This window comes from Lepus europaeus, chromosome 6, assembly GCF_033115175.1.
Source record: "Lepus europaeus isolate LE1 chromosome 6, mLepTim1.pri, whole genome shotgun sequence".
NCBI lineage: Eukaryota > Metazoa > Chordata > Mammalia > Lagomorpha > Leporidae > Lepus > Lepus europaeus.
This window is the reverse complement of record NC_084832.1, coordinates 34,487,898-34,632,076: the sequence shown is the minus strand read 5'-3', so window position 1 is coordinate 34,632,076 and position 144,179 is coordinate 34,487,898. Positions and strand designations below refer to the sequence as shown.

Genomic DNA, 144,179 nt, shown 5'->3' with positions numbered 1-144,179 from the left:
GATAACATAGGTCAGGATTTCCCTGTTTTTGTGTGGCATGTGTGCCTTATATGACTTCTTGCCTTGCCTTTAACGACTCACCACCATCAGTCTCTCATCACAGTGATTGTGATTCTTGAGTTAATCTACGTTAGCTGAATAAAGCAGATAAGATAAACACATTCAGGATTATTATATAATATTATCAGCAAGTCATATTTTTAAGAGTATCTATAGAGAGTACAAGATTTACCAGATGTGGGCAAATTACTTGACCTCTATCTCTGTGTCTGTAAAATGGGTATAATATAGGGGCAGGCATTTTGTGAAGAGGTTAAGATGTCACTTAGATTGCCTGTATCCTATGTTGGAGTGTGTGGTTTGAGTTCTGATTCTAGCTTCTTGCTCATGCACACCTTGGGAAACAGCAGAGGATGGCTCATGTACTTGGGTCCCCACCACTCACAGGGGAAACCTGGATAGAATTCCTGACTCCTGACTTTAGTCGGGCCCAGCCTTGGCTTTTGTGAGCATTTGGAGAGTGAACCAGCAAATGTAAGGTCTCTCTCTGTCCATGTCTATCTCTCTGTCTTCCTGCCATTATGATAATTCAATAAAAAAGTATTAAAAAGGTGTTATTTGTGGCACCCTGTTATTTTAAAATATACATAAATTTAAAAGGATATAACAGAAAAATGTACTTCATCATGTCCTTGTGTTGATTAAATTAACTGTTTATTATAATAAGCTCTTAGAATGGTCCTGGAACATGAAAATACTAGATATATGTTTACTGTTATTATGGTGAATTCGGTTAATTTGACCCTAAGATAAGAACTAACAAATAAAGTGAGACACTATCTTGTGGGCATCTGCAGAGCGGCTTGAGTTATCTAAGATTTTCCAGAGCTGGGGACGCACACAGGAGAGCCGGGATTGCGTTGTTGCAGCCTGACCTCTCAGGAGGTGGATCCTTGCTGCACTTCTTTTGCTCAAAACACCTTTGAGTCTTCCTGTCAGTCAAGGATCCTTCACAAGGGACAAAGCAATTTATGCTTGAAATACTAGGTGTGAAAGAAACGTTATCACATTCAGAATGGAAACTTGACGCTTTGAGGAGAGAGGTAAAGCTGAGCTTTCCCCTACCGGGAAAAATCAGCTGAGGGAAGACCACAGACATCCCTCTACCAGCAGCCATGAGTTCCAGGCCTCTGGGATGCACTGCTTCTTCAGTGTGGCCTTTGTTGCCATACTTCCTCAGCCTTCAGATTGTGGGCAAACTGGGCCAAAGCCACTAGGAGAGCACCAGGAGCCAGCTGGCACAATTCACCCTGCGGTCACGGCCAAGGCCCAGGCTATCTAGGTGGCTGCAGAGCAAAAACCCTCAGCCTCAGGTGTTCGTTGGAGGCAAATGTGGATGGGATTGGCATGAATCCATGTTAGGTGGGCAGCCAGTCTCTGGACTCGAACCCTAGCTCAACCCACTTTGAGAAGGACTCTCACAGGCTTTTTTGGGGAGTTCCCAGGGCAGATGCAAGTTGGAGGCAACCAGCAAACCCGGCCCAGGGTGCTGCTCTGTCTGCTTGTGAACAGGAAGAGAGTTCTTCCCAGTCGCTGTCCTACTTCGGAAGCCAGGATTGTGATCATTCTGGAAGTGTGCAGCTTTTTAACCCTGTGTGCAGCAGGCTGAATAATGTAAGAAAACATTTCTACATAGGTGTAAAGACAATTCTAAAATAATGTCATTGTATTGAACATTTAATAAACTGCCTACACATCTTTAAAAAATGCCTGGAAAATTGAAAGACAGTGTTTCTCAGAGTTGTCTGAAATTTCAGTGTAGTCTCCACACTCTGGAATCAGCCTATTAGTTTATTTCTGTAGACACTAACAGTGACACTTGCCACCTTCCTAATTACTAAGGGACCCTAAGGGAAGTATATGTATTCATATCCACGTCATACACATATTCAGAATTCGTATGTGCATATGTGGTTATAAAATATAAATACATATTTTCTACCCCTCCCCTCCTATTAAAAATCATTAATTTCTAGCAGTAACTCACAAAGCATGTACTTCACATTTTTTGAAAAATTATTTATTTATTTGAAAGACAGAGAGAAATAGATAGAGAGACAGATAAATGGTAGAGTTCTTCCATTCACTGTTTCACTCCCCAAATGTCAGTAACAGTCAGAGTAGGGCCAGGCCCAAGGCAGGAACCTGGAACCCCATCTCGATCTCTCGTGGGGATTGCAAAGATCCAAATACTTCAGCCACCACCTGCTGCTCCCAGGGTATACTTCAACAGGAAGCTGGATTAGAAGGAGAACCAGGACTTGTACCCTGGGACTCCACCATAGGACACTTTTTTTTTTTTTTTGACAGGCAGAGTGGACAGTGAGAGAGAGAGACAGAGAGAAAGGTCTTCCTTTGCCATTGGTTCACCCTCCAATGGCCGCTGCGGCCCGCACTGATCCGAAGCCAGGAGCCAGGTGCTTTTCCTGGTCTCCCATGGGATGCAGGGCCCAAGCACTTGGGCTATCCTCCACTGCACTCCCTGGCCACAGCAGAGAGCTGGCCTGGAAGAGGGGCAACCGGGACACAATCCGGCACCCTGACTGGGACTAGAACCCAGTGTGCCGGCACCGCAAGGTGGAGGATCAGCCTATTGAACCACTGTGCCGGCAATGGGACACGTTTTAACTGCTCTGTCCTAACTGCTGTGCAGCACATCTGCTCCAACAAGGCATGTATTTAATGATTAGGCTGATGTTTAAAACTTTTTACAAAACATCTTATCTGACTAGAAAATAACCATGAGTGACTTTGTAGTTAGCCTTTGGCTTTATTTCTGTACTGGATTAATGGTGTTCTACTGATTGCTCTGTTCGCGAAATTACCCCAAATAAACTGATTATTAAATTTATCTAACTTTTATTATTGTAGATATTAAATGGGAAAATTAATTTTCTCTTTTTCATTCAGTTAGACTGTTTGGACATGTCCCTAGATGGCACCATTCCTGAGGTGGCACTGTCTGTCTTTCCTCCCCCACAGGCTGTCGCAGAGAAGGGTGTGGTGTATGTTTTCTGAAGAAATGGCCCTTCGGAAATATGCTCCGTGTTCCTGAATCTTGTTTCTCAGTGTTAGTTTAGAGTCTGTGGATAATGGTAGCCTTGGAAAAGTAAATTAAAAAGTCAGAAATCATTAAAATGGATGTAAACATTTCAAACTAAGGCTCCTATGTGCTTTGAACACAGTGTTCATCTTTCCCATCATTGCTTTTTGTCCCCAGAAGCCCCACAGAAACTTCCACAATGGTGATGCTCAATCACACCCCTGCTAACTTGATGAAGAGTCTCCTCCTCTTAGAAATGTTATATAGATTGAAATTTCCCAATGGCAGAAAACTTCAATGTTATGTTCCAGATAGGTGTCCATGAGACTGGAACTAGCACCAATCCTTTGACCATCATTGCTTCATCATTCCCAGGATCTTGCAAGCTCTATAAAGGCAGGACAGGGGAAAGATGAGCACCGCTGGATGCCAGTCATCCACTGGCAAGCATGGGAATGCTCTACTCAGGAATGGATGGGATCTGTTGAAAGCCTCACTAGACACTGGTTTCTTCTGGCATTTGGCTCTGTGGTCCCAAATACTAGGTATGCTAAGGAGATTCAGAAAAACATTGAAGGGTGTCTCTATGTATTCTCCCTAAACAACTGGGCCAAATAGTATGATTATAAAATTAACACTGACAATTTGGAATGGGGAGGGGTGGAGAAGAAATGATGGGATGTAATGTTTTCAAATCTGTCTAATGGAGTGAATGTAGGAACATTAGTTTTTCAGTTGCTAAATAAAATGACTGTAGAATTGAGCTTCAGAGGTGGGAAAAAATTTTACTGGGTACATCTATTGTTGCCTAAAAGGCCATTATTTATTTATATTTTCTAAGGCTATTGACTACAAAATTTAATAGCAAAACACCAGAAAAGCTGTTGAGAATGGGAAATATGTACAATACTTGCTTACTGTCATAACATTACAGCACACATTCCTCTCTTCCTCTTTCTCTCTCTTGAATTTGAACAAAAGCAAATAGCAATAATGTGTATCCTTGTTATTGGATTATACCCTAACTTAAAAGACTGAATGTGCACAATTCAATGATGAGAAAGTACCCATAATTCTAGTAAAGACAAATCTATACATTTAAGTTGTTCAAGGAGCTATTTCATTTCTCTCCCACACCCATCTTCCAGTGCAATCCAACTAGATAATTGCCACTGTAATTGTTGACAGAGTTCTTCCATTTTTGGAGAAACAAGTTAGGGGTTTTAGCTGAAAGAGTTCCTTTTCTCCTCTCATCTGCAAGCAGATGCAAGCAATGGCTGTTTCACAAACAGTGCTTTTTCCTGTTTGTCCCCACCCAGAAGAGCTTAATCTATTCAAAAAAATTGGAAAAATGAAGGGGTCCATTTTGTGCATCTCTTGGAATCAGTCAAAAATCCTTTTACAATCAAATCAGTGTAGAAGTAAGAAGCAAGCTTGTGCTAACTGAAATGTCAAGGACTTGGCTTTTTCTTTTCCTTTAGTACACAAGTCTGAGCTTACAATCTTTGAAATCTTATAAAATAAAGGCTTCCATAGCCTCAACAACTCATGACTAGAGCCTAGGGAGATTACTGATGCCATAAACAAGAGTGTCAAATTGTTAAATCAACAACAGGAGTCACTGTGTACTTACTTCTCATGTGGGATCTGTCCTTAATGTGTTGTCGAATGTGCAGTAATGCTATAACTAGTACTGAAACAGTATTTTTACACCTTGTGTTTCTGTGTGGGTGCAAACTGATGAAATCTTTACTTAGTATATACTGAATTGATCTTCTGTATATAAAGATAATTGAAAATGAAAAAAAAAACTTGGTGTTAAAATGGAAATTGCATCGAAAATTAATCAATTTTTAAAAAAATATCATGTAGGACCTCTGTCCTTAATGTGCTGTACATTGTGATTTAATGCTATAACTAGTACTCCAACAGTATTTTTCACTTGGTGAGGGCAAACTGTTGAAATCTTTACTTAATATATACTAAACTGATCTTCTGTATATAAAGAGAATTGAAAATGAACCTTGATGTGAATGGAAGGGGAGAGGGAGCGGGAAAGGGGAGGGTTGCGGGTGGGAGGGAAGTTATGGTGGGGGAAGCCATTGTAATCCGTAAGCTGTACTTTGGAAATTTATATTCATTAAATAAAAGTTTAAAAAAAATTATGGCAATTACATGATCAAAATTGGAAATAATGCAAATATTAGTGATCTCCATACTTCATAAATTTTTCCCTTTTAGGAAAAAGATGATAATTTACAATATCAGATCCAACTGAAGAAAACTAAAACCATAAAAAAGAGGAATACAGAATATGTACTCAACTAAAACATTTTGAAATAGAAAATTAACAACCAGAGTTTTACAGCAAATACTTACATTTGATCTCATCAGAAAGGTACAAAAATGAGTAATTATCTTTATTTTTCTTTAAAGATTTTTTTATTTGAAAGTCAGAGTTATACAGAAAGAGAAGGAGAGGCAAAGAGAGAGAGAGAGAGAGAGAGGTTTTCCATCTGCTGGTTCACTCCCCAACTGGCCACAATGGCTGGAGCTACACCGATTCAAAGCCAGGAGCCACTAGCTTCTTCTGGGTCTCCCATGTGGGTGCAGGGCCCCAGGACTTGGGCCATCCTCCATTGCTGTCCCAGGCCATAGCAGAGAACTGGATCGGAAGTGGAGCAGCTGGGACTTGAACTGGTGCCCATATGGGATGCTGGCACTGTAGGTGGCGGCTTTACCCATTATGCCACAGTGCCGGCCCCAATAATTATCTTTAAAATAGTCGGAGTAACAGAGCTGCTAAAATATGTTTACATCAAACTGCCTGATTTTGAAGCCCAACCTTGCCACAGGACTCTCTGAAATCCTTTACAAGTTGCCTCAGTTTCCTTATCTTTGAAGCAATATTTGTGATATCTCCTTTATTGGGTTGTTGTGATGCTTTGATGTACTAATAATGAGAAGCATTCAGAAAGGAGCCTAGAATTTAATATTTGATAAAATAGTTATTGTTACTATTTTTCAGTTTCTAATATCTTAAAATAAATCCTGACCCCACATTGAAGAAGAATTGTGTTTCTGGTCTCTGAAATGTTCATTAGATAAAAAAATGAATAATAGAATCTTTTTTTCCATTGAGAAACAAAATTTAATAATTCTCCTAGAATATGACAGTAAACTGTTTCAGAATGGATAGACTTCCCACACAACTAAGAGCATATTTTTTTCTGTGTTCATGCCCTCATTTGAGAGGGAGATGCTGGTGCTCCAGTTGAAAACTTGGCCCTCAAAGCCATACCTGCCCACTGCAGGTGCCCTAGTGGAGTCAGATCCCACTATGATTCCATCACTGATAAATCTATGAATGATAACATACTTGTTTAGGGCGGGGTCTAAAGAACAGTCTCTCATATGCAAAATCTTTTTGCTAATTTTATACCCTATAGCTTGGGGATCATTTCTCATAATTCAGAATGGATGAGGCAGTCAGTTTCCTGCCCTAGAGATTTCTCTTTCTATAAGATGAAACTCAGGTGTCCTTTCAACTTACGTCATGATTATAATCTTCATTGTGCAAGAAAAAGGACTGTTATGAAATTATCTGTAGTGAGATGCATGACTTGTTTCCTCCACAAGATATTCAAGCTATTTCTTCTTTGCTCCAGGTGAATATAAATAAACTTTTCCTGTTTGACTATTTGGTTTTCTCCCAACTATGCTAGCCCATATTTACTGCAGCCATGTTTTTCTTTTTCAAGGAGAGATGATGCTTGTCTTAATTTAGCCGCACTTTTTGTTCAGATTTTTCAGATAAGGCACAATGCGGGTTTTAAATAAAGAGGGTAGGCTGTTTTCCACAAGGCACTCTGGTATTCATGGGATGAGAAACTGGCCCCCGTGGCGCATTTGATAAAAAAGGAATTCCCAGCATGGAGATATTTTTAGCACATCTGATGAAACCTCGTTCCATTCACATTTCCTTAGCATGTTGTGCTGTGGTCTCCCTGCCATATCCCTGGACTGGCTCTTTACCCACAGTGACAGGCAGAATCACTGGAGATCTTTCACTCATGTTGCTTTTCTCATATTGACATATGCTTCTCTTTATCAAATACACTACAGTGTTGGGCCTCTACTAAAATTTTCCACACACACATAAAGATGAACCTTGCTAACAAAAGGTGAACTCTTAAAAGTTTTATTTCTTTTGTGACTAAAACATCAGCATGCTTAAATCACATGTTTATGCTGTCTCTGTTTCAGATATGGTTCCTACTGACAGAATTAGAATTTCAGATTTGCTTTACCATCCGTATCTCTTTTCTTAGTAGCTTTTCAGTTTATACCTTGTTCATTGAGATCTTGTTAAAAATATATATATATATATACACATACATACACACTCATATATATATATGTACATATATATACACACACACAGAGAACACATAAAATAAGAAAGATATATTTTTAAAAAGTCTGTTAAGCAACATTTCAGCCAAATTGAAAGTGAGTTGCCTATATATATAAAATTTATTATATTTTAATTTTTCTTTTTTAAGTAATAGGTTTTATTTATTTATTTGTTTGAAAGGCAGAGAGAGAGAGAGAGGAAAGAAAGATTCTATCAGCCTATTGGTTCACTCTTCAAATTTCCTGCAACATCTGGAGCTGGATCAGGCAAGACCAGGAGCCTGATCTCTCACATAGGTTGCAAGGACCCAACCACATCAGCCGTAACCTGAAACCTCCCAAGATGTGCATTAGCTGGAAGCTGGATTTGAAGTGAAGTTGAAACTCAAACACAGGCACTCAGATTTGGGGTATAGGCAACCCAAGCAGTGTCTTAACAGCTATGCTAAATGCTCACCACGTAGTTGTTCATAAACATAGTTTATAACATCTTTCACCTTTGTAAACATGAAAGTTTGATTTAATGCTGGATTAGTAATCACTTGGCTGAAGCTAGATTTTTTTTTCATTTACAGGCATATTTCAAATTTATGGGTCAGTAATGTAAATAGGAAAACTTATTTTGAGTAATTTTCTTTTGCCTATAAATATTTCTATCACTGCTTAATAACTTTCTTATTTCTAAAGCAAAAAAGAGATTTGTCAGCAAGAAAATCTGGGTTATAGAGAGTAGTTGGAAACATTATATACTTATACACATATACTTATAACTGTATACATACCATATAGTGGAATTGGAGTGTTCATGCCTGTGTGTGTGTGTGTGTGTAACTGTATCTAGGACCACACTATAAAATAGTTTTTAAATATTAGGTATTTGAAGGTTGAAAATTATATAATGAATTATTCTTAGGATTGTAAGAAATCACTGAATTTTTTTTTTTTTAGATTTGATGCTTTAAGCTTAAAATTGACAATTGCAATTTTTTAAAAATTCTAAATCAGTTGCAAAAAGAAGAGCTTCATAATGTTGGAAAAGTGAACTGTCTTCTGAAGCAAAATCTATACAAAATGGAAATTTTAAAAATTTAAAATCATTTACATTGAACAAAAAGTTTTGCAAGAAGGTATAGTCTTACCAACCATCTTTGCCTTTCAAATATTCAGGGTTCATTTTCTTTTTCTTTTTTTTTTTACTTTTATTTAATGAATATAAATTTCCAAAGTACAGCTTATGGATTAGAATGGCTTCCCCACCCCCATAACTTCCCTCCCATCTGCAACCCTCCCCTTTCCCACTCCCTCTCCCCTTCCATTCACATCAAGATTCATTTTCAATTCTCTTTATATACAGAAGATCAGTTCAGTATATATTAAGCAAAGATTTCAACAGTTTGCCCCCACATAGCAACACAAAGTGAAAAATACTGTTGGAGTACTAGTTATAGGCAATATTTTCTTAAGAATTAAAAAAGAAGTCTTCCCAGCTCTATTGAGGTATTATTGACAAGCAAAAATTGTATTTATTTATAGCATGCCATGTGAGTTTTTGTATGTGTATACACTATGAAATGATTAATCATGATAAGTAAATATGCATAACATCACATAGTAATTTTTTTTTGTCGTTTTCAATAAATTTAAGTGTCAGTGGTTCATTATTTTCAGTAAATCATCTCTTTTAAATGTGTAACTAATGTTATAAGTATAGATCCTATTCCTTTCCTATGGCCTCAGGAGCAAACTTTTACAGTTTATAGAATCAGAAGGGTGATACTTACAACAACATTTATCATTGCTGGGAAGATTTGAATGTTCTTGTTAGAATTCTGTGAGGAACAGGAATTAATTTTTTTCTTTTCTGCTTGAGAAACGTTACCTGAGAGTGAGGTACTTTTTCTGCTCTTATGACTTCTTAAAACATCTTTACATTTTGTTTATATTGCTTCTCCAGCTCCCTTGGTTGTCTAAGCATTGCTGAGTACTTCACTTCTCTGTTTTGATTCATGGAGAAAAAATTCCGTTTTTATGTAAAATGAAGAAGACATTTAATTCTCACTAAGAATAATCCTGACCTGGAGATACACTGTCACCTTGTCAGCTGTACTAAACCAGAAAGAGGACCTAAAGGTCACCGTTCCTCCTTAGGAACAACATGTCACATGGGAGTCCCTGCTGTGAGTTAGGAAAACATCCTGGTATGTGCATTTGTAACCTATTGGTTTCCTGAGCTAAGATTAGGGATTAGGACGAGAGGTGTGGCTCACATCTCTTCCTGAAGATTATGACTCTGGGACTCGGAGGAATCAAGATCCAAGGTTCCCACAGCAGAGCCAGAAACATAAATAAGTAAATAAATAAATAAATAAATAATAATCAGACCCACACGTTTGACATTTAGCCTCTTGGGTATTGTATCTTGGGCCTGATGTATTTTGTTTTCCTACTGTTGACTGTAATTATTTACAGCATTGAGCAAATATTTTGTTATTGCTAAGTGCATACAGATTTCCTGAACTCTACACACTATTAGTAGGAATAATAGCACTCACCTTACAGAAACCAGGCATGTATTGCCCCTCTCCCTTGCTAGATGATTTACAGGCCAATATTTTCTTATAAATTGCTTCAGTAGTGATTACAGAGTGATACATTTGTAGATTTCACCAGAATTAGTTTGTGTTAAAGCTTTATTTAACCAAATCCTCTTTGGGACTCTGTTATTTTCACAGAAGATTCACGAAGGGCTTAAAGTCAGCTGAAGTTTGCCTACTCAATTCAACAAAGTAAAATAGACACCGATGATGTGCAAAACTGGATATAGCAAGAGCTATTGGAAGATGCATAAACATTCTGGTTCCTCATTGCTTGCTAAAACTTACTTCAAAAATAAAAATGTCCACACCCTTGAAGGAAATATAGCAGAGTGTTTGGAATATGACATCTCTGTCCTCACCTCATCAATACCCAACATGCGACCTGGGACCTCTGAGGAGGATGATGGTCAGCAGTCACAGGCAGCAGAGTTGTGGCCAGGGCTCTGGGGACCTGGACCATGTGCAGTGAAGGGCACATGAGAAAAACCCTGCCAATGGTAACTGCTCTCATTGTCAATCATCAAGCAAGGTCAGATCAATGTTCACCCTCCAAAATAGAAAACCTCTAATTTGCTACATATGTTGAATCATTCAATAAGATTTACTTATTTATTTGAAAGTCAGAGTTGCACAAAGAGAGAAGGAGAGGCAGAGAGAGAGAGGTCTTCCATCCACTGGTTCACTCCCCAATTGGCTGCAACAGCCAGAGCTGTGCCGATCCAAAGCCCAGAGCCAGGAGCCCCTTCCAGATCTCCCATGCAGGTACAGGGGCCGAAGGACTTGGGCCATCTTCTACTGCCTTCCTGGCCACAGCAGAAAGCTGGATCGGAAGTGGAGCAGCCTTGACTAGAACCAGTGCCCATATGGGATGCTGGCACTGAAGGCAGCAGCTTCATGCACTATGCCACAGCTCTGGCCCCCATGTAGAGTAGAGAAGATATGGATGTTGGCTAAAATAAACTAGCCTAGTGATTATAAAAATTCTGATAAGATTACTTGGTATTATTGTACCTTAAAAGCAAGGCCCATGCTTGGGCAGAATTGAGAAATTGCCTCAGACTGTTTTGGTCAGATTCCTACTTCCCAAATAGGTTCCTTTTACCCTTCACACCTGACTTTCCAGAAACTTCTTTCTCTGCCATGATACTGTTAGGTGCACTATTTCAGTGTGAAGTAAGAATCTCCCTTAGGTGCTGGCTGGTGCTCTCTGAACCCCTGGATTCACAGGTGCTCTACATTTTAATAGGGCTTTCTCCAATACAGGACTCTTCAAACACAGGAGACTCCTCTCATGAGGGGCAATTGTCTTCCCTATTGCAACTTTCTCCCTTTGAAAGCTTATCCATTCTTAGGACATTATCTTCTATTTATGTTCCTGTGGTTCTTAAAAATTGGGGTCAAGGCTACCTGCTTTTCTCTTCCAGGCTCTGGTTCTGCATTTTCTTCTTCTTCTTCTTTTTTAAAAGCTTTTATTTAATAAATATGAATTTCAAAAGTACAACTTTTGGATTATAGTGGCTTTTTCCCCCTAACTTCTCTCCCACCCACAACCATCCCATCTCCCACTCCCTCTCCCATCCCATTATTCATCAAGATTCATTTTCAATTATCTGCATCTTCTTAATTTCAACTGATTCAACAGATATTTCTAAGGCGTCTCTTCTGTGCCAAGCAGGATCAATATCTGAGAAGTATTTTAAATACAGTACAATTCCCGTGTGTTTGCTCAGAAATCTCTTGATTCTATTCTTAATTATTCTGCATTTGATTTATTACTAAGTCTTATCAGTTCTTCCTTTGAAGAGCTGCCATCACCTTATACTTTCTAGATACACCAATTCTCTCAGAAACATAGATCTCCTAGGTCCAATATGTTTCATGGAACATGTAAAGGCAAACTCATTGCTTTCACCTCCACTCTCTTATTTCACCAATACAGCTTTGGGCTTAGCCACTTTAGTGCCCAGTGACTTGAACAATTCGCTTATATTTTAATCTTGGTTTATTTATCTGCAAAATACATGACGCTCGCTTCGATTCACTCTCAGGATTATTGTAAGATCAGCTGAAGTGATGCTTAGGACATAATTGTAGATATCATGTAAAATTATATTACACTGTTATGAGTAGTCTTGTTTTCTACCTCATCCTGACTTGGGGATGACAAACTTAAATTCTAATCTGGAATCCTCCTCTTATTAGTCATGTGAAGGTCAGGTAACTCACCGTCTCTGAATCTCCATTTTCTCACTCATGAGGTAAAGATGTGCATCTTCCCACTGCTCAGTATAAGAATTAAATGGAGGCCGGCGCCTCGGCACAATAGGCTAATCCTTTGCCTGTGGCACCGGCACACCGGGTTTTAGTCCTGGTCAGGGCGCCGGATTCTGTCCCGGTTGCCCCTCTTCCAGTCCAGCTCTCTGCTGTGGCCTGGGAGTGCAGTGGAGGATGGCCCAAGTGCTTGGGCCCTGCACCCGCGTGGGAGACCAGGAGAAGCACCTGGCTCCTGGCTTCAGATCAGCGTGGTGCGCAGGCCGCAGCGTGCCGGCCGCAGCGGCCATTGGAGGGTGAACCAACAGTAAAGGAAGACCTTTCTCTCTGTCTCTCTCTCTCTCTCACTGTCCACTTTGCCTGTCCAAAAAAAAAAAAAAAAAAAGAAGAATTAAATGGAGAAGATACTTGGGAAAGTACCCAGGACTGTATTCCATGCAACCTACGTGCCTCAGTGCTGAGTTTTCTTTCTGTTTCCATTCTTTGTTTGGATAAATCTTTCTTAACCCTACCCGTACAATATTATTTCTTTAATTTTTGGACAATCATGTATTTTCTAGGCAGATTAGTGAATATACTCATTCTCTATAACTGTTATAACAAACAAGTATAAACAATGGTTAAAACTATGCAAATTAATTTTCCAGCAGTTAATTTTAGAGGTCAAAAGTCTGAAATTAGACTGACTAGCCTAAACTCAAGGTGTCTGTTCCTTATGGAGGCCCAGGAGATAATCCAGCACCTTCTCTTTTCTGTGGTTTTAGTTTATGTGTTTTCTTCAAGATTACAAGGATTTGATTTTTTTCTAAAAATTGGTTTTATATTATATGAGCATGATTTTATTCGTTTCACTTTCCCAATGAAACTTCTCACCAAAAAATGAAATCTGTTTGGAATGATAAAATTTTAAGGACTAAAAGATAAGTCATAATTTACAACTACTTAGTCTATAGGCTATATCCATTAAAGTTTAGAAAATATCCTTCTAAGTAGACTCTTAAAATGTTTTATTGAGGAATAATTTATATAGATAAAATTAACATATTTTAAGTGTAAATTTAAATTTTGACAAATGTTCAGTCATGTAACTACCACCATAGGTAAGGTATAGAACATTTCTGTCACTACAAAATTGTGTCCAGAGTCGCAGTGGTCAATTCCTTTCTGACATACTCCCGCCCTGGCAATCACTTCATTCTGTTGTTAGAACTTTGCTTCACCTTGAATATCAGATAAATGGAGTCAGTCATTTGTGTCTGAGTTTTTTTTACTTAACATGTTTTGTAAATTCATCCATGTTGTTGACTGGATGTACCATAGTTGGTTTATCTATTCATCATTCAAAGGTAAATTGACTTATACCCAAGTTTTTACTATTATGAATAAATGTATTCCTGTGCTTATCTTTGTGTGGTCATATGGTTACATTTTAACTTGTGAAAATTCCAAGGCATGTGGTTTCTGAGTCTTTTAGGTGTATCACTATGCCCATAAATTCCCACAATGACCGCAGCATTGTGTATTCCCACTAACAATCTATGAGACTGCTTGATGCTTCACAGCCTCACCTCACCAAAACTTGTGATTGATAATCTATCAAATTTTAGCCATTCTAGTGGGTGTACAGTGCTATCTACCTGTGGTTTAAACATCATTCTCCAAATGGTTAATGATATTGGATATCTTTTCATGTGGTTGTCAGTCATTTGTATATATTCTCTGCTGAATTATCTTTTGAATTTTTTGACCTTTTGATAGAGATACCCATTTTGACTTCTCATTGATGTGCTAAAGTTTTTCTCCATATAGTCTAAATAGAAATAGTTTATCACACATATCTTATAAATCTTCTCTGTTGCTTAGGAATACCAATAACAATTGTAAATTCTACTTCTCAGCTAAAGCACACAAATCAGTATCACCTATTTGAGAGGCAGTTCATTGTCAAATACATTTTCATGAGTTAGTAAAACTTCTTTTTTAAAACTTACATTTGAAGCCACTATTTGGTATCTTTTTCCCTGGCATCCTGACATCCATGGCACGTCTTTTCCAATCTGTAATCATACTGACCTCTTGAACCTCCCTCTTTTTAAGTGTTCTGGGACTTAAGTACTTAACTCAATAATGTGCTTAATATGACACCACATATTTAATTTTGAGTGGCATGTAGACTACATGCTTTTTCATATGATTAAATTATGTCAGACAAGTTTTGTGTAGAGCAGTAACAGGTAACTACAAAGACAAGAACACATTATATAATAAGTCTTTCTTTTTTCCCCCTATTTCCATACTCATTGATAATTATATTCCCCAAATTTGCCTTAATTTTCTGTTTCTTTTTGTTTTGTAACTTCTGGCAATGAAACCTGAACTCATTCACTTTTCATTTTTAGGTGAGAAAACATTTAAAATTAAATTATACATTTACTTTTCTTATTAGCTTTTAATTTGATTTTGCATTGTAGTGAAAGAATATGATCTTCACATTTTCATGTTTGCAGGTTGGAGAGGCAATTTCTTGGCCATTCTATTGTGATTTTATATAAAATTAATATTTGGGGGAGAGTGGAAGATGCTGATTGGGATCGCCACATCTCATACCAGGGCACCTGTATGGTTTCAGTCCCAGCTCCTGTGCTTCCAATTCCAGCTCCCTGCACATGAGTGCTCCAGAAAGCCGCAGCTGAGGGATGACTCAGGCTGGATGCCTGTCACCCAACTGGGAGATATGGATTCAGTTTTGTGCTCTTGACTTCAGTCTGGTCCAGTCCTAGCTATGCTGGGCATTTGTGATATGAACCACTGGATGGGCGCTCTGTCTGTCTGTCTTTGTCACTCTAACTTTCAAATCAAATGACAATAAATTTAAAAATATGTTGAAATTTAAAAACTAAATATTAATTTTCATTTCTGTTTTGTTATCCAAATACTATATATATTTTAATAAATTGTAATTGTAATAAAAGCTTAAAATCCACAGAGAAAAGTGCATAAATAATAAGTATACATTTCAAGAATGATTGCAAATAGAATATAACACCATCAACAAGTCCAGAATTGGTCCTTATGTCTTTTTAAAAGCTTATTTGGGAGGCAGAGAGACAGATGAACAGAGAGAAAAAAAGAAAGGAGTTGGAGAGGAGAGAGAAGGAGAGGAGAGGGAAAAGGAGGTGTTCCATCTACTGGTTCACTACTCAAATATCTGCAACAGTAAGGACTGGGATGGAAGTCAGGAACTCAGTCCAGGTATTCCACATGGCAGGAACCCAATTACATGGGCCATTAAATTCCTCTTCCCAGTGTCTGGTTAGCAGGAAGCTGGATCAGGAGCTGGAGGAGGGTGTGAAATTTAAGCACTCTAAAATGGGATGGATGCTAGACTAAAGGCTCATCCCTGCCCATGCCTTTTCTATGCATTTGACCTGTTGAACTTTGATCCTTATATGCAATCATTGTTCTCAAATTATTGTTCAAAATAGAGATTCTCAGGTCCTTCCCAGGAGCTACTAATTAGAATCTCTGTGGTGGGCATCAGCATCTGAGAAATTCTGGTACATCCTATCCGCTGACAGAACTTGGAAACAGATGTTTTTCTCCTTGAATTTCAGCTGCTTTGAGTTACCTCACTTATGCATATTTTAATGAAGCTACATTTCCTCAAATAATTGGTAGAACTGCTACTGTTGCCCTAGTTTAATGCTTATTATGTTTTTCTCATACTTCAGTGCAAACTCATCACACTGCCTCCAAAGCTGTCTTCCAAAAAGGAAGTTAAGTGTTCTTAATCTCCTTGTATACTTAATGCCATCAAGTGTCTATAGGTTAAATTCGTCATGAAGACTCCAAAAACATGTCATTATTTGGGCTTATTGTGTTTCCACTTATTCCTCCTCTCATCCTTGGCTTACTTGTCATTCCTCAACTATAGCTTTCCCAAATTCCTAAAAGTGGCCCATGAGGTTTATCATTATTCAGACCTATCCTGCTTCTGCTCATATTTATCCTCCCCTCTGCTCAACCACATAATAAAACATCATTTCTCAACAACAACTCACCTTTTCATTGCTGATGTTAGTCTTTCCAACTGATACATACTTCCTTCTCTTTGATTATTTCATTGCACTCACCTTAAAAATGTCTCACCCAATACTGTCCCTTTCTCCAGTGAGAATTATACTTTCATGTGAGTTTCTTCTGAAAGATCTTGTCAGCTTCTAATATAGTATCTGACCTTCCCATAGCTATGATTATCCAATTGTCACTTGCAACTTCAAGGTTAAGACTTAGCTTAGTCTTTTTGAGGAAGAAATTCAGATCTAGTCTTCAATTGTAGAACTCAGACACTTGTAGTCAAACATCCCAGGATTAGGAAAACTAGATTTGGCCTTATTCTAGGAAACTAAGTTTTTGTTTATGGCAATTAGATTCATGTCTTGCTACTAATAAGCAGGACTTATTACATGTCTCTACTTAGTCAATCATTCCATGCTGTTGCCAGGTTCAGCTCCACCGAAAAGGCTCTTGGAGGTTTATCCATAAATGCTGTTCCATGGAGTGGTATGCAGTTTGAAAACATATCTCTATTGCTGAGGATAGCCCTCCTGGATTTCCAGGAGTTGGTTTTCTGAGAATTGGATCCCTCAACTGTGGCCAGCTGTTGTTAGTCCTGCAGCTGCCTGCTGAATTTCTACTTAGGCTTAAAGTGGTATCCTTCCGGAGCTCATATTCAGCATTGTGGTATATTTTATAGCATGAAATGCATTTTTATATTTTAGCTAAATGCAATTGATGTAATGCTAAATGGAAATTATGGGAAAGCTTTGTTTTGTTCTGAAGGGGCAAAGCTGTGAGCTATCTGAAGGTATGCCTTTCATGCCAGAGTTAGTGCTGCCTCTGATTCTGAGTGCTTTACAAGTGCCATAATAACCATTGAGGAATGCATTATTACTGTCCTCATTTTACATATAGGGAAACAGAGGAGTTGAATTATCCTCCAAGAGTTAGGGGGGTTGAATATACTCAGTCAAAAATCCTGACCAGGAGCATTACTTGGACTTTGTTTTTTGGTGCCGCCTCTTTATGACTATGGAGAAAGGACTAGCTGAACATTTGTATTTCTAATGAGCTATGAAGAATAGAAATGTGTTCTTCTATTCAATTCTATAGGGAAAGGAGAAAGCTAAGAAAAATAGATTGGATTAAATCAGGAATAGGCCAAGAGGCAAAATCAAGGTTATCATGTAGTTATCTTCATAGCCATTTAAAATAATAATGATTGAATTCAGCAGTGAATCCATCTGGTCCTGGGTTTTTCTTTGTTGGGAGGGCCTTTATTACTGTTTCAATTTCTGTCTCAGTTATGGGTCTGTTTAGGTTTTCTATGTCTTCCTGGTTCAATTTAGGTAGGTTGCATGTGTCCAGGAATCTATCCATTTCTGATAGATTTTCCTGTTTGCTGGCATACAAGTCCTTGTAGTAATTTCTGATGATTCTTTTTATTTCTGTAGTGTCTGTTGTTACATTTCCTTTTTCATCTCTGATCCTATTGATTTGGGTCTTTTCTCTTCTTTTTTTTTTTTAGTTATTTGGGCCAATGGAGTGTCAATTTTGTTTATTTTTTCAAAAAACCAGCTCCTCGTTTGGCTGATTTTTTGTAATTTTTTTAGATTCAATACTGTTGATTTCTTCTCTGATTTTAATTATTTCTCTTCTCCTACTAGTTTTGGGTCTGGTTTGCTGCAGATTTTCTAGATCCTTGAGATGAATTGAAAGTTCATTTATTTTGTGCTTTCCAATTTCTTGATGTAGGCACCTATTGATATAAACTTTCCTCTTAACACTGCTTTTGCTGTATCCCATAAGTTTTGGTATGTTGTGCTGTTATCCTCGTTTACTTCCAGAAAATTTTTGATTTCTCTTTTGATTTCTTCTATGACCCATTGTTTATTCAGGAGCATGTTGTTCAATCTCCATGTGCTTGCATATGCTCTAGGGATTCCTAAGTTGCTGATTTCCAATTTCATTCCTTTGTGGTCTGAGAAGCTGCATGGTATGATTCTAATTCTTTTGAATTTGCTGAGACTTGCTCTATGGCCTAGTATGTGGTCAATCCTAGAGAAGGTTCCATGTACTGCTGAGAAGAATGTAAATGCTTTCTGTGTAGGAAGAAAAGTTCTGTAGATATGTTAGGTCCATTTGAGCTATAGTGTCATTTAAATCTACTGTCTCCTTGTTGATCTTCTGTTCTGTTGATCTGTCTATCTCTGAGAGTGGAGTATTGAAGTCCCCCAGTACTATTGTATTGGGGTCTAAGTATCCCTTTAAGTCCCTTAACAAGTCTTTTAAATAAACCGGTGCCCTGTAATTAGGTGCATATACATTGATAATCGTTATATCTTCCTGTTGAATGGATCCCTTAATCATTATATAGTGCCCCTCTTTGTCTCTCTTAACAGTTTTTGTGGTAAAGTTTATGTTGTCCAATATTAAGATGGCTACGCCTGCTCTTTTTTCATTTCTGTTGGCATGGTATATATTTTTCCAGCCTTTCACTTTCAGTCTGTATGCATCTTTGTTGGAAAGATGAGTTTCTTGTAAGCAGCAAATAGATGGGTTTTCTTCCTTAACCCAGTCAGCCAATCTGTGTCTTTTAACTAGACAGTTCAGGCCATTAATGTTCAATGTGACTATTGATGAGTAGTAACTTTGCCCTGCCATTTGACAAAGATATTTTCTAATATATGCTTTGAATTCCCTGTGATCTTTTGCTGTGAGGTTTCTTTCCTTTACCTTCTTTCATATTGATGACCATGTTTCTGTGTTTCTGTGTGTAACACATCTTTAAGCATCTTTTGCAGGGCTGGACGAGTGGCGACAAATTCTTTCAATTTCTGTTTGCTGTGCAAGGTCTTTATTTCACCTTCATTCATAAATGAGAGCTTTGCAGGATGTAATATTCTGGGCTGGCAGTTTTTCTCTCTTAGTACCTGGGCTATATCTCACCATTCCCTTCTAGCTTGTAGGGTTTCTGATGAGAAGTCAGCTGTGAGTCTAATTGGAGATCCTCTGAGAGTAATCTGGCGTTTCTCTCTTGCACATTTTAGAATCTTTTCTTTATGTTTCATTGTGTTAAGTTTGATTACAACGTGTCGTGGTGAGGATCTCTTTTGGTCAGGTTTAGTAGGGGTTATATGAGCTTCCTGTACTAGTATGTCTCTGACCTTCTCCAAACCCGGGAAGTTCTCTGCTAGTATCTCACTAAAAATGCCTTCTAATCCTTTCTCCCTCTCCATGCCTTCAGGAGCTCCTAGAACCCAAATGTTGGTTTTTTTAATAGTATCCTGTACATTCCCAACAATATTTTTTAAATTTCTAATTTCCTCTTCTTTTCTTTGGTTTGACTGTATAATTTGTGGTGCTCTATCTTCAAAGTCTGATATTCTCTTTTATGTTTCACTGACCCTATTTTTAAGGCTCTCAAATATGTTTGACATTTGATCTATTGAGTTCTTCACACTATAAGACTTTCCTGTTCTACTAGTTTCTGCATTTCATTTTGATTCCTCCTTAAGATTTCATTTTCTTGAAGGAGATTTTCTATCCTGTCCAGTAAGGATTTCCGTAGCTCAAGCCTTTGTTTTTGAAAACTTCTAATTGTTCTTATCATAAATTTTTGGAAATCTGTATCTTGCATTTCTTCCATCTCATCATTTTCATAATCTTGGCTTAGGGTGTCTTGTTCATTTTGGGGTGTCATAATGTCTTCCTTGTTCTTGTTTCCTCGATTTTTGCTTTTGTTGCTTGGCATTGTGGAGATGTCTTTGGATTTTTCTGCCCTTGCTGTGGTGTTTTTTCTTGTTATACTATGACTGTATTAAGTGGACTGTCTGCTTTTGATGGAGCCTTAGAGGCTTGAGATTGGTGTGGCCTGAGAGCTCTGTTTGGTACCTCAGGGTTAAGGGTGTGCCAAAGGGGACACTCCCAGGTTAGGCATGGTAAATCTCTCTCTTCCTTTATTTTTCTGATTCAAAAGGGAAGCAATTCCGCATAGCTGAATAGACTTGGAGGTAGTTAGCAGGTGAATGATATACCCACAGGAGCCAGAGATTGGAAGCTCTTTCCCAAGGACCACACCGGGAATCTGTGCTGCCCTCAGTGTGGGCTCAAATTCTCCTGCAGTCTCCCACAGGGTTGCCAAGGTTACCGAATTGTAGTGTCTTTGGAGAATACTCACGTGAATTCCGTGAGTTCTCTCCCCCACCGTCTCTTTTTTCACAGTCTCAGTTCATTAGCACCACACATTCATTAGATCCTTATCTTCTGTTATTTCACCCCCCTCAGAGTCAGGTTTTTCTGCTAGACTGAGAGCCAGTGCAGACCTGAGGTCCCCTGCTTATGATGTATGTCCAAAATGGCGCCTGCACTTTGTCTTGCTCACCTTTGAGAGGTAAGCAGAGAGAGAGAAGCTTGTGTCTGTAATGGTCACTTTTTTTTCCTCTCTCTTCTAGTTAGCCTGGTGAACTTTTCCCCATGGGGTTTCAAGCCTCGTTCCCTCTAGTCTCCTCTTTCCGCTTTCCCGCCGGTGTCTCGGGTTATTGAGGTTCGGCTCACCTTGTGTTCCAGTGCTGCTGTGTTGATTCTGCCGCTGGAGTCCCGGATTGTGGGCTCCCACACTATCCACGCAGATCCACTGTGAATCACTAGTTCCTGAAGAGTTTCCTCTGCTGTTTCCTCTCCTACTCTTCCTTGAACCTATAGTATCTCCACTTTTATTAAACTGTCTCTTCCCGGACTATCAGTGTGTTCCCTTCCTATTCCGCCATCTACCAGACATTTAAAGAAGAACTAACTCCAATTCTTCTAAAACTATTCAGAACAATTGAAAAAGAGGGAATTTCCCAAATTCTTTTTATGAAGCCAGCATCACCTTAATCCCTAAGCCAGAAAAAGATGCAACATTGAAAGAGAATTACAGAACAATATCCCTGATGAACATAGATGCAAAAATACTCAATAAAATTCTGGCCAATAGAATGCAACAGCACATCAGAAAGATAATCTACCCAGACCAAGTGGGATTTATCGCTGGTATGCAGGGATGGTTCAATGTTCATGAAACAATCAACGTAATACACTACATTAACAGACTGCAGAAGAAAAACCATATGATTCTCTCAATAGATGCAGAGAAAGCATTTGATAAAATACAACACCCTTTCATGATGAAAACTCTAAGTAAACTGGGTATGGAAGGAACATTCCTCAATACAATCAAAGCAATTTATGAAAAACCCACGGCCAGCATCTTATTGAATGGGGAAAAGTTAGAAGCATTTCCACTGAGATCTGGTACCAGACTGGGATGCCCATTCTCACTACTGCTATTCAATATAGTTCTGGAAGTTTTAGCCAGAGCTATTAGGCAAGAAAAAGAAGTTAAAGGGATACAAATTGGGAAGGAAGTACTCAAACCATCCCTCTTTGCAGATGATATGATTCTTTATTTAGGGGACCCAAAGAACTCTACTAAGAGACTATTGGAACTCATCGAAGAGTTTGGCAAAGTAGCAGGATATGAAATCAATGCAGAAAAATCAACAGCCTTTGTATACACATGTGGGGCATGAGCGCAGCCATGGCATGGCCAGGCCAGGCCCAGGGGCTCTGCATGCGCAGCTGCCCCCGGGTGCCCCCGCCCGAGCTGGAGCCAAGTAAGATGGCGCCCAGAGGAAGTAAGATGGGCGGAATCCAAAGTTGTTTACCACTAAAACTAATTGGCTGCGCAACATCAAGGGAGGTAATAAAACTAGTAACAAGTGTATAGACATAGGGCTAGTCCTATAGAAATCCCCCCATAAGGTGATTTTTCAAGTGATTGGTTGGCCCTTAGCCCTGCCCCAATGACTCTGCAGTTTTGTGTTATAAAAGGTACTGTTATGCAAAAGGTAAATGAGTCCTTGCTAGACTTGGCTCCCCGCTGCGTCTGATTGTCTCCGGTACCAGGAGGCTGGGGAACGGGCGAGCGGCACACTTACCTTTCCTCGGACCCAGTCCATCCTTGTACGGGTGGACTAAGACCCAACATACACAGGCAATGCCACGGCTGAGAAAGAACTTCTAAGATCAATCCCATTCACAATAGCTACAAAAACAATCAAATACCTTGGAATAAACTTAACCAAGGACGTTAAAGATCTCTACAATGAAAACTACAAAACCTTAAAGAAAGAAATAGAAGAGGATACCAAAAGATGGAAAAATCTTCCATGCTCATGGATTGGAAGAATCAATATCATCAAAATGTGCATTCTCCCAAGAGCAATTTACAAATTCAAGCAATACCAATCAAAATACCAAAGGCATTCTTCTGAGATCTGGAAAAAATGATGCTGAAATTCATATGGAGACACAGAAGACCTCGAATAGCCAAAGCAATCTTGTACAACAAAAACAAAGCTGGAGGCATCACAATACCAGATTTCAGGTCATACTACAGGGCAATTGTAATCAAAACAGCATGGTACTGGTACAGAAACAGATGGATAGACCATTGGAACAGAATAGAAACACCAGAAATCAATCCAAACATCTATAGTCAACTTATATTTGATCAAGTATCCAAAACCAACCCCTGGAGTAAGGATAGTCTATTTAATAAATGGTGCTGAGAAAATTGGATTTCCACATGCAGAATCATGAAGCAAGATCCTTACCTTTCACCTTACACAAAAATTCACTCAGCATGGATCAAAGGCTTAAATCTATGACCTGACACCATCAAATTATTAGAGAACATTGGAGAAACCCTACACGATATAGGTACCAGCAAAGACTTCCTAGAAAAGACCCTGGAGGCACAGGCAGTCAAAGCCAAAATTAACTATTGGGATTGCATCAAATTGAGAAGTTTTTGTACTGCAAAAGAAACAGTCAGGAGAGTGAAGAGGCAACCGACAGAATAGGAAAAAATATTTGCAAACTATACTACAGATAAAGGGTTGATAACCAGAATCTACAAAGAAATCAAGAAACTCCACAACATCAAAACAAACAACCTACTTAAGAGATGGGCCAAGGACCTCAATAGACATTTTTCAAAAGAGGAAATCCAAATGGCCATTAGACACATGAAAAAATGTTCAAGATCACTAGCAATCAGGGGAATGCAAATCAAAACCACAATGAGGTTTCACCTCACCCCGGTGAGAATGGCTCACATTCAGAAATCTACCAACAATAGATGCTGGCAAGGATGTGGGGAAAAAGGGACACTACCCACTGTTGGTGGGAATGCAAACTGGTTAAGCCACTATGGAAGTCAGTCTGGAGATTCCTCAGAAACCTGAATATAACCCCACCATACAACTCAGCCATCCATCTCCTTGGAATTTACCCAAAGGAAATTAAATTGGCAAACACAAAAGCTGTCTGCACCTTAATGTTCATTGCAGCTCAATTCACAATAGCTAAGACCTGGAATCAAACCAAATGCCCATCAACAGTAGACTGGATAAAGAAATTATGGGACATGTACTCTATACAATACTATACAGCAGTCAAAAAAAAAATGAAATCCGGTCATTTGCAACAAAATAGAGGAATCTGGGAAACATTATGCTGAGTGAATTAAGCCAGTCCCAATGGGATAAATATCATATGTTCTCCCTGATTAGCGACAACTAACTGAGCACCAAAGGGGAAACACATTGAAGTGAAATGGACACTATGAGAAACAGTGACTTAATCAGCCCTTGTTTGACTATTGATGTACAATGTAATACTTTATCCATTTTAGTATTTTTGTTTTGTTTTGTTCTATTACTATTGGTTGAACTCTGTAATTAACACACAATTATTCTTAGGTGTTTAAATTTTACTGAAAAGTGATCCCTGTTAAATATAACAGTGGGAATAAGAGAGGGAGGAGATGTACAATTTGGGAAATGCTCAATCAGACTTGCCCCAAATGGTGGAGTTAGAAACGTGCCAGGGGATTCCAATACAAACCCATCAACGTGGCACGTACCAATGCCATCTCACTAGTCTAAGTGATCAATCTCAGTTCACAATTGATCACACTGATAGGTCTAAGAGTCAAAGGGATCACACAAACAAGACTAGTGTCTGCTAATACTAACTGATAGAATAAAAAAGGGAGAGAACGATCCATCGTGGGAAGCGGGATACACAGCAGACTCATAGAATGGCAGATGTCCTAAACAGTACTCTGGCCTCAGAATCAGCCCTTAAGGCAAGGCATTCGGATCTGGCTGAAGAACCCATGAGAGTATTTTAGGCATGGAAAGTCAAGACACTCTGGGGGAAAAAAAAAAAAAAAAGAAGACCTAAATGAAAGGTCTTTGTGAGTGAGATCCCAGTGGAAAGAACGGGGCCATCGAAGAAGGAGGTACCTTTCTCTGAAGGGAGGAGAGAACTTCCACTTTGACTATGACCCTGTCAGAATAAGATCAAAGTCGGCAAACTCAAAAGGCATCCATAGCCTTGGCAACTCATGACTAGAGCCTAGGGAGATTACTGACGCCATAAACAAGAGTGTCAAATTGTTAAGTCAACAACAGGAGTCACTGTGCACTTACTTCTCATGTGGGATCTCTGTCCTTAATGTGTTGTCCAATGCAAAGTAATGCTATAACTAGTACTCAAACAGTATTTTACACTTTGTGTTTCTGTGTGGGTGCAAAGTGATGAAATCTTTACTTAATATATACTAAATTGATCTTCTGTATCTAAAGATAATTGGAAATGAATCTTGATGTGAATGGAATGGGAGAGGGAGTGAGAGATGGGAGGGGCACGGATGGGGGGGATCCATTGTAATCCATAAACTGTACTTTGGAAATTTATATTTACTAAATGAAAAAAAATAAAATAAAATAAAGTATAATGATTGAAAAACTTAAAAGGCATTCTTGGCTTGTGGACCATACATAACATGACATAGGACCAAATCTGACCTAGTATTTTGCTGATCCTTGTATTAAATAAGTGGATGAACTTGATCCCTGGCACATAATAAGTTGTAGTTTCTATGCCTACCATTATTACTTAAGGACCTTGTGTCAGGTAGAGAAAAATCTATTTTTAAAAATTCTATTTTTAAATTTCTATTTTTAAAAATTAAATTTAATATGTAAAAATGATACAGGAATTTTTATAAAATTTTCTTAGCAATAGAGCCTCCTCTTATTGCCGTATTCCTTCAATTCTAAGAGGCATTTCTTTTTCTTATTTTGAATGAAGATTTTGATGAAATCTGAGACATAAACTTCCAATAGGCAGTCTTGAGGAAAGAAAAGCAATAGAACAATATATGACATGACATAACTTTAAAGTGAAAACAAATAGCTAGCCTCTGTCCTCCTTTCCTTCCTTCCTTCCTTCCTTCCTTTCCTCCCTCCCTCCCTACTTTCTTTCTTTCTTTCTTTCTTTCTTTCTTTCTTTCTTTCTTTCTTTCTTCCTTCCTTCCTTCCTTCCTTCCTTCCTTCCTTCCTTCCTTCCTTCCTTTCTTTCTTTCTTTCTTTCTTTCCTTGTTGAGGTTTGAAAACTGAAAGTTAAAGCTGAATTCCTCTGTGTAATGGATAAAATTATAGATGCTATATGTGTGTTGGGAAAACGGGTATAGAATTAAGGAGAAATGGAGACATTTGGGTTGAAGAAAGACAAAATATGGATCAAGGGAAAATTTTAAAACAATATATAGTGCTTTTCCACAAATTAATACTACTTCCTAATGATTTGTTAAGCAGGGTTTCTTTTGGAATGAATCCTTAGGAGAGATGACAAGGGTCTTATTATGCACACAAAGCATAGCCAAAGTCAATTTTGAAGGATGATCACCTGCCTGGATTTCATGCAGTGCATTGACTAGAACTGGTCTAATATTTAATTCTATGTTGTGTAGCAGTGAAAATTAGGAAAATGACTGGGTTTCTATCAGTGCTGGTGCTTTTATTTGTAAAACAAATAAAACTCATTGTTTTACTCTAGCAATAAAGTACACAATGTTTTTAAAATAGAACAGAATCTGCTGGTTCATTCCCCAAAGGCCTGCAATGGCTGGGTCTGGGCCAGGCCAAATCCAGGAGCCAAAAACACAGTTCAGATCTCTCATGTGGGTGGCACAGACCCAGTCACATGAGCCATCATCAGCTGTCTCCCAGGGTATGCATTAGCAGGAAGCTGAAATTAGGAGTGGATCTGGGAATTGATCATAGGCACTCCAATATGGGTTGTAGGTGTCTTAACTGCTTGGTAAAATGCTTATTCCCCAAATCCCAATTATTATTGTACTTCTTAACAAAACATACTTAGGGCCATATGAGGGTACTTCAAAAACTACATGGAAAAATAAAATTAAATGAAAAGTTTATTTTGGTGCAAGAAATTTTGAAATTCATGCATAGTGTTATCATTTAATATATTTTCCATGACCTTTTAAAAATATCCTTGTGTTACATGGTGGGAACTACTGGTACCAAAGCAAGCAACTCCTCTGGGAACAAAGGCTAAAGTCTCTGTTGGAGGAAATCAAAGACAAGGAGACCAAAGGGCCTAAGATATCCATAATGACTGCTTCTTCTATTGAGGTAAACTCAAGAGCAAATGAGGGGGCCAGTACTGTTGTGTAGTAGGTAAGCTGGTGCCTGCAATGCTGGCATCTCATATGGGTGTCAGTTTGAGTCCTGGCTACTCCACTTCCAATCCAGCTCTCTACTATTGCCTGGGAAAGTTGTAGAAGACAGCCTAAGCCCTTGGGCCCCTGTCCCTGTGTGGGAGACCCAGAAGAAGTTCCTGGCTCCTGGCTCCTGGCTTTGGATTGGGCTAACTCCAGCTGTCATGGCCATTTGGGGAGTGAACCAGCAGATAGAAGACCTTTCTCTATCTCTCTCTCTCTCTTTCTCTGCTTCTACCTCTCTGTTACTCTATCTTTCAGATAGATAAATAAAACTTAAAAAAAGAGCAAATGAGAATCCTACAATCCTAAAACCTGGGGGAGTAGCTATTAATAACACCACAGATGAAATATCAAATAGGAAGGGGTCCCCTGTTTAAATGTGTCCAATCACTCCACAAGTACCTGAGATGGCTGACAGAACTTCTCCATTGACATTTTGGGCCAGATAATTCTTTGTGGAAGGCTTTCTTCTGTGTATTAAAAGATATTTAGTGGGACCGGCGCCAAGGCTCACTTGGTTAATCCTCCGCCTGCAGCACTGGCATTCCATATGGGTGCCGGGTTCTAGTCCCGTTGCTCCTCTTCCAGTCCAGCTCTCTGCTGTGGCCCGGGAGGGCAGCGGAGGATGGCCCAAGTGCTTGGGCCCTGCACCCACATGGAGACCAGGAGGAAGAACCTGGCTCCTGGCTTCGGATCATTGCAACGTGCTGGACGAAGTGGCCATTTGGGGAGTGAACCAAAGGAAGGAAGACCTTTCTATCTGTCTCTCTCTCTCACTGTCTATAACTTTACCCATCAAATAAATAATAATAAGAAAAGGTATTTAGCAGCATCTCTTGCTTCTATGGAATAGATGCTAATGGGATCCCATTTTCCTGGTTGTGATAATCTAAAATATTTCAGTATCAACAAAGTCAGTTGTCTCTGGGAAGGCAAAAGCATCCCTGGTTGGGAACCATTGATCTATGAGGACAGCTTTAATTTCTTCTGATAACCTCAAGAAACACTTTCACAAGGTGGAGGGATTGGACTTTGTGGAAAGCAATGTCACTTTCACAACAGATGTGGAGACAAGTCAGTACTTACACATATCAAAGATAATGCATTAATGCATTAACTGGTAAAATATTTAGGTCACTTCAAGGATATATGATTCCTGTTCTCAGGCTTAGCACATAACTGTGTATTCTGAAATAGACTGATAGGTGATAGCTTCTTCTTCTTCTTTTTTTTTTTTTTTTGACAGGCAGAGTTAGACAGTGGGAAAGAGACAGAAAGGAAGGTCTTCCTTCCATTGGTTCACTCCCCTAATGGCCGCTACAGCCGGCGCACTGCGCCAATTCAAAGCCAGGAGCCAGGTGCTTCCTCCTGGTCTCCCATGAAGGTGCAGGGCCCAAGCACTTGGACCATCCTCTGCTGCCTTCCTGGGCCACAGCAGAGAGTTGGACTGGAAGAGGAGTAACCGGGACAGAATCTGGCACCCTGACTGGGACCAGAACCCGGGGTGCCAGCACCGCAGGCAGAGGATTAGCCTAGTGATCCAGGGCGCCGGCCAGCTCTTTTTTTTTTTTTTTTTTTTTTTTTTTAAGATTTATTTATTTGAAAGGCTGAGTTACAGAGAGAGAGAGAGAGAGAGAGAGAGAGGTCTTCCAACCGCTGGTTCACTCCCCAAATAACCGCAACAGCCGGAGCTGGGCCAATCCAAAGCTAGAAGCCTGGAGCTTCTTCCAGATCTCCCACGTGGGTGTGGGGGCCCAAGAACCTGGGCCATCTTCCACTGCTTTCCCAGGCTACAGGAGAGTTGGATTGGAAGTGGAGCAGCCAAGACTTGAACCAGTGTCCATACGGTATGCCAGCACTGCAGGCAGTAGCCTTACCCGCTATGCCACAGCTCTGGCTCCAGTGATAGTTTCTGATTATCAGAAGTTGAGTGGCCTCCAAGAGCCATCTTTGGCTGTAGGACATTTACATTTGACATTATTTTGCTTGTAAACTTCATTGCTAAGGACTAATGTCCCCAACAGTCACCTCCCTTATTCTCTCACCTTACCCTCCATTTCTTGACCAGTTCCTGTTCATCTTTCCCATCTTAGCCTAAACATTATCTCCAAGTACCTTCCCTGAAGCTTTAGGCTGGTTGGATAATATTTCATTGGACTCTAACTTTCTTTATTGTCTAGTGTCTCCAGCAGACTAAAATTTCATAGAAATTCATATCTTATTCATTCATGTAATCCCAGGACCTACCATGGTATCTGACATATAGTCATCAATCATAAGGAATTTGTTGAGTAAATGAATAACAGCAAGCAGAAAATAAGCATGTCCTGAATAATCATATTTGTATTTTGTTTAAAAATTTTGGGGGTGAGCATTGTGGTATAGTGGTTGAGCTACCCCTTAGATTAGCATCCCATATCTGAGTGCCTAGATTTGAATCCTGCCTTTACTTCCAATCCAACTTCCTTCTAATATGCACCATGGGAGGCAGCAAGTGATGGCTCAAATACTTGGGTCTCTGCCACCAATGTGAGAGACTCAGATAGAGTTCTGAGCTCTTGGCTTCAGACTGGCACAGCCCCAGTGGCGGTTGTGGGCATCTAGGGAGTGAACCAGCAAGTGGAAGATTTATCTCTGCATTTCAATAAATAAAAAATAGATAAAACTTAAAGCAGATCTCTTCATGTTTCAGCTGCTACTTCAGAACAAATACTATTTTATGAATAAAGGAACATTGAAGTCATTGCTATTTCTTGAAACTAAAGAAAGTGATTTCAGATTTAGAAGTAGCCTGGTAAAGAATCAAGTGGTGTAGCTTAAAACTGCAGTAGAATGTGAAAGTTGAAGAGGCCTTTTCTCACTTTGAACACAATATTGTTCTGTTCCATAATTTTCAAAGGCTGTGCTTGGAAACTTTTTTCCCCCATTTTATTCTCTGTTATTTATTGTCTTGCTTTGTGGGTTTTTTCATTAGAGGTCTATTTGTGCCTGGTTTGCCCTGAGGGAAAGGATGAGACAGAAGTCCCATCTGTCTCTGTTACTATGTGTTATTACTTGAGAAACGTCAAGGCAAATGCCATATAAATAAATAAAACATCCCAGAAGCTTCAGCTCTCATCGTTAGGGAGCAGGGAAAAAGAGCAAATGTTTAAGTTTCAAGAGATAGACCTAATAAAAAGCTGCCGCTTTCCATACTTTGGGGATAAAGGATATTCTTCTCAAGCATAAGTAATTTGGCATTGAGGACTAATAAAATACTATTGAGTTAGGCTTTGTTATCTGTTTGCAACATTGGTTATTTGGTTTTAGCACAGCATATGAGTCTCAGTTCTGTTGGACTTAGTAAATATATTTAGCAATAGGATAATAAAATGAATCTATTGAAACAAGTACTTTTTTTATTAGGTGAGGGTAGACGAAGCTGTTTCATTTTTTCATTGCTCTGAGAACTCATTTTTGGCTTATGTCTTTTTGCTTCCCTGTTGTGTGGAATATCAGTAACACCCAGATTTACCTGCTGAATTCCATAAGAGGAAGCTCAGTTATGTTGACGCTGGTGGATGTCCTCCTGGTAACTCTCCTTGAGGCAGGATGTACTAAGGTTCAATCCATTTATGTCTTCCATGCAGTTGCCTTGGTCATGTGGAGATTATTGGCACAAAGAGGACAGTGACATTTACTGAATATAATTAGAGTGACTTTCCCTATTTTTTTCCATAAAAGTGTTGCCCTGAAATAAAGTATACTTTCACTTTTTCCCAAGAATGATTGAGAGGGACTGTTTTGGTAAAATGAGTATCGCTGATAATAGAGACTCACCACACTGTCCCTCATGGGATACATACACTGTCCCAGCACTTGCCACACATAAATGACTGTGACATAGTAGCTGTTCAACCAAGATATCCCCTAATTCCCGTGCCCTCCAGTACTTTGCTGTTGTCCCCCTCACAAGAAGCAGATTGAGCCTGTGATTCCTGTCTCAATACAACCTGAGCTGCTGTGTAGGAAGTCTTATTGAACTGAAGGAGAGACCACATGGACCCTTCAAAGGAGCCAAGCACATGAATGAAACCAGCTTGGACTTTCCATCCTGGACATTCAGTGTACTGCCTCCATCTTTCTACAGTTGTTTGAGGAGCTACAGCAAGCCCAGCCAAAGAACCATACATACACCTAAGCACCAGACAGCCCACAGATTCATGAAAAATAGAATGACGGTTGTTCTAGGCCACTAGGGCTTGAGAACAATTTGTTATGAAGCTGTGGATAACAAAAGTGTGAATTAGCATAATCTTTTTTATAGAAAACTTTTATTTAATAAATATAAATTTTGAAAGTACAACTTTTGTATTATAGCAGTTCTCCCCGCCCCCATAACCACCCTCCCACCCGCAAACCATCCCATCTCCTACCCCCTCTCCCATTCCATTCGTACAGTAACTTCTCAATTTGATATAATCCCAGTTGTTAATTTGGGCTTTGACTGCCTGTGCCTCTGGAGTTTTTTCTAAGAAGTATTTGCCTGTGCCTATATCTTGCAGGGTTTTGCCAATGTTCTTTAATAATTCGATGGTTTTGGGTCCTTTTTATGTTATAGGTGAGGAAAACAAGAACAGTAAACTCATTTCAACAGTATTAGGAAGTAATTTAGAAAAAGATTCTGTGATTAGAGCTCACATCTATGGAGTTTCAATGACTGTTAACCTTACCAAACTGAATACTTTAAATATATGAACCCTTAAAATATAGCTGTGAATCGGTAATTCCACTTTTGAGAAGGTATCATTAGGAAATAATGAAGAAAATGCAATGTCACAATATTATTTATAATAACAAATAATCAAAACAAATAATCAAAATATAGAAGAATGGTTTGCAAATTTGTCTTTATACTTAAAAAATAGCATCAAGCCAATAAAAGTAAAATAAAATAAAAGCTTATGAATATGATGAAACTAGAACCTACAATGCTGGGTAAAAAAAAACTGGAGCACATGAAGGTAGGACACAGACTGTTTAATGAAAAATGACCCAAATTAGTTTTTTTTGTTTTAAATATCTAGATAGAAAATCAGATTGAAAAGATATTATAAAAATTTCCATAATTATTAAGCAATAGGATTACAAGACATTTATTTTCCTTTCTTCCAATTCATCTCTGTATTTTTCTTTTTTCCCATCTTTCTTTTTTAAAAATTTTAAAAAATACATGAACAAATTTCCTGTATTTCATATATACGATTTTAAGAACATGATACTTCCCACCCTACCTTCCCTCTCTTCGTTGCTCTCACCCTCTCTCCTCCTTCCTTTCTTGCTTTTAATTTTTGTAATGACATACTTTCAGTTTGCTTAATAATCACAAGCCTAACTCTACATAAATAAAGAATTCAACAAATGATAAGTAGAAAAAAAAAATCACTGTTCCTCAGGGGTATAGACAAGGGCTATAAATGAAAATCTAGGCCGGCACCGTGGCTCAATTGACTAATCATACACCTGCGGCGCCGGCACCCTGGGTTCCAGTCCCGGTTGCTCCTCTTCCAGTCCAGCTCTCTGCTGTGGCCTGGTAGAGCAGCAGAGGATGGCCCAAGTCCTTGGGTCCCTGCACCCTCATGGAAGACTGGGAGGAAGTACCCGGCTCCTGACTTCGGATCGGCACAGCGCCGGCCATAGTGGCCATTAGAGGAGTGAACCAACGGAAAGAAGACCTTTCTCTCTGTCTCTCTCTCACTGTCTATAACTCTCTCTCTATGTCTCTCTCACTGTCTACTCTGCCTGTCAAAAAAAAAATCTAATTTCAAAATGTAAATTTTGCTCATATAATATTACTTTTATTGGTAACCTATATATTAGTTAACAAATCAGGGAAAACATATTATATTTGTCTTTTGGGTCTGGCTTATTACACCAAACATAATGGTAGTTTCTGTATTATTTTCATACTTTTAAAATGAACACGTACTTCTTATCAGTAAAAATAAATGTAGGAGGAAAAACTATATTGACTTTAATTTAATGCCTTCTGATTATTTAAAAGACATGACTGAAATTTCAGAGTCCCTTGAGCAATAGTTACTATTTGGAAAGCGCTCTGTGCTGACAAAGTTAGAGAAGGAATGATCTCCATGCACTTTATTACCATTCCTATGGGTGCATCTCTTAACAAGATCCTGATGTCAGCTTAATTTAATTTGTGTATTTCTTATAAAAAGTGGAAACAAAATAACATTCCTTCTAGTTATTTATATCTGATTTTTTTCAATTCCACACAATCAGAATCATGCATAGTATCTAAAATACAAAAAGTATGTCACTACATGAAAATATGAGAGGACTTCAAAAAGTGCATGGAAAATGGTATTAAAAGGCAAATTTATTTTGCTGCTAAAATGGAAATTAATTCATAGATTTTGTTCATAATACACATTTCCTTTACTATACTTTTCTTCTTATTAGATGACTTTAATTCTCATTCCCTTTCCTGTTTTATATTTCTAATTTCTAAGTTTTGAATAGGTTAATTCAAAGAGAACTGCCTGTCTCATTACAGAAGAAATTATTGAGATTGAAAGCTGTTACTAGCTTAATATCCACTTAGCTAATGTACCGGTCTTTCGCTTGAATACCTAAACAGCAAACTCATTTATTAAAAGGTTTGTTTTTATCTTTAAAACTTCATAGTTGGTATGATATTTTAGAGAGTCAAATATCAAAGTAAAGTGATTTTTACTTGCTAGCAATTATTTTAAAATGTGGAATATATTTAGGACTTTTATTTAAATTTTCAAAATCAATTTTAAGTATGAATTCCCAAGTCCTCTTCCTTTATCAGCTGTTGCCTGTACTCTTTCCTGGTATCTGGTGAAAATCCAGAACAGGTTTTGATTTAAATATCTGAAATTTAAATATCTGAAAGGGCTGAAACTTGAAACATGATACTGAGGTCTCATAAGTAAAACATAGAAAGACTTCCTCCACTCACCACTAATGAAATCAAGTACCTGTAGGTACTTTATTAATTCATTTTGTCACTATTACCTGGTAGGAGTAGTCTCTACCTGGGTTGTAGGACAATAGCAATTATAAATAATTAAGCTTGCTGGATACTTTCTTCTTTAGATAAATAAGGAATACCATGAATTTGGAAAATGTAAGTGAAACTGCATAGGCCAGAGTAATTACTTTTCTATGGCTAACATTTTAAATTTCACAGGAAAATTTTGGTCGCATACTCATCAGTTTGTGAAAGCTGGGGTGTATCATCCTTTCAGTTATTGCAAAGTAAAGGGGAATTTAGGTTAAAGCCATTAAAGTTGAAAATAATACTCAGTTCTAAATTATGATTCCTGTTCATTCTCTTGTTCATTCAACAATTACTGATTTCCTACTGTGCGTCTGCCCTATTCTAGACACTAATCTCAAGAAGATTCCAGATTAGTCAGAGAATGACATGATCATACTTTTCACCAAAATAAGCCATTGCAACATTATGATCATCTGTGATAATTGCTTTATTCAAACATATTCAAAGTATTGTTGAAAGAATACCAAATATTTTAGCAAATATCATTAAGTTATTCCAGTATAGGAAAATCTCTCTATGAAAGAACATACAGACATAATTGCAACTTTCATCATTAGTTGTCAATGTTATGTTAAATATGATATATTTTTAGAATAAAGACATTACTATTAATGACTTAAAAGCAGTGATACTTCATTTTTGATTGACTTCAAGTTTGATCAACAGCCCGAAAATCTCTATGATGATTAAATGAAATATACTTTGTTGTAAACAATTTACAATGTAGATTTATTATCTTTCATAGCCCACCCGTTTTACATATCACTTCTTATATAAAGAGTTATTTATGAAAGAGATGTTGGTCAGAAGTGGTGGATATTGTATACTGTTCTCAAATAGCATCTGGTGCCATCCGGGTCTCACTCTTTCCATCCATTACTACTAGTCACTGCATTACTGGATGGGGAAACATATGCTCTACTATGCCAGTTCTATTCTCCATCCTTGAATTTAATCAGCAGAGTCTGTTGTAATGCTAGACACTGGAGGACATGAAAACTTAATGGTTTAGGCTGTGGCTGCCGTTTGATTACCCACTTTGAAACAATAAGCACTGGAAGATAAGCATCTAGCACTACTCTTCTGTAAGAAACAAGAGAATGGCTGAAATGGGAAAACACTATAAATTCTGGAAAACAGGCTTTGTTTTTGAAAACTTCTCAGTTCTGGCTCTTCACTTGCCTTGGCTGTGTTCCTGTCCCTGTCTTAGAGATGACACTGGATATATATTTTTCATTCTTCCTAATTTATTTTAAGTGAGTTTTGGATTCTTGCCACCGAAAAGGCCTCATCTAAGTCAATAGTCTTTTTCTAATTCATAGAAAAGTGTAGATGGTATTTCATAAGTGACATTAAGTCTTCTGATTAGACTATAAACTTTCAAGGATTAAGTTTTTATGCTACCACTTATTCATAGTTCATGACACAGTACATAATATAGAATCCATGGTCCATAAAATGAGTTGAACTAATAAGCATGAAAGATTAAAATGAAATTTGGCATATCTGAAATATTTGTTTTGTATTTTACCCAATTATTTTTTTAAAGGGTTTTTGTGATATCAAAGGATGTTATGCATGGTGTGTGCAATGACATTCCAACGACCTTGAATGATCCTCCAGCATGGCCAGCATGGCTTCTGTGATATTCTTTTTTTTTTTTTAATTACTTTTTTTTTTAACAGGCAGAGTGGACTGTGAGAGAGAGAGAGAGAGGCAAGGAGAAAGGTCTTCCTTTGCCGTTGGTTCACCCTCCAATGGCCGCCACACTGATCCGAAGGCAGGAGCTAGGTGCTTCTCCTGGTATCCCATGGGGTGCAGGGCCCAAGCACTTGGGCCATCCTCCGCTGCCCTTCCAGGCCACAGCAGAGAGCTGGCCTGGAAGAGGGGCGACCGGGACAGAATCCGGCGCCCCAACCGGGACTAGAACCCGGTGTGCCAGCGCTGCTAGGCAGAGGATTAGCCTATTGAGCCGCGGCGCCGGCCACCCAATACTTATAACATTCATGGATTGCTTCTACTCTTTTACTTCCTTCTTTACATGTTTAGATGCATAACGCTTAATGTCAAGAAACACGATGCATTTTGACAAATGAATTGTATACCTGACAATTATTAAGTACAGGCTTGACTTTTGTTGAGATATTGGCCAAACAGCAGCTGAACATCTTTAATGCTTTAAGAAAATCTGGTTATTGATTGTTCTTTCTGTGTTTCATTATTTTCATTTTTGCAGTTTTTTTCTGATTATTTAGATTATAGAAACTTCCAGCATGATTGTAGAACAGATTCATGCCAGTCTGGCTCTAAAATGTTGCTATCATGGCAATCATCCATGACTAAGAGATTTTGTTCTCACTTAACTTCCAACTCAAAAATATTTAAAATAATTCTGAAATACACAGAACTCTGTAGGCTTCTAAAGTATTTTCTGCTTTGCAGGTTTTCACAGATGTTCTAATTGAATTTTGAACTGAATGGATTAGCCTTCACCCAGAATGAGGGATCATTATCTTCCACAGAGAAGGCAGTCAGAACCAGAACTGAAAGTCCTACAATTTTACTGCCTCCTCCCCATTTTTTTTGTTGTTGTTGAATAAACCATGGTCATAATAATCTACCCAGTTTTACTTTGATCCAGTCCTTTATTAAATCATGCTATATCCTTTTCCATAAATTCTGATTTTTTTTTTCTGAATCTAAGGGTGAAAATAGTGGCCCCAGGAAAGGGATGAGAAATAGACAAGGTCAAAGTAAGGAGTGGTATTGAACTTTACTTTTTGAAATGTGAAAAAACAGGAGAAGAGAAATAGATTAACCAAGGAACACGTTGCAATAAGAAATCATATAAAACAAATATGAGAAATTTTTATGTGTCAGTTAAAATCTTTAAAAATATTATAGAAAAAAAATCGAAGTAATTTTTTTCTGCCCTCTGTTGCTGGTATAATCTATCTTTATACATTCTTATTTTTGATAGAAAAGGATGCATTAATGTTGCTTTGTCAATGTTGAACAAAGTGAAAGTTGTCTGTAACTTGTGCTGGATGAATTCTCAGTCATTTTTTTCATGAAAGTAAAAAAAAAAAAGGAAACTTTGGTAATTGCATAATAACTATTAAATTTGTCATTAATATTAGTATCTATTTCAATCCCATCTTACTCAAACATCTCATTTCATTTAGTATGTGAGAGAAATGAGTATTCAAGATGAAGTAGTATTGAAATCAATTGGAATTGACTAGACTCAGAGCTTCTCAGCCAGTGCCCTCTTCAGTATGTGACTTCAGTAATTCCCAGGCTTTTTAAGGTTTGTTGGTAGATGCTGAATATACAAAAGATATTTCTACATTTACCTAAAACTAGTTGCATTAAATGTCCTTGACCTTGAACTGAGCTCTGTTTGGGATTAATTCTTGGCATTAAAATCAACACATGAATTAATTTGTCTAATCAGCATATTTATCTGGGTTTCTAGTAGAAAAAATCTGGTTGAAAAATAGTGTTGTGGGAGGATGTGAAAAATAGTTTTGTGGGAAGTTGAATATTAGATGATTAGAACATTGTGAATATATCCTTTTGCTGATTCCTGGCATTAAAAATAAGTTTTAAGAATTTTTTGTTAAAATTATACCCATAAATAAATATTTAGAAAAAAATTTGAACTAACTTAACCTACATATATGGGTATTTATTTTAAACATATGAACTTGACATTCACCCTAAGAAAAATCTAGAATGGATATCAAAGGACTATGAATATCTAAGGAATAATTATCAGAACTTTGCAAATATTACCTAAGACATTTGGAGGAAGTCATACCAGATTAACTCATTTCCATCTTACTTGGGTTTATCTGAATGAATAGTCAGGAATATACAACAGTTATATAACAAATGTGTTGAGTTATTAGCAAGTCTTTTTAACCTAGACACCCTTTATTTAAGGAATAAAAACTTCATGCATTTCATATATACAAATTTAGGAACATAGTGATTCTTCCCACCCAACCCTCACTCCCACTGGCACTTCCACCCTTCTTCCTCCTCCCTCTCCTATTCCCATTCTTATATTTTACTAAGATCTATTTTCAATTAATTTTATATACACAAGATCAACCCTACACTAAATAAAGAGTTCAACACATAATATGAAACAACAACAACAACAAAAATCTCTTACTCCACAGTAGAGACAAGGCTGCTCAAAGTCATCGCATCTCAATTTCACTTCTATAAATTACCTCTTAGGTACTCTATTAGTTACCATAGATCAGGGAGAACAAACATATGGAATTCGTCTTTTTGAGACTGGCTTATGTCACTATGTATGTTTTCTAGTTGCATCCATTTTGTTGCAAATGATAGGATTTCATTGTTTTTTACCACTGTGTAGTATTCCATGGTGTATATATACCATAATTTTTTTATCCAGTCTTCAGTTGGTAGACATCTGGGTTGATGCCATATCTTAGCTATTGTGAATTGAGCTCCAATAAACATGGGGGTACAGATCACTCTCTCATACGCTGATTTCATTTCCTTTGGGTAAATTCCCAGGAGTGGGATGGCTGGGTCATATGATAGATCTATATTCAGAATTCTGAGGTGTCTCCATACTAATTTCCACAATGACTTTGCTAGTTTACATTCCCATCAACAGTGGGTGAGGGTACCTTTTCCCCCACATCCTTGCCTGTATTTGTTGTTTATTGTTTTCTGTATGAAAGTCGTTCTCATGGAGGTAAGGTGAAACTTTATTGTGGGGTTATGATTTGCATTTTGCTGATGGCTAGTGAACCTTAGCATTTTACCATGTATCTGCAGGCCATTCCAATTTCCTCTTTTGAAAAATGTCTATTTAAGTCCTTTGTCCATTTCTGACTGGATTATTTGTTTTGTTTTGTTGTTGAGTTTCTTGAGCTGTTTATATATTCTGGATATCAACCCTTTATCAGTTGCAGAGTTTGCAAATATTTTCTCCCATTTGGTTGTTTACCCCTTCACTTTGCTGAATGTTTCTTTTCTTTTCTTTCCTTTTTTTTTTTTTTTTTGGACAGGCAGAATGGATAGTGAGAGAGACAGAGACAGGGAGAAAGGTCTTCCTTTTCCGTTGGTTCACCCCTCAATGGCCGCTATGGCTGGTGCCCTGTGACCCACGCACCGTGCTGATCCGAAGCAAGGAGCCAGGTGCTTCTCCTGGTCTCCCATGTGGGTGCAGGGCCCAAGCACTTGGGCCATCCTCCACTGCCTTCCCGGGCCACAGCAGAGAACTGGCCTGGAAGAGGGGCAACCAGGACAGAATCCGGTGCTCCAACCGGGACTAGAACCCGGTGTGCTGGCACTGCAAGGCAGAGGATTAGCCTATTGAGCCGTGGCACCGGCCTGCTAAATGTTTCTTTTAGCAAGACTTTTAACACTTTTTTTATGAGATTTTAATGGAAGAGATATTTAAAACAGTTTAAGAATTTATTAATCTAGTAGTCATACAATAATAATCTAGTAGTCATTTACTGAGAATTACATGTGCCAGCCCTGCACCGAAAATATTCATCATTTCATTTAATGTGTGGTCTAATATACATGAGATATATTGCCATTTTACAGCCAAGGAAAGTGCAGTTTGGACAGTAAGGAACATTTTCTGAGGTCACTCAACAAGCAAAAGGAGATTCCAGTGTATGAAAAAAAAAAGTTGTTTTGATTTGGGCCTATGTACTTTGCTATTTATTCCATGTTCTTGCCCCCAACAGAGATAAGAATTCAAAGTGGAGGCATAGTATACTGCACAAGTAAGAACAGCTCTTATTTAAAAGCGAGGGAAAATACATTCAAGTGAGAGTATGGGCAACTCACACAGATAAGTAAAGCATCATGAGTGGACCAGGGTGTTGCCTATGAGAAGAGGTTGAGAGAGAAAGAAGAGACCCAAGTAGTATCTCCAATCATGGTAAGGGGTAAAACAGGCCTCTCATCCATTTAAACTCTTTTATAAGATAGGGAATGGTACCAGAATTGAATAAACAAGATGGCTCTTAGCATGTGTGAAGATTTACGGGATTTTTATGGAGCCTCCACGTGAAATTTAACTTCCATTTGGTCATCATGGCATCTCTTCTTCCCAGGTACCAGGTGAAACAGAGATGCACCCTGGGCATGTGGGCATATCAGATTGATAGGTGAAGGAACGGCAAAAATTCCAGCTCACCTAGACCTAACTAACTGCTTAGTTACCCCATTATCAGTTAGTCTCAAGGAGAAGTGATACTCCATGCCTTAGGATTGGTATCATTTTAGTAGATGATATCCGGTGTTGATGTCGCTCTTCTAGTTAACATTGAACTACTTCCTTGAATGAAAGATAGAGGGGCTTCCCCGATGACACATTGCATAATCATATAATTTTTACCTAACCTATTGATATGAAATTGTGCTTCATTTATATTACTGATAGCTTTTATTTCTTTATCCCAGTAATGACATTTTATTGTGCCCTTATACTTTGAATGACAGAGTCAGAATATGGAATGTTACTGAAAATTGGTATTATTAGGCTGAAATGAACAAAATGAAATTTCATGAAGGTAAATCTAAAAGCTAGCTTCTGAGTCCAAGAAAGCAGAGTAAAAACATGTGAGTGCAGCAAGATATTTGAATTTGCATTTGTGCAAAGATGCTTTTGAGGCTTTGGCTTGTAGTTAGCTCCAGGTCGGGCAGCTCCTGTGACTGCTCAGGGAATGGTGATCACAGGATTGCTAACAGAACAATAGAAAAATGAGGGGACAGTGCCAGACTGTTCCATTGATCAGAATGTTTCTAGAATATTGTTTTAAATTCTAGGTGCCCTAAAGCATGCATATATATGTCCATATGAGATTGTTGAAGGAATTGAAATCATGTCGTAGAGAAAACAATGTTTGGTGGGAGGCAGGAAGGAGTGGCCTTATAGCTATCTTTAAATATTAAAGTATTTTCCAAGTGCATTGTGGCCTAGTACTGGTATACAAAGTATGGGGCTTGGACAAATGAATGCTAACCAAAGCCTGACATTTTATTTTAGCATAAGGAAGGTATTTTTTTATAGAGCTATTTCAGAATGGCAAGGGCTGTCTCATTAAGAGATGAGAGTTTGTCCCTGGAGGGATTCAGGCAGATGCAGAAGAAGCAAGTGTCAGAAATTTGATAAAAAAAAAAAGTTATCTCATCCCTGAGAAAACTCTACATTATGTGATACATGTATGACTTTGGACAAAGAAACAGAAAAGTACCAATAATTTTGTTGATGATCTCAAAGGCAGCCAGGAGACCTTGTTCTGTGGAATTTCCAAGCTGTTTGGCCTATTAAGTTTTCTGGTGCAAAGTATTTTGCACAGTTAAAAATAAACTTTAGAAATGTTTGCCCAGAATAACTGTGGCTTCCCTGACATACAATTCCCAAACTATGTAAGCTGAATAGAGAAAACAAAGTAGTTGATTTGGTAAAATATATTGAAAAATACAACTGCATGTCCTCTCTCTGGTCCTCTTCTTTATTTAATTTTGTTTTATTCAAATGAATCAGTAGCAATCAACAGCACCTGCAGCAGATCCTATGTGAGCTACAGTTGTCTTTCCTTTCATGTATTAGTCACATAGCCTTTGCTATATCAACCCATTGAAGTTTCTGAGAGTTCCATCTTTGTGGCATTTTGAATGAGAGCAGTTGCTCTCCAGTGTAGCTTGATTCTTTCTCTTCTTTGGAGAGCACCAGAGTACAACCATGCTTTGGAGAAAAGTATCAAAAAGTTGTTTGTCTTTTGACTTTTTGACTTCTCCTTATCCCCTTTCAGCTACATCCATCCCTCTCCCACCAGACACTGCAACTTGAATGTGTAATTACAGCCCATTGTCTGCAGAGCAATGATAGCCCAACTTGACTTGTTGCACAGAGGATGACAAGAGCACTGGCTGTTCGGCAGGGTCAGAGATCAGCCATTCCCCCATGGACGGCAGGCAGTGGCCTCATTGTGACTGTGAGGATGACGCTTCTCAGCTGGGCTGTGTTCGCAGCTGTCTGGGCATCACCTCCGATGATTTCAGATGAAAACATGTACTGTTTTCAAGACACAAGACATCAGCATATAGTTTGATTTCCTGTTTTTTATCAAAAACATGATAATCAACCTAAATTAAATGAAACTATTTCTGTGCTTTCTGTATAATTTTCAAGTAGATTATGTTTATAGGATAGCATTAAAAGATATCATTTTTCCTTTACACAATTAAGGTTCTAAGTTGATATTTTAAAAAATGTCAAATCAGACTGTTACATTAGGATGGAAACTGCTGTGTGCTAAGTAGAATACTTTGTATGCAAACAAATGAATAGTGTTTAGAGTTGAAAATCCCATAGATGCATTAATAAAGGATCATAAAAATCACAAAATAAAAATCATATCATGCATCAGTTAACCTAATCCTGAAAGCGCTAGCAAGAACGATCCTTAAATTTTTTACTTTTTTTTTTTTTTTAGTATTTCTGATGGGATAGCAATTCAGAAATTTTTTTCAATAAATGTAACATTTTACTCTTGATGAAAGAGGCTTCAATTCCATTTTCAATATTTGAAATATTTAACACAATTGATCTTCATCAAACTTTACAAAGACATACTAATCTAAATCGTAATAATTTAGATGAATGACACTACAAGAAGTATAATTGATAATTTGCTCATCAAATTTGAAGATATTATTAACCTAAGTGATGGGACCAATATTGTTTTTCTTTTAAGATTTATTTGATTTATTTGAAAGAGTTACAGAGAGAGGTAGAGACAGAGAGAGAGGTCTTCCATCCTCTGGTTCACTCCCCAGATGGCCACAATGGCTGGAGCTGAGCCAATCTGAAGTCAGGAGCCAGGAGCTTCTTCTGGGTCTCCCACATGGGTGCAGGGACCCAAGGACTTTGGCCATCTTCCATTGCCTTCCCAGACCATAGCAGAGAGCTGGATTGGAAGAGGAGCAGCCGGGACTAGAACCGGTGCCCATATGGGATGCCGGCACTTCAGGCCAGGGCTTTAACCCACTGTGCTACAGTACTGGCCCCAGGACCAATATTCTTTAAACCAGGAATGAAATCCAAGATGGCTTGAGAAAATTGGGTCATGTAAAAAGGATAACATTTAGTAAGGGCAAATTTAGTTAAGTAGATGGAGATAAGAAGTGTTCAGACATAAATATAGTAGGGAAAAGTTGCCTAAGAAATTTTGATGTCAATGGACTTAATAAATTGCTTTTGTGAAATCTGCCAGCGTGGTTTTACATTATATCAAATGTGTTAGATTTTGGGAAGCCTTCCTTATTGCTTTAGCCTATTAAAGGAGGATATTTTATCTCATTTCTACTCTATTTCATGGTTTTATTCATATCAGGGAGCTGCAGTGCATTTCATTTCTATTTAGGGCAAGTTTTTAAATCCTGGAAAACCAGGTGACAGCCAGAAATTGTTATTTTTAGTTAACCTGGTAGAAGCAGAAAAATGCAAACCAGGTTGCAGTTTAGTACTCAGTGAGCAAAGAGGAAGTAAGAGTGGTAAGACACATAGGCAGGCTGAGGTTGATTGCCATGGCAGCATCAGACAGAGCAAAGCACAAGGTGTCACAGTGATGTGAGGGAAACCTATATACCAATTCTCTGCCAGCAACAAGGCTATTTATGATACCTGACAATTTCAGAGATCTTGTTATATGATTTCCTTCACCTGATCCTTAATACAAAGAAATGGTAAGAAAACTACCACCATTTTCATAGCAAAAATACCCTTTATGGAGGGATTGTGCTGCACCAGTACAAATTATAGGGATTCATTCATAAATTCATTGATTTATCTTTATTCTATAAATATACATTGGACTTAGAATGTGCCAGTTACTGTGATACTTACTAGGACACGATGGTAAATGACAGCTCTCAGAACAAGGGTGAGGTAGATATTGATCTTAGAGTTTATAGAATTTCAATAACTATAGATAGACCTATATATAAAATGTGAACAGTGGTATTATTAACAGCAGAAAGCTCTAGGGACGTGGGTGTCTTAACTTGGTCTGAGAAAGTGCTGCAATGTGAAAGCTGAGCAGGAAAGAGCTGGAGGAAGAGGAGAGAATGAAGGTTCTGGAGAGAGAACAACTCTTAAAGGACCTGAGACCCAGGAGGCAGTGCAAAGATTCTCACAAGGGGGCTGGGCATGTGCAGAGAGCGTGATGTCGTTTTCTTACAAGAATGTTGGCCAGAGTCCGAGGAATGGATTGGAATGAATATACAAACTAGTTAAGGGCCCAGTAGCTTGGACAACCATGTGACAGATAAGGGACAAATCTCTCTGTAATGCCCTCACACTAATAGGATCCTTGTTTTACACAGGAATAGACAGAGGCTTGTGGAGGTTAATTCCCGAAGTCACATGTGTGCAGGATGAGAGATTAACTCTTTTGTGAGATCTTTCTGGTCACATAATCATTGAAACTAGACTCACAACAATTTAGAAAGAAAACATAGGGCCTATGTAAATTAATTCATTGATTATTCAAGCAATATTTGTTAAACGATAATTCTGGGTACAGGGTATTTAATATTGGCAAAAAATAGAAAAAGGCAGCTTCAAGTGAAGTCTTCATTTTTGTGGGTAAAATTAGCAACAGATGAACAAATTAGCTATCTCAAAATGAGTGATAAAAATGTTAGCCAAGAAGCAGAGTCATCAGGTAGCCAATGATGGGATGACTTGTTTGTCTGGCAGTGCCAAGAAAGGCCTTCCTGAAACCAGAAAGAAAAGACAGTGACCTCACAGAAGGCTCAGGAGAGAGTCTTTCAGGCAGAGAGAGTTGCTGGAATAAAGGCTCTGAGATCAGAATAACATGCATGTTTGAGGGCCAGCAAGACTCCGGATGGCTGAACATTGTGGGGAGTGTACAGGGTGCATCTGAAATGGTAGGGATCTGGATTACAAAGGACTCAGTAGATCGGGGCTTAGATGGTTTTCCACTTGTTGAGATGTCTTCTGAAAGTCACTACAGGAAACAAGGCTGTGGTTTCAGTTTTAAATGATCACTTTCACAGCCTTGAGGAGACTGGGTTGAAAGAAACAACAACAGATAAAAGGAGCACCAGCAAGCAGCTGTTTCAGATTCCTCCTAGGTAAGGGATGATGCTGGCAATTGGGGAATTGGAAAGAGGAGGATGTTCAACAGACTCTTTTATTAAGAAAGTGTTGAATATTCAAAAATTTAGAGAAAATAGTCAAAAAAAAGTTGACATATCCATTACCCGCATCTAGGTATTATTAACTCATCACCAGTCTTGTTTGTTCTACACCTCATCAATCTTAGATTATTTTACAGCCAACAAAATATATTGTACCATTTCACCCATGCATATTTTAAAATGAACCTCTAATAGACATGGATTCATAGATTGAACACAGCACTAATTTAATTAATTTGGATTTTCCTAATTGCAATGGTGCTAATTATGTATTTCTCTATACTCTAGAGATAGAGGTTTAATTGCATTCAGATTTTATTTTCTTTTGCAATTGTCCTACCATCAAGAGGCAAACAATATCTGACTGCTTATTTTTGTAATTTTATAAATGATTGATCATCACTCAAATCTCTTGATTAGTAGTTGCAAATATAGTTATGATTTAATTATATTATTTAGAAGTAGATGGTTTATATATAGATATAGAAATATATAAATTAGAGAGTGTGGATAAGACTTGCTGATGCAATTTTGATCACAGGGAGAGAAAAAGAAATTGGAAATTAACCTTGGATTATGACTTGAGAAATTAGGTTGATAGTTTTGGCAATTACTTATCTGGGGAAGGCTATAGGAACAGGTATAGAGAATGTAGAAAATAAATAAAGAGTGAAAGAGTATGTATCTTATAAATATCCAAATGGATGCTTCATGCAAACATTTTAGAATTCAGAAAAGAAACAGAACTATATAATATATCCACAGTGTATACTGATGTTTAAAACTGGGGGTCTGATGGAGATTGCCTTGTGTGAAGGTATTTAGGAGTAGAATAAAAGTTTTGAAGACTTTAAAGTAATTTTGAGCAATTAATCTCCAAGTAGAACCATGTTGAGAATTGAATAGATAGGCCAGCCTGTCTCAGGAAGCTGCTTCACGTCCATCAGTATATAGCGGGGAGATGCCCGGATGTCACAGAAGAGGAACATTATGCCTGCCTGAGACAAGGAGTGCTAATCCACAAATGGAAGAACAGGCCCTGTGACATAGTTATGTATTGGAAATCAGTTATGTCTTGTAAACAGTCTTGTCTTGGAAATCAGGAAAAAAAAATCCTTTTTAAAAATGTGTTTATTTAAGAAAAAGAGCACAGTCAGAATTCTAACATGGCTCCTACAGCCTCAGTCACCTGGGTTGCTCCTGTGATTTACTTGTGTTATGAGGTAAAAGAGATTCTTAAAATGAAGTCTTGTTACTGAAAGAGAGACAGAGAGTGCACATCTGAGGATTCACCCTCCAAATGCCCACAATGGCCAGGGATGGGATAGGCCAAGATCAGAAACCCAAAACTCAAGTATTTGAGCCATCCACTGCTGCCCTCGAGGGTGGACATTAACAGGAAGCCAGAACTAGAAACAGACCCAGAACTTGAACCCAGGCGCTACCATATGGGATGTGAATGATCCAAGTGGTGTCTTTCTTTTTTAAAGATATATTTATTTATTTGGAAGGCAGAGTCACAGAGAGGCAGAGTTAGGGAGAGAGAGAGAGGTCTTCCATCCAATAGTTCACTCCCTAGATGGGCACAATGTCTGGAGCTGCACTGATCCAAAGCCAGGAGCCTGGAGCCAGGAGCTTCTTCTGGGTCTTCCACTTGGATGCAGAGGCCTAAGGACTTGGGTCATCTTCCACTGCTTTCCCACGCCATAGCAGAGAGCTGAATTGGAAGTGGAGCAGCTGGGACTCGAACTGGTACCCATATGTGATGCTAGCACAGTAGCTTTACACATTATGCCAGAGGGCCCCCCCCCCCCCAAGAATTTTGTCACCTGGCATTGTCCAGTGATTATGTGGTAAAAGACCTGTTGCAGATGGAAGTCAAATTACTTAAAATAAGGAGATTCCTAGCAAGATCCACCCTAATCATTAAAGCTCCTTAAAAGTAGAATTCTGTCCTGAAAGCAGAAAAGGAAGTCAGAGAGATTCTAAATGTGAGAAGGGTTTGATGTACTATTTCTGCTTTGGGGAATGGAGGGGCCCCATGGCGAGGAATATGGACCAGAGAGAAAATACGGTATCATCTCGCATGAAGAAGGAACTAGTCTGCCAATGCTCTGGAGAATCTTCTCCAGCTCTTCCACATAGCACAGAGGCCTGCCTGTTCCCTTGAATTTGGTCTTGTGAGTCTGTAAGCACAGAGCCCAGTGGATCCTGCCTGGAACTTCCAACCTTAGAGAACTCTGAGAGAATGAATGAGTGGTGGTGGCAGCTGACAAGTTCGTGGTAATTCATTGCTCATGTTGAAAGAAGGAGAGAGTGTTCAAGGTGTAAGGAGGGAAAGGTGGGAAGTATCATTATGCTCTTAAAACTGTATACATGAAATTTATAAAATATGGTCTCTTTATATAAATTAAAAAGTGAAAAAAAGACTAATATGTCTATGAAATGCCAGGCACTGTGATAGGCTGCTACAAGGCATTCAAGGATTGCTATGCGTGAACTCTGCTGTCAGAGAGCTGGTGTTGCATGGCTCAGTCATTCCGCTATGTAAAGAGAAGAGGTGGGACTGGGCCAACCTTTAGGGTTCAACAAAGTCTTTTCTTTGGTGTGAAACAAACAGCTCTGGCTCCCGTTCCTTCTCTTTCTCTTCCCCCATAACAAACAAGCACACTCCTGGCAGCTACACAACCAGCTGACTTATAGCATTGAAATTTGTTGCCTGTAAAGATATAGAATGACTTAATTCTACAGAATTAAGATTAGAGATGGGACTTGGGCGCTCCCTTGACTTGCATCCTCTGGTCTGCTTTAACACAAACCAGGAGGAAAAGAAAGCTAGGCATCAGAAGCAATGGGTGGCAGGCCTATTAATGGCTGATCTGTACAGTGATCTGCCCTCAAGGAGACCCAACAGACCAGTCCACTGCAGTGGCTTTCAATGTGGTAAGCCTGGGCTTCAGCAGAAGTCAGCTTGTGAAGAGCCCTGGCAGCTCTGCCAAGAGTTGGATCACTGGAAATGGACCTGCCCTGGAGTCGAAAGATGCCCAGGTCAGAGCCACAGATCTTATTGGCTCTAAGCTGAAAAGCCCTTCACTCAGCCCAACTTCCAAAGTGACCACTGCAGCTGAGGGTATGGTCAAGTAGGGTCAGCAACATTACAGGCAGAACTGTAAATTTCTTGTTAGAGATGCCACCTGCCTTTACCTGGCCAGCTCTCCTCCCAGGCCAGCCAAGTAATGAAAGTCAACAGAGTGCCTTCCCCTAGGAGGTTCACACCTCCCTTAGGATATACCCCATATGAAGAGATAGATAGGTCTGGGCCTCTGAATTTACAAGGCCTAAAGCCCACCAGATTATTATCAAGCCCCTTCTATCAGGTTCTATTTGCCTCTCAATCAGAAAAATTACTTGTAGCTTAGACAGCACCTTTCTTAGCTCCTCTAATAAAGACTCTGTCCTTTGTTCTAGGCCCTGTCTAGTGCACTTGGGCCTCATTCCTTTGTAATCATAACCTCTACTCTACCACCAATGGCTCTACTCTCAACCTGTGTGTACTGATGGTCCTCTTCCCCACTTAATGCTGTATAATTGTTCAAACCTGGTAAATGCCACTCTTAGGATCATTGGTTACTATCCTCACTCTGTCTTTTATGACCTTGTCTAAATATGATCAGAGTCGGTAAACTTGAAAGGCTTCCGTAGCCTTGGCAACTCATGACGACAGCCTAAGACGGTTACTGCCGCCATAAACTAGAGTGTCAATTTGTTGGGTCAACAACAGGAGCCACTGTGCACTTGCTCCTCATGTGGGATCTCTGTCCTTAATGTGCTGTACATTTTGATTTGATGCTATAACTAGTACTCAAACAGTATGTTTCACTTTGTGTTTCTATGTGGGTGCAAACTGTTGAAATCTTTATACTAAATTGATCTTCTGTATATAAAGAGAATTGAAAATGAATCTTGATGCAAATGGAAGGGGAGAGGGAGCGGGAGAGGGGAGGGTTGCGGGTGGGGGGGAAGTTATGGGAGGGGGAAGCCATTGTAATCCATAAGCTGTACACTGGAAATTTATATTCATTAAATAAAAGTTAAAAAAAAAAGAAATAAGAAAAAAAATGACTTTATGTATATATATATATATATGGAATGTTGCATGACAAACAATGTCTAACATTTGCTCAAATTCCTCATTATATATTTAAAAAACCCACACAAATCTACAATTAGTGCAAAATAATCGTGTAAATATACTGTCATGGTATTCCATCTTTTGTTGTTGTTAAAAGCATTTTTTAAAGACTTATTTATTTGAGATGTATAGTGACAGAGAGAGGGAGAGAAAGATAAATTGAAGTTTTTATCAGCTGCTTCACAATACCCTGGGCTGGGCCAGGTAGAAGCCAGGAGTTCAGAGCTCCACCCACGTCTCTCACATGGGTGGCAGGAACCCAAGTACATGAGCCATTTTTTGCTGATTTCCCAGGTGTATTGGCAGGGAGCTGGATTGGAAGCAGGGCAGCCAGAATATGAACAGCATTCAGATAGGAGATCATTAGTGGTAGCTTAACCCACTGAACCACAACACCACAACACCAGCTCTGGTGTACTCTTTTTTTTTTTGATGGAATTGATTTTATGTTTTTAAATTTTTTAGGTTTTTATTTAATGAATACAAATTCCATATGTACAGATTTCTGGAATATAGTGATTCTTCACCCCCATTTCCACCATCCCACCCCCACTCCCATTTCCATTCCGCCTCCTACTCCCTCTCTCATTCCATTAAGAGTTGTTTTTGTTGACTTTATAAACAGAATAGCAACTCTATACTAAGTAGAGATTTCAACAGTTTGCACCCACACAGACACACAAAGGATAAAGTACAGTTGGGAGACAAGTTTTACCATTAATTCTCATAGTACACCTTATTAAGGACAGAGGTCCAATATGAGGAATAAGTGCACAGTGACTCCTGTTGTTGATTAAACAATTAACACTTTTATTTTTTATGTCAGTGACCACCTGAGGCTCTTGACATGAGCTGCCAAGGTTATGGAAGCTTTTGAATCCACAAACTCAGTTAGTATTTAGACAAGGCCATATGCAAAGTGGAAGTTCTCTCTGCCCTTCAGAGAGGGGTACCTCCTTCTTTGATGGCCCTTTCTTTCCACTGGGATCTCACTCACAGAGATCCTTCATGCGAACAGTTTTTGCCTCTATGTCTTTGGCTTTCCAGGCCTGAAATGCTCTCATGGGCTTTTCAGCCAGATCTGAATGCCTTACGGGCTGATTCTGAGGTTAGAGTGCTGTTTAGGGCTTTTGTCATTCTATGAGTCTGCTGTGTGGACAGCTTCCCATGTTGGAACTTTCTCTCTTTTGTAATTCAACTATTGTTAGTAGCAGACACTTGGTCTTATTTATATGATCCCTTTGACTTTGAATCCTATCTATATAATCAGTTCCACACTTAATATGACCACTTTATCACATAAGATGGGATTAATACCACCCAGCTTAATGGGATTTGGTGTCTGAAGGCAAGTTTTTAGCTTCGCCCTTAAGGGTAAGTCTGTGGGAATGTGTGCTGAACTGTACAGCATCTCCCTCTCTCATTCCTACTCTCATTTTTAACTGAGATCTTTTTTCAATTGATTTAATACACCTGTGATTAATTGTATGTTAAGTAGAGTTCAACCAATGGTACTAAGTGGAAAAAATAAATAAAAAATAAAATGAAATAATAAACTGTTTCTCGACAATCAATACAAGGCTGTTCAAGTAATTGCTTTTCATAGTATCAGTTTCATTTCTACAGGTTACCTTTTAGTAACCTATTAGCTCTATTAACCTTTTAGCTCTATTAGTTATCACAGATCAGGGAGAACATATGATATTTGTCCCTTTGGGACTGGCTTATTTCACTAAGTATGATGTTTTCCAGATTCATTCTTTTAGTTGCAAATGACAGGATTTCAATTTTTTGTTGTTGTTTTTTGTTTTTGTTTTTTTTTTTCATTTATTAAACTTTTATTTAATGAATATAAATTTCCAAAGTACAGCTTATGGATTACAATGGCTTCCCCCCTCCCGTAACTTCCCTCCCACTCGCAACCCTCCCCTTTCCCGCTCCCTCTCCCCTTCCATTCACATCAAGATTCATTTTCAATTCTCTTTATATACAGAAGATCAGTATAGTATATATTAGGTAAAGATTTCAACAGTTTGCCCCCATATAGCAACACAAAGTGAAAAAAATACTGTTGGAGTACTAGTTATAGCATTAAATAAGAGTGTACAGCACATTAAAGACAGAGATCCTACATAATATATTTTTTAAAAATTAATTATTTTTCTATGCCATTTCCAATTTAACACCAGGTTTTTTTTTTCATTTCCAATTATCTTTATATACAGAAGATCGATTCAGTATATGATTACTAAAGATTTCATCAGTTTGTACCCACACAGAAACACAAAGTGTAAAAATACTGTTTCAGTACTAGTTATAGCATCACTACACATTAGACAACACATTAAGGACAGATCCCACATGGGATTTCCCATATGGGTATTCCATAGACTACATATCCCATAATTTCTTTATCCAGCCTTCCGTTGATGGGCATTTAGGTTGATTCCATGTCTTAGCTATTGTGAATTGGGCTACAATAAACACGGAGGTACAGATGGCTCTTTTATTTGCTGATTTCATTTTCTTTGGGTAAATTCTGAGGAGTGGGATGGCTGGGTTATATGGTAGGACTAGATTCAGATTTCTTAGGTATCTCCATACTGTCTTCCATAGTGGTTTTACCAGTTTGTATTCCTACCAATAGTGGATTAGGGTACCTTTTTTCCCTTGTTCTCACCAGCACCTGTTGTTTGTTGATTTCTGTATGAAAGCTATTCTAACTGGGGTGAGGTGAAACCTCATTGTGGCTTTGATTTGCATCTCTCTGGTGTACTCTTGTTAGTGCATGAATGAGTATGAGCAAAGAAGATATAACTTCCTGGGTCTTCCTTAGTATTTAATTAGGTATGGCACAGCTGGGTTGTTGTCCTGTTCTTGTATGAACTATTTTGAGTCTGTGACTGTGTGCAACTTTTAATTGTTTTTAAAAGAGTCAATGCAGAGCTATGTACTTTCTGATAAATTATATAATTTTGATAAGAAATAAATGCATATAGTACATTCATTGATTGTTCCAAAATGAATAAATTTGACATTGCATGTTCACCCATTGATTCTCTTTTATGAGTGAGAAGTTGATATATAACACATTTGAATAGAAAATCTAAATTAAATAATTTCTTTTTAAAAATTTTTTATACATAGAGACCTCTTACCTTTTATAGATGTATTTGAAAGTCAGAGTTAGAGAGAAAGAGAGAGAGAGAGAAAGAGAGAGAGAGAGAGACAGATAGATAGAAATCTTCTATCTGCTGATTCACTCCCCAAATTGTAGCAGTTGCCAGGACTAGGCCAGGCTGAAGCCAGGATCCAGGAAGTTCTTCTGCATTTCATACATGTGTACAGGGGCACAAGCACTTGGGCCATCCTCTGCTGCTTTCACAGGTACATTATTAGGAAGCTGGTTTGGAAGTAAAGCAGCTGGGACTCTATCAGGCACCCATACGAGATAGCAGCGTCACAGAGGACGGCTTAACCCACTGCACCATGATTCCAGCCCCAAATGTTTTCAAAATCTCTTTCCCCAGGAAGTACTATCACACTACCAAGAAGTGACACAAGCTTGTTACTGCTAGAATAAGGTCATATTATTTATGCATTAAGGAAATATATGTTTGTTTTCTCTCTCAAAAATATGCAATGATTTAAAAAACTTTTAAGAGAATTCACAAGATTACCTATTATTGTGAAAAGGTATTGAAATTCATAAAAAGTAAACTGCAATAATCTGATAAATTAAAATGTATTTCATTGGGCAAGCATGTCAGTTCGTATGAGTTGATAAAAACAATGTTTTATGATTATTTAACTTTCCTCTTGATTTTATTTCCTGATGTATTTGAGCCTTCTCTAAATTCTTTGAGATTTTAGAGTAAAACAGATAAGTAACAACTAATGTAGAAGTTATAGTGCAGTACTGTGTAATATTGTAGACAACAAAAATAACAATAAGCAGGGATGGGCAGTTAGCACTGTTGTTAAGTCACTGCCTGGATCACCTGCATCCCATTTTAGAGTGCCTGGTTCAAGTCCTGGCTACTCTGCTTCTTAACCAGCATCTGGCTAATGCACACCCTGGGAGGCAGCAGATGTTGCCTCAAGGAATTGCATCCCTTCCTCCCCTGTGAAAGACCTGGATTGAGTTCCAGGCTCCTGGCTTTGACCTGGCCCATCCCTGACTGTTGCAGGCATTTGGGGAATAAATGAGTTAACAGAAAAATCTTCTCTATATGTCTCTGTCTCTTTACCTTTCAAATAAAATGGAAAATAAGTAGACAAAACTTTAATAAGGAGATGCATAATGTCAGATACAGCTGGCCCTGATTATAAAGGTCAGGAAATCTCCTTTAAAAAAAATTATGTCTACACCCAGGTGCTTATGAAGAACTGTCTATGGGCAGAGTTTCAGAAGTTTTTCTAGGTGAGAGTGTAGCAGAGTTTGCAATGTAGGGAACATCATCAAAGCTGGAGTCACAAACAGGAGCCAGTTCACATTGCCTTATAAGACATGTTAAGATCTTTGGACAGCATTGTAATAGCAACAGAAAGCTGATAAAGGATTTTGAGCAGGTCATAGACACTGCTAGTTTTGTATTGTAGGGTGTTAACTTCTGCCATAAGAGGGTAAGTCAAGGAGAAATAGGGTTTCTGCTTACCAGTGGTAGAAGAAATACAAATACAAAGAGTTCATGGTGGTCAAAGTAGGATAGGGCTGTGGATGTGGAAGATATAGACAGATTCAAGAAAACCCTAAGAGGGGCTGGCATTGTGGTGTAGCGGGTAAAGCCACTGCCGGCAGTGCCAGCATCCCATATGGGCGCTGGTTTGAGTCTCGGCTGCTCCGCTTCAGATCCAGCTCTCTGCTATGGCCTGGGAAAGCAGTGGAAGATGGCCCAAGTCCTTGGGCCCCTGCAACCACATGGGAGACCCAGAAGAAGCTCCTGGCTCCTGGCTTCGGATCAGCGCAGCTCCAACTGTCGCAGCCAATTGGGAAGTGAACCAGAGGGATGGGAGACCTCTCTCTCTCTCTCTCTCTGTCCCCCTTCCCCCCCACCTTCTCTCTGTGTAACTGACTTTAAAATAAATAAATAAATCTTTAAAAAAAGAGAGAAAGAGTGAGAACTCTAAGAGGTGTTTGAGAGGCTTCTTCTGGGTCTCACACATGGGTGCAGAGGCCCAAGTACTTGGGCCATCTTCTACTGCTTTCCCAGGCCATAAGCAGAGAGCTGGATTGGATGTGGAGCAGCTGGAGATGAACCTGGAGCCCATATGGGATGTAGGCACTGCAGGCAGAGGTTTAGCCTACTATGCCACAGCATAGGCTCCCCCTGCTTAACTCTTCTCTGTAGACCTTCTTCTCATGTTAACCCCTCATCTAATCCCACATTGAGGATTTTAGTTCTATCTCTGGCCCACTTGTAATGTGAAAAGTTATTAAGCCTTTGGATTTTGCCTCCCATCTCCCTCTTCAATCCAGGGGCCACGAGAACAATCAAAGGTTTCATTTCAAAGAATTCTATCTGTTGTGCCTGTTTGTTCCTCACTCTTGTTATGTTCCACAAGTATAAAAGTTACTCATAACTTGAGATAGTGGATCTTGATATATCCTGAGAGATGAAGGCTTTGTGAAAATATATTCCTGCTCTTTTCAGCTACATTCTGTGCTCTCTGATACTCTATGAAACAGCAACAGCATTTTAATGCAATGACAGCAATGAAAAACATAAAACTATCTGTCATTGTCAAATACTCTATAAATGGAGACAGAAGAGGAGTTCAGTTCTCTGTGCAACAAGGACAGAGGAGAAAGGTCAGTGATATATCATGTGGTATAGGATTTCCCCTTAAGCAATCTTCTGCTGAAACTTGCTCACAGTATGGAAGCTTTTGTCTGGCCAGAGGTTCTTAATTCTAAGATCATGGCTCCGTTTAAAGCTACAAATATTCAAAGGCTCTGCTCTCTATGATATTAGAGAAAGGAAGAATGCATTGCAGGAAGATCTGCGGGGAAAATTAATTTTTTTCCCATTCATGAAGGGCAGGAACTAATATTAACAATTGTTTAACTTATGAAACATTAATTAGATGTCTTATAAATTATGTATGTGGGAAAAAGAAAATCTGTCAATGGGTGATTTGAGGATTCAGAAGAGCACTTGAGTTGATAACAAAAGGTATTTTGTGCAGCAGGTCACGTTGGGGTGGGCTTTTACTCTTCTTTTGTGCCTGAAGATGTTGAATACAGAATTGTTCATATGTGTTTTCCTGGGAGTGAGGGAACTCATCATTTCCATAAAGCACTGACTATATGTGTTTGTCTGCTGTTTGAAACAAAGAAGGCAATAGAAAAAATTAATGGAAAAGTCCGAAGGCAGAGATGAACTAGAATATCTGAGTACTGAGTGCTTGTGCCTAGCAACATGCTACAACTTAATAATGAGTCCTCTGCTAGATCTCTCGAGAAAACTCACAGCAGCTCTAGAAATCAAACTCCTACATGTAATGTAAAAAGTGAGGACAAGATCCAATCCCAAGAGAAGTTTAGATTTATTTTTAAAATCTTGCACAGTAATAAAATATATTTCTTACTTTGTCTGACTTTTAAAAGAATATTTAATTTGTCTTCTGGTTAGTTAATCTTTTCCATACCAAGTAATACAGGAAGTTGCAACATAAGTGAATTGTTGCAAATTGGACACAATGAGTTAGAAATATTAAATCCCACTTTGAAAAATACATAATACATATGATTCTAAATTAATATTACTTAAAAAAAGGTATATAAAATTTTTGGAACAATGTTCATTTTGAATAAACAAAAATAAATTCAGTTTAAAGGCATAGTAATTTATTCTAGTTTAAAATCTATAATAAAAATAAAAACATCAAATTATAGTTCATGAAATAACTGTTTTGAATTAATGATATATTTATCTTTCATGCCAGTCTTGCTAAGTATGATTATAATCATCAGTATAAATCTAGTCATGTTTTTCAATTAATATGTCATAGATGATTGCATATTGTATTAAAAAATAAAATTCCTCTTACTCTCTGGTTTTCTGCAGCTGTTTCTCCACTATTTTTTTCCTTAGCCTCTCTTGAGAAAAGACCTATCATTATCTGTGTTTGCAGAAAGTGGCTTAATTAATGGTCGTCCTCAGTTTCTTTTCTTTTCTTTTCTTTTCTTTTCTTTTTTTTTTTTGACAGGGAGAGTGGACAGTGAGAGAGAGACAGAGAGAAAAGTCTTCCTTTGGCGTTGGTTCACCCTCCAATGGCCGCCGCGGCCAGCACGTTGTGGCCGGCGCACCGCACTGATCCGAAGCAAGGAGCCAGGTGTTTCTCCTGGTCTCCCATGCGGGTGCAGGGCCCAAGCACTTGGGCCATCCTCCACTGCACTCCCGGGCCACAGCAGAGAGCTGGCCTGGAAGAGGGGCAACCGAGACAGAATCCGGTGCCCTGACCAGAACTAGAACCTGGTGTGCCAGCGCCGCAAGGCAGAGGATTAGCCTATTGAGCCGCGGCGCCGGCCTATTATCAGTTTCTAAAGTAAAATTTAAAGAAATGGATATTTGACCAGAAACTGTAGAGGCTTCTGAAAGCATAAACATACATTAAAGGATAGCCAGAGAATACTTTCCTTCACATATTTCACTGATCAGGTATCCATGTATAATCCCAGCTGGATGTGGCTTCTTTCATTTTTAGAGAATGTTGGCCAAGGGCTTCACTGTAAAATGGAATATATTACTGTATGCCACTAGTTTTCATGGTCATATTTCCCTTGAGATTTTTATCTTATGGTTCTACAGAAGAAAAATGTGCATAAAACATTAATTGCAGTTTTATTGCAAATTCTAAGGCCCTCTTTTAATTCACATATGCCCAAATATTAACCTATAAAGGAACAACTGAAATGTGTCCCATTATAGCCTAGGTTTTTGTAGAGTCGAGTCTGCAGAGATATGTGCACCTAGAGACAAATGACCAGACTACCATAAAACAGAAGCTTAATTATGTTCACTTACATTTTCAAATTATTCTTCACAAATTACCTTGGTTAGGTGACACATCCATCAAGACAAGACTCTAATTTCATATTCAGAGTAATGTGCTCCTGTAAACTCCTCTAATAAGGTTTTAAGTAAGTTTTCCTCCTGACCTCACTGAGCTGAAATATTGCAGGCTGTGTGCTTTGCACTGTCTCCAATTAATTTCTGACCTTGGTGCTGCTTGGGCACAATGAGGCAAGTGAAGGGTGGAGATCAGATTTAATTTTGAATTTCCTGACTGCTGCTGGTTTGTATCTCAACTTGAACATTACTTAAACATGTTATTTTTGGTCAATGACTTTTTATGCAGCACAGTGGGCAAATGTAATTAAGTGGACTAAGTTTTGTTCTCAGCTGTCCTCTAAGCTCTTGTATGGGAACTTGTAGTTTCAACAGGAAACACCTGTATGGTAGTTGTATACCAGGCCTTCCCAGGGAATTAATATATAACATTGTTCCTGAGTCTCACAAGCTCTTCCCCACATAGAAATGCCCAGCTGTATTTGAAATCTGTATTTTTAATTACTAGTGTTAATCCAACCTGTTGGCTAAGAAGTGAACTTTGTTATAAGGGTGTATTGGGCTTAGCTATATTAAGGGTTAGCCACATAGTTCATTGATTTCATCATTCCATATTAGACATTTTCTGATTCAACTGACCTTTATTCAATGCCTACTCTGTGTAAGGATTATGAAGGTACACAAAGAGAAATCAAACTTAGATCCTGCTGCTAAGATGAAGTAACAAGGAGCACATTATAGTCTTGAACAAAATGCAATTAATTCCTACTTAAAGACCAGCAGGCATTTACATAGGCTCTAGGCTTTGTGAAAAATGAATTGAAAATTTGCTGTTTATCTTTTTAGTGAAGCTGTGGCAAAGTATAAGTTAAATTCTGAGTTCTAAACATTAAGAATAAGGATAAAAAATTTATACCTTGCATTCATAGCCAATTTTGTGAAGTTGGAGAAATGCCCAGAGGCAAAACAAAAACAAAAACAAGAACAAACAAACAAAAAAACCCACACAACTGTCAGCCACTGAAAACTGAAGTAGTAACTCAAGCTGAACATGAGTTTGTAGCTGGTGAAATTCATGGATTTATCTCACTCAGAGGTTTGAGTTTTAATAGCTTGGAGATCTCAGAAAGCAATGACTGAACCCAAGCAGCATCATATATTAGAATTGAGAAACCCCAATAAAATGGGTGGTCTTAAAGGAAGGGCTGTACCCTAGTGAAAAGGGTTCATCTGCTGCAAGAGGACAACAGCAGGGATATTTACCAGACTCGACCTAAGACTGAGATAGGAAGAATGTTTTCCCCACAAACTTGTAACCATAAACTTCCCTTATTCAGCTTTAGAAGAGAATTTATTACAGCAAGATGTCTGAATAACATCAAGCTAAGAAATTAATTTAAAATGGTCAGAAAACTATTGTATCCCTTGGAGTATAACAGAAACAACTCCACTTCCAGTAAAAAGTGATAGATGTTCAATCTCAATCTCACAGCATCCCCACAAAGCATCAAAGTATAATTGAAAAATTAGGACTTGTATTCAAGTCTTCAGGAGTCTTCAAGAATATTATGGAAAATGTGCATTATAAAAAGACAGCTTTTGTGGATGTCAAAATTTGGGCATCAAAATAAACTTGTTTTTAAATTATATTTTCCATGAGATTTCTTGGAGCACCTTGCAACAAAGAACTGTTAAAATTCAATAATAGGCCAGGGCCGTGGCTCAATAGGCTAATTCCTCCACCTGCGGCGCCGGTACCCTGGGTTCTAGTCCTGGTCGGGGCACCAGATTCTGTCCCGGTTGCTCCTCTTCCAGTCCAGCTCTCTGCTGTGGCCTGGGAGGGCAGTGGAGGATGGCCCAAGTGCTTGGGCCCTGAACCCTCATGGGAGACCAGGAGAAGCACCTGGCTCCTGGCTTCGGATCAGTGCGGTGCACTGGTCACAGCGTGCTGGCCACAGTGGCCATTGGAGGGTGACCCAACAGTAAGGGAAGACCTTTCTGTCTCTCTCTCTCACTGTCCACTCTGCCTGTCAAAAAATATAAAAACAAAAAAACAAAAAAAAAAATTCAATAATAAGAAGCCAAATTATGCCATTTTAAAATGGACAAAAGATCTGAACATACGCCTCAGGGAAGAAGCTATGAAAAGTTCCTTAACATCATAAATTATTAGAGAAATCAAATCAAACACACAATGAGTTAACACTACATACCTACAAGAACGATGAAAATCCAAGCCATGCAAACATCAAATCTGATGAGGATGTGGAAAAAGAAGAAACTCTTGTTGAATGTTGGTGGGAATGCAAAATGGTAAATGAAGCCATTTTGACTGTTTCTTACAAAGCTAAACAAAGTCTTACCATATAATATGGCAATAACACAAAAGATATTTACCCCAGTGGATTTCATATGTATGCTCTTATTAAAAACCTGCACATGGATAAGTATAGCAACTTTTTTCCTAATTCCCAAAACTCAGAAAGAATCTCTGTCCATTCAATAGACAAATGGATAAACAAGCCATGGTACATCCATACAATAGGATATCAGTGATAAAAAGATGAGCTATGAAACCATGAAAAGACTTGGAGAGGCTGGCGCCGCGACTCAATAGGCTAATCCTCTGCCTGCGGCACCAGCACACCGGGTTCTAGTCCCAGTCTGGGCGCCAGATTCTGTCCCAGTTGCCCCTCTTCTAATCCAGCTCTCTGCTGTGGCCCTGGAATGCAGTGGAGGATGGCCCAAGTGCTTGGGCCCTGCACCCACATGGGAGACCAGAATAAGCACCTGGCTCCTGGCTTCGGATCAGCACGGTACGCAGGCTGCAGCGCGCCAGCCGTGGCAGCCATTGGAGGGTGACCCAACGGTAAGGGAAAACCTTTCTTTCTGTCTCTCTCTCTCACTGTCCACTCTGCCTGTCAAAAAAAAAAAAAAAAAAAAGACATGGAGAAACCTTAAATGCATGTTACTAAGGGAAGAAGCCACACTGAAACTATGATTTCAACTACATGACATTCTTAATAAGACAGCAAATATAGAGATAGTAAAAAGATCAGTGGTATAAATGGAACAAGTGATATAAGAGGAATAAGTGGAGCACATACTCTGTATGATATTATGGTGGTAGTTACATGACACTAGGCATTTATCAAAACCCATACAGCTACACAGAGTGCAGCCCTAATACAAAACATGAGCCCTAATATAAACTATGGAATTTAAAAATAACATGACCATAGATTTTTCAATTGTAATAAATGTGCTGCACTAATGCACAATATTAATAAGGGACAACTTTGTGGGTAGAAGGTGAGGGCAGTTTATGGAAACTGTGATTTTTGCTCAATTTTTATGTAAGTCTGAAGATTCTCTAAAAATAAGCATAGTATTTTGAAAATTGCAAACCATATAGAAATAATAGCTACCATAAAGGAGAGTCAACTGGAACTACTAAAAGGGAATTAGCTCTTTGGCAATACTAAATAGTTCATATATTAGACATGAATATAAAATTAGAATGTTTGGAGAACAAATTTTAAAGTGAGCATGATATAAGAAAAATGGAAACACAGAAATAACTGAAAATCAGCAAATAGTTATTGTAGAAAAAAGTTATTGTTAGTGTTACTCTTAAATATTATTTAAAATGCTTCATATTGAAATTTAAGACTTAGTAGGAATGTTAGACTTATGCTATCAGTCAAGAAGGAGTAACAAGGCCTGTATTTAGTTTCCACTTGAAAGAACCAAAAAAAGTGAAGCATACGAAACAATGGTTTTTTAAGATCTAGGTATCAGGTATTAGGGTGACAGTGACATTTGTGAAATGAGAAACAAATGAAGTGAGTCTTGTGATTTCATGAGATTACTGTCATGGGAGTCTTCAGGCTATAGTGCGTACATATATACGCTATTTTTGCACGATTTAGATCTCTTTAAAAGGTCAGTCGAGGGCTAGGGCTCTGGGCTACAGGTAAAGCTACCGCCTGCAGTGCAAACTGGGAAGAGAGGAAGTATTGGTCAAGGAGTAGGAATGCTCTACGTGAAATATAATGCAAAGGATACCATTATCTAGGCTGTAAAGTAAGGTTTATTGCACCAGCATGAGGGTGGATAGTCAGTATGGGGTGGAGCAAAGATCACTAGAGCAGAGAAACCAAACTTGTGAGCCAGAATGTTGAACAAATAGTTCACATAGGTACTGAAATCACTAAGAATTATGAGAATCATACAGGATAGAGTGACAGTGTTCTCTAAAAAAATTTTTTTAACAAGTGACGGAAAGAGCTCAGGGTTTTGTGGAAGTGTACAACACAAGTATGGTGACAAATCTTAGAATAGCATGGCAAGAGCTTCAAAAATGATACTTCTGGGATGTAATGAAGGCCAGGCATTTGGAAATGGTGATGATGTAAGACATACTCCTTATCCCCAGATCCAAAAACTACAGGACTGTAGGACAGAAAAGCAACACTAGAGATTTCCTGGAAGATAATCTCAGAGGAGGGCCAGGTTTCCCTCAGGGCAGGAAGGTGAAAGGAATGTTTAGTGGAGAGATTCAGCATATAGAGCATTCCAAGAGGACAGGCTGAGTTTCCAAACAAAATTGTTCAGGAAGAAATCCTGTTTATCTGAGGACTATGAATAGATTTTGTTTATAAACTGTGTACTAAGGTAAATGTTTACATATATATGGAGTTCCTGGTTGGTTTCCCATTGCATAAAGTCATTTATTTCATGGTCAATATCATCATTTACAAATATCTAAGATCTTTTCCTCATAGTATAATGTCTATATGTACATATGTATAGATAATAACTTTAAATTTTTAAAATTTTCATTTCACTTGAAAGACACAAAGACAGAGACAGAAAGAAAGAGAGACAGATTGTCCATCTACTGGTTCACTCTTCAAATGCCTGCAACAGCTGTGGCTGGGTCAGGTCAAGATCAGGAGCCTGAAACTCAATCTAGGTTTCCCACCTGGATAACAGGGACCCAAGCACTTGAGCTACCATCTCCTGCCTCACAGGATGTGCATTGGCAGTAAGGTGGATCCGAAGCAGAATAGCTGGGACTTGAACCAGGCACTCTGATATGGGATGTGGGTGTCTCAATCACTGATTCCATATTTGTGCCAAATGAGAACAGAGCATCAAACCAACATAGGGAATAGGCTCTAAACACAACTTGTTGTAAATATACTTATTTCCATTGTCTCCTGATTACCTCATTAAGTAAAAAACATCTCTATACGTTATTTCTCAATACATGGAATAAAATATGTTCTTTATCATTGACTGGAAGCTACAATTCCTTTTTGAGTGATTACCAGTTCCCCATTCTCACGTTTTACACAATGCAATGTACATTGCAGGTGCAGAGGAAGTTTGAGGGGTGTGGTTAGGACTGAGTCCACCCTGCCCAGACACTACTTCCTCCACTTTTCCTGAGATTTAAGGAAGACAAAGGGAGCTTCTAGTGCCAGGTTCTAGCTTCCACATCAAACATTCACTACTTAAACTGGTGGTCTCAGAAGGGCATTGTTACCAATTGCACCCTGGCTGGGTAAATTCACTTTCAGGAGGCCGTGGAGGCAAAGAGCTTCTGTATTGACTTTCCATTCAACCATATTCACAGTGAGATGGTTTTCTAGACAATGAAACTCAAGAATCTCATTTTTTATCCTATTTGTATTCAAAAATTTCTAAAATTCCTGCATGCCATAGATGAAACAGATCTTATTCTACTAATGAACTCTGTATTTTTTATACTTTATATAAGAAAAAGGGCTAAAAAATTCTGGTTATCATATACCCCAAATTTTTATGTGAGTAGATCAAGGCAGTATATAGAAACATATTTTACATTGTTATTTCAAATATACTTTTTTTTTTTCGTGAAACTTTAAATTTTGCCATCAGGAATTAAGATTATATTCAATTTTTGTCTAAGTTATTTTAGAATGTCAGTCTTTGTTATGGCCTTTTTTAATAAAAATGGTGGCTCACTTATATTTGTTCAAGGATCTAAAACCAATTCCTGGAGCAAGGGCAGTCTGTTCAACAAATGGTGCTGGGAAAACTGGATCTCCACATGCAGAAGCAAGAAGCAAGACCCCTACCTTACACCTTACACAAAAATCCTCTCAACATGGATTACAGATCTAAATCTATGACTCGACACCATCAAATTATTAGAGAACATCGGAGAAACCCTGCAAGATATAGGTACAGGCAAAGACTTCTTGGAAAAGACCCCAGGAGCACAGGCAGTCAAAACCAAAATTAACATTTGGGATTGCATCAAATTGAGAAGTTTCTGTACTTCAAAAGAAACAGTCAGGAAAGCGAAGAGGCAACGAACAGAATGGGAAAAAGTATTTGCAAATTATGAAACTGATAAAGGATTAATAACCAGAATCTACAAAGAGATCAAGAAACTCCACAACAACAAAACAAACAACTCACTCAAGAGATGGGCCAAGGACCTCAATAGACATTTTCAAAAGAGGAAATCCAAATGGCCAACAGACACATGAAAAAATGTTCAAGATCACTAGCCATCAGGGAAATACAAATCAACACCACAATGAGGTTTCACCTCACCCTAGTTAGAATGGTTTACATACAGAAATCAACTAACAACAGAAGCTGGTGAGGATGTGGAGAAAAAGGAACACTAATCCACAGTTGATGGGAATGTAAACTGGTAAAGCCACTATGGAAGTCAGTTTGGAGATTCCTCAGAAACTTGAATATAGCCCTCCCATACAACGCAGCCATCCCATTCCTTGGAATTTACCCAAAGGAAATTAAATTGTCAAATAAAAGAGTTTTCTGCACCTTAATGTTTATTGAAGTTCAATTCACAATAGCTAAGACCTGGAATCAACCTAAATGCCCAGCAACAGTAGACTGGATAAAGAAATTATGGGGTATGTACTCTATAGAATACTATACAGCAGTAAAAAAATGAAATCTGGTCATTTGCAACAAAATAGAGGAATCTGGAAAAATCAAACTGAGTGAAATAAGCCAGTCCCAAAGGGACAAATATCATATGTTTTCCCTGATTGGTGACAACTAACTGAGTACCTAAAAGGAAACCTGTTGAAGTGAAATGGACACTATAAGAAACAATGACTTAATCAGCCCTTGTCCTGACTGTCGAGAAACAACTTACTATTTTATACCTTTTAGTATTTTTCTGTTCTACTTAATTCCATTGGTTGAACTCTTTAATTAACACACAATTATTCTTAGTCATTTAAATTTAACTGAAAAGTGATCCCTGTTAAATATAAGAGTGGGAATAAGAGAGGGAGGAGATGTAAAGTTTTGCATATGCTCACTCGGACTTACCCTAATGGTAGAATTAGAAACGTACCAGGGGATTCCACTTAAGTCCCATCAAGGTGGCATGTACCAATGCCATCTTACTTGTTGAAGTGATCAGTTTAAGTTCATAACTGATCAAAAAGATGGGATTAAGTGTCAAGGGGATTACATAAATAAGACCAGTGTCTGCAAATAATTGATAGAATTAAAAGGGAGAGAATGATCCTACATGGGATGTGGAATACACAGCAGACTCATAGAATGGCAGAAGCCCTAAACAGCACTCTGGCCTGAGAATCAGCCCTTAAGGCATTCAGATCTGGCTAAAAAGCCCATGAGAGTGTCGCAGGCATGGAAAGCCAAGACATTGTGGGGGGAAAAAAATGATCTAAATGAAAGATCTCCGTGAGTGAGATCCCAGCGGAAAGAACATGCCATCAAAGAAGACAGTACCTTTCTCTGAAGGGAGGAGAGAACTCCCATTTTGACTCTGGCCTTGTCTAAATAAGATTGGAGTTGGTGAACTCAGCAGGCTTCCACAGCCTTTGCAGTTCAAGACAAGAGCCTCGGGTGATCACTGACGTCATAAATACGAGTGTTAATTGTTAAATCAACAGCAGGAGTCACTGTAAACCTGCCCTCCATGTAGTTGTACTATGAGAATTAGTGTGTTGTACTATGAGAATTAATGGTGAAACTACTGCTCAAACAGTGTTCTATACTTTGTGTGTCTTTGTGGGTGCAGTCTGTTGAAATATTTACTTAGTATATACCAAGTTGATCTTCTGTATATAAAATAATTGAAAATGAATCATGATAAAGAATGGGATGGGAGAGGAAGTGGGGAATGGGATGGTTGCGGGTGGGAGGGAGGTTATGAGGGGAAAAGCTGCTATAATTCAAAAGTTGTACTTTGGAAATTTATATTTATTAAATAAAAGTTGAAAAGAAAAAAATGGTGACTCTTGAATTTCATTGTTCTATAGAGAAAAATAAAACTGATATTAAAGCTTTGCTTTAATTTTTACACATTCAGAGTATCTTTGGAGATTATAAGCTGATGCATCCTATGGAATAATATAATAAACTTGTTCTTTAAAGTCTAAACAGCTGCTAAGACAGTAAAATAGGGAGTAGTGTGCACATTTAGTTGTGCACATTATTCTTTCATTTCATGATGTTCAGTTTATGTTCATTTTTATGATTCTCTTCAAAAGTGTAGCAATACTCAAGAATTTTTTTATCAAGTTTTACTGGAGCAATAGTCAATGTTTTAAACTTGTGCTAAGCAAATTCTTTCTCAAGGGTCTTAAAGTAAATGTGTGTTCTTATCGTTTTGTCATCTCTATCACCATAGATATGAGAATGATTGATGAAACTTAAGGCATCTTTAAAATTTTCCTGGGCTCTAATATCCTTTCATAAAAAAAGCCTGCTTTCTAGAAAAAGAAAACCCACAATCATATTTGAAGCCTAAATTCATTCAACAGGCAAAAGTCAGGAGTACTGGCCTGCAGGTCCGGTATTCTACCAGACAATGAAGATCTGGATATGAGAAACAGGAAACAGATGTTCCTCCAGAAAGAGACAGGGTGATTCCAATAATTCAGGGATACCTCTTCAATGAGAAAGTATTTTTGAGCTATTTTTTTAAAGACTTATTTATTTATTTGAAAGTTAGAGTTTCAGAGAGAAGGCAAGACAAAGAAAGAGATCTTCCATCTGTTGGTTCACTCCCCAGATGACTGGGAAGGCCAGAGCTAGGCTAGGCCAAGCCAAGAGCCAGGAGCTTCATCCGGGTCTCTGACATGGGAGGCAGGAGCCCAAGCCCTTGCCCACCTTCTACTGCCTTTCTCAGGCCATTAGCAGGGAGCTGGATCAGAGGTACAACAACCAAGACAGAAATTTTCTAACGAAATGAAAGGCAGTGTTCTTACAGTGCCCTAGCACATGTTAGGTGATGAATCCAGCCATTCCAGCCTACTTCTTACCCTTTATCTACCCATGCTCATCTTCTACCTTGACCTCTTCCTCTCGCCTTCCGGCCCTTGCCTTCTTTTTCCTTCAGCATGCCAAACACTCTGTGTGTTTTATTACGCTCATAAACTGAGATGATTTACCTTCAGATAGCCTAATGGGTAGTTCCCATGTGTCATTTAGGTTTTTGCTAATAATATCTCCTGATTAGAAACACCTCCTAAACTACTCTTATATACAAATTCTCTGGAAATTCTGTTCTCTTCTTCCTCTATTTCATTTCCCTTCATCTCATTTATCCCCATCAAACATTTGTCTGTATCATAGTACTGAGATAAAATCTCTATTAACACCTAGAAGATAATATTGACATCGAATGGAAAAAAATCCATTGATAAATAGACAGTGGGAAATATTTTTCTACCTATATATATTGCTCCTTAAAATTTATTTAAAGTGGTTCAATATTCTTTTTTAATGGCTATATCCTGACAAGCTGGAAAAATATCTAGCATTATGAATAATCTATGAAAAGATAATTGCAAGTATTCAGGTTAAGTCAGTAAGTCATGAATTTAGTTTTGTTTAGTTTACAATATACTCTTCAGTTCTTTAAACAAATTTGCAAAATGATTCCTTTCCAAAAAGTAAAAATAAATTTAAATCTACAATATCTAAATAAAACACAAGAATATCGTAGCCTATCATCACAAAACCTCATATTGTCAGTATATGTTCTCTGCAATATAGTTTATTAAGTAGTGAATATTTTTTGTGAAAATTAATGCAGTGATTCCAAGAAACAAATTGCAATACTGGTGGAGTGCAAGTAACTGTAGTTAATTAAGATTAATGAGTTAAGAAATGTGAAGGTGGCCATTTCTTTATCCCAGACTGAAACAGAAAATTCAAGAAATGGGTGCTGGAAAGGCAGGCAGAGATGGAACAATATCTTGGTTCTGAGCTACTGTTTCATGTCTAATTATCATTATCCTGTAAGATACAATCAGAATTAGAGATCTGAATCTTTGAACTATGTTCTGGAAATAAAAGTTTTAGGACAATCAGAATATATATGTAGTCCTTGAAATTATGTGTACAAGACAGATAATTTAGGAAGGGTGCATATATCAAGAAGAGATGGAAAACACTATTTCATACATGTTTATCCCAACCACCAAATTACTTTCCCTCCTTATTGCAACAGTTTATTTTTCTTTACTGCACATGCATTTGTATTACTCTTTTGTTGCTATGCTTTTAACAACTCCCTTGTTTCCACAGCGATGCTAAACATGTTTATTAATTTATGCAATTAGTTCATCTTTTGTTTTCACTAACATCTTAATTGGGTTTTATTCTTTCTGCTTCTTTGATTTCTACTCTTCATAATTTAATTCTTTCTGCTTTGTTTGGGTTCATTGTTGTTGTTATTTTCCTAGCTTTTTGAATTGAATCCTGTGGAAAGAGAAAACTGTCTCATTTTTTTCAGTATAGGTTTTATAAAATCTATGTTTCTTTAGCCCATTTTTTGTTCTGTTTTTTTTTGCCCTTCTTTTTTTATTTTTATTTTTTATTTTTTTTTTAACTTTTATTTAATGAATATAAATTTCCAGTGTACAGCTTATGGATTACAATGGCTTCCCCCTCCCATAACTTCCCTCCCACCCGCAACCCTCCCCTCTCCCGCTCCCTCTCCCCTTCCATTTGCATCAAGATTCATTTTTAATTCTCTTTATATACAGAAGATCAATTTAGTATAAAGGTTTCAACAGTTTGCACCCACATAGACACACAAAGTAAAACATACTGTTTGAGTACTAGTTATAGCATCAAATCAAAATGTACAGCACATTAAGGACAGAGATCCCACATGAGGAGCAAGTGCACAGTGGCTCCTGTTGTTGACCCAACAAATTGACACTCTAGTTTATGGCGCCAGTAACCACCCTAGGCTGTCGTCATGAGTTGCCAAGGCTATGGAAGCCTTCCAAGTTTGCCGACTCTGATCATATTTAGACAAGGTCATAAAAGACAGGGTGAGGATAGTAACCAATGATCCTAAGAGTGGCATTTACCAGGTTTGAACAATTATACAGCATTAAGTGGGGAAGAGGACCATCAGTACACACAGGTTGGGAGTAGAGCCATTGGTGGTAGAGTAGAGGTTATGATTACAAAGGAATGAGGCCCAAGTACGCTAGACAGGGTCTAGAACAAAGGACAGAGTCATTATTAGAGGAGCTAAGAAAGGTGCTGTCTAAGCTACAATTAAGTTTTCTGATTGAGAGGCAAATAGAACCTGATAGAAGGGGCTTGATAATAATCTGGTGGGCTTTAGGCCTTGTAAGTTAAGAGGCCCAGACCTATCTATCTCTTCACATGGGGTATATCCTAAGGGAGGTGTGAACCTCCTAGGGGAAGGCACTCTGTTGACTTTCATTACTTGGCTGGCCTGGGAGGAGAACTGGCCAGGTAAAGACAGGGGGCATCTCTAACAAGAAATTTACAGTTCTGCCTGCAATGTTGCTGACCCTACTTGGCCATCCCCTCAGCTGCAGTGGTCACTTTGGAAGTTGGGCTGAGTGAAGGGCTTTTCAGCTTAGAGCCAATAAGATCTGTGGCTCTGACCTGGGCATCCTTCAACTCCAGGGCAGGTCCATTTCCAGTGATCCAACTCTTGGCAGAGCTGCCAGGGCTCTTCACAAGCTGACTTCTGCTGAAGCCCAGGCTTACCACTTTGAAAGCCACTGCAGTGGACTGGCCTGTTGGGTCTCCTTGAGGGCAGATCACTCTACAGATCAGCCATGAATAGGCCTGCCACCCATTGCTTCTGATGCCTAGCTTTCTTTTCCTCCTGGTTTGTGTTAAAGCAGACCAGAGGATGCAAGTCAAGGGAGTGCCCAAGTCCCATCTCTAATCTTCAGTGGCCTGAACTACAAGTCTATAGTCACAGGCATGTTCTGTAGGTAGTTTTTCTAAGGTTGACAATGCCCATGAGGAAAATTATATTCTCACTTTAAAACTTTCTTTCCCTTTGGTCTGAAAGGGAGGTTTTTTCTACTTACTGTATACTTGGCTGATGGCGAAGTGAATCTAGCTATGAGATTATTATTTAAGTTCTTATTTTGGCTATGCTATTACAGAAAAATGTTAGCCATCTAAATTGATCTTCTGTATATAAATAGAATTGAAAATGAATCTTGATGTGAATGGAAAGGGAGAGGGAGCGGGAGAGGGGAGGGTTGCGGGTGGGAGGGAAATTATGGGAAGGGGAAGCCATTGTAATCCATAAGCTGTATACTGGAAATTTATATTCATTAAATAAAAGTTAAAAAAAAATGTTAGCCATCTCTTTTATAAGGTCTAAAGATTAAATTGTGCGTCCTACAGATTCCTTCATAATAGAATTAGTTTCCTACCTTGAAGAGAATAGAGAAATGAAAGAACAAGTTGGGCTTAGAATAGAGAAATGAGGGAGCAAGTCCTAGATCACTTGCTGACAATAGCAATATCACATGAATACTTAGCAAACCGTTTCAACCATTAGATACCAACTTAAGAAAACATTTACCAGAAGGTCCAATGCCTTCTATAAATTTTAAGAATCATGTATTTGAAGATACCTCTTAAATATCTAACAAGGTGTAGTTTGTTTAACCAGTAAACTTAAGCACAACCATACAAAATGTTTTGTTTCTTTCTACCAACAAGTTTAAAACATATGATACACAGATTCAGGTCACACAAATTAAAATGTATCTTTGATTGATTTTAGCAGCTTAAATTTATGAACAATCTTATCTATAAGCCATTTAAAATAAAACTCTTAATAAAATTTCCCCATGTGGACATACAGTATGTACACACATATAACATAACATAATAGACCAATATAGCAATTTTAATAATAGCTTTTAAAATCTTTAACTCTTTTTGTAGATTGCCAATTGATTTGAATTGCTTTTTCTTTTTAGTAACCTCAGTTATCCATACTTTCTCTCAGTTGGTACTGTTAATACATTATTGGCTTCATCTGTTTACAGAGCCATCCCAAAGTACTGAATACAATGGAAGTGGCTGGAAAAAGTCCATAGGAACCTATAGGAGGACAGCTAAACACAGAACCAACAACTAGTTTTATGAGCAGCACATCATATATAACTGTGGATGACAAAAGACTTTAAGTCGCCATGTTTAAAATTATAAACTCATCAGCCAACAAGAGGCACTTGCTTACTTCACAGTATTTTTGAAAGCACCTGTAGGATTTTACAAGTATTTAACCTTTTAGGCCTCTGGGGCTTTCTCATTAAGATAACTATCATGTCTAGTAATACAAGATCATTAGACTTTTTAATTCTCAAACATTTGTATTGATAGCATTTTCCATTATAGAAACTTAAAGTTTGGTACCACATCACATCTTGACAGTTCTTCTAATATAATCCAAATAGCCTGATTAGTTGGTGTCTCTATAAAATGAGAGACATAGGTCTTTCGATTTTTTCAGTTGGGCCCAAACTGGACAAACCAAAGTCCAGGATTTACTGGAAATTTTAGAGACCAGATTGTTTGAAACTTTGATTTTTTGAATGCCTGTCAAGAATGCCAAGAAGGCTCAAAATCCAAAATATCTGGTTGAAATAAGATTCCTTAAAATCATGACATAACATAGACCAAATTTGATCTTGTTACAAGGTGATTATTCAAATCTTTGAAAATAAGCACATATTTACATAACCCATAGCTCTTAATAAAAATTCAGCTGTTTTTGAACAATTAGAATTTAACAGACATCAAGAGAACATAATAGATTACTTGAACACATTGCTTTAACAGAGCATCAGAGTTTAATTCTATGTCAAAGAGAAATTGAGCTTCCTGTGATCTTTTGCTGTGAGGTTTCCTTCCTTTACCTTCTTTCATATTGGTGACCATGTTTCTGTGTTTCTGTGTATAACACATCTTTAAGCATCTTTTGCAGGGCAGGATGAGTGGCAACAAATTCTTTCAGTTTCTGTTTGCTATGAAAAGTCTTAATTTCACCTTCATTCACAAATGAGAGCTTTGCAGGATATAATATTCTGGGCTGGCAGTTTTTCTCTCTTAGCACCTGGGCTATGTCTCGCCATTCTCTCCTAGCTTGCAGGGTTTCTGATGAGAAGTCTGCTGTGAGTCTAATTGGAGATCCTCTGAGAGTAATCTGACGTTTCTCTCTTGCACATTTTAGGATCTTTTCTTTGTGTTTCACTGTGATGAGTTTGATTACAACATGTCGTGGTGAGGATCTCTTTTGGTCATGTTTATTAGGGGTTCTATAAGCTTCCTGTACTAAGATGCCTCTGTCCTTCTCCAAACCTGGGAAATTTTCTGCTAGTATCTCACTGAAAATGCCTTCTAATCCTTTCTCCCTCTCCATGCCTTCAGGAACTCCTAGAACCCGAATGTTGGGTTTTTTAATAGTATCCTGTAGATTCCTGACAATATTTTTTAGATTTCTAATTTCTTCTTCTTTTCTTTGGTTTGCCTGTTTCCTTTCCTGTTCTCTGTCTTCTAAGTCTGATATTCTCTCTTCTGCTTCCCCCATTCTGTTTTTAAGGCTCTCTAATGTGTTTGTCATTTGATCTATTGAATTCTTCATTTCATTATGATTTCTCGTCACTATCTCAGTTTCTTGTTCCACTAGTTGTTTCATTTCATTTTGATTCCTCCTTAATATTTCATTTTCACGAGAGAGATTTTCTATCTTGTCCATTAAGGATTTCTGTAGTTCAAGAATTTGTTTTTGAGAACTTCTTAATGTTCTTATCAATTTTTTGAGATCCGCTTCTTGCATTTCTTCAATCTCATCATCTTCATAATCTTGAATTGGGGTGTCTTTTTCATTTGGGGGCGTCATAGTGTCTTCCATGTTCTTGTTACCTCGGCTTTTGCGTTTGTTGTTTGGCATGTTGGAGATATTTGGTTTCTTCACTGTGTTGTTTTTTCTTGTTACACTATGGCTCTATATTAAGTGGACTGTCTGCTTTCAGTGGAGCCTTAGAGGCTTGAGATGAGTGTGGACTGAGAGCTGTGTTTGGTTCCTCAGGGTTGAGGGTGTGTCAAAGATGACACTCCCAGGTTAGGTGTGGTAAATCTCTCTTTCTTTCTTTCTTTCTTTCTTTTTTTTTTTTTTTTGATTCAAAAGGGAAGTAATTCCGCACAGCTGAACGTAATTGGAGGTAGTTAGCAGGCAAATGATATACCCACAGGAGCCAGAGATCAGAAGCTCTTTCCCAAGGACCACACAGGGAATCTCTGTTGCCCTCAGTGTGGGCTCCAATTCTCCTACTGGGTTGCCAAGTTAGATGCTAATCTCCTGTTATTTCACCCCTCCCCCCAGAGTCAGGTTTTTCTGCTAGGCTCAGGGCCAGTGCAGACCTGAGGTCGCCCTGCTTATGACGTATTTCCAAAATGGCGCCTGCTCTTTGTCTTGCTCACCTTTGAGAGGTGAGCAGAGAGAGAGAAACTCGTGTCCGTATCAGTCACTTTTTTTTTTTTCCTCTCTCTCTTCTAGTTAGCCTGGTGAACTTTTCCCCACGGAGTTTCAAGCCTCGTTCCCTCTAGTCTCCTCTTTCTGCTTGCCCGCTGGTGTCTCGGGCTATGGAGGTTCGGCTCACCTCGCGTTCCAGCGCTGGTGCGTTGAGTCTGCCGCTGGTGTCCCGAACTTGGGCTCCCACGCTCTCCACGCAGGTCCACTGTGAATCACTAGTTCCAGAAGAGTTTCCTCTGCTGTTTTTCCCCTACTCTTCCTTGACCCTGCAGTATCTCCACTTTTATTAACGTGTGTCTTGACGAACTATCAATGTGCTCCCTTCCTATTCCGCCATCTTGCCGCTCTCCCCATATGTGCCCTTCTTTCTATCAGACCTTACACTGAGTGTCGGACCCTTGCCAGCAAGGGTCCAACATAGTCATGACACGGTCACTGTTCATCGGTTCTCAAGGAACTTTTACTTGTGGGGGCAGAAGGAAAGCGGGGAGAGGAGAAAAGAAGAGGAGGGGCTGCGGCGGCATTTTTTGTTCTGTTAAATTTGATTTGGATTTTAAATTATGATTGAAGCCCAATAGAAGAGGAAAGGAATGTGCCACTGGCAACTGACTTGATCCGGATAAGTCAGTATAGGTTCACGGTTTCAGACTTGATGAGAATGGAAAAGATTGTATTGGAGAAGGTGTGTTGGAAAGTCAAACTGCCTTTCAGTTTCTGCAACTCTATTATTCACTCATTCAAGAGAACTTGCCATTTGAAAGGAGAAATAACCTTAATTTTGAAAGACTGGAAGCTCAACCTAAGGCATGTCACTGCAGGATCATATTTTCTAAAGCAAAGCCTTCTGTGTTGGCTTTGTCTATCATTGCATTGGAGATCCAAGCACAGTAATGTGTGGAGTTAACAGAAGGAATAGAATGTCTTCAGAAACATTCCAAGATAAATGGCAGAGATTTGACCTTCTGGCAAGAGCTTGTATCAAAGTGCTTAACTGAGTATTCATCAAACAAGTGTTCAAAACTGAATGTTCAGAAGCTGAAATGGATTGTGTCTGGGCGTACTGCACGGCAGTTGAAGCATAGTTACTACAGAATAGCTCACCTTCCAACAATTCCTGAAATGGTTCCTTAATTCATGAATTTGGATCATTGTTATTCTCCATAAAGGAAATTATCAGTGCTATCATTTTCTTTTACAATGGGAGAATTAAAATATCATTTCTCTTCAAAGTAAACAAAATGGAGTTGCAATAGCAAAGGTGAAGTTTCTACACTGATTTGGTCAGCTAATATTTGAAGACATTTAGTATATACAGAACCCTAAGGGTAAGGAATTATCTAACCTTTGATAGGTATGTTAGTCATTTCATTAATCAGCATAAAAAAAGTATGTTCCTCAACAACCCAAGTTTTAAAAGTAGCATTAAAATCGTATTTTCTTATTGAACATCATCTTGCTCTCTGAAGACCCAAGCTCTGGCTCATTTAAAGATATACTAGCTGAGTAGGACAATAGGACCAAACTTTTGGATCATATTTGGACTAATTTGAGAATGTTAGCTTATAAGCAAAATCAGTATAAATCAGTATGAACTTGCATAGTGTATTTAAAGAAAAAGAAGATACAGCCAATCAGTCTTGATGTTGGGTGTCCGGAAACTGCAAGGGTGCCTCAACACTGTAGTTACTATAATATTTGGAATTCTGCGAAAGTAGTTACATGCATAAAAGATAAACTTGGGTCACTGGATATACATTCTTGCCATTTAAATTTCTTAACTAGTAGTAAGGATTTACCTTTTTCCATTCAAAATTAAATTAACATTTAACATATCTATAATTATGAAACTTAACCTGAACAGTTAGTTCACTTTTAATAGTAATATTTCACAGATGTCTGATAAGCTGGGTTTTTTTGTTGTTGTTGTTGATTTAAGGAGGATTATTACAGCAACAACAATGAACACTCTGAACCCTACATCCCTGAGCTATGGATTCCATGATGTTTTCATGAGTTTAAATTTCAAGCCTTAAAACTTTACAACTAGATGAGTATGATGTTCTCATGCTTGGGGAAACTGCCTAATTAGTATTATGCTATAGTGGAATTATGTTTAGATATAAATTCATCTGTGAAGCAGTCAAATCAAAGTTAAAAGCATAAATATGAAGCACTAATCACAAGCTTTGGAAAGTAAACTGTGAATCTTCATTTCTTAACATTGATTTAACTTTCTATATTTGACTGATATATTTTAGGTAGTATTGAAAATGCTAACCTACATAATTTAAATGTTTTAAATTATGAGGTTTTCATCAAAGTAACATTTCACAAATGCACTTTTAAGATACAACAAAGGTTAGTGTTTTAGGCAGTTTAAATGGTTTTCTGTTGCCCAAAATGCAAATAATGCAATCCTGAGAAGGGAACACAAATTTGAAGGCATTTTGTAGAAAGCAAAAAAAAAACAAACAAAAAAAAAAACAACTTGGTAATTTTGGCAAGTTCATAATCTTTAATATTTTTTCAAGAAAACAGATGATGTTTGTATGTGTGATAAGATCTTTTATATGGAATCTACTGTCCCAGTCTAGTCCAATCAAGAAAATTGTTTTCTATTTTATTAGTTGCTCAAATTATCATTCTGAGGACTTACTTCACTCCACTAAAGTAAGTTCAGACTAGATTTAACACTCCAGAAGTCTTTACTGAGTATTGTTTTCAGAAAATTGTCATTGCTTCTAATTTAGATTAGAATAAAATTCTAAAGAATATGCTTTCACTAATGCCCTTGTTGCATCTTAAGAACAGTCAGTCGACACTTCATAAGTAGATCACTGAGGCAGTGTTCAAGAAACAGTCTTCAGTGGGTCAGTGAATGTAAGGAGGTCTACAGTGTGATGGTGCCATGGATGGTTAACGGAGCAGTGCCTAGCCTGTGTTCATTCAGAGTGGCTGTGATCATTTCTGACATGATGTTGTGGACAAATACGCAATAAAAAATGAAAACCAAAGAATCACAGCGTATATTATCCTTAAATTTTATAACCTGTGTTTTATGGGTAACTTCAGTTTTCCCAAAAGGCTGGTAATATTTCAATTATTTTGATACATCAGTGTTAACTTTGAGTTGGCAAAGGTAACCTAACTAAATACCATTATCTTTGGTACTAAGTGATATACCTTTCAATAAAGTTATTGAAATGCAAAAAAAAATTATGATTGAAGCCAAAGGTTGAGCTAATTAGCAGTTGTCAGTGAAAGTCTTTGGCAGAATAAATGGTGAAAATAGTGCTGTTTGTGTCAGTTATTACCAGCATAGTGCTGTATAGCCAGGTACTTTTAATCTCAAGTACCTAAAACAGCTGTTTGTTCCCAGATTTGAGTGTTCACTTTCTATGGGCTCATTTCCATGGCTCTTTGATGTTGGTTGTGGCTCCTGTCTGGGACTAGTCTGGAGGGTAGGGGATTTAGGCTGTATGCGGTTTGTGTGGATTGAACTCTGCACAGTAAAGCCTGTTCTGTGGCAACGGCAAAAGAGGAGGAGTGCTAGCTCAAGAATGCAAGAATTTTTCAAGCCTTTTGTCACATGACACCAAACATAATAGATGCAATGGAGCTACAAGGCAGACACAATTTGAGAAGTAGGAATAGCCACTCCTCTTTAATCAGACTGCAAAAATCTCTTGTCCTAAAGCTTGGGCACTGGTATGGATGGAGGATCAGAGTCTTCACTGAAATCAATTGAAAACATAGTATAAACATCTGTAGCTTGAATGCATAAAATAAAAGTCTAAAACATTAAGAAAATTAATCTATGTTCAAATGAAGGAAATTTTGTATCAAATTTGCAAATACTTTGAATATTGTAACCAATTTTTTTATATCCCATCATCATAGGTATCTTTTTTCCTTTAGAATTCTTCTTAAAGCCTACATCAAAAATTTAATCCTATCTTTGTAAAAAGTAACTTTTCATCTAAAAGCCACATTGAAAGCTTAACCTTATCTATTGTGAAATTAACTATTCATCTCAAACTAATGTGTGTGAATTGGTGGTGAAGACAATACCATTAAGTCAGTAACTATTTGAATGTAGGAAACTGGCATGCCATTGTTCGAAAGAAATATTTGAGATTCTATCTCATTTAAACTTGATAATTCAATGTTTGTTAGTTGATATTTGCCAAGTGTATTTCTTCCTTTTTCCTTATTGTTATACTGATTACCTTTTAGAAGTATATTCATTTTATACTCTCATATGACAATCTGTGCTTTAATTATAAAATTTAATCTATGATTTTTATTCATTTATTTGAATTCTATTTCTCTACTGTTTTCTATTTTTCTGTTTCCCATTTGTTTTGTTTGATTTGATTGGTTTTATTCCACTCTTCTTTCTTTCTATTGGATTAGGAATATGTCTATCCTTTATTTCTTGTACTAGTTTGGAAACCATATATTTTGCCTGCATTTTCTTTTCTTTCTTTCTTTTTTTTTTTTCTGACAGGCAGAGTGGATAGTGAGAGAGAGAGAGACAGAGAGAAAGGTCTTCCTTTTTGCCGTTGGTTCACCCTCCAATGGCCTCTGCGGCCGGCGCATCGCGCTGATCCGAAGCCAGGAGCCAGGTGCTTCTCCTGGTTTCCCATGCAGGTGCAGGGCCCAAGGACTTGGGCCATCCTCCACTGCCTTCCCGGGCCATAGCAGAGAGCTGGCCTGGAAGAGGGGCAATCGGGATAGAATCCGGCGCCCCAACCGGGACTAGAACCCGGTGTGCCGGCGCCGCAAGGCGGAGGATTAGCCTGTTGAGCCACGGCGCTGGCCGCATTTTATTTTCACATACATACTTGCCTACAACTTTTTCTGACCCAAAAGTTGTTCTATATCTCCTGTTTCATCTTAAGCAAGACAAGACACTATAATGGATCTTCCTGCTATTACCCACCTTCAGCTCAACTGATTGGTGTGTATTTGAATGTAATATATCTCTGCTTTATGAGATTTTTGTCTTTATCATTGATTATCTGTGTTTCCACCATGGTGTATTTAAATGACTTTATTTTTGTTTAATATACTTAATTCTTAAAATTCATTATCTAAGTATACATACCTTTCTCCACATATAAAAATTCTTAGCTACTCTGCCATACCTTTACTTTCTTTTTGCTGGAGTGCCAGTTAGCATGTACGGAACTTTCTCAAACTATTTTCTATCTCTATTAACTATTATTTAACATTTTCAATTAGTTTATTCCTCTGTAATATCCTAGCTAAATTCCACAGTGTTTTCTCCTTATTCATTAATTTTCTCTATTTCTAGAACTAGTCTGTCGGCTTTCTGTTTTTTTTTTTGTATGTAAAGTGCTGTATTTATTATGTTTTCACTATTCTTTCATTTTTTTATTCCTATTCTCTTTGTTCTTTATATTTCTTCTTTTTCCCAGTGATCTTATGTCTTCTTACATCTCCTTGAGAATCCTTAACATATGTATGTTAAATTGATAATCGGATTGCTCTAGTATATTTTCATTTTATTTTGGATGAATTCTCCTTTTGGATATTGATCCTTAATTGTCATTCCTCATGAATTTAGAGATACCATTTTTCAGAGTCATCTTAACTGGAAGTCATTCACAGTGTGGCTAGGAGTTTCTAACTCACAATGATATTGTAAACAGTGCAAATCCAGATGTGAAGCAAGTGTGTGTTGTTGTCTCTGCCCTCTTTTCCAAGCTTATTGACTTCCTCTTGGGATAAGTCATCCCCCAGGGATGCAGTTTTATAGAAACTCTGTCCATTGATTCACATAAATGATAAGCAACATTGTTCTGAGCTTCCACTGATGGCAGGGATGGCCCCACCACATTTCCTCATGCTGGGCTTTGGATTCTGGCTTAGTCTCATCTCCCTTGGGAGTCTTAATTTTTATTATACCCTAGAGCTCAAGATGCCTGCAATGAGTATCTGCTTCTACTTGTGGAACCAGCAATCCCCAACTATTTGTATTTCTGATCAAGAACATGTATATATTGTCTTGGAGAGTCGTTTTTTAGCTTTTTAAATACTTCTATGTTGTTTCAGTTGAAAATTCTATGGGATATGGGGCTGAATTTATGACACATAGACTGGATACTATTTGTTGATGAAGTGGAAATGACAGATATCGTTCATTAACTAATTAGTGTTCTCGAAATCAGTTACTAGTTTGATGTCCCTGTTTTGGTTCAGAGACATTTGGGTAGGGAATGAAATAGAGTTTATTGTGCTATCCTTCTATATAATAAAAATAGCACAACTGGGATAATTTTAAAATGAATAGTTTGCTAAACACACTCTGTTCACTCCAAATATTTGTTTGCTGAATTTAATGCACTCTGTTTGATTTTATTTTTTTGAAACCTGGGTTTATATCATTGTCTCCCAAAGATCAGATATTCTCATGGAGCAGTCAGGGAGGATGATCAAAATATGATTTAAATATGCTTTGAAACTTTGCTAATGAAAGATTAATGATCTTTCATTCAACGGGTACTTTTTTCTTCCTTCAAATGTTCACGTGACTGATAGCTTATCAATGTGTATTGTATACTACAAATGAACTTGTCAGAAAAGGAATTATAGATGTCCGGGAACCAGAGATAACTTAACCTTGGAACTCATTTCCCATGCCCCACCCTGGATAATGTGCAGGGTGTTCTTTCTTAAGAAAAAAATAAAACCACTTTCCATTATTTTCAGAAAATGACTACTATAGTACATGCATCCCAGAATTATGGAGATTCTATATGTTGTAAAGTATACTATGTTTTTGCTTGGAAGAATACAATTGCAGTAAGTACAATGTGAAAGATTGTTATTATGCACCTAATGTTGTGAGAATAATGTTTTGAAGGGTTTGATTATAATGAGAATCTAAGAAGCATGGTTTGGAAAGTTTTACAAAAGGACTCAAAGGGTCAATTGTTTGATAAATCTTTATTTTCACAGGAAGAGGCAAACATCTCCCAAATAGGCATTTATATACACAGTTTTAAAACATCTCCTGTTTTTCTGAACTTGACAGTTAACATTTTACGTAGCATGTGAACCAACTTTTCTTTAAACAAGTTGTTAAACAGCTGTCATTATTTTACAAATTTTTCACCAACAAAGCCATGGGAAATAGTAATACATGCAGATAAAAATAGGAGATACTGAATTTACCACAAGTGAGAGTAAGTTAAATTAGCAGACTTTGATCTTATACAAGAAACCCAAATATTAGATGCTTATAAAAAGAAGAAGATGAGGGCAATCTCAAAATTTCCATAGTTCTGGACACATAATGTCAGTCAGAGGTAAAATCACGGGAGCAAGGCATGAAAGAATTGGGAAAGGGAGGTTTAGGATTTCAAATCTCTTAAGCACAGTGGGTAACCCTTAATTTCTGTTTTTAAATTTTTCTTTATTCATTCAAAGGGTTGGAGGAGAGAGAGAAAAAGAGAGAGAGAGAGAGAGAGAAAGATTGATTCCCCGTCTGTTGGTTCACTCCCTAAATGCCTGCATACCCACAGCTGGACTAAGGTGAAGCCAGGTGCCAGGAACTCATTCTGGGTCTCCCACATGGATAGTAGCTATAACCTGCTACTGGGACAAGAACTCAGGTATTCCAATAATGGGATTCAGGCATTGCAAGCAGCATATTAAATACTATATTGCATGTCTGCCCTGACAAATGAATTTTTTTTTTAGATTTTAATTTTAAATATTTGTCAAATATTTATTTTATTTATTTGAAAGTCAGAGTTACGGGGTGGGGGGTGGGAGAGAGAAAGAGAGAGAGAGAGAGAAAGATCTTCCATCTGCTGGTTTACTCCCCAAATGGCTGCAACAGCCTGGGCTGGACCAGACCGAAGCCAGGAGCCAGGAGCTTCTTCCAGGTCTCCCACATGGATGTCGAGTCCTAAGGACTTGGGCCATATTCTGCTACTTTCCCAGGCACATTATCAGGGAGTTGGATCAAAATGGAACAACCGGGACTCAAGCCAGTGCCCACATGGGATGCCAGCATCACAGGTGGCGGCTTTACCTGCTATATCACAATAAGATCCACAGACAAATGAATTTTAATCATATCTATGAATAAGTTACACACAGATATAAGATCAATTTTGGAGATGATAAAAGGACAATAATCTCACTACGAATGTACTTCACAAAGAGATGCAGTTAGTATGCATGGCCAGAGGGGACATGAATAGAACACAGTGGGGTGGCCATTAATCAGGAGTCCACCAGCTTGCTTGATCCTGTTTCTCAGCACTGGTGCTCTTCCACTTCAAGACAGGGTTACATCCAGACAAGCCCATCGTAAATGAAAAGTAACCTAAGTGGAAAATGCATCTTAATCCACTGAACACACAGTCTAGTGGATTTTCCCCACATGACCTTGGGCCCACTGTGTGCTGAGGCTGCTGCTACTGCCCAGCAAAACGGGAGGAGATTATAAGGCACAGCCTGGGGATAGATCAAACTTCAAATTCAGCGTGTGATTTCTCACAAATGCTTGTTGTTTTGCACAATCATAAAGTCAAAAATTCCACGTTGAAACATCTCAGATCCCTGTTTATTGAGCGCTGTGTTAATGTCAGTGGCTAAGGAAGAGATTCAACCTTTGGGCCTAGCTAAGGGGATCCCACGTCTTCTCCAAGGTAGCCAGGCCATTGCTGTGAGGCAGAGCCTCAAACTAACTAGGGGAAAGCAAAGAGTGACCCTTGATAATTAAATGATCTGCCACCCTTTATACTTTTATGTTCTCAGAAACAAATCAAGGACACCACTTGGAGTCTAAATTCATCTTTCCAGTCTTGCTCTATGATGTCACTGGCAGGTTCCAATGAGGTGGATCAAGTCAGATTTATTCTAGGAATTGAAAAGTGTTTAAATATTAGAAAACTGATGAATAAAATCTAGCACATTAATAGAACTAAGATAAAAAATATCTTATGTCCAGTTTTCCTCTTCATAGACATAGAAAAGGCATTAGACAAAATTTAGTATCCATGAGTATCAGATATTTTTAAAGCACCCAATGATATAGAAATGGGTAAGTTTTTAATATAGTAATATATTATTCACACCAACAGTTATTGTCTTTTAAAAAATTATTTGACAGATAGAGTTAGACAGCGAGAGAGAGAGACAGAGAGAAAGGTCTTCCTTCTGTTGGTTCACCCCCCAAATGTCTGCTACAGCTGGAGATATGGCGATCTGAAGCCAGGAGCCAGGTGCTTCTTCCTGGTCTCCCATGTGGGTGCAGGGGCCCAAGCACCTGGAACATTCTACACTGCTTTTCTGGGCCACAGCAGAGAGCTGGACTGGAAGAGGAGCAACTAGGACTAGAACCCAGTGCCAATATGGGATGCTGGGGCCACAGGTGGAGGATTAACCAAGTGAGACATGGCACCAGCCCCACTTATTGTCTTTTTTCACAGGGTAACCCTTCTTGGAAAATCCAGTAAAGTCTAAGTACTCACTTATATGATAGATAAAGAGTTACTATCTTGAACATAGAAAAATCATAAAATACAGAAATTAAAGAGCAATAACCACATATAAAATGAACTGGAATTTTCTAAAATTATAAAATAATTTAAGATTAAGTTAATATTAGATTGAAACAAAAGAATTTTTATAATTTTAAAATGAGCTATAGATTACAGAGTTGACAGTAAAAACATTTTATATGATTGTGAATCATGTCAAAGATGCTCAATTTCACTCACAGTAACTCACAGTAATGTAGACTATGAACAAAATTTATATCTCATTTCTCATTTGTCAGCTTGAAAAATTCCCCCAAATTTGACAAGTATTCTAATCTCATAACTAGTGAGAAAGCAAAACTATCAAAAAACAATAAAGTGGCATTTACTAATATCTAGAATGATTGTACATTAATTTATTCTATCAGTGAATAATACTAATATATAAAATATGTTTATATTCAAAGCTATTTGATGCAGTATTATTTCAAAAGAAATATGCTAGAGAGAGAGGGAGAGAGAGAGAGAGAGAGATTGAGATTTTCAGGTTATTGATTGATTAATATATGGTGCACCCAAATAGTGAATCTATGCAGCCATAAAAAGGAATGAGGATTGTCTCTATATATCACCATGAAATTTCCATAGGATGTATTAATGGCACATATCTACCAAGTTTTGAGATTTTCCAGTTTGGGTTGGAGAAAGATATTAGGCAGATATGAAAGGAAGTCCAATTTTTCCAGCACCATTTATTGAATAGACTGTCCTTACTCCGGGGATTGGTTTTGGATCCTTGATCAAATATAAGTTGGCTGTAGATGTTCAGATTGATTTCTGGTGTTTCTATTCTGTTCCATTGGTCTATCCATCTGTTTCTGTACCAGTACTATGCTGTTTTGATTACAACTGCCCTGTAGTATGTCTTGAAATCAGGTATTGTGATGCCTCCGGCTTTGTTTTTGTTGTACAGGATTGCTTTGGCTATTCGAGGTCTTTTGTGTCTCCATATGAATTTCAGCATCATTTTTTTTCCAGATCTGAAAAGAATATCTTTGGTATTTTGATTGGTATTGCTTGAATTTGTAAATTGCTTTTGGGAGAATGGACATTTTGATGATATTGATTCTTCCAATCCATGAGCATGGAAGATTTTTCCATCTTTTGGTATCCTCTTCTATTTCTTTCTTTAAGGTTTTGTAGTTTTCATCATAGAGATCTTTAACGTCCTTGGTTAAGTTTATTCCAAGGTATTTGATTGTTTTTGTAGCTATTGTGAATGGGATTGATTTTAGAAGTTCTTTCTCAGCCGTGTCATTGCCTGTGTATATAAAGGCAGTAGATTTTTGTGCACTGATTTTATATCCTGCTACTTTGCCAAATTGTTCTATGAGTTCCAATAGTCTCTTAGTAGAGTTCTTTGGATCCCCTAAATAAAGAATCATATCATCTGCAAAGAGGGATAGTTTGAGTTCTTCCTTCCCAATTTGTATCCCTTTAATTTCTTTTTCTTGCATGATGGCTCAACTAAAACTTCCAGAACTATACTGAATAGCAGTGGTGAGAGTGGGCATCCCTGTCTGGTACCTGATCTCACCTCACCCCAGTTAGAATGGCTCACATACAGAAATCTACCAACAACAGGTGCTGGAGAGGATGTGGGGAAAAAGGGACACTAACCCACTGTTGGTGGGAATGTAAACTGGTAAAGCCACTATGACAGTCAGTCTGGAGATTCCTCAGAAACCTAAATATAACCCTACTATGCAACCCATCCATCCCACTCCTTGGAATTTACCCAAAGGAAATTGGCAAACACAAAAGCTGTCTGCACCTTAATGTTTATTGCAGCTCAATTCATAAAAGCTAAGACCTGGAATCAAACCAAATGCCCATCAACAGTAGACTGGATAAAGAAATTATGGGACATGTACTCTATAGAATACTATACAGCAGATCACACAAACAAGACTAGTGTCTGAAAATACTTACTGATAGAATAAAAAAGGGAGAGAATGATCCAACATGGGAAGTGGGATACACAGCAGACTCATAGAATGAAAGATGTCCTAAATAGCATCCTGGCCTCAGAATCAGCCCTTAAGGCATTCGGATCTGGCTGAAGAGCCCATGGGAGTATTTTAGGCATTGAAAGCCAAGTCACTGTGGAAAAAAAAAACCTAGATGAAAGATCTCTGTGATTTGAGATCCCAGTAGAAAGAATGGGCCATCAAAGAAGGAGGTACCTTTCTCTGAGGGGAGGAGAGAACTTCCACTTTGACTATGACCTTGTCTAAATAAGATCGAAGTTGGCGAACTCGAAAGGCTTCCATAGCCTTGGCAATTCATGGCAAGAGCCTAGGGAGATTACTGATGCCATAAACAAGAGTTTCAATTTGTTAAGTCAACAACAGGAGTCACTGTGCACTTACTCCTCATGTAGGATCTTTGTCCTTAATGTGTTGTACAATGTGAATTAATGCTATAACTAGTACTCAAACAGTATTTTACACTTTATGTTCTGTGTGGGTGCAGAATGATGAAAATTTACTTAATATATACTAAATTGACCTTCTGTATATAAAGATAATTGAAAATGAATCTTAATGGAATGGGAGAGGGAGCTGGAGATGGGAGGGTTGCGGGTGTGAGGGAAGTTATAGTGGGGAAAAAGCCATTGCAAATCCATAAACTGTACTTTGTAAATTATATTTACTAAATAAAAGTTAAAAAAAGAAACATTAATTCTTATACAGACAGGTTGACTGCTTGAATTGACCTTAAGAGCCACTGGTGCAGTCCCTGACTGGGTACATGTTTAGGCATTGCACACAGGATCTCACTAGGGACACTTGGGTGTGCTAAGTACATTGAAGTAAATAGAAAGGGTCTCAGAAGCCCTTCTTCAGCCCTCTTTCCTCTTTCTTCCATTTCTCTCTTGAAGCACATCATAGAAACTAGAACTCATCTCCCCAAAAGCAAGTCAAAGATCTTAAAAATCTTTCTCTCTCTGATGTTCTCCCTTCTCCCCCAAGGACCTTCACTTGACAGGTGTCTTGGTCTATACCTGGAAGAGGGAATACTACACAGAGAAGATAAGCTCTTTCCTTAGTTTATTTTTATTATTATCATTATTTCCTGTTGATGATGAAAATGATGATGACGATGATGAGGACCTTTCGCCAAATCACACTTCTACAGCTGTCCATTCTTCATCAAACCTAAGCATGACAATAAACAGCTTTCCCTGGGTCTTCAAGTCTTAATTTCTAAAGGCTCCCATGGAACACAAAATTTTGTTAAATAAATTAGCTAGGGTTTTTTAGTCTTCTGTCTTTGTTATAGGAATGTCAGTCATATCCGTGTGCTAGGTGAGGAAGAGTTTACCTTTTCATTTGTACAACTTCACAGTTTAATACTATACCTAGTACATATTGAATTAATGATATTGGATGATCCAATGAATGTTATATCAATGATTGCCACTGATTTGACTGTCTAAGTAGATAAAATTTTCCTCCTAAATATTCCCCAGTTGCCACACTGAATGTATCAGAGTACCATCTTTGCAGAGAAATACTATCCACAATCAAAGCAAAAATAACTAACAAGGTCTGGTTGTAATTACCTCTCAGCCAAGTTAGAAATGAACTTCACCAAGACTGTTTTGAGTCAGCTACAGAAAATTAGGAGCCATACAAGAGTTCTCCAGTTTGAAGAAGCAGATCAATTAGTTGCAGAAGTATTCTAGTTAACACACCCAAAAATTACAATCATTAATTAGGCTTTGGGGCAAATATTTAGTCTGGAGGTTATGATGCCAGCATTCTATGTCAGAATATCTGGATTCCATGCTAACATTGGCCTCTAACTCCAGATTCTTGCTAATGCAGATCCTGGGAGGCTGTGGGAAACACCTCATATGTGTTTCTGCCACTCTTATAGGAGAATTGTTTTGAGTTAGTGGCTCCTGGATCAGCCCTACCCAGCCTTAGCCTTTGCTGGTATTTTGGGAGTGAATCAGTAGACAAGAAGTTTCTCCCTTCCTCCTTCACTTTTCATTTCTCTCTTCCATCCTCTACTCCTCCCCCAAGCTTTCACATTAAAAAATATGTTCACCTAAAAATTGTGAACTTTTAAAACAAATAAAGAACATGCTGGTTAAATGATGTTTCCAGTCTGATTCACTTATCAAAACCTTTCACTTTCCTTACTAGTCTAATTATTTTTTTAAAAATGATGTATTTGTTTAAAAGGCAGAGTTACAGATAAGAAGAGAGTGACAGAGAGAGAGACTGATCTTCCATCTTCAGGTTCACTCCTCAAATGACTGCAACAGCCAGGGCTGAGCTAGGCCAAAACCAGGAGGCAGGGGCTTCTTCTGGGTCTCCCACATAGATGTAGGAGCCCAAATAGTGGGATCATCTTCTGCTACTTTCACAGGCACATTAGCAGGGAGATGGATAAGAAGTGGAGTAGCTGGGTTTCTCACTGGCACCCATATGTGATACTGGTGATGCAGGTAGCTTTACATGCTGTACCACAGCACTGGTCCCACTACTCTGATTCTCATAGGCATAAGGCCATTGTGATATTGATGATATGATGCACAGGGCTGCAGAGTTCCTAGAACAGCACATTTGGGAAATTACTATGCCCAGTGCATGACACAGAGGCAGCAGTATTTATTTTAGTGAGGAAAAAAACATGACAAATGATGTGGCACCTTGTCATCTTTGCTACCAGTCACTGGAAATGCTGGCTGAACATCAACCCAAAACCAAATTCCCATAAGTCCCCTGCCAAATTTTTGCATAAACTCAAGAAAGTTTATAATTTTTGTTTTATCTGAAAAATTGCCCTCTTTTCTCTTAGTAACTAAATACTCTTCAGAGCATTTGAGCATGAACTGTTGCTTTAAATGCCTAAAATGTACTTTTGAGTCTTTCAAAACCATCGTTTTTGGAATATAATCTGCATATCATTCAATTTACCTACGCTTTTAGTATAGTAATAGAATTATGAAACAACTGGGTTGTTTGTTTTGCTGTTGTTGAGTTTCTTGAGCTCTTCATAAAAGCTGGATATTAATCTTCATCGGATGTGTAGTTTGAAAATATTTTCTCCCATTCTGTTGGTTTGCTAAGTGTTTTCCTTTGCAGTGCAGAAGCTTCTTAGCTTGATGTAATCCCTTCTGTCTAGTTTGCTTTGATTGCCTGTACTTCTGGGGTCTTTTCCAAGAAGTCTTTGCCTATGCCAATGTCTTACAGAGTTTCTTAAATATGCTCCTCCAGTAGTATATTTATATCCTTGATCCACTTTGAGTTGATTTTTGTATAAGGTGTAGGTAGGTCTTGTTTCATACTTCTCATTGGGAGATCCAATTTTCCCAGCACCACTTGTTGAAGAGACTGTCCTTGCTCCAGGGATTCATCTTAACTCCTTTGTGAAAGATTAGTTGGTTATAGATCTGTGGATTGATTTCTGGAGTTTCTGTTCTGTTCCATTGGTCTACATGTCTGTTTCTTGTGCCAGTCCCAGGTTGTTTTGATTATAACTGCCCTCTAGTATGTGTTGAAATCTGGTATTGTGATGCCTCTGGCTTTTTTTAATTGTTGTTTAGAATTGCTTTAGCTATTCTTGGTCTCTTATGTTTCCATATGAATTTTGACATCCTTTTTCTAGATCTGAGAAGAATATTGATGGTATTTTGATCACATTGAATCTGTAAATTGCTTTTGATAACATTGACATTTTGATATTAATATTTGTAATCCATGAACATGGAACATTTTTTCCATTTTCCTGTGTCTCCAATCTATTTCTTCCTTTATTATTTTGCAATTTTCATCAGAGAGGTCTTTCAATTCCTTGGTCCAAGGTATTTAAATTTTTTGTAGCTACTGTGAATGAAAATGATCTTAGAAGTTCTTTCTCAGTATATAAAAAAATCTATTTGTCAGTGATTTTACCACATGCTCATTTGAGTTCCAATAGTCTCTTAGTGGAGTCTTTTGGTTTAGCTTTGTATAGAATCATGTCATCTGCAAACAGGGATAATTTGACTTCCTCCTTTCCAATTTGTATCCCTTTGGTTCCTTTTTGTTTCCTAATGGCTCTGGCTAAAACTTCCAGAAGTATATGGAATAGTGATGGTAAAAATAAATATCCTTGTCTTGTTCAAGGTCTTAGTGGAAATGCTTCCAATTTTTCCCCATTTAGTAAGATGCTTACTATGTGTTTATCATAAGTTGCCTTGATTGTGTTGAGGAATGTTCCTTCTACATCGAATTTGTTTAAGGTCTTCATCATGGGTGTTGTATTTTATCAAATACTTTCTCTGCACCTATTGAGATAAGCATATCATTTTTGTACTTCAGTTTGTTAATATGATGTATCACATATATTGATTTGCAAATGTTGAATCATCCTTACCTACCAGGGATAAATCCCACTTGGTCAAGGTGAATGATCTTTCTGATGTTGAATTTGATTAGCTAGTATTTTGTTGAGGATTTTTGCCTCTTTGTTCATCAGTGTTATCGCTCTATAGTTCTCTTTCTTTGTTGTATCTTTTCCTGACTTTGGAATTAGCATGATGCTGGCCTCACAGATGGAGTTTGGGAGGATTCCTTCTCTTTCAATTGTTTTGAATAGCTTGAGAAGAGTTGGAGCTAGTTCTTTTTTAAAATGTCTGGTAGAATTCACATTAAAGCCATCTGGTTCTGGACTTTTTTTTGTTTGGAGTGTCTTTATTACTTTTTCTGTGTCTTGGTTATTTGTCTGTTCAGATTTTCTATGTCTTCATGACTCAATTTTGGTAAATTGTATGTGTCCAAGAATCTATCCATTTCATCTAGATTTTCCAATTTATTGGCATTTAGTTCTTTGCAGTAATTCTTGATGATTCTTCTTATTTCTGTGAAGTCTGTTGTTACGTTTCCTTTCTCATCTCTTATTTTATTAATTTGGATCTTTTTCTCCCCCCTCCCCCTGCTTTTTGGTTAGTTGGGCCAATGGTGTATCATTTTGTTTATTTTTTTTTTCAAAAATACATCTCTTGTTGCCAGTGCTGTAGTGTAGTGGGCAAAGCGGCTGTCTCCAATGCCCACATCCCATATGGACTCTGGTTGGAGTCCCAGGTGATCCACTTCTGATCCAGCTCTCTGCTATGGCCTGGGAAAGCACTAGAAGATTTCCCAAGTCCTTGGGCCCCTGCACCTGCATGGGAGACCCAGAAGAAGCTCCTGGCTCCTGACTTCAGTTTCGTGCAGCTCTGGGCATTGTGGCCATCTGGCAAGGAAACCAGTGAATGGAAGACTCTCTCTCTCTCCCTCTCTCTCTCTGCCTCTGCCTTTCTGTAACTCTCCCTTCAAATAAATAAATAAATCTTTAACAAATAAATCCAGCTCTTCATTTCACTGATCTCTTGTATTATTTTTTTGTTTTAATTGTGTTTTTTTCTTCTCTAATTTTAATTATTTTTTCCTCCTACTAATTTTGGGTTTGATTTTGTTGTTTTTTCTAAGTTCTTGAGATGTGTTGATATCTCATTTATTTGATGCCTTTCCAATTTCTTGATGCAGGCACCAATTACTATAAACTTTCTTTTTAACACCACCTTTTCTATATCCCATACATTTTGAAATGTTGTATTGTCATCTTCATTCATTTGCAGGAGTTTTTTTATTTCCTTTTTCATTTTTTCCATGACCCACTCTTCATTCAGGAGTGTTTTTCAGTCTCCATGTGTTTGCATATTTTCTAGAGATTCCTAAGTTGTTAATTTCCAGCTTCTTCCATTGTGGTTAGAAAAGATACCTGGTATTATTTCAATATTTTTTGAATTTGCATTTCCTTAGACTCTTAAATTTGCTTTATGGCCTAGTGTATTATCTATTCTAGAGAAAGTTCCATGCACTGATGAAAAGAACATGTATTTTGCAACTGTGGGATGAAAGGTTCTGAGATGTCAGTTAGACACCTTTCATCCATAGTGTAGTTTAGCTCTTTTTTTTATGGCTTTTGTTTTTGTTGTTGTTGTTGATTTTCTATTAAGTTGATCTTTCCATCGATGAAAGTTTGGTGCTGAAGTCCCTCATTAATGTATTGGAGTCTATGTCTCCATTTAGATTGATTAACATTTGTTTTGAATACCTAGGTGCTCTGGCATTGGGTACATATACATTTATTATAGTCACTTCTTTCTGGTGAATTGATCCCTTAATAATTCCATAGCACCCTTCTTTGTTTCTTTTAAACATTTTTGTGTTAAAGTATATTTTATCTGAAATTAGGGTGATTGCACTTGCTTATTTTTACTCTCTGTTAGCATGGAAAATCTTTTCACATCCTTTCACTTTCAGTCCATGTGTGTTTTTGTTGGTGAAGTGTGTTGCTTATAGACAACAACTAGTTGGGTGTTGTTTCTTAATCCATTCATTAAGTCTGTATCTTTTAATTAGAGAATTTAGTCCATTTATATTCAAAGTTACTATTTATAAGTAATGATTTGGCCCTGCTGTTTTCCTATAAATATTCCAATTGTTTGCTTTGAATTTCCTTTGTAGATTACTGGGATATTTTCTGCCTCAAGAAGAGATTTTTCTTAGATAGGTGAAGTTGTAATGAAGTAGATGTGATTAATATGTGTATTTTGACTTGTATTTTCTCATTTCCTAATACATTAGGTAACATAAAACAGATCTTAATACTATTTAGTGAGTAGACAATGAATTATACAAAATTTTTGTTTCTTATCCTGACAACATATTGTTTCAATATCCCATGACATGTTCTTAAAAGCTCAGCCTTGGCAACCTCATAAAGGACTTCCAAAACTCAGACTTTAGAAACTTTTGTTTGATTTTGCTAAATTAAATATTCCATTTAATCTTCAGGTGGAACATGAAGATGATCACAGGCCATAATATAGAGATAATTAAAGCATCTCAGTTAATATTTATCAAGTGATATATCCCATATTACAAATGTATTCCAAAATCAGTAGCACAGAGATTGAACCTTAAAAATATGCCTTGTTCGGGGTTTGAAGAATACTGCTTAGGCAAATCTTTACAAGGAGATGATACTGTATTGATAGACTATTGTTTGTAAGGCAGGAACAATGGTCAAGTTCTCCTAATTCTAAATGGACAGACAAAAGTATACTGTTCATTCAATAATCTTTATACAGAAAAAAAGTTTTCTAGTTACCAATGGGCACACAACAAATTCATAATAAAAGATATCTATCTCTTTATCTATAAATATCTATTGATTTCCATTGATGAATTGTAGGTTTAATAACAATAGTAACTTCAGTTCTTTAATGACACCATGATAGTGATTTCTTATTTCCTTTTGAGGAAAAATTTTAATGATAAGAGCTTATTGAGAGCCAAGACTATATCTAAATATTCAGCATGACATTTTCAGCCCCTATTATGGTACCTGATATATATTGGAAGCCTTATAAATAGCTAATAAATGAATGATAGCATCATGTGATCTCATATATACTTTAAGATATCAACTGATGAGTAGTACTGAACTCTGTGACATTAACATCTATGTTTATTTATGCTGATTTGATTTTCTATGGGGATCATTTCAGAAAGTCTTTGAAGAAGTATAAGCAAATTGACAAGAATCAGGGACTAAATGGTTAATTTCATAAGTGGGCTTTCTTCAGAGAATTTTTCCTTGTAGCCATCCATCAATCAAGAAAACATCTTAATATCAGGCCTCTTTGATTTGACTTTTCCTACGTGGTAGAGATGCTAAGTTCTTTTTAAAAGACTTTTATTTTTATTTGTTTATTTGAGAGGTAGAGTTACAGACATAGCAAGAGACAGAAAGAGAGATCTTTCTTCCATTGGTTCACTCCCCAGATGGCCACAATGGTTAGAGCTGCATCAATCTGAAACCAGGAGCCAGATGCTTCTTCCTGGTCTCCCATGTGGGTGCAGGGCCCCAAGCACTTGGGCCATCCTCCACTGCCTTCCCTGGCCATAGCAGAGAGCTGGATTGGAAGAGGGGTAGCTAGGACTAGAACCGGCACCCATATGAGGTGCTGGTGCCTCAGGCAGAGGATTAACCTACTGTGCCACAGCGCCAGACCAAGATGCTAAGTTCTTAGAAGAGCTCACAGGCTCCTGACTAAGAAAGACCATTCTGGAACATTTGGAAAGTGCTAAACTAAATGCTCTATCACTCTGCTTTTCAGATAAGTAAGTAACTAACTATTAAAAAAATGAACACTCTAGTAATCAGATATAACAGGATCTAAAATTCCATAGTTCTTTCTCCCCTTCTTACACTATGATCTTACTGATTATAGGAGCTTTCTTTTTAAGATAATATCATCCTATTATTATTCTTACTATTTAGTAGTGTTTCACACATTAATTGTCATCATCCCTCACCAACATTCTGCTGAGAAGTGTTTCTCAAACCTCCTCAATGATATGAATCAGTTGGGACCCAGTTAATTAGATCTGTGATAATCATTTTTTTTTCTTTTTAGGAGTTTTCAGTTGGCAAGCAATACCCTGGAGCACCCTGTTTACAACACTAGTATATAGTGTTACTAAGTTATTAGTTCATCATAGATAATGGACTCAGGACTGTCAGAGTACTTAAATGCCTTTAACTTAGTCTTCAGAATGGTCATGATTTTTTTCACAGTTGAAGAATTGCAGAATTTCAGAACTGGAGGAGTTGGTGTGAAAAGTAAGACCAATAATTCAATTTTCTTGTCTCCTGGTATGGTATTGTTTCTATTATATTAATAGTACATGCTTTTTTTGGCTGAAAAATCAGATTGCTTTGCTAGCAATCAGAAAGGACAGTCAAATTTAGAGGTACCAGGTATGGAAATGGTGGGATTAGCATCAAACTAATTTTCTAGTACTTTGGATTTTTAAAATTTATTTTTATGGGTCTATTGCTGCAATTTAATTAATATATTCCTGGCTTTTCTGGACCAAATATTTGCTTGTGAAAATAAATGGAGGTACATGGGTAAAATGTATTTTGGATAGAATCCCAATGTCTAGATAATTTATTGCCAATTTAAGAATCTTAAATTTCTTTTTTTTAAGATTTATTCATTTATTTGAAAGTCAGAGTTACACAGAGAGAGGAGAGGCAGAAAGAGAGGTCTTCCATCTGATGGTTCACTCCCCAGATGGCCACAACTGCCGAAGCTGCGCCGATCTGAAGCAAGGAGCCAGGAGCTTCTTCTGGATTTCCCAAGCGGGTGCAGGGGCCCAAGCACTTGTGCCATTCTCCACTGCCCTCCCAGGCCACAGCAGAGAGCTGGACTGAAAGAGGAGCAACTGGGACTAGAACCTGGCACTCATATGGGATGCTGGCACCGCAGGTAGAAGATTAACCAAGTGAGCCAAGGCGCCGGCCCCAAGAAGCTTAAATTTCAAAAATGGATTACACAGTAGTCAATCCCTCATGTTGTGATTAAAACATCACAGAGTGAAACTCATACCCATTCATACTGATCAGATGATCACACTTTCTGAGCAGTCATATTCATGGTTTAATTATGACTGGATACAATGACTCTCTCTTACTAGATGTGTTCTTTCCAGGTTTCACCTCAGGAATATTATACCGTCTATTATACTATATTTTTAATTTCTTTGACTATACTTTTCCATCCCATATACATTGAAACCATCTTTAGTCTAATGAACACCACAAACAAAATCTCCTTCAAATCAATCTACTTTCCCATCTATTTATCATCCCTATCCTCCCCTTTAAAGCCAAACTTCTTGAAAGCCTTCTCTGTACTTATTTCCATTTTTATCTAAATCTTACCTACTATTGAGCTTATTTCAGTCTGGCATTTATCACCACTGCAGAATCAAAACTATTGTTTCAAAGTCCAGAAGGCATGCAGGTCACTAACCCCACTGTGGTTTCCCATCTTCCTATATCTTGAACCTTCAGGTGCACTGGGACAGGTTACCACACTATTGTTAGTAAACCATTCTATCCCTACCTCTCATGAGCTTACACCCTATATTTTTTCCCCTTTACAATTTCACTTTCTTTTTCCACCTGGCCTTAAATAGTTGGGATTTCTCAAAGCTTTTCCACAACTATTTTCTCTATTCCCTTTTCTCAGTTATTTTAATCCATCACCATGTCTTCAATCACCAGCTATAACTTTCCAATTGTTACATTTACTCCAAAATTTCTCTAAGCTTCAGACTCACAGAACCAACTGCCTTTTTGCTATGGCCATGTGTTGATCTCATGGTCATCTTATGCATCATATCTTCAAAAGCAAGCTCATAATTTTAATCTCTCCACCTGGAAATTCCCCAGTGTTTCTAACCTTAAGGAATGGCTCTTCAGTTGACTCAATTACATAAGCTAGAATGTGGAGAACTGTCTGACATCTGATCCTTCCTTAGACTCAATGCTGAACTAATCAACAAGATTTCCAATCTTCTAATTATTTTTCAAGATAACCTATTTCACTTTTACAGCTTCCATACTTATCCTTTACATCTGTTCTTATCCTCATCTCATTGTGGACAAAATGCACTTTTAGGAATGAAATTCTATTCCTTTATTTCTTTTACTTCAGTCCTTCCATGACTTCCTTTTTGGTTTCAAGATAAAATCTTAAATTCTGAATATGCACCACAAGGCTCTGTACAAAATGATATCCATCTCATTAGTCATGTCTAGATCCAGTTAACTCTCTATTTCTTTTCCTCCAGCCACTTCAGTCTCCTTTCAACCCTTTAAAAGTACTGATCCTTTTCTTACTGATTTTGTTCATGTTATTCTCTTTCAGGTCAGGAGTAATCTCTGACAATTACCAGCTAATCCCCACTGATATAATTTGAGCATTATCCTACAAATTTCACGTGCTGAAATCTTGGTCCCCAGTGTAGAATGTTGAGGTGGTGGAAACTTTGGGAGGGGGAACTTAGAGAAATACGATTACCATTGAACTTAGGAGGAAATTATGTAGTTCTCAGGAGCCCCAGGTCAGTTACAAGAGTCAGTTATAAAAACCACAAGCCTGGCCCCTGAATTACTCTTGCTTCCTGTCTCATCACTTGACTGCTTTCTTCTTGCTACAAGCAACGATTTCCCTTTCTCTTATCTGCTATGTTGTGATGCAACCAGTAGGGCCATCACTAAAGTCTAAACAGATGGGGTACCTAATCTTGGACTTTTTGGCTCCAAAATTATGAGCTAAATTAACCTCTTTTCTTTTGGGCATTACCCAGTGTTGTGTATTTTGTTATAGCAGCAGAAACTGGACTAAGTCACCCAATAATTCATATATTACTTACTGTTTTTGCATCGCTTCTGCACTTTCAGATCCTCCAAGGAGTTGAGTTTCCTTTATGATATATATGGCTTCATCATGGCACTTACTATAATTACAATTAGTCACTTGGTTATTATTTGAAACCCCCTTATAAAATTTCTTGAGTGAAAAAATGACTCTTACATTTCCAGTTTTGCCTCCGTGTTTGTCTCTTGGAGTGATCATTCTCTTACGTACGTAATTCCAACTAACAGCATTACACTATCTAGATTGTCATCCAGAGACATTGGAGTCATTCTACAGACATCTTTTTCTTTTCACCTTCATATAATATCAACCTCCAAGTGCTGTTGGTTAAGCTTATAAGGTATTGAACCTACATTTTTCACTGTCCTCACAATCACCTTTAAGTTCTGCTTGGCTCATCCTCTCTTTCATTTCTGCTGATCAGTTTTAAAGGGCTTGTTTAATTTTCGATAGCTATTTAACTGAACATTTGACCTAATAAACTACTTATGTTTTATAATTATATTTTGAAATTGGATCAACAAAAACAGCTATTATTTGGACAACTTTCGTTTCCAGCTAATAATCATCAAATTCTTCTCAGTGGAAAATTTTGATGTTATTTTGATGAAACTTGTTTCAAGATAATGGCTTCTTCTGTGCCAGAGAACCAAGGCTTTCCTTTAAATTCTGAATAGTTTTAGAGTTGATATCCAGAGGAAGTTTCCAGTAAGCTTCTAGTCTCAGGTTTCTATGATTTCCTAGGTATTACTTCATTTTAGGTTGATTCAAAATAAACAAAAATTATGTGAGACGCTGAATAGGCAAACACAAAGTAGTCAGACTATATGTAAAACAGAAATCTGACCCACAACCTCTACAACATCCTGTCCTGGAAGCCAGATCACAACCTCTGCAGCCATCAGCCCTGAACCATAAAGCTTGCACACTAACTGCCAACTTCCCTAAGTTTTGTGCCTGATCCTAATTCAAGATCAACCAGAGCAAACTAAATGTATTCTCAAAGCTAAACATATGAGATTCTGTACTCCCAGTTATCCCAAATCCAGCTTCCCCATTCTGAAAATATACAGAGCATACCTGAAGCCTTTCTTTTTCTCACTATAAAGTTTTGTCCCTCTCCTGCTTGACCCTGAGTCTCCGTGAAATGCAAATAATGGTGATGAACTCTCTTGCTGTATCAAGTTCCCTGTAAATACACAACCTGCTTTTTAAATTTGGGTAGTCCTAATGTATTCCACCCCTATGATTGTCTTAAGTCTACCCTTTCTGCCTATTTGTTTTTTTATTTTTGTTATAAAGGATGTATAGTTTTAACAATAAGAGAGTTAGTTTTAAATGAAACAATGCATTGTATATTGGCTGAGGTCACAGGCGCTGGCACCCTGAAGGTCTGGCTATTTCCTAGGAGATTTGTGAGGCCCAGAGTCCCATGAGTGCATTTCCTCTGCCCTGGTCTTCTCTGATGAACTGAAGGGAACACCCAGCACCAGATAAGGTCAGTAAATAGTCCATTGTTTGCTCTAACTTTAAGAGTATCTTAAGAGCTTTTATAGGTACTCTTATCTCCTTAATATTTCTGGGATGGCTTCTGGGCTGCAAGGGTGGGAAATATAAACACCGGGCATTGTGCTTCCAAAAGGGGCTAAAGCCAGAGAGGACTTGGGAGCAGGGCGAGTTTTATTTGGAAATAAGATGTCTGTGTGGGTCATGTTTTCAATGACACTAGGAACTTTCAAAAGACTGATATTAGTACTGCTTTTGGTGTGAGTGAATTGAAAGAGAGGGTTCAATTTCTGAATGGAAGCTACTGTATAATAAGTAAAAGAATCCAAGAAATAATGGTTCTAACAGATGGCAAGTCTCTGTAATTGTGACATGATATTGATTCTATCAGTGGCATTTGAAATCCTTGCAAGGCCTTCTGCCTTCTCATCGGGTCAGACAACCTTAGGACAATTTAGATGGGCAGTGTTTCCTCAGGAAACCAGGGTGGAGTACTTGGTAAAAGCCAGCCTTAGAGGCTGGTGGCACCTAATGGGTCCCTGCTAAAACACTGTTTCCCTTTAATAACTATCTGGGTGCAAAGTTTATGGCATTTTTTTGAACTTAACAATGAATGGTTCTTATTAACCTCTATAAATACTCTGTGGATTTGAGCTCTTTTGTCTGAATTTGGTCACAATATTAGACTCTTCCTCTATAATGCTATTTAAATGCTTGCTTAATCATCTGAATTGGATAAGTATCATGTTCCTTGTACTAATTGCTATTAAATATGCCTATGCACATACTAAAGACATACATGAGATATTTCTAATATATTTATGAAGAAATAATATTTTACCATGGGACCAGATTGTTTTAGAGTACCAATGTACCCTCAGAGCTTTAGTGCTGACTCATTTGAAGCAAAATTCAAGACAAAACCATTTGGAGCTTATTGTGGGCAACACGCTCTGTGAGGTGAGGAATTGTGGAGATTGTTACCTAATAGCTGTGCAGATAATTGCAAAGCTGTTTAGAGAGATCAGTGATGTCAGCTGTGATGGTGACCCAAAAGATGAACACATTACTTCTGGTGCAGCAGCCTCATGGAGACAGGGTGTGGGTTTGGAAAAGAGGTGAATAAGCATGTCTAAGACATTGGTAGATTTTGAGGGGCAGTGATGGAGAGTAAGGATATAGGTAATGGGATGTACATCAGTGGAGGAATAGGACATTGCAAATCAGAAGGAAGAGTTTGAGCCAGAGCAGAAGGATTGAAAGGGCCTGGTTGAATTTGGAAAAGAAACAATTGTTCCATGCTCTCGGACATATAGATTGTGAGAAGGGAACTATAAGGCCAAGGAGGTAGGTTGGGTGCAGATTATAGCTGCAAATATCATATTAGGTTTCAATGTGCCACCATAGGTATGAAGGAAGATTTTTGCAAAGGGAAGGAGCACAATCAGATCCATATAGTAGAAATACCTTTTTGTAGTTTTAGGAATATCTTGCTATTTCTAGACTAGATTCATACTAGAAATTCAGGACAGCTTTGGTAGATACAGAGTGATTTATGACCAGTGATAAAGCTTCAGTCATGAGAATATGTGGTAAAGCAGCACAAAAACATAGGATTTCCAGGCTTTGGAGGCACACAAATTTTATATATTTGCTAGCTCACAGAATTATTTATAGTATGTCACAACTGTGCTTATAAAAAGTAGAGAGATTTAAAATTCAATTTCCCTGGATTACTGAATAAGTGATTTTAAAAAGAAAAACTTGAAGTACAACTTCTTGCTTCTATCAGTTGTTTATTTTTAAAAAATATTAATTATTCATTTATTTGAAAGGCGCAGTGACAAAGAACAGGAGATCTTCCATTTTCTGGCTTACTCCCCAAATGGCTGCAACAGCCAATACTGGACCATCCTGAAGCCTTGAGTCAGGAATGCCATCCTCCTCTCCTACATGGGTGGCAGGAATCCAAGGACTGTCTTTCCAAGCACATTTGCAGGGAACTGGATCAGAAGCTGAGTATCTGACTTGAACTGGCACTCCAATATGGGATGCTGGCATCACAAGCAACAGCTTAATCCATAGTGCCACAATGCTGGATGTCAGTTGTTCTTTCTTTCATCACCAGCACATTCTTTTTTTTTTTTTTAAGATTTATTTTATTTATTTGAAAGTCAGAATTACAGAGAGAGAGACAAAGACAGAGAGAGAGAGACACAGACAGAGAGAGAGAGACAAAGACAGAGAGAGAGAGAGAGAGACAGAGGGAGAGACAGAGGGAGAGGGAGAGGGAGAGGGAGAGGGAGAGGGAGAGGGAGAGGGAGAGGGAGAGGGAGAGGGAGAGGGAGGTCTTCCACCTGCTGGTTCACTCCCCAAATGGCTGCAATGGCCGGAACTGAGCCAATCTGAAGTCAAGAGCCAGGAGCTTCCTCTGTATCTCCCATGTGGGTGCAGAGGTTCAAGGACCTGGGCCATTCTACACTGCCTTCCCAGATACATTAACACGGAGCTGGTTCAGAAGTGGAGCAGTGGGGACTCGAATCGGTGCCCATATGGGATGCCAGCACTGCAGGCTGGGGCTTTAATCCACTGTGTCACAGTCAGTGCAGATCACAGTTATTCATTTTTTGAAACACTTATGAGTCTAGATGATGTTAAAATGAGTTTTCATTACTTTTCATAAACCCTGGATATTGAATGAAATAAAGGGAGTTTTCTCTTAGACATGTAAAATGAAGAGAAAAATCATACTACTAATCTGTCATGGTTGAGTAATTCTTAAATAAAATGCAAGGAAATGTTTTGAGTTGGATTATGGGAATATTAGAGAAAAAAAGCAATAAAAGGTAGTTTATATAAGCATCTACAGCATCATACCCCCAAAACACTGAGTTCCTATGATTCATGAGAGAAGGTTGTGATGACCTCCAACTGAGTTTCCTTTCTGGCTAAGCTTACTCAATTGAAGTATAAAGAGCATCTTGGAGTGACATACAAAAACATTTCTTAAAAATGGCCCTGGCTAGAATGATCTGGAGAGGTTGTGATTCTTATGCTGGGTTCCCACAGTCCCCAAAGACCTTTCTTTGCTTCTCTTCGCTGAGCTCGCCTGCTCTTCTCTCACCCTCACTCCCCACTTCCCTTCTATACAGCCACATACCCAAGGCATAGGCCAGCTACTTGGGGGGTATTCCAACTACTAAACAGGGTTACCCATACTCAACTGGACACATGAATGAGGAAGCCTCCAGCTGATGCTCCTATGTCAGTTATATCTATCTTTAATCTTTTCTTTGCCCTTGTATAAATTTACTAAATGTTATGCAACTAGTAAAGCATCCTTAGTTTTATATCTTTGATAGTACCAGCTTCAGTTGATATAAGAAAGTATGAATAGGAAATCTCTGAACCTTCCACTGTTCAATTTTGCTGTGAACCTTAAACTGCTCTTTAGAAAAGTCTGTTAAATATTATTAACCAACATTATACCATTTAATCATCTATGATAAATACTTTTTGGAATATTAATTTGATAGAATTCATCCGGTAAACTACTATCCATGGCTGTATACATAACTATATCACCATCTATCCAGGACTGTTCTGAGAATGTTTTTATGATGAACATTTGTCTTATATGGTACTTAAAAGGAAAATGGACTCTTAAAAATCTGCCATATAATTTAGTGATGGATGAAATTTAGATTTTTTTCCTTTGTTAATGTATAGTACTACAGGCCAAAAAAGTAACTATAATTTTTATCAAGATATAAGTTAAGACTTTCTTAACCTGCTTGGAAAATATTCACCAAATTCAATGGTTGGCAAGAAAGTTCTACCCCAACCAGTAAAGTCCCATTGTGTTTATAATTGCATCATTGTAATGAACAATTTTAGATACTTTTGAAGATAAAAAGTGTTAGGTATAATTAAACCCTGATAATGACAAAACAGTGTATTATTCATGTATCGAGTGAAGCAAGTGAGACTGATGCAACAAGGCACCAGACGATTTATTGACTTTGAATTGATTGAGAGATTGCAGTGGAAAATAAACCTAACTCAGAGGAGGAGGAACATGTGCCCTCTAGTTCTACATTTTTCTTGCCTACACAAGAAAAAACTCAGATAATTCCATATAATTTTTATATACCTCATTAATTTTGATTTTACCTTATGATCAAAAGACATATCAAAATATATTAAAAGTTGTTTATTAGCTTTCTAACCTCATTGTGTAGTTTAATCAGAAACTATACTGTGATTCAGGGACAAAAAGAATAAAGAGTTAGATGATATATTCATTTCCATGGGTAAAGGACTATTATGCTATAAAAAGATTCCATACTCTAATATATCACAGAAGTTAGAAACTGAAGACATTAGGTCATTTGGTTGCTCTCTATACTGAGGACAGCATTGTTTGTTACAATACCCTATTCAGTGTTTTGTAATGTCAAGATGTTCTAAAAGGCTAAGTCAAAGCAAAAATATCTTAGAATCCTGGAGTTGTGAAGTAAATCAAAGTGATAGGAGATTAGATTATTTCTCAAAGCACCATCTATGCTCCAGAAGTCCACTAAAGCATGAATTCACCATGAAAAGCATTTACTACACAAATAAGGACTATAAAATACTGCACAGCCAAGAACTGGCCTCGAGAAGGCAATGTCTGAAAGACCTAGAATCAAGGGAACTCAGACATACACTCAAGATACAGACTACATCTTGAGGAATAAACACTGTAGCTCCTTAGAGGCAATTAATATGAAGGAGTGACACTCAAATGTGAAAGGCTTTCTGTTAATTGTTGTGTGTGGTGGAAGACCTGGAGAAATAAAGACATCAAAAGGTTAAGGAAAAACAACCTGACCAAGCCATGTCTCTTCTTGCCATGTACACAGCTACATCCTCAATGACGCTCTAATGTGGGGATTAGGAGATGATTAGCCTTTTGGTCAATCCAGTCTAGACATGGATATGCAGATACTCTCCCTATACCACAAGTAATCTTCTTTCCTTTCCTTTTCTATTTGAAGTGAGACAAGAATACTTATAGCAAATCCATCTCCATCTTATAATTAATCTTCAAAATAATCTCATGAAGGAGATTAGGCACATAAAACATGTAGTAAAATTAAAGCTGCAAAGTATCAAGCTACATGACTAACAGAAACAGTCACAGATCTGATTCCCAATTACACTGCATCACAAAATGCATCTATGTGCCTTCTAACACAATTTTAATGTGAACTTGAAATGGATGTATATCAATGTTCACATATGAATTGTAATTAGTTAATTATTATTCATGCCTCTTGTCTGGATTTTCCATGAATGCATGCCCATGTTTTAGATTGCCTGTTTTCCATAATGACCTACCCAAGACCCTGGAATCACACTGGTTCCCTTTGCCTTCCTCCTGTATCACTGGGGATGTATTCTCAGGTCTTTTTACAGCATGTTCCCCTTTCACCACCTTGTAAACATTAGACTTACTAACAGATAAGTTCTGGCTCTTTTAATTTCTTTCCACATTCTCTTTGTACAAGATTCTTAAAGTCCATAGTTTTATATTTCAACTGAAAGATAGAAAACCAGAATAAATCTATTTATCTCTATATGCCAAAACCTTCCACCAATCTTTGGATTCTTATAATCCAACTGCCTATTCAGTGCATACATTTAGATGTCTGATGAGCATTTTGCATTAAATCTGAAAATAACTTCCTGATCTCTAATTCTTATTCAGGATATACACCATTGTCCATTTTTAATCTTAATTCAGATTTTCCTCTTCTAAGTTGATTCAGGAATAGGCCTGCTGTCCAGGTAAAAGCTAATTCAATCAAATTAAATTCCACAGATTTTTTTCTGGGAATTCTGTATATGGATTTTTCTTTGTCATCTTTCTGCACCGTGACAATGGAGTTGCCAAGAATAGAGACTGAGCTAATGATGTAAACCTTTCAAATGGAGAGAGAGAAGCTGTTGAGAAGCAAAGAACTCTGTTCTAGTCACATCCCATGAGGCACCAGGCCAGATCTGGCCTGAATCTGATCCTACTCCTTGAAGCTTCAGTAGCTAGCCAATATTTTTTCTAATTTGTTTATCTATTTCAGGTTAGTTTCCATTATTTGCAACCCAAATCATACTAACAGAGTATGTGAAGTCAAAATTTTATCAAATAAAAGGGGAACCAGAAGATAATTTTGTCACTTGATAGAATAAGGCTTGAAAATGAATTCAAGTGATTCTGGAAATCTGGTATGTAATCAAAAGCACCATATATAAATCCAACTGTGCTTGTTCCAAGGATAACTCTTTCCCTCTCTGGCTAATTTTACTATGGTCTATTTATTCTCTTTTTGAGAAAGCACACCCTCCCCCCTTTCCAAATATTTACATCAGTGAATTCATTTCGGGAGTTACAAAATCTGATGACCTGAAGATTTGGCAAATAAGAGATTATAGGTTAGATGCCATGAGTTTTGTATGTTCTGAAGGAATTAAAACATAATCTTGGGGTCAGCGCTGTGGCGTAGGAGGTAAAGCCACAGCCTGCAGTGCCAGCATCCCATGTGGCTCCGGTTTGAGACCTGGCTGCTCCACTTCCAATTCAGCTCTCCTTTATGGCCCAGGAAAGCAGTAGAAGATGGCCCAATTGCTTGGGCCCCTGCACCCACATGGATGACCTGGAAGAAGATCCTGGCTCCAGGCTTCGGATCGGCACAGCTCCATCCCTTGTGGCCATTTGGGGAGTGAACCAGTGGATGGAAGACCTCTCTCTCTCTCTCTCACACACACACTGTCTGTAACTCTGCCTCTCAAATAAATAAAATCTTTTTATAAAAAATGAAGTATACTGACAGTTAAATAATTTGTAACAGAAAATTCCAAGAACTCATACTGAGAAAATTTGATTTTTCTTCCTGGTGAAGTACAGAGAAAAAGAAATCAAAAGACAAAATAGAAGTCACAAAAGCTCTTGAACACCTATAATGATTCTATTGAATATATACATATACATATATGTGTATATCCTACTGTATATTTTTATATATTAACATTTGTTTTTTAATATGGACTTTCTACTTCAAAATTAAATACATATGATAATCTTGAAACAATTTTACACTTATTGAAAACCTGCTATGTGTCAGACAATCAAGAAATTGAAACTTGAAAGTTTAAGGTACTTAGGCAATAATTAGTTTTCAGCGTACAATTCAGAGTACAGAGTACAGCAATTTGACTTCGAAGTGAAGAATAACTAATATTTATTGAATGTTAGCTAACTTTTAAGTAATCTACCCAGCTCCTAACCTTCAAAACAACTCCACAATGTAGGAATTATTAATATCATCATCCCTGCTACAGATGGGTAGGCCAAGGTGCAACTGAGCCAAAGGTTGCGCAGCTGGCCTCTGATGGAAATCACATACCCAGTTCTAGCAGCCAGGATCCAAGGCTTTTAGAATCCCTTTGTGTAGAGACCACTCTATTTCCTCTCAATGCCCAGGACAGCTGCAGACTTCTGGGTGTGGTGGAATAAGGGCACAGTGAGACAGAAAATCAACCCTCACTAGCTCATATACTCCCCCTACAGCACCTTCCTGGAATTACTTCTGACACTCAGGGAAGCAGCTTAGCTGGGAATTTTATTTATAACACAAAGTGACTTTTATTTATAAAAAAGGAACAACTTTCCTGTATTTCATATACACAGTTTTTTAAAATATTTTATTTATTTATTTGAGAGGTAGAGTTACAGACGAGGGAGAGACAGAGAGAAAGATCTTCCTTCCGTTGGTTCACTCTCCAAGTGGGCACAACGGCCTAAGCTGTGCTGATCCGAAGTCAGGAGCCAGGAGCTTCTTCCCGGTTTCCCATGCGGGTGCAGGGACCCAAGCACTTGGGCCATCTTCTACTGCTTTCCCAGGAAATTAGGAGGGGACTGGATCAGAAGTAGAGCAGCAGAGACTCAAACTGGCACCCATACAGGATGCTGGTGACTCAGGAGGAGGCTTAACTTACTACACCACAGTGCCAGCCCCTCTTTTAATTTTTAAGATGAGATACTTTAAATTTCTTTGTGGTCACAAATTTAATCCTCCACTGAATAAAGAATGCAACATGTTGTAAGTAGAAAAACCACTGTTCCTTAGAGTGTAGAGAAGGGCCATGAATGATAATCAAATTTAAAAATTTCTGTTTTGTCGTATACATTACAATTTTTTGTGCCATGTATATTAGTTACCACAAATTAGGGAAAGCATATTTGTTTTTTGGGACTTGCTGTTAATTCTTGTGAAATGTCATTTTCTTTCTCAAACATCTGGGTTACTCAGGACAAAAAAATAATTACCCCAATTAAAATACAAGAATTTACCCTTTTTCTGCTTAATTCTATTTGAGTCAGAAACCTACTGGCTCCCTCTCATTGTGCTTTCTTTTCTGCAATTGTTTACTAGTTGTTGTCCAAGATTTATTGTCACCCATTTAATTTTGTAGGAATGCCAACTATCATATTCCGTGAGACCTATTGTCCTTTCTGTTGATTTCTAGTTTTATTTCTGTATGGTCTGAGAAGATACATGGTATGATTTTGATCTTTGAATTGTCAGAGACTTGATTGATGGCCTAAAATGTGGTCTATCCCAGAAAATGTTACATGTGCTGATCAGTAGAATGTGTATTCCATAGCTGTTGGTTGAAATGTCTTATAAATGTCTTGCTAGGTCCATTTGCTCGATAGTATGTTTCAACTCTGATGTGTCTATTCACTTTTTGTCAGGATGATCTGTCCATTTATGAGAGTGGGCTTTTGAATTCATCTACTGTTGTTGTTTTGATGTCTCTCTCTCTCTCCTTTTAGGTCTAATAGTGTTTTCTGTATATATCTGAATGGTCTTGTGTTGGGTGCATTTTTACTTATGATTGTTATGTCATCTTACTGAATTGAACCCTTGATCAAAATATAATGTCTTTCTTTATCTCTTTGTACAGTTTTTAACTCGTTTGTCAAGTGAATTTCTTGTAGGCAGCACATAGTGGGATCATGGTTTTTTATCCATTCAGCCAAGTCTTTTGTTTGGTAAATTTAATCCATTTATATTCAAGGTTAGTATTGATAGGTAATAGCTAAAACTTGTCATTTTGTTGATTGGAAAATGATTCTAAGTGCTCTACTAGTGAATTTGGTGGTGTCATGTGTTTTCATGATGTGTTATTCTAATTCAGGGTGCTTTTCAGAATTTCTTATAAAGCTGGTCTGGTGGTGGTGAATTTTCTGTTCTGCTCATCTGGAAAATATTTCTCCTTCACTTTAAAAAAATATATTTGCTGGCTATAGTATTCTTGGTTGGATATTTTTTCTTTTAAGACATTTGATGTATCATCCCACTCTCTTCTGGCCTGTAGGGTTTCCACTGGGAATTCTGATGTTAATCTAATTGGCTTTCCTTTATATGTAACTTGGTGCTTTTCTATTACTGTTTTTTAGGATTCTCTCATTCAGCTTTTGACAATTTGATGACAATATTCCTTGGAGACTATCTTTTGTGTCTGAGTCCACTTGGAGTTCTTTGAGCTTCTTCTATCTGGATATCCATGTCTCTTTCAAGACCTGGATATTTTTCAATTATCATTTCATTTAGCAGGTTCTCAATGACTTTTTTCTTTTTTAAAAATATTTATTTATTTATCTGAAAGTCAGAGTTACAGAGAGAGAGAAGGAGAGGCAGAGGCAGAGGCAGAGAGAGAGAGAGAGAGAGAGAGAGAGAGAGATCTTCCATCCACTAGTTCATTCCCCAATTGGCCACAACAGCCAGAGCTGTGCCTATCTGAAACCAGGAGCCAGGAGCTTTTTCCAGGTCCTCCATACAGGCAGGGGCACAAGGACTTGGGTCATCTTCTACTGCTTTCCCAGACCATAGCAGAGAGCTGGATTCAGAAGTGGAACAGCTGGTGCCCATATGGTATGCCAGAACTGCAGGAAGCATCTTAATCTGCTGCGCCACAGTGCTGGCCCCTTCAATGCCTTTTTTCTTATCTTTTCTTTCATTAATGTTTGAAATATGAATTTTTAAATGATATTCCATGTTTCACATGGACTCTCTTCATTCTTTTTTATTCTTTTCTTTTTATTTTTGTCTGATTATTTCAAAATTCTTGTCCTTATGATCAGAAATTCTTTCCTCCACTTGATGTATTCTGCTACTAAAGCTCTCAGCCATATTCTTTTATTCCACTGATTGAAGATTTCATCTCCAAAATTTCTATTTGGCTTTTCTTAATGAATTCTATCTCCTTTAGTAATGTTTTCATTCATGTCACCGATTGATTTCCTCATTTCTTTAATTTGTCTATCTATATTTTCTTGCATCTTGTTGAGTTTCTTTACAATCAATATTTTGAATTTTATATCTGTCATTTCATGGATTTCCTTCAGTTCAGGAGTATTGTGTTCTTTTGGAGGCATTGTGTTACCTTGCTTCTTCATGTCTCCTTTGTCTCTATGTTGATATCTGCCCATCTGCTATATTCATCCCTTCTTCTTTATGGAGTAGATTTTATTGTAAAAGAGTTTATGGTTTAGCCGAATGCAGGGAATCACTTGGCTTATTGTTTTGGCTTTGGTTCTAGGTGAGCCCAGAAATGCAGTCTTGGAGTGGTTTGTCTTAATCTCAGCTGTATCTACAAGTGACACAGTGGACCAGTCTGCTTCAGTTGGTAGTGATAGAAGTGTGATTTTCAGATGAATAAGCATTTCCTTGAGTGTGTGGCTTTGGCCCACAGATACTTCAGAGTCAGTCTCCCTAGCGAGTATCTTACCAAAGGCCTTATTCTTGGTGCTGAGTGTGGCTGCTGCTCCCTTGTACTACTGATAAGCTTGAGTGATGCCAAGGCACCAATTACTGTGGCTCTAGGACTGTGTGATGCAGATGGACCTTTCCTTAGTTCCTGCTAGGAGAGTCCAACTTGTGCTGTGGTTTATAATACCAACAGCCTTAGCTCCAGGACTAGGGATGTGAACTGGATCCTGTTCCACTCCTACAGAATAACTACAAGATATACAGGACATTTTACTCTGGAGGGTATTAGTCCAGAGAGGTGGAATGCAGGTGAATTCTTCCCCATGCCCACCCGTTGGATTCCAGTGGCACTGAGAAATTTAAAATGAATTGCTATGTCCCTGGTTTTGCAGAGTATAGTGGTGTCATTACCCAGATCTCCTAGGGTGGGAGTGGAATATTTTTTATGGGCTGCTTCTGACAGAAGCTAAGGTGAATCCCTCTTGCTCAGGCAGAGTACTTCAGTGTAGCTCCCACAGTTGCAGAATGCAAGGGTTCTGTCCTTTGCCCCACACATTGCCCTTTCTGTGACTATGATGCTGGTAGAACAGAGGAACTCTGTACAACTTTCCACTGTCAAGTATGGTGTGCTGTGGAAGTAGAGGAGGGGAAGGGAGCGAGTGGGCTTCCCTGCTCCAAACCAAGCAGTTGCTCAGACCCCAGTTAGTTCTCCAGGCTGAAGCCAAAAACAATGAAAACTGTGGAATTCCCTCCCAGCTAAAACTGCAGTGGGGGCATGGAGATGTCTTCCTACCATAGATTGTTAAAACAGTGGCTCATAGCCAGAAACTGGCTGCACTGGGAGGCTGGCTGCCGTGGCATCTCTGTCTTCTCTCCTCTTGTCTCACAGGGTCTTAATTTTTTTTCAATTCTTCACTGGAAATTCAGAATCAGTCAGAATCCTGTTCTTTGTTCTTTTTCATATCCCAGAGAATCTTAAATTAGTGTGGCTATACCCTATTCAGCTATCTTGGATCTCCCCTCTGATTTATTATTAAGCATTTATTTATTTGAAGCTCAGAGCTACACACACACACACACAGAGAGAGAGAGAGAGAGAGAGAGAGAGAGAGAGAGAGACAGAGAGAGAGACAGAGAGAGAGAGAGAAAGAGAGAGAGAGAGAATTCATCTTCCATCTATTGATTCACTCTCCAAATGGCCAAAATGGCTAGGGCTGGGCCAGCCCAAAAGTCAGGATCAAGGAACCTCATCCAGGTCGCCTACATGGGTGGCAGAGGCTAAAACACTTGGGTTATTCTGTGCTGTTTTTGCAAGCTTTCGTAGGGAGCTGAATCATCAGTGGAGCAGCCAGGACACAAATGGGTGCTCATATGGGATGCCAACCCCGCAAATGGTGGCTTTGCCTTCTACACTATAGCACCAGTCATCCCATAGGTTTTTGAACAATGTTCTCCACGTGGTAAATGCTCTATAAATGTAGCTGAATTTAACTTACTTGAAAAGCAGTCTTTCTGCGCATACTTTGTTTGAGGATCTGTTTAAATTTTATTTTTGTGTTTATTTAGGGGTATTTTATGGTCATTTTCATGATCCAGTTGAAAACTAGGTCTGAAGAATGCAGTTTGCCTGAGTGCAACAGGGGTCCATTATTAGTCATTTCTTTCATCTTAAAACATTAATTAATGGGGTTTGGCTATAAAAGCATCAATTTATAAAACATTTAAGATACAAAAACTGTTTCATGGCTAGTATTAACCATTTGAAATACTTAGACCAGATTGTATTTTGTTATCATTGATTTATAAGAAATAAAGCATACTCAGTATTGTTTATTTTTAACTATAAAATAGAAGAAATCTTTGTTCTGTTCTTGTGAAACAGTTTTAAAACTGACAAACTCTTCCATTATAGTCAAGTCTCAAGTGCTGATGCCAAACTACGTCAAACTAGTTCCTTCTTCAAAAGATTGTTCCATGAGTGTATCTTTCATAGAACATAAATAACTCAACAGAATTTGCATAAATATTTACTTTTTCTACTAGGCATATTTCAATAGGACAATCCTGGGTCAGAATGTGAAAGAAATGGTTCTTAAAAAAACTTAAAAGAGAAATGGAGTTCAATGTCCCCTGGGATCTCACATTTTAGGGCATAATCCTCCAGAGCAATCTTCTGTCATTTGTTAAAGTAACATGTGAACTCTGGAGGAAGTGCCATCTTCAGCAAAGGAAATATCAATGTGGAGAGCATGAACTTGAATTCAAACCAATTAAAACATAATTAAATTTATTTGGCAAGAAGAAGAGCACTTTGGATAAGTAAACAAAAAAATGTTACTTTAGACTATCTTTTACAACTTTAGATCAGAGACTTTGATTGTAAGTTTTGGGCAATCAACTGGATCTTTCCTGATGGCACATTTCATACACAGCTAGTAGCAGAATAGGGACTCCTCTATGGTGCTCCAGAAGAGGTGGTAGGCTCCTATGTGATCAGTTTACCCTATTGTTGAAAGAGTTCATTGTGGAGACTCTGCCATCAAGTTATCCCATGACTGGGATGATATTATGAGAATGACAATTGGATGCCCCACATTTCTCCCCCACAAATCACCTTTCTTGGAAGCCACTATACCATATGCCTAGGGAAACAGGGAGTGTGGACATTTTCAAGGAAACGTTGGAAGGAGATATTGGGACAATGAGGAGTGACCAAGAAAACCAGAGACAACATCACTACAGAAGTCAGAGAACTTCTCCAGGAAACATGGATTCCCCAGTGCTAATCCATAGAGGTCCCTTGTCTTCCCTCTATTCACATGAGGTTTTAAGGGACATCTGAGATATTTCTTTGGAGGAAAGGGAGAGTTATAGAAGAAAATGTAGGGAATAATACAAGAAAATCTGTCCTTTTCTCATCCTTTGGCTCAATATTTTAAGTACATCTCCATTTAATTCAACCAAAGCTCCATTCTTAAGGCCAAGAAGTTTCTAGGATAATTTCCATATGTTTTCTCTGTAGACATATATTTTTTTTCTCTCTGGAATTACAGTTTGTGTCATATTTATATCTTCTAGGTTTCTCCTTAACATGCATTCTCCTCTACCTTCTTGAGTATATGAAATATAGTAATAATAATTCTTACAATAACTCCCATAATACCTTTGTCTCCAAAGTCTGTCATCTGTTTTCCTTCTGGATCTGTCTAAATTAATGACTTTTCTCCCATATACACATGTGTTAGCGAATATCCTTGAGCTTTGATTTCAAGGATTGCTTTTAAGCTTTATTGAGAACACCTAAAGAAACTTTAGAGCTGACTCCCTCCACCACAGTCCCCCCAATTACTAAAATGTGTGTACTATATCCTGTAGTCTGTGAATAAAGAGATTTTTTTCTCTGACTGCTGGGAACACAAGCTAGTCTTCATGGCCTGTGTGAGCTCCAAGGATAGTTCCCATGTTCCTTTTCAGTGGTTCTTTCTCTCGACACACAATGAGTACCCAGGTAATGACCGAGGAAAGCTCTGTGGGTCTCTGCAGCTCTTCTTTTGCTCTCTGCTTTTTGAAACTCATCCCTGAAACTCTGGTCAGCTTGGCTTCCTGAAGTTCCAATTCTATCTCCTCAACTCAGAAACACCACTGGGCTCCATTTGTATTATCCTTCCCTGCCCTAAGTCTTGAGGACATTTCCAGATGTGAGCTTGGAAAAAATCATAGACCCCACCTCCTCATTTGTTTCCTCACTTTGGGGGATCATTGTCCAAAGTTTGAAAACTGTTGTTTCACTTTTTTTGAAACTCATTTTTATTCTAGTTCTTTAAGATGGCAAAAGATAAATCTGGTTCCTTTCACTGCATCTTGGGTAGAAATGAAAGTGTTTTCTTAATATTAGATTAAAAATGCATTTTATCTTGGAAATGTTGAAAGTCACTAGAAAGCTTTCTATAATAGAATTATTCATAATCTTGAGTTATTCATTAATATCTACTGATAACTTTTATGAATTTGGTCTGTGGACATTTTTAAATGCTTACTATATATGCCTGATATTATGCCAAGAATTGGATATTATTGAAATAAATATTGATTCATACCATATTCACAGACATAAGTATTTTCTAGTATTTTAATTGTTATTCATCTAAAATATATTTCTTGTTTATTTTTATATGCTTAGATATTTGTAATCATGATGATTAATCAAATCTACACTACTCCACGCATCAGAATTAACTTTGCCTATTTCTGAAGCTAATTTGGTTTTCTTTTGTTATAATTGGACCTGTTCATTCCAATGGCATTTTTAATTTTTGTAATTTTTCATATAATACTCATTTTGATTGCAAAAACAGGAATTAGGAAATCTTGCACTTAAATATTCACAGAAAATGACAAAGTCAGTTAGGAGACTAAAGCATAAAATGTTTTAAAATTAAATACTTCAATAAAAATTAATTGACTCAATTCAACATGTGTGCCTCTTTGGCTGAGAATAAGTTGGGAAGAGAGAAAAGAATCGTGTCTGTTAAATAAAGTTTGGGTAGTAGTAGTGGTGTCTCAACTTTGGAATGGGCTTTTAGATCAAAACTAGGACTTGTAGACACTCAGTGTCTCTCAAGTATTTTCTTTTCACCAAATTATTAAAACTTCTCATGTTTTTTTCTCTTCTTTATATAAATTGTACATGACCATTTTCTAAAAGTCAGAGAAGCTTAAAAGAATAATATATATATTTTAAAGTCACCTGTATTCTCAAACCCAGAAATAATGAACAATTACTTTTGATGATCATTATGACATGTATTTTCTTACACAAGCCAAGAAATAATTCTGATTTATTTGGCATTCATATTTGGTGTGATTTGGAGGTTGATTAGGGGGGATGACAGAGTACTTGGATTACTTGATTTTGTACACGATTGGTTTGAGTGACTTGAAATAATTCAAATAGCATGAGTACATAGGTGGAAGCATTGACCTAGATCTCAGAAGTGAGGCCTAGGATAAACAAATAAGTGAAACATCCCTGGGTATGTAATAATTTGAGCTATAGCTGAAGAGGAGATCAGCTCAGGAGATTATGAATAGTAGTCTCACTTACAATTTTTGTTTATATTTAAAAAGTAGCACAAAGATGTCATGATCGAAGCTAAGTTTAGGTCTAAATCATAAGTATATATAAGTATTGTACTACATGTACATGTAAATAGTTAATATATATTTACATAAATATTACCATCAGTGTATGTAAGTATTGCATATACAATAATATATGTAAGTATTATAATTGCTATAAGTACAGGAGTGTCAAATTGTTAAGTCAGCAACAGAAGTCACTGTGTACTTACATCCCATGTGGGATCTGTCCTTAATGTGTTGTCTAATGTGCAGTGATGCTATAACTAGTACTGAAACAGTATTTTTACACTTTGTGTTTCTGCGTGGGTAAAAACTGATGAGATCTTTACTAATTATATACTGAATCGATCTTCTGTATATAAAGATAATTGGAAATGAAAAAAAAAGAAACCTGGTGTTAAATTGGAAATGGCATAGAAAATTAATTAATTTTAAAAAATATTATGTAGGATCTCTGTCTTTAATGTGCTGTACACTCTTATTTAATGCTATAACTAGTACTCCAATAGTATTTTTTTTTTCACTTTGCATTGCTATATGGGGGCAAACTGTTGAAATCGTTACCTAATATATACTAAACTGATCTTTTGTATATAAAGAGAATTGAAAATGAATCATGATGTGATTGGAAAGGGAGAGGGAGCGGGAAAGGGGAGGGTTGTGGGTGGGAGGGAAGTTTTGGGAGGGGGAAGCCATTGTAACCCATAAGCTGTTCTTTGGAAATTTATATTCATTAAATAAAAGTTTAATTAAAAAAATTAATTGCTATAAGTAACATTTTTTTTCCTTTTTTTTTTTTTTTTTTTGACAGGCAGAGTGAATAGTGAGAGAGAGAGAGACAGAGAGAAAGGTCTTCCTTTTTGCCGTTGGTTCACCCTCCAATGGCCGCTGCGGCCAGCGCATCTCGCTGATTCGAAGCCAGGAGCCAGGTGCTTCTCCTGGTCTCCCATGTGGGTGCAGGGCCCAGGCACTTGGGCCATCCTCCACTGCCTTCCCGGGCCATAGCAGAGAGCTGGCCTGGAAGAGGGGCAACCAGGACAGAATCCGGCGCCCCGACTGGGACTAGAACCCGGTGTGCCGGCGCCGCAAGGTGGAGCATTAGCCTGTTAAGCCATGGCGCCGGCCTTTATAAATAACATTTATACATAATTCCCTTACTAATTTTACCAGTCATTAATTAATATACTGAAGTTTTGGCCAGCACCAGTCAGGGCGCCGGATTCTGTCCCGGTTGCCCCTCTTCCAGGCCAGCTCTCTGCTATGGCCCGGGAAGGCAGTGGAGGATGGCCCAAGTGCCTGGGCCCTGCACCCACATGGGAGACCAGGAGAAGCACCTGGCTCCTGGCTTCGAATCAGCGAGATGCGCTGGCCGCAGCGGCCATTGGAGGGTGAACCAACGGCAAAGGAAGACCTTTCTCTCTGTCTCTGTCTCTCACTGTCCACTCTGCCTGTCAAAAAATTAAAAATAAATAAAAAATAAAAAAAACCACACACACACACACAAAACTAAAAAAAAAAAACATACTGAACTTTATCCTATATTTTATCTTTTTGTTATCTTCAACATAAATGATGTCATTCTAGTTTTATAAGAACATGTGACAATATAAAATGTTTTTTATGCTCTAAAGTGATTTTATGTAAATAATGCCTTGAGAATGAACTTTTGTAAATTAGTAATTTGAGAGAAGAAATATCTTTTAAATATTTTTGCACTGAAACTTGGCCAGAGATATATTTTAAGAAATACCTCACTAATGTCTTTAGCTTGCATTATCTATAACATTGGATTACAGTACACAGCTTCCGCCATGTTTTTCTTTTCACTTTATGAGCAACCTGAGTGTTACATTGATATAAAGATTTATGATCTCCTTTTCTCTTCTCTATACTAAATTCTTTTTTTTATTAAACTTTTATTTAATGAATATAAATTTCCAAAGTACAGCTTATGGGTTACAATGGCTTCCCCCTCCCAAAACTTCCCTCCCACCCACAACCCTCCCCTTTCCCGCTCCCTCTCCCCTTCCAATCACATCATGATTCATTTTCAATTCTCTTTATATACAGAAGATCAGTTTAGTATATATTAGGTAACGATTTCAACAGTTTGCCCCCACATAGCAACACAAAGCGAAAAAATACTGTTGGAGTACTAGTTATAGCATTAAATAAGAGTGTACAGCACATTAAAGGCAGAGATCCTACATGATATTTTTAAAAATTGATTACTTTTGTATGCAATTTCCAATTTAACACCAGTTTTTTTTTTCATTTCCAATTATCTTTATATACAGAAGATCGATTCAGTATATGCTAAGTAAAGATTTCATCAGTTTGCACCCACACAGAAACACAAAGTGTAAAAATACTATTTCAGTACTAGTTATAGCATCACTGCACATTAGACAACACATTAAGGACAGATCCCACATGGGATGTAAGTACACAGTGACTTCTGTTGCTGACTTAACAATTTGACACTCCTGTTCTATACTAAATTCTTGCATATTTCAGCTCATACATGAACATTTCTTAACACACACAAATTTCTGGGGCTTGCAGCATTGACTTCACTCTTCACTTTCAGTACTGACATTTGCCAGAATTTCATTGTGTAGAAATGGATGTTTGGGATATAGAAATTGCTCAAAAAAGTAGTCTGGAAGATTTTGATGAAATCAGAAGATGAGAACATATAAAAAGAATACATATGTTATTTAGTTTAATTTATCTTGGTGTTTAAGTTTCTGACACAACTCTAGAGCAAGTTGGATCATGCACATGATGATGAATTAGTTGAATATGTCATTCTCCACAGCACTTACCAATATAATGGTCATGTCTGTATTTGTGCATCATAGCCCCTTAGGATGGGTGAAAGAAATGGGGAAGAATATGGAAATCTCTTGGATTCAGGCTTGCAGATTAAAAAATCATCACAGACCATACTTTCTTGTTGTTTCAATTTGAATGGATTAAATATAATATAATATAATATAATATAATATATAATAATTATATAGTATATAATATAATAAATTGTATATTATAATATTATGTTATATAATTATATAATAAAATAATATTTTGTTATATATTATATTATGAAATTATAATTAATTATAATATAATTTAGGAGTGACCTCTATAAATTTTTTACCAAAATGTAAATTCCTAGAAGTAGACAGAAATTATGTATTTTTTAAAGATATTTATTTATTTGAAAGGCAGAGATACAGAGAGAGAAGCAGGAGAGAGAGAGTGAGAGAGAGAGAGAGAGAGAGAGAGAGAGAGAAATAGAGAGATAGATGTCTTCCACCTGCCGTTTCAGTCCACAAATGTCTGCAGTAGCCAAGGCTGGGCCGGTCCAAAGCCAGGAGCCAGGAGCTTCCTCTGGGGCTACCATGTGGGTGTAGGGGTCAAGCACTTGGGGCAACCTCTGCTGCATTTCCCAGGTACCTTAGGAGGGAGCTGGATGGAAAATAAAGCACTGGGACCAATGGAGCCCACATGAGATTCCAGTGCTGCAGGTGGAGGCCTAACCTACTAAGCCACAGTGCTGGCCCCAGAAATTGTGCATTGTACAAGTGATCTTTTGTTACATTTTAATCTTAAAAATTTGCATGAAGTTTGCTTTTCTATCTGACATATTCTGTGTAATACATTTTTAACATATTTATATAAATATAAGAATAAAGCTAATATTGTTACAATTTTACAACTTCTTCCCTCAAAAAGTTAACATAAATTAACATCAAGATATCATAAGTGTATATTGTAGTGTTTACGTATTCTACAGCACACAACTAAAGGGATATAAGCCACTACAATGTACCAGTTTTCATATCATTTTTCTCAGGAGGACTTGACATTAATTATAAATTTCTCATTACATTGACACCACAAATTAGAACAAGGACATTGTAATTATCTATTTCATTCAAACAAGCAAAAATTGTACAATATACTAATGTGGTAATATTAACTTTTATTTCCAGAAGTTGAAATTCCACTTATAGTTTATGCTATATAGGTTTCACTTTGTATTTTGTAACAAAAATTCCTCAGAAATAAGTGTTGCTAGTTACTTGTTATTTGAGGTTTTGGTATCTAGCATCATGCCTGGCATATAAAAGGAGATTGGTACAGAAATGTTAAAAGAATGAAGATGCATAAATGCATTAGCTGCATATAGTATATTCTAATTATAGTAATTTCTGACCTTGTTTAAATTGGCTACTAATATATGAACTAGTTTTGAATAGTATCCAAAGTTAGAATAATATTGGAAATTTTGAATGTGTTTTATAGATTCTCAGGAAACGCTAACATAGCTACATAGCACTCAGCTAATGAACACTGGGAGGAAATGGCATTTAGATGGTTAAGAATACTCAAAGTGAAAAATTACTTTTATTTTTAGATAAGAAAAAGTTTAAGTATATACCTTCAGAATAAGTAGCATTATGGTTTCCAAGTAAGTAAAATTTTTCCCCAAATGCATAATTCCTGCTTTTTCATAAATAGTACTAAATGTAGGCTTCACTTTGGATATTCTCATTCATGACTTTAACTACTCTTTGTATTTTTCTCATCTCTTTTCTTGTGTATTATCTTTTTTTTAAAAAAGATTTCTTTATGTTATTTGAAAGGCAGAGTTACAGCGAATCAGAGAGAGAGAGGGAGAGAGAGAGAGAGATATCTTTCGCTGCTGGTTCACTCCCCAGATGGCCCCAAGGGCCAGAGCTTCACTGATCTGAAGCCAGGAACCAGGAGCTTCTTCTGGGTCTCCCACATGGATGCAGGGGCCCAAGGTCTTGAGACATCTTCTACTGCTTTCTCAGTCTATAGCAGAGAGCTGGATCAGAAGTGGAGCAGCCAGGACTTGAAATGACGCCCATATGGGATGCCAGCACTGCAGATGGGGGCTTTACCCGCTATGCCACAGCTCCAGCCCCTCTTGTGTATTTAAAAGTGATGCTGTTCTTTTTTTATAGGAAGCTTTTATTTAACAAATATAAATTTCATAAGTACAACTTTTAGATTATGGTGGGTCTTCCCCCCCAATACCCACCCTCCCACCCCCAAACTATCCTACCTCTTACTCCCTCTCCCATCCTATTCTTCATTAAGATTCATTTTAATTATCTTTATATTCAAGAGATCAACTCTATATGGCTGCAAATTTTCAATGACTATGCTGTAGACATTATAATTGTCTCTTCAACTTGCTTATTGAAAAAAAGGATAACTTATGACTTTCAGTGTAGTTTTAGATTAAGTAGAGGAAGCAAAGTTTGAAGTATATATCTTTTATTAAGTTCATTTTGGTTTGACAACCTGCTACTATTATCTTATTATTGAAGAGTGGTGCCTAAGAGAGAAACTCGTCAGTATGTGACATAATAAGGTAAGCTTCTGACCTTCAGTGGTTCTGTGAAAGATCTCCCAAGTGAGTATGTACACAGTGTTTTGAATTCACTAAACTAGCATATTTTATTATAAAGGAAATTTTTCTTCAAAGCAAATTAACTAAGCCACTAAAGCTTCATTGAATAAAAATGTTAAAGTTGGAAAAAATGGAGCACCAACAGCTTGGTTATATAGTTGGGATTTTGTGGTGTTTGGAAACATAGGATATTTCTTTATGTTAATGGGGATACACATATCTGTATTACGTCTTGGTGGGGCAAAAGTTTGTGAAAAAGATGAAAATGATAGTAATCTCTAAATATGATATTAAACTTCTATTGATTTTATAGAGGATATTAACCCTTATTTAAAAGTATGTCCAAATACTTCTACTCCAAGAAAATGCTATTTATTTAATTAAATAAAACTAAAAATATTGGCCATTGTGCATAAAAACAAACATAAGAAAAGTTTGAAAGGTAGAGACACCAGCTAGGCAGTTCAAGACCCAGGGAATGACGTGGTGGTGGGTTTCCAGAGTTTGTTTTTGTCTCACATTTTCCCAACTTGAAACTGAAGAGTCCAATCCCCAAAGATTGCATACTCTATGGTTCTGCTTAAAATATTCTTAAAATGGTACAGTTATAGGAGCAGAGGACAGATGAGTGATTGCCAAGGGTTACAAAGGGCAAGGGCAGAGGGCAGTGCATGTGGCTATGAAAGGGCAACGCGAGCATGATGGTTCATTTTACATGTCAGTGTGACTGAGTAAGGGGTGTCTAGACAGCTGGTCAGATGTTATTTCTGCATGACTGGGGGTTGTTTCCAAAGAGATTAGTGTTTGACTTGCTAGACTGAAGAAGATCCACCCTCACTATAGGCAGGTGTCATCCAAACTGCTGGGGTCCCTGAAAGAAGAGAAAGGTGGAGGCGAGGTGCTTAAAAACTAGAGAAACCATACTGCCAAACTCTCTCATCCAATTATCTTTTAAGATTTATGGTATATTATTGGCCAAATTCTTTTTTTAAACTTTTATTTAATGAATATAAATTTCCAAAGTACAGCTTATGGATTACAATGGCTCCCCCCCCCATAATTTCCCTCCCACCCGCAACCCTCCCCTTTCCCGCTCCCTCTCCCCTTCCATTCACATCAAGATTCATTTTCAATTCTCTTTATATACAGAAGATCAGTTTAGTATATATTAAGTAAAGATTTCAACAGTTTGCCCCCATATAGCAACACAAAGCGAAAAAATACTGTTGGAGTACTAGTTATAGCATTAAATAAGAGTGTACAGCACATTAAAGACAGAGATCCTACATGATATTTTAAAAAATTGATTACTTTTGTATGCAATTTCCAATTTAACACCAGTTTTTTTTTTCATTTCCAATTCTCTTTATATACAGAAGATCGATTCAGTATATGCTAAGTAAAGATTTCATCAGTTTGCACCCACACAGAAACACAAAGGGTAAAAATACTGTTTCAGTACTAGTTATAGCATTACTTCACATTGAACAACACATTAAGGACAAATCCCACATGAGACGAAAGTACACAGTGACTCCTGTTGTTGATTTAACAATTTGACACTCTTGTTTATGGCGTCATTAATCTCCCTAGGCTCTAGTCATGAGTTGCCAAGGCTATGGAAGCCTTTAGGGTTCGCTAACTTTGATCTTATTCTGATAGGGTCATAGTCAAAGTGGAAGTTCTCTCCTCCCTTCAGAGAAAAGTACCTCCTTCTTTGATTCATTGGCCAAATTCTTAAGGACTATCAGATCCTAGTTCATTTTTTTGTCTCTTTCTATCTGAGGGAGCATTCCCTGGCAACAGTTTGAAGCAACCTGTAAGGAGTGCAAACAGCCTCAACCCATTAAAAGAAGGATGAAAACAAGAAGTTGTATGATATGGGCAGGGAAAAATGGGAGAGAAAAATGGGAGAGAATCTGAGTCTTTTTTAAGGGCAGTAAATTGAAGCAGAGTTTAATCTCATCTTTCTTGTATTTTTGGCAAAGGGGCATTGCCATAGATTGTACAATTTCTACTATGGAAAAAAAGTGGGTTAAGATTATCAGCAGGGAGAAGCTTTGTATTAGGACTAAATCCCAGTGGCAATATCACTTAATTAGTGATCTTCAACAAGAAGATTAATTTTTAATTTTTTCCAAAATTTTTACAATGCACACTTTGCAGAGTCTTGAAAAGCAGTGAACAAAACAAAGCAAAATACTAAAAATATGCTAAGAGAGTAGATTTTAAGTGTTCTTCCTACACATCCACACCAAAGATGACTGTGTGAGGTTCTGATTCTCGTAATTTGCTAGGCTACAGTAATCATGTCAGTGTATACTGTAGTTGCCCCTTATCTGCAGGTTCACTTTCCATAGTTACAGTTCCCTACAGTCAACCTTGATCTGAAAATATTAAATGGAAAATTCCAGAAATAAACAGCTCCTAGCTTTTAAATAATTTTTATTTCAGTATATTATCTAAATCACTCTAGTTTATTATTAGTTATTTTTGTGAATCTTATACCTAGTTTATAAATTAGTTTATCATGCAAATTTTATGCATAGAAAAAAACTTAATATATAGGGTTGGTACTATCTGATTTTAAGCATCTACTGGAGGTCTTGGAACATTTTCTCTATGGATAAGGGGAACTTCTGTATATGTGTGTCTGAATACCATGTTGTACAGTAAGAATTTAAAAGCAAACAAAACATCACAAAAGCCTTAAAAAATAATAAGGCTATACTATTGAATTGTGACTAGGGCATTTTTCCATTGTAGATAGAATAGAGAGGGTCTAGGCTGAGTCACAGTCTCAGGTGTCTGGCTCTCTGGTTGTAATCTTGAACTCACATCTAACCCTATGCTGACCTCTGCAATCTGACCTGTGTCTCCACCTTCCTCCCCTGGTACAGCCAATCCCACCTCCCCATAGCACAGTGGACATATCATCATAGCTCTCCCACTCTCCTACATCCCTGCTACTCCTACTTTTCAACACTGGGTCCTTCTAGAGTTATCATAATCTTTTTTTTTTTTTTTTGACAGGCAGAGTGGATAGTGAGAGAGAGAAAGACAGAGAGAAAGGTCTTCCTTTTTGCCGTTGGTTCACCCTCCAATGGCTGCTGCGGCCAGTGCTTCATGCTGATCCGAAGCCAGGAGCCAGGTGCTTCTCCTGGTCTCCCATGTGGGTGCAGGGCTCAAGGACTTGGGCCATCCTCTACTGCCTTCCCGGGCCATAGCAGAGAGCTGGCCTGGAAGAGGGGCAACCGGGACAGAATCCGGCGCCCCAACCAGGACTAGAACCCGGTGTGCCGGCTCCACAAGGTGGAGGATTAGCCTGTTAAGCCACGGCGCCGGCCCATCATGATCTTTTTGAAAAAAATATATTTATTTATCTATTTGCAAGTCAGAGTTACAGACTAAAGCCAGGAGCTAGGAACTTCCTTCAGATCACCCACATGAGTACCAGGGGCCCAAACATTTGGGCCATCTTCTGCTATTTTTCCCAAGCCATTAGCCGGGAGCTGGATCAGAAGTTGAGCAGCTGGGACATCAACTGGCACCCGTATAGGATACAGGTATGGCAGGTAGCAGCTTTTCCTGTTATACCATAATTCTGGCCCCTGGAGTCATCATTTTCTAAACAGATTCCTCAGATACCCAACTTATGTTCACTTTAATAACTCCTGCTGGGGCGGAGCCAAGATGGCGGAGAGTGAGGACGTGTGCCGTAGTTTGGGAAAATAAAGTTTCATAAAAGTGGAACTACTGTAGCCTCAGGAAAAGATTCAAGAAAAAAACTGCAGAGGAAACGCTTCCGGATCTAGTGGATGTGACACAGAGGACCTACAGGGAGCCCACCGCGTGGAAACCCAACTGTGGGAGACCAGCCTCAGAATCTCCCCAGCGCGGGAACCAACGGGAGGTAAGACAAAGGCGTCAGAAACCCGAGATATTGGTGGGAAAAAGCAGAGGCCTCTGAGCAAAACAGAGAGCAGGCACCATTTTACATATGTAAAGCGCTGCCAAGGAGTTCACAAACTCAGTAACCTTGGAACTTCAGTGAAATTTGAAAACACATTGAGAGCTGCATAAACTCTTTGTGTGGTCCCAGGGGTAGATCAAACGAATACTCACAGAGGCCAGATTTCAACTACACTCAATTCCACTCACCTGTACCGAAAAACTTCCCAACTGAGTCAAAAAAAAGAAAAAAAAGAGAGAGAGAGAGAGAGAGAGAGCAATCCAGCAAGGAGCAAGGGAGAGAAAAATCTGGGTGAGTCGCTTTTTGCACAGCCTTAAACCCGAAGAATCAAGTGGAGCTCTCTGGCCTCACCCATCACAGCCTCTAAGGATCCCTCAAAGCAGACAGCCCACTTAGAGGCATAGTATAATGAGAAAAAAACACCACAGCCAAAAAAAAAAAAAAACGTAAATTATCTCCAACATGCCAAACAACAAACATAGAAACCGAGGTAACAAGAGCAAGGAAGACACTATAATGGCCCCAAATGAACAAGACACCCCAATCCAAGATTATGAAGATGAAGAGATAGAGGAAATGCAATAAGTGGATCTCAAAAAATTGATAAGAACATTAGGAAGTTCTCAAAAACAAATTCTTGAACTACAGAAATCCTTAATGGACAAGATAGAAAATCTCTCTCGTGAAAATGAAATATTAAGAAGGAATCAAAATGAAATGAAACAACTAGTAGAACATGAAACTGTGATAGTGACAAAAAACCACAGTGAAATGAAGAACTCAATAGATCAAATGACAAACACATTAGAAAGCCTTAAAAACAGAATGAGTGAAGCAGAAGAGAGAATATCGGAATTAGAAGACAGAGAACAGGAAAGGAAACAGTCAAATCAAAGAAAAGAAGAAGAAATTAGAAATCTAAAAAATACTGTCAGGAATCTACAGGATACTATTAAAAAACCCAACATTCGGGTTCTAGGAGTTCTGAAGGCATGGAGAGGGAGAAAGGATTAGAAGGCCTTTTTAGTGAGATACTAGCAGAAAATTTCCCAGGTTTGGAGAAGGACAGAGACATCCTAGTACAGGAAGCTCATAGAACCCCTAATAGACATGATCAAAAGAGATCCTCACCACGACACATCGTAATCAAACTCACCACAGTGAAACACAAAGAAAAGATCCTAAAATGTGCAAGAGAGAAACACCAGATTACTCTCAGAGATCTCCAATTAGACTCACAGATGACTTCTCACCAGAAACCCTAAAGCTATGAGGGAATGGCGAGATATAGCCCAGGTACTAAGAGAGAAAAACTGCCAGCCCAGAATATTATATCCTGCAAAGCTCTCATTTGTGAATGAAGGTGAAATAAAGACCTTTCACATCAAACAGAAACTGAAAGAATTTGTCGCCACTCGTCCAGCCCTGCAAAAGATGCTTAAAGATGTGTTACATACAGAAACACAGAAACACGGTCACCAATATGAAAGAAGATAAAGAAGGAAACCTCACACCAAAAGATCACAGAAATCTCAAAACATATATTAGAAAAAATCTTTGGCAAATGACAGGACAAAGTTACTCCTTCTCAATAGTCACATTGAATGTTAATGGCTTGAACTGTCCAGTTAAAAGACACAGATTGGCTGACTGGGTTAAGGAACAAAACCCATCTATTTGCTGCTTACAAGAAACTCATCTATCCAACAATGATCCATAGAGACTGAAAGTGAAGGGCTGGAAAAATATATACCATGCCAACAGAAATGAAAAGAGAGCGGGCGTAGCCATCTTAATATCGGACAACATAAACTTTACCACAAAAAACTGTTAGGAGAGACAAAGAGGGGCACTATATAATGATTAAGGGATCCATTCAACAGGAAGATATAACGATTATCAATGTATATGCACCTAATTACAGGGTACCAGCTTATTTAAAAGACTTGTTAAGGGACTTAAAGGGAGACTTAGACCCCAATACAATAGTACTGGGGGACTTCAATACTCCACTCTCAGAGATAGACAGATCAACAGGACAGAACATCAATAAGGAGACAGTAGATTTAAATGACACTATAGCCCAAATGGATCTAACAGATATCTACAGAACATTTCATCCTACATCTAAGGACTTTACATTCTTCTCAGCAGTACATGGAACATTCTCTAGGATTGACCACATACTAGGCCATAGAGCAAGTCTCAGCAAATTCAAAAGAATTAAAATCATACCATGCAGCTTCTCAGACCAGAAAGGAATGAAATTGGAAATTAGCAACTCAGGAATCCCTAGAGCACGTGCAAACACATGGAGATTGAACAACATGCTCCTGAATGAACAATGGGTCATAGAAGAAATTAAAAGAGAAATCAAAAATTTTCTGGAAGTAAATGAGGATAACAGCACAACATACCAAAACCTATGGGATACAACAAAAGCAGTGTTAAGAGGAAAGTTTATATCAATAGGTGCCTACATGAAGAAATTCGAAAGGCACCAAATAGATGAGCTTTCAAGTCATCTCAAGGATCTGGAAAATCTGCAGCAAACCAAACCCAAACCCAGTAGAAGAGAAATAATTAAAATCAAAGAAGAAATCAGCAGGATTGAATCCAAAAAAAAAAAAACATTACAAAAATTCAGCCAAACAAGGAGCTGGTTTTTTGAAAAAGTAAACAAAATTGACACCCCATTGGCCCAACTAACTAAAAAAAGAAGAGAAAAGACCCAAATCAATAGGATCAGAGATGAAAATGGAAACGTAACAACAGACATCACAGAAATAAAAAGAATCATCAGAAATTACTACAAGGACTTGTATGCCAGCAAACAGGGAAATCTATCAGAAATGGACAGATTCTTGGACACATACAACCTACTTAAATTGAGCCAGGAAGACATAGAAAACCTAAACAGACCCATAACTGAGGCAGAAATTGAATCAGTAATAAAGTCCCTCCCAATAAAGAAAAGCCCAGGACCAGATGGATTCACTGCTGAGTTCTACCAGACATTTAGAGAAGAACTAACTCCAATTCTTCTCAAACTATTCAAAACAATCGAAAAAGAGGGAATCCTCCCAAATTCTTTCTATGAAGCCACCATCACCTTAATTCCTAAGCCGGAAAAAGATGCAGCATTGAAAGAGAATTACAGACCAATATCCCTGATGAACATAGATGCAAAAATATTCAATAAAATTCTGGCCAATAGAATGCAACAACACATCAGAAAGATCATCCACCCAGACCAAGTGGGATTTATCCCTGGTATGCAGGGATGGGTCAACGTTCGCAAAACAATCAATGTAATACACTACATTAACAGACTGCAGAAGAAAAACCATATGATTCTCTCAATAGACGCAGAGAAAGCATTTGATAAAATACAACACCCTTTCATGATGAAAACTCTAAGCAAACTAGGTATGGAAGGAACATTCCTCAATACAATCAAAGCAATATATGAAAAGCCCACGGCCAACATCCTATTGAATGGGGAAAAGTTGGAAGCATTTCTGCTGAGATCTGGTACCAGACAGGGATGCCCACTCTCACCACTGCTATTCAATATAGTTCTGGAAGTTTTAGCCAGAGCTATTAGGCAAGAAAAAGAAATTAAAGGGATACAAATTGGGAAGGAAGAACTCAAACTATCCCTCTTTGCAGATGATATGATTCTTTATTTAGGGGACCCAAAGAACTCTACTAAGAGACTGCTGGAACTCATCAAAGAATTTGGCAAAGTAGCAGGATATGAAATCAATGCAGAAAAATCAACAGCCTTTGTATACACAGGCAATGCCACGACTGAGGAAGAACTTCTAAGATCAATCCCATTCACAATAGCTACAAAAACAATCAAATACCTTGGAATAAACTTAACCAAGGACGTTAAAGATCTCTACGATGAAAACTACAAAACCTTAAAGAAAGAAATAGAAGAGGATACCAAAAGATGGAGAAATCTTCCATGCTCATGGATTGGAAGAATCAATATAATCAAAATGTCTATTCTCCCAAAAGCAATTTATACATTCAATGCTATACCAATCAAGATACTGAAGACCTTCTTCTCAGATCTGGAAAAAATGATGCTGAAATTCATATGGAGACACAGAAGACCTCGAATAGCTAAAGCAATCTTGTACAACAAAAACAAAGCCGGAGGCATCACAATACCAGATTTCAGGACATACTACAGGGCAGTTTTTATCAAAACAGCATGGTATTGGTACAGAAACAGATGGATAGACCAATGGAACAGAATAGAAACACCAGAAATCAATCCAAACATCTACAGCCAACTTATATTTGATCAAAGATCCAAAACTAATCCCTGGAATAAGGACAGCCTATTCAATAAATGGTGCTGGGAAAATTGGATTTCCACGTGCAGAAGCTTGAAGCAAGAACCCTACCTTTCACCTTACACAAAAATTCACTCAACATGGATTAAAGACTTAAATCTACGACCTGAAACCATCAAATTATTAGAGAGCATTGGAGAAACCCTGCAAGATATAGGTACAGGCAAAGACTTCTTGGAAAATACTCCAGCAGCACAGGCAGTCAAAACCAAAATTAACATTTGGGATTGCATCAAATTGAGAAGTTTCTGTACTTCAAAAGAAACAGTCAGGAAAGTGAAGAGGCAACCGACAGAATGGGAAAAAATATTTGCAAACTATACTACAGATAAAGGGTTGATAACCAGAATCTACAAAGAAATCAAGAAAATCCACAACAACAAAACAAACAACCCACTTAAGAGATGGGCCAAGGACCTCAATAGACATTTTTTCGAAAGAGGAAATCCAAATGGCCAACAGACACATGAAAAAATGTTCAAGATCACTAGCAATCAGAGAAATGCAAATCAAAACCACAATGAGGTTTCACCTCACCCTGGTGAGAATGGCTCACATTCAGAAATCTACCAACAATAGATGCTGGAGAGGATGTGGGGAAAAAGGGACACTAACCCACTGTTGGTGGGAATGCAAACTGGTTAAGCCACTATGGAAGTCAGTCTGGAGATTCCTCAGAAACCTGAACATAACCCTACCATACAACCCAGCCATCCCACTCCTTGGAATTTACCCAAAGGAAATTAATTTGGCTAATAAAAAAGCCATCTGCACATTAATGTTTATTGCAGCTCAATTCACAATAGCTAAGACCTGGAATCAACCCAAATGCCCATCAACAGTAGACTGGATAAAGAAATTATGGGACATGTACTCCATAGAATACTATACAGCAGTTAGGAACAATGAAACCCAGTCATTTGCAACAAGATGGAGGAATCTGGAAAACATCATGCTGAGTGAATTAAGCCAGTCCCAAAGAGACAAATATAATTTGTTTTCCCTGATCAGCGACAACTGAGCGCCAAAGGGGAAACCTGTTGAAGTGAAATGGACACTATAAGAAACAATGACCTGATCAGCTCTTGTCCTGACTCTAGATGTACAATGTAATACTTTATCCTTTTTAGTATTTGTTGTTGTTGTTCTAGTACTAGTGGTTGAACTCTGTAATTAATACACAATTATTCTTAGGTGTTTAAATTTTAACTGAAAGGTGATCCCTGTTAAATCTGAGTGGAAAAAGAGAGGGAGGAGAGGTACAATTTGGGACATGCACAATAAGACTTGCCCCAAATGATGGAGTTAGAAATGAGCCAGGGGATTCCAATACAATCCCATCAAGGTGGCATGTACCAATGCCATCTCACTAGTCCAAGTGATCAATTTCAGTTCACATTCGATGGCTCTGATAGGTCTAAGAATCAAAGGGATCACACAAACAAGACAAGTGTCTGCTAATACTAAATGATAGAATCAAAAAGGGAGAGAAAGATCCAACATGGGAAGTGGGATACACAGCAGACTCATAGAATGGCAGACGTCCTAAACAACACTCTGGCCTCAGAATCAGCCCTTAAGGCATTCGGATCTGGCTGAAGAGCCCATGAGAGTATTGTAGGCATGGAAAGCCAAGATACCATGGAAAAGAATAAAAGAAGAAGACCTAAATGAAATATCTCTGGGAGTGAGATCCCAGTGGAAAGAACGGGGCCATCAAAGAAGGAAGTACCTTTCTCTGAAGGGAGGAGAGAACTTCCACTTTGACTATGACCCTATCGGAATAAGATCAAAGTCAGCGAACCCTAAAGGCTTCCATAGCCCTGGCAACTCATGACTAGAGCCTAGGGAGATTACTGACGCCATGAACAGGAGTGTCAAATTGTTAAGTCAGCAATAGAAGTCACTGTGTACTTACATCCCATGTGGGATCTGTCCTTAATGTGTTGTCTAATGTGCAGTGATGCTATAACTAGTACTGAAACAGTATTTTTACACTTTGTGTTTCTGCGTGGGTACAAACTGATGAGATCTTTACTAATTATATACTGAATCGATCTTCTGTATATAAAGATAATTGGAAATGAAAAAAAAAAAGAAACCTGGTGTTAAATTGGAAATGGCATAGAAAATTAATTAATTTTAAAAAATATTATGTAGGATCTCTGTCTTTAATGTGCTGTACACTCTTATTTAATGCTATAACTAGTACTCCAACAGTATTTTTTTTTTCACTTTGTGTTGCTATATGGGGGCAAACTGTTGAAAGCGTTACCTAATATGTACTAAACTGATCTTCTGTGTATAAAGAGAATTGAAAATGAATCATGATGTGATTGGAAAGGGAGAGGGAGCGGGAAAGGGGAGGGTTGTGGGTGAGAGGGAAGTTTTGGGAGGGGGAAGCCATTGGAACCCATAAGCTGTACTTTGGAAATTTATATTCATTAAATAAAAGTTTAATTAAAAAAATAATAACTCCTGCTAACATATTTCCATAGTACAGTGCCTAAGACTTGACTATATTTATGGCTTATTATTTCTGCATGTATGTTGATTTTGTATTCCCAATGAGATTGTAAATGTCTTGAGGGAAGGATATATCCACCCATTTTAGTCTTTTTTCTGTTATAAAAATGACATACCAGAGTCTGGGCACTTTATAAAAGAAGTTTATGTAGCTTATGCAGACTGAAAGTCCAAATAGTATATAACCAGCTCTGGTAGACCCCTTGCCAAAATTATATCATGGCAGATGGTACCATGGTAGGAGTACCTGTGAGAGGGAGAGATCGAAAGATCAGACAGGAAGTCAGAGACAAAGGAGGATCCAGGCTTGCTCTTTCATAACAACCCTCTCAGGAGAACTAATCAGAATCCTAGGATAACTACATCAATTCCTTCTTTATAATCATCTTGTATTAGGCCCCACCTCTTAAAGATTTCACACCATCCACCAATATCACCACACAGAGGACCAAACCTCTGATGTATGATCTCTTGGAGATGCACTCAAACCATGGTGAAACCATTGCAGCACCTATCTCCTGACCTTCCTCTCTGTAGGTGCAGGCTGCAGAGTGAGTTTGACTGGATTTCGGATCTCCCACTTGCTAATTACACAATCTTGAAAAATTTGCCTATATTTTTGGTCTTTGTTGCCTCATCTATGTAGATGTAAGAATAATTGAATTATATATCCCAGAGGTTGGCAAATATTGATCAGATTTTATTATGCGTAGCTCATAGATGTACCTAGTCCGTTGTAAATATTACAAAAATTACCCATTATCATCTCTTATCTGGATTAGTCAGTGTTGTATGGGCAAATCCTTAACAAACCTTATACGAGTAAAAGAAAACCCTAGAAACACAGCCTGCTTTCCAAGGTATATGCCCTCCCTATCTTTCTGGGCTCTCAGTTGAACCTGAACCCAACATCCAATTCCTTTTGGGAGTGTCAGCCAACAGAATGTAAGAGGAGGTAATTTGATCCTTCTAGTCCTGAGTCATTTAAAAACTTCCCGTGTGTCTTTCTCTAAGCTCGAAGCCAGCTGGAAACTGTGTACCAGGCATGGAAGCCACATGTTGAAGGTAGCAGAGCTACTTTCAACCTGGCCACCACACCATTGTTCCTCTACTTGGTTAGTTGTATCAGTGCAAGAAATAAACCACTATTGCATAAGATCTACAACATATTTGTTGGGTCTGTTTATAATATCGGTTAATCCAATCCTGCTATTACAACCATGTCATTACTCCCAGTGGAGAGCTTTAAGAATTGTGTACTTGATAAGCAGATTGACTTCAATCAATGCCTCTATCTTGTATTATCTGCCCACTTATCCTCTATTTTGGTCCTTGCATACAAACAATGGTTGTTTCTTCTTTCCATGGCATCTCTATATGCATGGCAAGTCTCTTCCACTCAGCTTTCTCAAAGGATTTTTAGCTTAGTTTTGACTCTATAAATTATGATAACCTATCTTTTCTTATTATATTCCAGGATTCCCCAAAGTAAAAATTGCTTTGCTGCACAGCCTCTGTTTTAAGTAAAACCATCCTAAGCATTACATTAAAAATTTGTTTAATATTTTTCAAATATTTGATAACATCAGAGATGTGTGTGTGTATAAGTATGTGTTTGTGTTTGTGTGTTTGTGATTTTCCTAAGTCACCTAGTTTAGGACTGGCTGAACTTGGTAAAATATGGACTCACAGATTAATTGAACAAACCTGTTCCACCTACATTTACTAGAGCTTAGAGCAAAGTGTTCTGTATAACAGAAGAGCAGAGGTGGGAGAAGGCAGGTATTCCCCAGTGATCAGTACTTTTTGTTCTTGGAAGCAAACTCAACTGCTTATTCAAGTCTCTGGATTTTTAGCTTTGTTCATTCATCAAGCTTGAGTTTATTTGAGGTGAAGTGAACAGAAAGATGCTTCAGCACACATGACATTCTCAGGAAAGTTGCTGATACATCTGCCCATCTTGTGATTTCACTGAAGAAGCTCTTCAAAGGCCACTTTAAGGAACATTCTTACATGAGATTGGAATTTTAGAAGAAGAAAGCAATGTAGGATAAGCTCCAAGAATCACACAAAATGGGCAAAATTAAGTTCCATTGTGGAAAAAAAAAGAAAAAAAGCTTTGTCAGAGTGATAGTGTGTGCTTTTTTAAAAAAATTAGTGCTTTTATTTAATAAATGCAAGTTTTGTAGGCACAACTTTAGGAATATAGTTGTTCTTCCCCCCATACCCTCCCCTCACCCCCACTCCTATCCCACTTCCTACTCTCTCTCCTATCCCATTCTTCATTAAGATTCATTGTTAATTAACATTATATACAGAAGACAAACTCTATACTAAGTAAAAATTTCAAGTTTGCACACACACACACATGCATACAACAGATAAAGTACTGTTTGAGAACACGTTTTTCAGTTAATTCTCATAGTAGAACTCATTAAGGACAGAGGTCCTACATGGAGAGAAAGTGCAAAGTGATTTTTTTTGTTAATTTAACAATTAACACTCTTTTTTATGATGGTAGTGATCTCCTGAGGCTCTAGCCATGAGCTGCAAGGCTATGGAAGCGTTTTGTGACCACAAAATCTGTTGGTATTTGGACAAGGCCATAAGCAAAGTGGAAGTTCTCTCCACCCTTCAGAGAAAAGCACATCCTTCTTTGATGGCCCCTTGTATCCACTGGAGTCTCACAGAGATCCTTCATGTAGTATATTTTTTACCACAGTGTCTTGACTTTCCATACTTGAAATGCTCTCAGAGGACTTTCAGCCAGACCAGGAAGCCTTAAGGGCTAATTGTGAGGTCAGAGTTTTACTTAAAGCTATTGTCATTCTATGAGTCTGCTGTGTGGACTGCTTCCCATGTTGGACATTCCCTCCTTTTTAATTCTGTCTATTATTATTACCAGGCACTTAATGCTATTTATATGATCTCTTTAACACTTAATCCTATCTATATGTTCACTTAAACACTTCATATTATCCTTTAACAATTAATATGGCATTTTTACCACCAATTTTAATGGGATTTGGAGTCTCATGACAAGTTTTTAAACTGTACCCTTAGAAGTAAGTCTGTAGGACTGTATGCAGAACTATACAGCTTTACAGTTACAAACTTCCTCCTCCATTGTGGGTGTTTTTTAAGAAGTGCAAGTTTGGGATTCTGTGCACACCCCTGTGGTTGGGGAACTGAACTTCTTGTCCCTAGGAAGTGAAGTACATGAGCTTCTTCTTTCTGTGAAGCTCTGTAGTGACCAAAGAAGTGGTCCTAGAACTGCTACCAGTAATGATTCAGTCCAACATGGAATGGGGTGAATTATCACAGGGGATTCTATGATTGTGGGAGTGGTATCAACATTACAGTCCTTCAGTCAAAGAGGTTGGTTTCATTGCTGTTGCTTTATGAAGAATGAACCAACACCAGCAGGCAAAGAAATGAAGAGTGAGCAACAGCTTCCCCTGTCATTGAAACAATGATTGAAACAATGTCCAGGACTGCAGAGGCTATGGTAGGTGCAACATTATTTAAGCCTTAGTGGTCTACTATTAGTCACCATGAGCTCTCTACCTTTTTCATTGGTCATGCAGGGCCATTACACAGAGAATTCCCTGGAACCAGCATTTCAACTTCTGGCACGTCATTAACTAAAAAACCATAATCTCTTTTTGCCTACTAGGTGTCCTATATTGCTTTACATTGATCACCTGAGTGGGCTCAGGAAGTTCTAGTGGTTCCCATTTACCATGTCCCATTAAGACAATCCTGAGAGCAGACTCATATGCCTTGTGTTTTACAATATTAGGTAGAGGAAGCAATTTCCAGTCAGATGTAATATCTATCTCAATAATATGTTCAGGTAAAGGAGGTCACCTCACACAAAGCTGGTTTAAAAATCCCAATTTTCATACAAACTTTCACTGTCATCAACTTTTGCATGATAAAGGATGTAGATGGATAGCCAGATGAAGAGGTATATAGGGCTAGGTCTTGAAGGATCTCAAGTGCAAGTACTTCTTTCCTAAAGAGTCGGTGCATGGCACCCTCACAATCCATATACCAGCTCTCCAAAAAGTTCATGGGAAATGCATACTATGAAAAGAACTATGTATGGATTTCATTTTTATACAACAAAATAAACATTTTTAAATTCCATTTTTCCACACATATTTTAAGTGCTCTCATACTTTAAGGATTTTTATGGAGGCTACACCATTCAGGAATGATCCATTATTAATTCACTCAATTTCCAGATTCTTTTTTCCTTTAGAGGAAGAGAGCAAGATCAAAAGTTCCAAGTTTCTGGCCATGGCTTGGTCTGTCTTGTCATCAGCCATGATCCACAAGGCCACCAATAGGCTCCTCATTAGGCCAAAATACAATCCTATCACCCAGGAAACTCCAAGGGATTTGGAAGCTCTGTGTCAAGAACTGAGGTCAAAGGATAAATATTAGAACAGAAGATGCTCCTAGCATCCCTATTACTCAGAAGATTATATGGGTTTTAGGAACTGTTAGGAATTGGAGCAAGATACACACACAGATACACGAACACAACTATATTACTTCACAGGTTTGACTTTTAAAATTAATTTATTTTCATTTTATTTGAAAAGCAGACAAACAGAGAGACAAACACAAAGATCTTCAATCTACTAGTTCACTCCCTAAATACCCCAAGAGCTAGGTCTAGGCTTGGCCTATACCAGCAGCCTAGAATTCCATCCAGGTCTTTTATTGGAGCCAAAATTTGCTTCCTTCTTGTATTTAAAAAAAATGGGTTGGGTTGGTAGGGGGCTGATGTTGTAGTGTAGTGATTTAAGCTGCTTCCTGCCATGTCAGCATCCCATATTGCCACTGATTTGAGGTTTGGCTGCTTTACTTCTGATCCAGCTCTCTGCTTATGCACCTTGGAAGGCAGTGAAAGATGATTTAAGTGCTTGGGCTTCTGCCACCTGCATGCAAGACTCAAATGGAGTTCCAGGCTCTTGGATTTGGCCTGGTCCAGGACTGGCTGTTGTGACCATTTGGGGAGTGAACCAACATATAGAAGATATCTCCCCCTCCTCATCCCTCTCTTTCTCTCTCTCTGCAACTCTGCCTTTCAAATAAGTGCATAAATCTTTTTTTTTTTTTCAAATGGGTTGGAAGCAGAGCTGGAACTAGAACTCAGGCACTCCTATATGAGGTGCAGATGTCTCAATCTGTGTCTTAACCACTGTGCCAAATGCCCACTCAGATTTTATTTTATTTTAATTATTAACAATCAATTCCAAAAAGAGCAAAAAATTTCCACCAAATTTTGAGGAAGAAAATGTGACTTAAAAGAGCATAAGAAGTTAAATTTTTAATCTAATTATAAAGGCAATAGGCAAATTCAAACTCACAAATAAATACAAGGAAAGCATGGGCATTTGTCCTGGTGGTAAGATCCCAATAAGATGCCAACATTCTACATTGGAATACCCGGATTCGAATCTTGGCTCTGTTCTCAATTGGAGATTCCTGCTAATTCCCACACTGGGAGGCAGCTGAGATAGTTCAAATAATTAGGTTCTTGCCACCCACATGGGAGACCAGGATTGAGTTCCTAGCTCCAGCTCTAGCTTCAGTCTTCCCTAGACCCAGCCACGGTTTTGAAGAGTGAACCAGTGGATGGGAACACTCTGTAACTCTCTCTGTCTCTCAAATAAATTTCTTAAAAAGCAAGAAAAGGATATCTGTGAATATTTCTTGAAAAACTGCTTGAAGTCAGAAAGCTCAACCCACATATAATTGGAGAAGCTTCAGGGAAAAGAGCAAAGCAACACTCGGTGCTAAGGGCCAGAAAAGCCCTATCTGCAAGGTTCCGAGTTAAGAGAGCGAGATTCAAAAATAAACTGCCCTTTGATATGACATCAAAGCCAGATATTTGCAAGCAAGAAATACCTCAGGGAGTGTGGTATGTGAGAACCGTGCCACAGAAATGACTTGATGAGGGGCATCGAGTCCAACAAGAAGTGTTTGTATTAACAAGGAACAGAGAGGCTGATGTCAAAGAAGTGGTACTCATAATGAACATATTTAAATACAGAATAAAGACAAATTGTGGGAATTATGGTAATGAAATAGAATGTAAATGTTATAAATCTTGACGATGGAAAAGAGTAGTGCAGCTGAGAAAGTCTTGATGAAGTGCTTCAAAGAAGCAAAGAGCCCATGAGCATGGCACAGTGGTTCAAATGTGAGCTTTGGGGCCAGACCAACTCAGATTGAGTCTCAACTCTGCCACTTGCTAGCTGTATATTTGCAGTCAAGTTAGTTAATCCTTCTGATCATTGGTTTTCTTTTCAAAAATTTTTTCCAACTTATTTGGAAGGCAGAGAAACAGAAATAGACAGACAGGGATATTCCATCTGTTGATTCATTCCCCAAGTGCCTACAACGGTCAGAGCTGGGCCAGGCTGAAGCTGAGAGCCTGGAACTTAATATGGATTAATGGGTGGTAGGGACCCAAGTACTTGAATCATCATTTATGCCTCCCAGGATGTGCATTAAGTGGAAGCTGGATCGAAAGTAGAAGATGTAGGATGCAAATCAGGCACTTTGATATAGGATATGGACATTTTAAACAGGGTCTCAACCACTAGGTCAAATGTCCACTGCCTCTGTTACCTTTTGTTTCTGATATTGCAGAAAATATCTCCCCAGAAGTTCCTTAATTTTGTTCATCTTGGACTCATTCTCTGATCTGCCTCCTCAGGGTTTCCACTTAGACATCATGAAGTCATATGATGTCTAGAATTCTCCCCCAACCTTACCTTACCCCAAACTTACTCTTCTGCTTATCATTAAATGTGGTCCAAATTCCTTTAATTCTGCTTGGCCTCTTTGTCTTTCTCAAACACTTCATATGGAATCCACTGCCATGTTCTGTCAACTCTATTTTCAGAACATGTCTAGAATACGGCAACTTCTCACCATCATAATTGCTAACACTCAGATCTAAGACTCAATCACCTTTGGCTTGTGAGGGAAATACCTATGACTGATGTCACACTTCTGCACTCAATTCTCCTATAGTCCAGTGTCAATGCAGGAACCAGAGCAACTACTATAAAAGTTTCAGTTAATGGCAGGTATTTGTCCTAACAGTTAAGCCACTGGTTAGGATGCTAGTGAAGACATCTCATATTAGAGTATCTGGGTTCTAGTGCTAACTCTGCCCCAAGTTTCAGCTTCCTGCTAATGCACACCCTGGGAAGCAGCAGGTGATGGCTCAGGTAGTTATGTTTCTGCCATTGGTATGAGAGAACTGGATTGAATTTCCAGCTCCTGGCATTGTCCTTGTCCTATTATTTTTTCTGCCTAGCATTTGGGGAGTAAACTACCAGATGGGCAATCTCTCCTCTTCCTCCCTCCCTCTCTTTCTGTCAAATTTAAAAATGACAATTAATTACATCCCATTGGACTGAATGTCTTCCCAATTCCCTCAAAATATAATACAAAGTCAGTCCTATTGTCATAATCACTGCCTAAGTTTTCTGACCTCTCCCCCTCTCTCTTCCATGCTATTTCTTTCTAGTCATACTGGCCTTCTTGTTAATTCTGCAACATGCTGAGGCCTTTGTACTCACTATACCATCAGTCTTGAATAATCTTATTCCAGATATCAGAATCCAGAATTCTAGATACAGCATCATGATCATGCTTCTTTTAGGTCTTTGCTTAAATAACACTGTTTGACCACTCAAATTCATGCTCTACCTTTTTTTCCCCATAAAATGCACTACTACTGGCTGTAATTTGTGCATATAATATATATTTATATTTAGTTTTCTAAATTTCTATCACATATATATTGAAAATACATGACATATCTGATAATTTATCATCTGACATGCACAACAGAATGCAAATTATAAAAGCAAGTACTTTCTTTTTTCCGTTATTATAATTTTCATGTTCAACACAAAATGCTTGGCACATAGTGGTGTCCTCACTAGATACTTATTTGAAGAATACTCAGTGAATCAAGGTAAGCTAATGATATCTATTGAATCTTTAAATATCTAATAAAAAGCATCAAAGTGTAGAATGAATGAGTAAATTACATCTTGTCCTCATAGCTTTGTGTATCTGGAAAGAGAGGTTCAGTGATACAGGATAACTTATCAAAGAAAGCCAGAAGGTGTAGGAAGAACATGGACTATGGAGCCAGGAAGAACCAGAATCAACTGTCTCTTGCCTGTGTAGGCTTAGAGTTATTGGCTATCATTGACTTTTTACTTTCTTACATGAATTATTTACATTTCAAACCTTGAAGAAATGTCCCATTAATGACAAGCAATAATGAATGTTGATAGAGTGTTAAGTAGGATAGGAATCCACAAACGAAAATAAAATCTTTAGGATTCTACTGTAAAGGGAGAAAGCAATTGATTCCTCTTTCCCTACCCCTGCCAGCACTTGCAAAATAGCAGCAGAGCGAAAGCAGCCACCAGCAGACATAATCCTCCTTTCTTCCCCGAGCGGAGGGACAGACTCAGGAGAAAAGGCCACTGGGGACATGAACCTTGATGAAAGATCACCACTTGTGAAGGAGAAGAAATTCTGTCCCTGTGAAAAAAAATCCCCTATTAAATCATAGACGATGGAGATGTCTGCAAAGAAGCCAAACTAGCTTGTCCCTTCTCCCTGGCTGGATGCTTGCTGAGCCATGGAATCTTCAGGTTGAGTGAAATGGACTAGGCTAAATAGCTCAGCATCTCCTAGAGCTTTCAATGTTTGCATTCAAGGCACTGATGACTGCCATACTTCCAGAGAGTCAAAGCTTGTTGGTGCCAACCAGGCTAGCCTGGGCAAAGGATCTGGGGAAGAAAGCATGCCCATCCCTATTCTCCACAGGCTAGAACGACCTCAGCAGTCCCTGTCATTCCATGAAAAGGAGAGCTGTGTTCCAAAGAGGAAGCTGAAGATTCAAAGCTTACCAACCAGCCAACATAACCAAGACAATACTTACTAGGAGAGAAGGGTAAAGGAGGCAGCTGCTACCCTTTGAGAATGTTCTAAGAGATGGCAGTGAGCTGTGTACCATCTTAGAGAAACCAGACATAATCCATATAGAGACAGCACATTGGTAGAAATACCAGCTTTGATGGAACCAGATGGACCAAATCAAAGAATACCAGAGGCCTCCATACCACTGATTTGGGAGGTTACAGGTGAGGATTCCTGCCTCTTCACTCCTTTCTCCCCTTTTAGCCTTTCCTTCTCCTCTCCTCTCCTCTCCTCTCCTCTCCTCTCCTCTCCTCTCCTCTCCTCTTCTCCCTCCCTCTCCTTTACAACTACTATTCCCACCCCTTTCCCTTTCCCCTCCCCTTTGTCTTTGTCATCACCTTTTCTTTAATGTGGGCATAGTAGAGAGAATGTCAAAGAACGATGTGTGAAAAGCTCCACTGAGGTTCATGCTTGAAAGTGTTTGGGGGCAGGGATTGAGGTGTGGCCCGGAGGAAGGTGGTGAGAGGCAGAGCAGATACTCCTGACACCCTATCAAAAGTATGAGTGGAAAACTGCCAAGCCAGGTCCAAACATCTTAGACTCCAGCTGAATGAACAGGTGCTCCTGCATTGGTGAGGCTGTTTGCATCTAACAGAGGACCATTTAAACTTTCCGGAGATTTTGATCCAAGGCTCTCTTCTTCTAAAAGTTAATATTCTGGTCCTAACTTCATTCCTCGTAGGTATTTAAAGCAACACTTTTTAAAGGAAGAAGAAACTGGGAAAGTCCAACTAAAATCATAATTTCTGAGTACACATGTTAGTAACAAAAACTATTTTGATCATATTTTTATCAAAATTAGGCATGCTATAAAATACAGGTTTTTTATTTTTATTTTTTTAAAAGTCTCTTTTTTTAAAAAAATTATTTGACAGGTAGAGGTATAGACAGTGAGAGAGAGAGAGAGACAGAGAGAGATTTCTTCCTTCTGTTGGTTCACTCCCCAAATGGCCGCTATGGCTGGCTCTGCGCCAATCTGAAGTCAGGAGCCAGGTGCTTCTTCCTGGTCTCCCATGTGGGTGCAGGGCCCAAGCACTTGCGCCATCCTCCATTGCCCTCCCAGGCCACAGCAGAGAGCTGGACTGGAAGAGGAGCAATCGGGACTAGAACCCAGCGCCCACATGGGATGCCGGCACCGCAGGCAGAGCCATGGTGCCTGCCCCAATAAAGGTTTTTTTTTTTTTTTTAAATTCATCTTAAGAATTCTGAATAATGAAGCAGAATTTTTTATAATTCAAGCATGATTATATTTCCTATGTATTTATGCAACAAATTTAATAATCCCTTAATCCACTGAGGCAAAATATAGACAATATGCCATGCTCTGGGTAGGATAGATAGTCTATGGCTATAGAGACAAATTAAGATAGAAGTTTTAGGGAAGTATTTGGATAAAAATGCCAAAGAAGTAAATCTGTGCTATAAGTAAATCATTATGAGAATTAAATAAAAAATGGATTTCTGCTCTAAATTGCACAAAGCTGTTGAATGGCACAAAATGATATACAGAAAAAAGATAACTGGAAGAATTGAAACACAACATAATCATTCCAAGTTCAGATGCATATGTTATTAGCTTCTCTTCTAGTTTGATCTTTCCTTTAGACATACAGACTTTCAAATTCAACTAACAAGGAAAAGTAAAATTTGCACATAATTCAGATGCTGCTTTTTTATGAGGTACAGAGAGATTTAAAAACAAATCCTTTCCAATAAACTCCCAAGTTAATAGTCAGGAAGTTTACCTTATGGGATGATGTGTCTATCTCTTAACCACAGCGAATGGACACTGATTAATAATCTGCTGGACAACAGTTGTGCAATCCCTTAGGGGACCTCAGAAGTTACTGCTGCAAGAGTGCAAGGGAGGTTAAAGAAGGGGAGGATGGAAGGAAAGGCTGAGGTTCTCAAGTGGAATCAGGAAGTTAAGAGGTTCAGCTGAAGGTGATGTGTTTCTTTTACTTCTATCTCAAACATATATAGGAGGTCACCCCTCAAAAAGTAAGTTGGTTCATTGATTATCACACATTTTATTTAGGAAAACCAAACAGAATCATGAAAAAAATGTAGGGGCATGTTTAAGCAACAAAGATTTTTGAAAGGGCCTTTTGTTATCCTAACAAAAATGTCATATTCAAAAACATTCCAAGATAATCACTGTCCCTTTGCAGGAAACTCTGCTGATTTTAGGGAAGTCATTAATTTATTTTTTTTTAAACTTTTATTTAATGAATATAAATTTCCAGTGTACAGCTTATGGATTACAGTGGCTTCCCCCTCCCATAACTTCCCTCCCACCCGCAACCCTCCCCTCTCCCGCTCCCTCTCCCCTTCCATTTGCATCAAGATTCATTTTCAATTCTCTTTATATACAGAAGATCAATTTAGTATAAAGGTTTCAACAGTTTGCACTCACATGGACACACAAAGTGAAACATACTGTTTGAATACTAGTTATAGCATCAAATCACAATGTACAGCACATTAAGGACAGAGATCCCACATGAGGAGCAAGTGCGCAGTGGCTCCTGTTGTTGACCCAACAAATTGACACTCTAGTTTATGGCACCAGTAACCACCCTAGGCTGTCGTTATGAGTTGCCAAGGCTATGGAAGCCTTCCAAGTTTGCCGACTCTGATCATATTTAGACAAGGTCATAAAAGTCAGAGTGAGGATAGTAACCAATGATCCTAACAGTGGCATTAACCAGGTTTGAACAATGATACAGCATTAAGTGGGGAAGAGGACCATCAGTACACACAGGTTGGGAGTAGAGCCATTGGTGGTAGAGTAGAGGTTATGATTACGAAGGAATGAGGCCCGAGTACGCTAGACAGGGTCTAGAACAAAGGACAGAGTCATTATTAGAGGAGCTAAGAAAGGTGCTGTCTAAGCTACAATTAAGTTTTCTGATTGAGAGGCAAATAGAACCTGATAGAAGGGGCTTGATAATAATCTGGTGGGCTTTAGGCCTTGTAAGTTAAGAGGCCCAGACCTATCTATCTCTTCACATGGGGTATATCCTAAGGGAGGTGTGAACCTCCTAGGGGAAGGCACTCTGTTGACTTTCATGACTTGGCTGGGCTGGGAGGAGAGCTGGCCAGGTAAAGGCAGGGGGCATCTCTAACAAGAAATTTACAGTTCTGCCTGCAATGTTGCTGACCCTACTTGACCACACCCTCAGCTGCAGTGGTCACTTTGGAAGTTGGGCTGAGTGAAGGGCTTCTCAGCTTAGAGCCAATAAGATCTGTGGCTCTGACCTGGGCATCCTTCGACTCCAGGGCAGGTCCATTTCCAGTGATCCAACTCTTGGCAGAGCTGCCAGGGCTCTTCACAAGCTGACTTCTGCTGAAGCCCAGGCTTACCACATTGAAAGCCACTGCAGTGGACTGGCCTGTTGGGTCTCCTTGAGGGCAGATCACTGTACAGATCAGCCATTAATAGGCCTGCCACCCATTGCTTCTGATGCCTAGCTTTCTTTTCCTCCTGGTGTGTGTTAAAGCAGACCAGAGGATGCAAGTCAAGGGAGTGCCCGTGTCCCATCTCTAATCTTCGGTGGCCTGAACTACAAGTCTATAGTCACAGGCATGTTCTGTAGTAGTTTTTCTAAGGTAGACAATGCCCATGAGGAAAATTATATTCTCACTTTAAAACTTTCTTTCCCTTTGGTCTGAAAGGGAGGTTTTTTCTACTTACTGTATACTTTGCTGATGGCGAAGTGAATCTAGCTATGAGATTATTATTTAAGTTCTTATTTTGGCTATGCTATTACAGAAAAATGTTAGCCATCTCTTTTATAAGGTCTAAAGATTAAATTGTGCGTCCTACAGATTCCTTCATAATAGAATTAGTTTCCTACCTTGAAGAGAATAGAGAAATGAAAGAAGAAGTTGGGCTTAGAATAGAGAAATGAGGGAGTAAGTCCTAGATCGCTTGCTGACAATAGCAATATCACATGAATACTTAGCAAACAGTTTCAACCATTAGATAACAACTTAAGAAAACATTTACCAGAAGGTCCAATGCCTTCTATAAATTTTAAGAATCATGTATTTGAAAACACCTCTTAAATATCTAACATGGTGTAGTTTGTTTAACCAGTAAACTTAAGCACAACCATATAAAATGTTTTTAGTTTCTTTCTACCAACAAGTTTAAAACATATGATACACAGATTCAGGTCCCACAAATTAAAATGTATCTTTGATTGATTTTAGCAGCTTAAATTTATGGACAATCTTATCTATAAGCCATTTAAAATAAAACTCTTAATAAAATTTCCCCATGTGGACATACAATATGTACACACATATAACATAGCATAATAGACCAATATAGCATTTTTAATAATAGCTTTTAAAATCTTTAACTCTTTTTGTAGATTGCCAATTGATTTGAATTGCTTTTTTAGTAACCTCAGTTAACCATACTTTCTCTCAGTTGGTACTGTTAATACATTATTGGCTTCATCTGTTTACAGAGCCATCCCAAAGTACTGAATACAATGGAAGTGGCTGGAAAAAGTCCATAGGAACCTATAGGAGGACAGCTACACACAGAACCAACAACGCTTTAGTTTTATGAGCAGCAAATCATATATAACTGTGGATGACAAAAGACTTTAAGTTGCCATGTTTAAAATTATAAACTCATAGACCAAATTTGATCTTGTTACAAGGTGATTATTCAAATCTTTGAAAATAAGCACATATTTACATAACCCATAGCTCTTTTAAAAATTCAGCTGTTTTTGAACAATTAGAATTTAACAGACATCAAGAGACATAATAGATTAACACACTGCTTTAACAGAGAATCAGAGTTTAATTCTATGTCAAAGAGAAATTGAGCTTCCTGTGATCTTTTGCTGTGAGGTTTCCTTCCTTTACCTTCTTTCATATTGGTGACCATGTTTCTGTGTTTCTGTGTGTAAGACATC

General features: G+C 38.0%; 1 pseudogene; it reads left to right on the top strand.

Moving 5' to 3' along the window:
* The first annotated feature begins 74,123 nt into the window (after positions 1-74,123).
* On the top strand, positions 74,124-74,953 carry LOC133762285 (cyclin-G1-like; annotated as a pseudogene).
* Positions 74,954-144,179: the final 69,226 nt, after the last annotated feature.